Genomic DNA, 144,179 nt, shown 5'->3' on the forward strand with positions numbered 1-144,179 from the left:
TACGGTTATCTTGCGCTTGAAAGGCGCGCGCGAGCTAGCGGACGGGGTCAACGAAAGTCGAACTTCAGATTTTGTTTTGAGCTTGCGCCCCCTGGAGTTTCAACACCAATGTAAAAGAAAAAAATGACTGAAAGTATTAGGCCTATTTAATGTCTCGAACAGAGAGGGGTGTCTTTGCATTTCAAACAAAGTCAGTGAAATAAACTTAAATACAAGTCACTTATTTTGTTCTTATTTCATGATGACTTTAAAAAGAAACCAATTTAAGAAAAAATGAATGAAAGTAGATATATTCCCCTAAAGAGTAAACACCAACTAAACAGCATAAGAGTAAAAGAACAGTTGCAGTGGAGGACACTATTCAAACCCTGCACTCTAAAAAAATGGTTTACCCAATATTGGGTAAAATGGGAACATGCATGTTGGTTAGGTAAAAAGATACCAAATATTTTGTAAATTTTACGCTGTTGCGTTGAAATTAACCCTTAAAACATGCAATTAGCCCAATATGGGGTTAAGAAAAATACCCAGCAAACATGCATGTTCCCTTTCTACCCAATATTGTGTGAAATTTTAATCGGTGTTTTTAGAGTGTATACTTTTTTTTTCTTTTCAAGAAAGAAACTCTGTCATGTTTTTAAGTTCTAATAAAAATGTTCAATGATAGGCCTACGTCACCAGTCACCTCCCTTCATACTAATTCATTTATATTACCCCATTTACAGCTCTTTATTTCAAAGGTTCGATATAATTCCTAAGGTTAGTTGATCAGAAGAACAATTGATCGGAGAGAAAAAAATAATAATTGCTTCTACCTAAAGTTCAATAGTCCGAAAATTAAATATTGTTCGTTACTATGGTTACACCGAAAGTTAGATAGTCTAGCTGAATTAAGTAAGGTTCTGAGTTCATGTGTATAACGAACCTTATTTTCGGACTATCGAACCTTATACGTTAGAAATAACAAACTATATTTTACTTTTTGATTAACGAACATTCGGAATAACAAACATTTTCTTTCTGGCTTCATGAAACTTCGGAATATTGCCATGAATGTTCGGATCAAACAAACCCTTGTTTTAATATTCAGACTTAGAAACATATTGGTATATCATATGAAAGTTGAGCAGTAACCTTATATTTAAAAAAATGAGCGTAGACCTATACCCCCCCCCCCCGGACTGCCTCGTGGATTCACGCTAATCTTTATTAATCAGAACCAACCTAGCATATTGGGCCAAACATTTTGAGAGAGTCAGAGATGGCGTATGGTGAAAAGTTTCTAAGAAGCTGCGACAAAATATGATTTTGTGATATATATATTTTCTGCAGTTTTCAGAAAATAATATCATATTTTACAATTTTCTTTTTTTTTCCTGGGGGGGGGGGGGGGTCATAGCCTATTAAAAGCCCCGGCCCCTCCCATCTGAGAACTAATCCATATAATACAGGGCGGAAGAGTGGAAGTGTGGTGGTGGTGTTATTGTAGCGGTTCTGGGGAGCATTTGTCAGTCATTTTATCCGATAAGTCCCTGTTTTATCTAACAGTTATACTTTGCTTCTCAGCCAATCAAAATCAAGGAAAGTTGTCAAATCCGAAAACTTGCAGGACGAAAATGCTGATCCAATCCAAAGGTCATTTGATATAGCGCTTTTCCCTTTCGGTTACAAAGCGGTGCAAAAAAAGGTGTACTTGGACTTGCGAATGTGAGTACCTCCACGCCTGTCCCTAAAATGTCCTTCATAGCAGAGGACACAACAAAAGGTATTTGTTTGGTGGTATTACATCTCAGTGCTAGCAACTGGGACCTGCTATATTTCAATGACTGTGTCCGGTCACTGTATCCTGCTGATGTTACATGATAATAGCTCAGTCGGTAGAGCGGGGGTTTCGGATTCCGGTGACCCGGGTTCGATTCCCAAGTGGTGCGCTTGTGCCCTTTGGTAAGGCATTTATCCTCATTACTAGGTCCCTCGGAGAGGACCTTAAGCCGTCGGTCCCCTGGTTGCTTGCTCACAGGCATTCGTGCTTTCTCAGCAGTCAGGTAAAAAAACCTCGGTATAACGGTATAATCCTCAATAAGCATATCAAAGCAACTCATGAGGGGTAAAATATGCATTGTGATGTGTACAGATAACAGAAAACATGGAACATAGAGCCAAACTTGTAGAAAAATAAACATCATAAAATTCACCAAGAAGATCACAATTGTCGCTTCAATCCTGTCCAGGGATTGGACCCCAACATAAGCAAGACATGATCCAAACATAGACGTGTGAAATACAGAAAACCGGCCCCAAAACAGATGCAGTTTTTGGAGCAAAATTGTGTGTGTGTGTGTGTGTGTGTGGGTGTGTGTGTGTGTGTGGCAGCAGCAAGGCAGCCCCCCCCCCCCCTGACTGTCGCCTTCAGATGGTTGTGTGTTCGAATCCCTCTGCGGCAGGAGCGTCCTTTGGCAAAGCAGCAACCAAAAATTTGCCACTCGACTCTGCCAAGGTGTTGAATGGGTACTCGGTTTTAACTACACATTCAGCGGTTTTTACATAGGGCCAAAACGAGGGACCAAATCCCAAATGTAGGGATGAATTTCTACACCATAAACATAACTTGAATTTAGGGTTTAACTTAAAGAATTGGGTAATAACTTTAGGCATGACTAGAGAGACGAGAATAAGAGCAAAATCATAGAGGTCTCAGACAGTATGATCAAATAAATCAAATTATATTTGCTTTGTTCCCCCAGAAAAATGTATTATTTTGAACCTACAAAATGGTATACAGGACACTGCATTATTACCTTTTAATCTGATTTGAAAAATGGCTTGTCGTACATTTCTTCAGCATTTGGCTTTCCATACGTCGCTTTGTTTTGATTTGCACAAGTGTTGAACTTAGTGAAACCAAACAAGAAAAATGAAGGAGTTCTTTTTCGTATTGATTGTTGCCCTGTTCTGGACTGCTTTTGCAGCAGACCCTCAATTTATGATCGGTGTAGGAAAGGCTGATATAACTGGCCCCGCAGCTGATGTAAATATGGTAAGATACGTGATCATTTCTTGACGAAAAATAGAAGTGTTCGTACGGCTCGGTGTCGATATTTGTGTGCCGGAACTCTGGCGTGGGTATACCTTGTTGTACCGCCCAATTTCCCTGTTCTTGGTATTGACTAGACAGCTGGCAGCCGTCTGTTTCGAGGAGTTTTTTAACATTTTATTTTTTTTTTAATTTCTCCTCATACACAGACGGCTCGCTAGCGTGCAGCCACCATTAGGGGACTTGCAATGCAAAATCCCCCCGTCGGGGCTCTTCAATTTTTGTCTTTAATGAGTAAAAATTTTGAAAATTCACGCGACCAAAATGCAAATTGATATTCCCTCTTGGCATCAATTGCCAAAAAACGGAGAAAAATCAAGTTAAAAGGAACAAAAACAGTGACTTACCTCGGCTGTCGCGCAAATTCACTTCCCCGTTTTATCCGATCTTAAGTACATAAACATATGGCCATTGAGTCCCCTGTACAGATCGCGCTAGAACTTCGGTCTCTGTATTTGGTGAGTGAAGCCAACGGAGTTCAGCTGAACAACCAACATAACAGAGACCGAAGCTTTTGGTCTAGGTATTGACTAGACCAAAAGCTTCAGTCTCTGTATTTTGGTTGTTCCGCTGAACTACGTTGGCTCCACTCACCATACATAGACTGAAGGGGATGGGGCCCCGTACCTACAGCCAACGTATAGTGAACTAGCGTTTTATAGATCGCGATTTAAAACTGTTTTTTAAGCAAAATTGAAAGTTTCATGGTTTCCATTATCAGGGAAATATAAATAACTTAAGTAATTGCATACCTTGGGCCGGAGTTATTGAAAAAATCCTCTGGATGATTGAGAAATCTGTCATCTAAGACATTTTCACCTGACCTGACGGTTTTTCTTGCAAGTTGCCATCTTGAATGACGTCATTATCGTATTAACTTAATGTCTCGAATCGATATATCGCAATTATAACTAGTACTAGTACTAGTATAACTAGTATCGTTTATCTTCGGTTTCGTTCGCATATGGAGCAGATCGTATAATATCGATATCACATTCGTGATTGTTGACGTTCGTTTGTAAATATTTTATAGTTTGGCTGCCATTTTGACCATTTTTATCGTGTTCAACCCAATTAAACATCGGTAAAGTATATTTTTCATGCCTTTTTCATCTATATCGTTTAAAGTATTCAAATGTTAAAATATCAAGTTTTAAAAGTTTGTTGTTTATACATCCTTAGATTGTAAATTCGATGTGTAAAATTACATCAAACTTTGGACTGTGAATTGACAAAAGGGAGGGAATGAGAACACATGCGAGCCCACACGTACACCCTACCGTCGGTAAATGGGGATTACAGTAAAATGTCAGAAATTGTTGAATAAATCCCCAGAAACGACGGTTATTCCTGTCTAGGTATTGACTACCGTGTCGCGGCGCGGTTCCAGCTTTCAAGTTTAACTTCTATTGTGAACTTGTTGCACAGGTTTCCATGGTCCTGGGAAGCGGGGTGCTTGTCAAATTTCTTGGGGCCATAGTGACCTACATTTCATAGTGAAACCTTTTTTTTTTGCTTGTCAAATTTCTCGGGGATCAAAATGACTTTCATTTTGAGGTGAAAACTTTTTTTTTTTTGCTTTTCAAATTTACTTCAGCACCCCCCCCCCCCCAGCCAAACAAATGTTCTCATGGCAGTGCAGGTTTCATAACAATTTGTCAGGTAAATTGTAACTATTGTTAGAGAAGATACTAAGGGAAGATCGAACACTGGCAATTTTTTTAAACGCTCGATTAACGCCACTCACACAACATGCGAGGTTAGTATACTAACCTCGCACAACGCATGTGATTTCATAGTGCATTTTGACGTTTTCATTCATCACACGAATGTGAGGGACTAAAACACGCCAAACCTTTTAATATTTTTCCACTATGTTAATCTTGATCGTATGATTTAAGTTCATTGTAAAAAGGAATTGGAAATTATTTATAAAAGTGTTTTTATCGCTTACCTCCAAATCTCAACCACGATACTTCGTTCGATCCGTCCTTCATACTGCGGTGGAAATTACGCAAACAACAATCGAAATGCGAATTTTTCCTATCGAACAGTCTAGATTCAAGTCGCCGGCGCATAATAGGAAATTGTACCAAAAATCAACAGGTTGCATGTCACGTATAATCGCTGATGGCGCTACATCATAAAATAACGCTGAACAGCGAAAAAAATGCGGAGCGCCTAGAACGCAGCCAGCAGTACAGCTGATCTGACGTAAACGACGTAAACAAGCAAGTTTATTCAATAATATCGCGCGCCCTCTCTGTGCGTATAGAGAGAACCAGCGAATCGGGGCCATGCCTGCTTCGACATCAAGAAAAATCATCGATATAAAGTACCAGAAAGACAGAGGAATTGAAATTGGCTTCATATCGTTTTGTAAGTTTCATATCCAAAGCTTATCTGATCTTAAATCCATATATATTGCTAATTAAAAATATATAGCCCGAAAGGCATTGCAAGTGCCGTGCAAGTGGTTATCCTGTGGACGGCGGCGGTAATGTACCCATAGGTGGATTAACGCTCATGGGGAAGGGACCCACAAGCGTTGAGTAAGTAAACCTTCGCTCATTGGCACTCTGCTGTGTATAAAATTAGAGAGGGGATTTGGGAGAGGGCACAAGGGCGGCGCATGGGAATAATTCCACCTTTTATCACCCAGAAATCAGAAAATATATTCATCTCTAATTTAAGAAACAAAGATTGAAGAAGAAAAATCTTAAAAGGTGCAAATCGTCTATTTCTTCACCCCTCCACCATTTCTCTCATATGTTTGGTACACAACCATATTGCGATACGCAAAGTTAAAAAAAGGTTGTTACTTACTCAACGCTGTGGGGCGCTCTTCCTGAGCGTTTCATTGCATGCTCTATGTACATGTACTGTCCGATCTTCCCCTTGTAAGTTGTAGTATATTTCCTGCATTAAACTGGTTGAGTGTAATTTTAGTGTACAACTATAGAGGCAATGGATTTGATAGAGGCTAAAAATATTTGGATCAAGATAATAATATTCCGAGGCTGAGAGAGTGAGAGTAAGACTCTTGAGAGGAGGAAAGAAGTAGGAGGAAAGTGTTAATTTTTTACTTCTATTCATCTTTGTTTTACTGCTTTCTCATTTGTTATACCCACCACAAGAATATGGATTTTTTTTCTACGAGTATCAGACTTGTAAATAAATATATTTTGTACAATTTTCAGATTTTGTGATTGAATAAACAAAATAAATAAAAAACAAAGAAAAAAAATTGTAATTTCCATGTCAATAACCTTTCAATAACCATGCAAAAAATAATCAGATGGCCTTTTTTATGTTTTTGTACACTTTGGAAAAAAAGTGAAATATACTTATACAGTAATCACTTTTTTATTTTAACACCCCCCCCCCCTGGATTTGAGACCAGAGTAATGAGTACCGGTAATGAGAGTTTCAACAGATCCTCAACATCTAGCATCTCATTCAGTGAACACCAAACTTCCTCTATCCATGGTTTCCAATTGTTATATGAATCTCCCCTGAAATTCAATAATAAACCAAATTATGTACAGTAATGCTTTAGTAATTCAATCTGCCTATTTAACGTTGTTTTAACATATAAACAGTTCATTGTTTATTTTCCTAAAGATGATATAAAAATAATGTTGAATCTAAAGAAATGAAACTCCAAGTCTCCATATCATATCTCCCATTGGACTTTCATTTCTTCGATAGTGTATTATATTCTTTTGTGGTAAACAATATGTAAAACAGTGTGATACATGTAGATATCCTATTGATTAAAAATCAAATATTTTGATAAATTGTTCATTTAATTAACATAACTTGAAGTTGAAATAACATGAAAGTGTACTTGGGCGAAAAGAAATGCATGAGCCAATTATCTCTGAACAATATTGAATTATATCACGTTGCCAAAATGCCAGACGTGTTTTCTAATCCACCATTTGTGATGATGGTGCATATTGAATGTCTGTATCTGCTAGCCTAGTATCTGCTGTAGTCTGTAGCTTCATCTAAACATGTTACATTTGATCTTCATTATTGAAATAAGAAAATAAGAATAATTAAAATGGTGATTGCCTCTTAATCTGATAAACACTGAACTTTGGCACCCATTATCAAGTTTAAGCAAACAAATAGATAAGATATTGAACACTGTGAGTAACAGTTTAAAGGAATATAGGAGATTGGTCAAATCTGAAGCTGAATAACATGAGTTTTGAGATTATGTAAGTGAAAGTTTGAAGGAAATTCAGTTGGAAATTAGAAATTAAGAAAGTTTTAGATGATTATGTCAGTTAGCAAATTTGAATTTTGTGTACTCTATCTTCTTGCCCACTGACTTGTTCAAAATTGTACTTAGCAAAGTGGCCCCTTTTCTTAAAAAATATTCCCAATACATGCATAGCAGTTACTTGTTACTTAATTTGTCAAACCTCTATGGTGATTTTTTTTTTCATTATGAAAATGAAGGTTTCTTGCTTACAAGTGTGTACGAATCAAATGGGAGGCTGGTGTGTCTTAAACTATTAAAAGGGTAGTTTGATATCAATAGACCTTTGTACCCAAACAGTAATTAAGAGAGTCACTCCACCCTTCGTTCTTGTGTTTACAAATACTCAAGGAATCTCTTGAAATTAGTTACTTCATTTATCAGTTCATGTAGATAATTAGAATGGAATAGAATGGAATAGAATATTTCTCTTGTTTATAAAAGATTGTTGCCAGAGTTTTGATGATTCTGGAAATGGTGCTGAATAGTACTTATTAATAAATTTGCAATTATTTTGTAATGTTGCATGGTTATGATATATGATGATATATTTCTTTGTTACTGAAGTATTAAAGGTGAAACTGGTATCATTGGAAAGCTTCATTATTCCTCTTTACAATGATTTGCCATTTATTGTGATTATGTAATCATGAAATGTACAATTACCCTGAATAAAGAGCAAAGTCAGAAGTGAAATGTTGCAAAATGCATTGTTTTCTAACCAGTCTCCATTTCCTTAGAATTCTGCCCAGGATGCAGGTGACAGTGAATGTTTGGGTGTCTTCGTTAGTGTGTCATTGAGGTTGAAAGGAGTAGTTTGTGTTGTTGAAGAGATGTGTATCAACTGTTTGCATTATTAAGTGTTTGCTTGAAGTGACAGCTTTCATAAATTTAAAATGTTCAGCAACAATGAAAGTTATAAAACTAACATTCTCATCTTTCGTATATTCAACATCTTAAAGCTTTTTGAAATGACAGGGTTCTTATTCCAAACACATTCAATCCATTACTTTGAGAATACACCATGTGTGGACTTTCACGCATCAGTACATCAACATCATTCAAACTCAGTCCATCTTTGAAACAATTGGAAATTCACGATTCAAAACAACAAATTTGCAGTGTTCATTTAATTTATGACATTGCTGCTTATTTGTCAAGTCTGTGCATTCCATGATAACATTAGCATTACAAATGACACACCATTGTAAAGAGGAATACTTATGTTTTCCAATGATACCATATTCACATGTGATGATAGCACACTCAAACTTGAGTTGCAGAACTGAGGGGTTTATGCTGTCTAATCTAAAACTGATTACAGGTACATGTACATCTTTAGTCAGTAATCACATACAAATGTTAACCTCACATACAAATGAAACCAGGTTATCTCCATTTACAATGTTTTACTTAATTTATTATAGCTTCTTCCTTACATATTGTGAACAAAATCGTTAATATAATAACTTAATAGCTTACTATTAATCCAAGGAGTAATGTTGTTCTGATAAAAAAATTAATGAGGGACATTTCAACGTCACATTGTCATATTGATTTTTAATTTATATTCTAAAGTTTCCATACAAAACAACTTTTTCTTCAGGAAGAGACTTCCAGTCTTTTAACATACACACATAATAAAGTTCTCACATTATTCATTATAATTAGCTTTGAAGAACAACTTAATTAATTTCTATAATGTATAATGTGGAGGAGCCGTGGTGTAGTGGTTGTGACTCTCGCCTTGTAAACAGAGTGTCGTGTGTTCGAATCCCACCGCGGTCTGATGTCCTTTGGCAAGGCATTAATCCACACTTTGCCACTCTTGACCCAGGTGCTAAATGGGTACCCGGTAGGATGTGAAAGTCATTGTAGCTTGTCCAGTACTGTGTGCGCCTCACCGGCGACTGACTGGAATACTCCCCAGGGAATGGAGGATGTGCACACATTGTGTGCGGGAATGACTGATTGAATCCGATGACCGGGGTAATAATATATATGTAAAGCGCTTAGACACGTCGTTCCAATATAGTAAGCGCTGTATAAAAGCGGATTATTATTATTATTATTATTACTTGATTTGTAATCACAAGTCTTTGTTTTTGTACTTTTTATCTTAGATGGGTTTCGCCCACCCTGATCAGAGAACCTCAGGAATCCACACTCGTCTTTACAGTAGAGCATACATAACCTGCGAGATTGCTGATCAAGACAATTGCAATGTGTTTGTCAGCGCAGACATCGCCATGGGATGCACTGCTATCAATCTTGATGTAAGTTTTACTTTGCTAAGTTTAAAGATGATACAGATATGTTTCAGGGGGAGGTGCCGTGGGGGGGGGGGGTGGAGGGGAATTTACCATCTTCCCCCTGCCCAATGATATTTCAAATGATCCAAAAGAAACAAGTATGAAAAAAGAGGGCTGGGTTGTAAAACGATATAACATTGCCAAATTTTATTGAAAATATACCTCATTTTTTGTCCTCTGTTGCCCGCCCCCCACTATCAAAATGCAATTCTGTTACCACCTACATGATTGTATACTGTTTAACCAAATACCACAAAATTATATAATTTTTTGTAATTAATAAAGGTGAGATAATATCAACATTTGAATAATGCAGGTTTCGTGTGTGAATAGTGCTTAATTCAATGCATTCCTGGGAATGACCTTATAACAATGACAAGCTTTAGGCATTTGAAGGGCACTTTTTTGCTTGGTGTTATGATTTCGACTTTGATTATTCATATGAAATGACGTTTCATTTGTTCGCAGTTGATAAACAATCAATCAAAGACGGATTAAAAAAAATTAAATACAGGAACTGTTGCTAAATGACAACTTGTCCATCCATCATATTTACCAGAATTAATCTCTTTCAAATGTTGTAGGTATTTGATCAGCTGAGGGGTCTGTATGGTGAGCGTTACAATGAAAAGAATGTTGTACTGAGTGGGACACACACTCATTCTGGACCTGGTGGATACCTACAGTACCTGACCTTCACATTCACCTCACTAGGATTCGTCAATGACAGCCATGATGTCATCATTACCGGGGTCGTTCAGGTTAGTCAGGAAGATTGTTCTATAATAGTAATAATGATAAAATGCAACTTTTATATATAACGCTTATTTTAAGTGTTGCATACTATTACCCTGGCTTTTTCTAGGATATCCTGGACAAGAAGTTTTGTCCTACCGGGACACCCATTTACTACACCTGGGGGAAGAGTGGCAAATGTAGATAAACACCTTGCCAAAGGACGTGAGTGCTGAGATGGGAATTGAACCCTGGGGCTTGTGGTTCAAAGCTCAGAGACTTGTCCATTGATCCATGCCACCTCAATTGCAACTTGGTCTGCACCCACTGTGTCTTATTTGTGAATGCAGTGGATGAACAATAGCTTGCAGTTCCTAAATCCAAGAAATCATGGGGGATCGGTCATTTGCACATGCTGGACCTTCTTTGTGGAATCAGTTTTCTATATTCCATCCGTAATATTTCAAATATCGATTGTTTCAAAATTGCTCTAAAATCCCATTTGTTTAAAATTGCCTTCAAGTAGTTTCATCTCATTGTCATGATTGTGTTTATTTTATCCTTTGTCCTTTTCCGCTCCATGTAATCTTTCTTATATCCTTTTCTCAGTACCTTGAGCATATGATCAATGTGGATTTGGCGCTTTAGAAATACTCAATGTCCTTATTATTATTATAGGGCATTCTAATTCCAGCTAATTTATTCACCCACTTTTCACAATCAATTGTGTTTGATGTTTAGAATTCAGTTTGCTATTTTGCATGAATCAAGTGCTGCTATGTCGGGGAACCCACTAAGATTTTCATGCTTGAGGGTTGTAGATTTGAGAATAAACGACCTTTGCTTGCTCAGGTTATATGTGCAAACTGGTTTATCTAGACTACCAACCCTCGGGAGCATCTGAAATAAGTCGCTCAAGTTGCCTATAAGCATTATTTCTCATTTTTTATTATAGAGTATCGCAAATGCACATGATAACATGGTACCAGGCAACGTGTATGTTAACAGAGGTGATCTGTTCTTTAGTAACATAAACAGAAGTCCTACCGCATATCTTAATAATCCCGAAGAGGAGAAGAGCAAGTAAGTACCTGGGGTGGTATTCTGAGATCCATTTTATCTCAGATAAAATAAAATATTTTATCTCCGTTAAAATCACTGAGATAAAATACCCTTAAAATCTCTATGAATTGGTATTCTGAGAACAATTTTATCTTCATTTTATCTCTGTAAGACACACCTATTTTTTAATCAATATCCAATTAGAAACGCGCTTTTATAGCTCTCTCATATCACTCGACCAATGGAAATCCATTCCGCTAGGAGGTGTGGCAAAGAAGTGAGATTGCATCAATTTATTGACTTCAAATACGCTTGCACTATACACTTGCTCGTCTTTCAGAGATTTCTTTTTAACAAAACTGACAATACTCTTTTTTTCGAAGTCTATTTCGCATCTTTTCAAGCATCATTTCAAAGACAATCTTAGTCAAGAAAAGTCATATGAAATTCTTCCCGATTGTACAGGAATAACTTAAAGGTGTTGTTCTCAATGAATATATAATTTTTCTTCATTTTCATGTCAATTTGTGGAGTTAATTCATGTAGAAATATTGACAAAATCAACGTCGCGGAGATAAAATAGCCCCTATCCTCTTTTAAGTTTATTTTATTTTTTCTTCAAAGTAACTTGGGCGCAAGCACATCATCCGCGTTGCAATGTCCAGATACGCGATGGGTAAGTCTACGCAGCCACTGCTCTGTTGCGTATCATCATAGATACGCAAGATAAAATGTATACGCAAGATAAAATTTTAAATTTTATCTGAGAGATAAAATGTAATCTCAGAATACCAATTTCATTTTAAGAGATAAAATAAAATATTTTAAAGATAAAATGACCTCAGAATACCACCCCTGTATTTTGTATTTTATCTCATTGGTGCTAGAAGGATGTTAAAAATAGTCTGTAACACATCTAGTTAACATCTATTTGACTTTAAAAAGTTCTTTTAATATCAATATAAGCCCCTGCTTACCTTATTATTAATCCTGAAGATGAGGAAAAGAAGGGAATAAGCCTCTTACATATTTTGACTGTTTGGTGCTAGAAGGGCTTTCATGCATGTAGGTAACACCTTTTAAGCCATAATGAGTTGTTTAGTAACATCAATAGAAGCCAAACCACCAAGACCTCAATAATCAAGAAGACAGGAAGAGCAAGAAAGTTAATTCATCCTATATTTTCTGTTAGGCGCTAGAAGGACATTAATACAAACACCTGAATGGTCAATGTATGCCTGGATCTGACCTGGAGTCAAGACACTAGCCCGGACAAGATGTTGGCCAAGACAGCTTATTGATAACTTTCATGATTGATATGTTGCTCACTGCTTTTACATCGGAGTTTGAATTTAATGTTCTGATGTTTGTGTCTTTTGTTATGACAGATACCTCAACAACACAGATACCAGAATGACTGTAGCCAAGTTTGTTGATGAAAATGACAATGGCTTGGGACTTATAAGGTGAGTAATCAAAGAATTGAATTTATTTATTTATCTTAACATTTAGCATGAAAATGTTACAAACTCAAAATGTTGCTTTCATTTCAAACTTGCATTCTTTAATTTCATTGAAACTTTGTTTTCATTGGCTGCCATAGCAACATAGCCTGCCATAGCAACAAACATTTGATAAAATAATGCATTGATAAAAGTAAGTGAAAAGGATGGTAATGAATCTTTTGTTGTACTTTCAGGCAGATAGTCAGTGAAATTGATTTCTTTAGTATCATAAAGTGATATAAGTAGTGAGAATGTTTATTTTACTCTGTTTTATGGGAAATGCAACAGATTGGACAAAATTGTTTGATCAGTAACATGAATTCTAAGGGAGTGTGTTCACACTTATGATACCCCTTTTCATTTTCCATTCGTATAATCCAGCTGGTTTGCTGTTCATCCAGTGAGTATGAACAACACCAATCATCTGATCAGCAGTGATAATAAAGGCTATGCCTCTTACCTTGCTGAAAAGGAGTTTGGATCGGGCTTTGTGGCAGCGTTTCCGAATAGCAACCAGGGAGACGTTTCTCCTAATCTGAACGGACCCAAGTGTGTTGACACTGGAGAGCCATGTGAGATGGAGACAAGTACCTGTAACGGAAGAGTAAGTACTGCACCCCTACTGAGGACCACAACTAGGGGGATTCTGGGTGTTCATGTGAACCCCTTCATACTAATAATTATGAAAATATTGACCATATTTGTATTTGATGATATATCTGGCACATTCTAGCTTTGTGTTTAACTATTTTTGTTGACAGAAACCTGATTTTTTACAAGGTGACCCCTCCCCCCTTTCAAACGGATTGATACAGGCTTGTGACTGATAGGAATATGGATGTGCCTTACCAACACCCTAACCCTTCCTATCTTTCTTTCTCTCTCTCTCGCTCTGTCATACTCTTTCCATTTCAAATGTTTTTAATTTCTTTTATGCATTCTCAGCCCCCCCCCCCCCCGCCCGCCACATCATTAACCAATCAAAGTCAATATTTTCATAACTGATATCAACCAACCCTCATAAAATGTGATGAAATTTATTTTATTCAATTAAAATTTGACTCCCCAAAAAAAAACCTGAAAAAAAAAAAATGTAGTTACCGATCATTCCTAATTTTCATAATATTTTCTACTTTGTATTTTTGAAAAAAAGTTGATAAAATGGTGAATAGAGAAATGGATAATTGCCTATATGTCATAAGGAGAGGACACTTGTGTCCAACCTCCACAATATGACCGTCTCTTGATGAAATATCCATTGTACATGAATAGTAATTGGTGTTTTTCCATTATTATTATTATCATCATCATCATTATCACACCCGAGTCAACCCAAGAGGACATACAATCAATTCTCGCAACCAATTGTCACACCCAAGTAACTCAAGAGGACATAAAAATGAAATAATTACATGAACAATAAAAATACAGTTCAAAGAATTTATTAAAACTGTATTCAGGTTCTTGTAGAACAATGATTCAATGGCGTTGTTTCAGAGTACAAATAACATATGGAATAAAAGTCTTTGAAAGAACAAACAAGGTAACCCACTTTATACAGTGATATAATCACTCCAGTTCAATATTAATCGATACTGACGAATCGTTAAACAGTTACATCATTCGACGATGGATCTGTCTTCCCTCTGACTCTCTTTACAAGTCTTGTCCATAGCGGGATTTGACAGTCATAATCATGGTGGAGCCGGAGCCGGGAGTGGGACCGGAACGGCTACTGGAACGGCGGTTGGAACCAAACTCAGAACCAGAATTGGAACAACCAGTGGAACGACCAGTGGAATTGGAATCGGAACCCATAGTTTGACGTCTGTGACTAAAGGCAGGAAATCATCAGGAAGGCCTCATTACATTATGATTCAATCTATCCCTAACAGTTTTGACTGAAAACAAACTAAATGTAAGCTATCTTGCTTAATCCTTACAGAAAAATCTGCTTAAAAGTAACGATACTTAAACTTAACCTTAAACTGCCCTGCTTAAGAAATCCGCGCCAACATTTTCTGAACCTGGTATAGACTCAATATGGAACCTGTATGGTTGAAAAGCAAGGGACCACCTCATGATCCTACTATTTGTCAACTTAGACTGATTGAGGTAGACTAGAGGTTTGTGGTCCGTCTCCAGTATGAACTCTCGTCCATCTAAGTATACCTGGAACTTGCTGATTCCCCATACAATCGCAAGACATTCGCGTTCGATCGCTGAGTACGCTTGCTCTCGTGGAAGTAACTTCCTGCTGGCATATGCGACAGGGCATTTTCCTTCTTCTTTCTCTTGAAGGAGAACTGCTCCGATACCTGTTGCTGAGGCATCAGTGCGGATGATGAATGGCTTAGCAACGTCAGCTAAGCAAGGGATTGGAGCTGTCGACAAACAGTCTTTCAAGTGCTGAAATGCTTTCTTCTCTGCTTCACTCCAAATGAGCTTGTTTGGTTGACGGCCTTTCGTCTTGTCAGTCAGAGGGGTGGCGATTGATGCAAAATTCGGGATGAATTTTCGGTAGAAGCTCACCATCCCAATGAAAGATCTCATCTGCTTCTTGGTCTCTGGTAGTGGAGCATCGCGTACCTTCTCCACCTTATCTTGCATCGGTTGAAGCTTGTCCTCTCCCACGATGTGACCTAGAAATTCAATCTGGTTACATCCTATTTGACACTTACTTGGTCGTGCCGTCAAACCAGATGTACGAATTCTGTCGAAAAATTCTCTCAGAACACGAAGATGCTCCTCCCATGTTCTAGTATGGATGAGTATGTCATCCAAGTAATTGTGAACGCTGGACATACCAGTGAGTAGTGACCTCATAACTCGACTAAATGTTGCCGGCGCATTCACAAGGCCGAATGGCATCCTACGAAATTGGTATAGCCCGCTCGGACTACGGAAAGCGGTCTTTTCCTTAGCATCATTTGACAAGGGGATTTGCCAATACCCTTTGGATAAATCCACTTTCGAGAAGTATCTACACCCTGTAAGACTCGAGAAAATCTCATCGGTATTGGGAATAGGTTCCGCATCGAACACTGTAACTCGATTCAACCGACGAAAATCCACGCAGAATCGATTAGTCCCATCAGATTTCTTTACTAACACGATCGGTGAAGAATAGGGAGACTCAGATTGCTCGATAACGTCCATATCTAGCATCTTCTTGACTTCTTCTTCGATTGTGTTCCTGCGAGCATGGGGTGTAGGATATGGTCGCTGACGCACAGGTTCGTCTGTAGTCAACTTGAGTGAATGAGTGCCTATCTTGCACTCTCCTGGAAGATCAGTAAGGACCTCCTTGTAATCCTGTAACAAAGACTTTACCTCACACTTCTGTTCTCGAGATAAGTTCAAGCATACCGAGACATCTTCAATTGTCTCTGTCGCTTCTAGCGGAGGGAGTTGAATACCAAGTGACTTCGGTTTCTCCAAAACAGGACTTTCTCCATCATCGTCATCCTCAGTGACAACAGTAGCTTGAGCTCCGATCTCTGGATCTTCCCTGTTAGTAGAAGACTCTTCACGTTCGTCGTCTTCATCTCTGCTGATATAACGCTTCAACAGATTAGCATGGAAAGTCTTAAGCTTTCCGTTGATGTCCAACCTATAATCCTGATCACTGAGTTTGTGCATAACAGTGAACGGACCTTTCCACTGTACTAACAATTTGTTGTGTTCAGTGGGTAACAACAACAAGACTTGATCTCCGACCTGAAATCTTCTCTCCCTACTCTTCAAGTTGTAGTACTTTGAAATTCTTTCCATCGACTTCTTCAGCTCTTGCTGTGCTACTTCCAATGTCGATTCTAGTCGTTCCCTCAGCTCGACTACATACTGGTAGGTTGATTTCAATTCCTCATTCTGTTGCTTACCAGTCCAAAGTTCCTTAAGAATCATTAAGGGTCCTCTGACGGTACGTCCGTACAGGAGCTCGAACGGTGAGAAACCCATTGAAGCATCTGGAGCCTCTCTGTAGGCGAACAAAATAGGAGCAAGATACCGATCCCAATCAGAGGGACGGTCTGAACAAATTCTACGGAGGATTTTCTTCAACGTGCCATTAAACCGCTCGACAAGCCCGTTGCAGGCAGGGTGATATGGGGTCGTGGTCATTCGCTTTATAGAAAGCAACTTCCCAATATCTCTCATAAGATCAGAGGTAAACTGGGTACCCTGATCTGACAAAATCTCCTGTGGTACACCGACTCTGGAGAATATCTGAACAAGTGCCTCTGCAACTGTAGTTGTCTCTATGTTGGGCACAGTCGACTACTGTAAGAATATACCTATTCTTCCGTGAAGTGATTGGCTGTATTGGTCCAAATCAACAGCAATCCTCTTAAAAGGAACGTCGATAACTGGCATCTTACCAAGAGGAACACGAGGGACTCTGCCCTTGCTGATGGTTCGTTGGCAGATGTCACATGACTGACAAAATCTACTTACATCGGCCTGTAAACCTGGCCAAAAGAAACTCAACATTATCTTATCCGACGTCTTCTTGACACCTTGGTGTCCGCCCATGATTCCTTCATGTGCTAACTTCATAACAGCTTTCCGATATGGCTTCAGCACAACAAGCTGTACAACCTGGTTTCCATCCGCAACACTGTTCGGTTGAAATACTCTATGCAGCAAACCATCCTGTAAGAGAAAAGTAGAATTTTTCCTATCTGTCTTACTGTCATCCTCCGACTCAGCAAGCTCTCTTGCCTTCTTGAGTGTGGGATCTGCTAACTGTGCTTCCTTGATATCTTCAGGGGAAACGTCTGGAATGGGAGACATAACCTTCAGCGGAGTCTGCTTTCGCTCAGCAGCTTTCACTTGTGACCTCGTCTCAACTGCCATCCCGACTTCAGATGAAGGGTTAACTATACCATCACGGTCTGAATCTAAAATTCCCCATTTCGGATTTGGCGCATCTGGTGGAAGAACATTCTGGATATTTCCTAGAATAACATCAAACACTGGAGCTTTCATACACAAAGCTACAACGCATCCTACATAAAAAGGACAATCAAGATGAATCTTAGCAGTAGGATACCAACGTGCAGTACCATCGATGAGAATACAGAGCTTGTATTTCCCTGTCATCTGCTCCTTATTGACTAGTCTCTTCCGAATCACAACACAAGTACACCCTGTGTCTCTAAGAACAGAAACTGTCTCAGAATTAACAGTTCCATTAGTAACAGGCATTAGTGAGCGTAACTTACTTTTACAAGTCGCACATAACTCTAGAATTCTCTTCTTCCTTTGTTTCCTTGAAGGTCTAGCCTGCTCCATGCCTGTGGCAGACATCATGACAAACAGCCCACTCTCGATCTGAGACATGCTAATGTCAGCATCTAAAACTTTGGGAGAAGAACATGTAGGACATGAAAAACATAAGTCTCTACTCGCCTCATTATCTCCATCATGAGATTTAGTCTTAACTGAAGACTTTCTCTGTTTATAGGTCTTGGTACCTATATCTACAAAACTTCCACCCTTCTCAGGTTTTGGTTTAGAACTTGACTTACAATTTCTTGCAAGATGACCTATTTGGTCACACAAATAACATGGCCCAATTGGCTTTAGACTCTTAGGCTTTTCCTTATGAAAAGCTTCACTCTTGTTTTCAGACTTATGAGGTGTCATTACTTTGGTGTCCTTTCTGGGACCCTTGAAATGACCACCGTGTGCTGAAATATAAATCTGAGCAGCATCAGTCATATCCCTAGTAGTCTGGGGAGTACGCTCTCTCAAATAAATAGCTAATCCTGGATTAATCTGCTCAAGAAACTGCTGTCTAATTATCAAATCTTTCAATCCCTCAAATGATTTATCTGTGTCTGTAAGATCTACCCATCTTTCGAAGTAGTGTTCTAACCTTGCCATAAACTGACCAGCAGACTCTCCTGTCTCTGGTGTTGCTCTGTAGAACTTCTTTCGGAAGTCATCTGCAGACATCTGATATCTACGAAGGAGGGTGTCCTTGAGAGTAGAATAATTAGCAGCTTCATCTGGTGCCAGTCTACTGTAGACCTCCAAAGCCTTCCCTTGTAGAAGTGCACCTAAATTAATAGCCCAACAATCTGTTGGCCATCTCTGACTGTTAGCGTATCGTTCAAAACGCTCTAAGTATGCGTCTATGTTGTCTCTACTTTCATCAAAGTGAGGTAACTTTGGGATTTTTGTCAAACTATGGGTTGCATTCCTAATATCTCCTAACTGAGATTCATTGCCTTTCTTAGCTTGTTCAAGAACTATCTGTTTATCTAAAATATTTTCCTCTAATTTCTTCAACTCAAATTCCTGTTTCTTTAACTCAATTTCTTGTTTCCTATCTTCCCTAACAGCTGCTCTTTCTTCTCGTGCCTTTTGTTCCCTATCCTTAATGAATTCGAACAAGTCTTCACCTGCTAAACCTAACTCCTTACCCAAGTTAACCAATTTTTCATCAATAACATCCATAATGAAAACTCAACCAGGCAGGACTATGGTATCGATAATTGATATCTCTACGTAAGAGAATAAACCTTCCCAAAACGCGCACATGCAGAATTGTTATTCTTACCAAAGAATCAAGAACACCTTCTGCCGACTTGAAGACTTGCCTCTGATTCCTGTCCTGTAGCACAGAATCACAAATATTCCAACTGTATACAGAGAACAATAAACCATGGAAGAGAAGTAGCATATCATGTAAGGTCAAAGTTATTCATATATGAAAACATTCTATAACTTATCCAATGATGCGTGTAGAGTATTCAACACATATTAAACATCACTAAGCAATCCTAATATTTCCTAAGAGTATTTAAACACTTTGCAATAGGAAAACAATCAAAAGATTATATTCCACTAAAGGAAAATCTTTTCTATGCAAGAAGTATTAACTTAGAGGAAAACCTATTCCATGAGAGGTAAACATTACAAAACGGCAAACTTAATTTTGCAAGAGGTAAATATCATGATATAATATCCCAATTAATCTGCAAGAGGTAAGCCTCTTATAAAACCAAATTAATTTGCAAGAGGTAAACCTGATATCCGAACAATTTTGCAAAAGTTAAACCTTTTAATATCCAAAGTAATTTTGCGAGAGGTCAACCTCATAATATCCAAAGTAAATTTGGGAGAGGTCAACCTCATAATATCCAAAGTATTTTTGCGAGAGGTCCCGGGTTCGACTCCCGGACAAGTCACACCCGAGTCAACCCAAGAGGACATTCTCAGCAGTAATGTTCTTGATGCTTGAAACGAAAAATGCAGCGCTATCTGCCCTAAATTCAGTCTAAAACTTCAATTTTCCAATAACATTTCTGAACCAAGAATTGACCCATAGGTCCTCCCTGTTTGACTTCTGAGCAGATAGTGAAGACTAAGTGCTTGGTAAGGCAACACACCCAATGCAAAAATGTTCCACCTGTTAAGCCAGGGAGAGTGCACTGGAGCCTAACAATGGTTTATTCAGTCCCAGGACTTAATTGTGCATAACAATAGGTGATAGCATAGGGGAAGAAGGTTGAATCCTTAACAATCATCAACATTTGTCCTTGTGATTTGATTATGTAATGTGCATTTTCATAACAAGTTATACATTCTTTTTTATCTTGATTCTATCGTTTCAGGCTCAGCTGTGTTATGCTAGCGGACCAGGGAAGGACATGTTTGAAAGCACTCAGATAATTGGAGAGAGACAGTACACTAAAGCTAAAGTATATCAACTTTTTAAATCTTTATTGCATGACTGAACTGAATAATTGCTTTTGATATGTTGTTATTTTAATTTTAAGGGATTGAAAGAACTGCTTCCTGTATATTTTACACTTGATATATATTTCTTATAAAGACAAGAAAAGAGAAAATAATGGAATTTTCGAATTCACCCCCCCCCCCCCAAAAAAAAGGGCCTACCGATCCCAATAAAACAAAACAAATTGTGCTTTTATTCCACTTCATATCATGATATTCCAGATTTATTATAGTTTTTAATCAGGCATTATCATATATGTTTTTTTTAAACAGGAATTATATGATTCAGCTACCGTGATTATGTCATCAACTATATCCTCTATACACCAGTTTGTTGATATGTCAAACTACCAAGTTATGCTGGAAGACAATACTACAGTAAGAGTTAACTTGTTTTTCGCTATTCCTTCTGTTTTATTTTTGTGTGAATCCCCTATGTAGAAAAGATAATGATAATTTGCATGATTTATATAGCACTTTAAATGTTTTTTTCTTAATGACAATAGATGAATTAAACTAGTTTGTTTGATGTTATCTATATAAGTTCACTCACAAATTATTCCGTTTATTTCTAAAGGATGTTGCGATTTCTGTTAGCTTGATTTGTTAATGAAGCTTGATAACTTTTCCTCGTATCCTATACAATTCAAGTGCAGTGGATTCTTAATATGCATCTACGACGATTGGCAACACTTCTATACAAGAAGTCTATATTTAGTGTTCTTATTCCAATAAGCACTGCATTTAGTCTTTGGCTTACATTAAACCAGAATTCAGAATAAGGGCATAGAATCCTAGGAAAATTGTAAGAGCAATTACCAAAGAGGAATTCATGAGAGAGCCTATTTTCGTTCTCATACCTACAAATTTCTAATAACAATATTTATCAATACTAAATTTCTTTTCTCGTTAATACCAATCATTATTCTCTAATAATAATAATGTTGAATTATGTGTAGATAAAGACTTGTTTGCCAGCCCTTGGCTATAGCTTTGCGTCCGGATGTACGGATGGAACGGGATTTTTTACTTTCACCCAAGGTACACTGTTTTCTTTGTGCATTCACCCAGCTTTCAAAGAATTACAATCGATTTCAAATTAATCTCAGCTATGGAAAGCCAACTAAGCCATAATGAATAATTATGATGGTGTACTAATTGTCTCATCATTGATAAACTTTGTTTTTCAGGGGCCCTGTGCTAAAAATAAACATAATCTTTTAAATTAATGAAGTCTATAATAATAATGATAGTTAGTTTTCTTTAGCACTCTCTTTTGTCAGATATGACATTCCTGACACTCCATAATTAAGCCTCTAACTTTAGCATACTGGTAGCTGCCAAAAATAAGCTTTAGCATTTGGAGGAATTTGTTCATGACAGGTACACATTTATCCACACCTGGATTGAGAGTGGCAAATATAGCTCAAAGGCGTAACAAAAACAACTAGGGCCTCAGCTGGACTTAAACCACATAGCTTGTGATCTATACATGTAGTCCACAGACACATCCACTGGACCACTACCAGGTTGGCTCTGTTGGCTTACCATAGTTGAGTGACTTGGATCAATCACAATATTTATAAGACGAAACCTAGGGCTGATCATTAATAAGTTTCATCTGTGTGTTGTTTGTTTGTTTGTTCATTCTCGTTGTGTAGGTTAAAACTTGTTCCCCGGCCATGGGGTACAGCTTTGCTGGGGGTACGATAGATGGGCCGGGATTCTTCACATTTAATCAAGGTACCCGTCATTCATATCATGTCAAATACAATCAAACTTGCTTTAACCCTATCTAGGCAGGGGTAGTTTGGGAGTTCATATGCAGTTGCTTTGCAATTTCTTATGTATTTCCTTGTTTTTTAACCTTTTGTTTTTCATTGTTTTTTCAATGAAATTTGTTGGGGACTCTTCTGAGATCATAAAAAGCATAAAATTGATATACATTTAGACCAGCAAAACTAAAAATAATCATACATTTATGAGTTTTGGTTGAAAACACTATTTGCATTGACTTTGTACACAAAATCACGTTTTTGAGCAATTTTTGGTCTGACATGCACTTACATAATGTTGCGTAATTTCGGAACCACGTACCCGGGTGACGCAAAATTGGTCTCAAAAGTTGCGCAAGACTTGAAGGTAAAAAGTCAGCGAGCGGCGCGGTCAAAAAATTTCGCACAGTGAAAATGTTGCGCGAATCGTTGAGGAGGGGCCTCTGAGGCCCCCCCCCCCCGGCCTAGATAGGCTTAATGACTACCTTTATAGAAGAATCACCTGTCTGTAAGGACCACAAGTTTGGTTTCCATTGAACAATATTCTCCATTGAAACATTTATTAAAGGAACCATTCCACAAAGGCAACCTGCTCAGAAAGAACACTTTTCTTGTCTTCCTTGGGTGTTCATTATATACAGGTTCACGCTAGTACGATTTTGTCAGGTTGTATTAAAAAGTATAATACCCAACACTTAAAGTGTTTTCCATGAAGAGTAATTAAATAAATTCAGCTTATGATGATATGACTGATAACAATTACAAAGCATACATCTAGAATAGTTTAGGAGGCATTCAAGGAAAGTGACTTTGAATAGGGGTATATTTGTAGTTTTCGAAAGCTTTTGTCTTGAGAACAACTGATATTTCTAACATTTGGGTTAACTTTAGGGAATGAATAAATGCAATAAGTAACATGTGTACAAATTGTATATCAAAACAAAGGAGTGGAATGTTCTTCTTCAAAGTATTTTGTTTACCAAAATGATGTCTTTTATTTATTAAATAAAATTGAACAGAAATGAATTTAATTAATTAAAAGAAAATCATTGTTGGTTGTATCTTATCATTAATATGCCATGTGCTTTTATTGTATGATATTCATGTCTAATAAAGTATTGATTGTTTTGTATATTCATCTTGCATTTCAATGCACATACTGCCACATGTTAACATATTGTCAACAGCCATATCCCATAATGTATCACCAACTTATGTCACAGTTGTAACAAAAGTTGCTCTATGTTAGTTGAATTACATTTCATATTATGACCGGTAATTATGTCACTTGAATGCCCTTGGCTGTATAACAAACAGAGGTTTAATTCAAAGTATGAATTATTTGAATTAATATTCCACTTTTGTATAGCACTTAATACATCAGTATTTCTAATAGTTGACAGGTACATCAAATTCATGTGGGCAACCTAATTGATAAATATCAGAGTAGATGAATGATTTTCAGGATTTTTGGTATTGGAACAATTAGAGGTTTTCAGGGAATGATTATTGCAATTTCTCATTATGGAAGCTAAGTCCGGTGCAAAAAGAGATTATTTCAGCATAAATAGATGTTTAGCTGCCCCAAGTTAAACCACTGTGGTTTAAGCTAAACATCTTTGGAGCGTTGTGTCCCAGAGGATTAGTCTTCTGACTTCGAAACATAGGGTCGTGGGTTCGAATCCCAGCCATGGCGTAAGTTCCTTCAGCAAGAAATTTATCCACACTGTGCTGCACTCAACCCAGGTGAGGTAAATGGGTACCCGGCAGGATTAATTCCTTGAATGCACTGAGCGCTGAAAGGCAGCTCGAGCTAAAGCCGGGGTAATAATGATGATAAACACTGCGCCTCAGAATAGATTATTTCTCGATAGATGGCGCTATATATATGCCTATTATTATCTGTTTAGAGGGTCACTCCTGACCTGAAGCAATTTTTTCTCTTCACAATATTAAAAAAAAAAAAAAAAAGACTAGTAAACACTTGTTTAAAGTGTTGTGTGCTTAAATGAACTTAGTTCTTGTAAAACTGCCGCATTGAATGTAATACATGCAATTGTTATCGTTCTTAAATCAATGCCATGCTTTGTTTGTACAGATCATCATAATGTGAATGTTCAGCTCATATTTGTGCCTTCATGTTTCTATCATTCTTCAACACACCATCATGTTACAGCCCTTCATACAGAGTGAGTACTCATCTACCATTTAACCAGTTGCCTACTGGAGGCAAGTATGCCCTGTATAAAGCCTATTGGAATTACAAAAGTCAGTAGTCAACTGGTTAACCAATTGACTACCGGAACTAGGAGGTCCCTGTACGTAGCGTATGGAAATGACAGAATTCAGTAGTCTATAAGTGAACCCATAGCATAATGGAACTAAGCATGGGAATCACAGAATGTAGGATTGAACGGGTTAATAAGTGAAAAATACTGACAGTAAAGTATTCCTTCATGAGTTAACATCTGTAGTAAAGTATTCCTTTATGAGTTAACATCTGTGCATGAATGAGTATAATTATTTTATACAAAATGAGTCTTTGAGAAGATAATTGATGATGATGATGCCCAGCATTTGTTTACACCATATATCTGTCAAAGACATTCAAAGGTGCATTTTTGGAGGAGCCAGCAAATCTAGGTCGCCGAGAAGGGTGCGCACACAGAACTGTGATCCACAGGTCTCTCCTCCCGATATAACTGGTTGGGGGAATGCAGGTGGTCCACTACACCGGGGTTTCCCCCTTCTCTTATTCATCTTGCCATTCAAATATTATTTAGTAAATGTAATATCAATTCAAGGAAAAAAGTTAAGATTGTTGGAGATTGAAGGGGGAGCATCATTGCTTTGTTATATTTTCTTCATTTTCAAAATATTTTGAACAATAAAAAAAATCAACATTTAAATTTTGGCAGTGTACATATCTTTCCTTAGAGTAATGTCAAAGATAAATTTCAAAATATTCTTTTTTCTGTAGAGAGGTAAATTTTCAACAAATCAAATGTTTGCAATCAATCATAAACAGTCTGCTTCATATCAACTGTTATGAGTAATAATTTTCATTTCACTTTCTATGCTTTGATATGTTTAGGTGACACAGATGGGAGTCTTGTGTGGGATTTTGTGAGGGATTTGATCAAGGAACCTTCTCAAGAAATGATTGACTGCCATCAGCCTAAACCTGTTCTGCTTCCTACTGGAGAGGTGAATAAAATTATTCAAGTTTGTATAGTGAGTGATTGTATTACCGACCGGCCTTGTATTACCAAACGCGCGCATCATACGCATCAGAAAATAATTTTATACGCTAAAAATTTTGCAACATCCTTCCAAAGAAAACTTGAATAGAAAGATGATGAAAAATGGTCAAAAGCACATTTTCAAAGTCTTAATATTCTAAAAATAATGAAATATGGTCAAAATAGCTCATCAGTGATTTTGATGTTTCTCAACTTTTTCCATAGAAAACACACGTTTGGTAATACAATACTTTTTCCAGTGACCAAAATATTTCACATGCGAAGAGGGGTCTGATTGGAAGCTAATATCATAAAAAGGAAAAACGATTTCGGCAAAATCTTTATATATTTATATTTTGTAGGTAATTTTGTATTTATGGTGAAAGTTTGGTGAATTTTATGAGAATAATGTGTTTGATATGATTGAATTCATGGAAAGTGTTCGGTAATACGATCCACTACCATACTGACGTAGACATGTGTGGGCAACATGAGCAAAGTGATAAGTCAACCATTTTCTTGGTTCTGCCTGAGGTTTTGTGTTCATTGGAGCAAAGTCAAGTGACAAGGTTTTAGCCAATTTGGATTGCATCAATGATGAATTATGGGCATTTTTATCAGTTAAAGAAGCAGAGAGAGAGAGAGACAGAAAGGTAGAGATAGATGGATAGAAAAACGAAAAATGGAGTTTGAGAGATAGAAAGAGGGAAAAGAAACAGAGAAAGGACAAGAGAGAGATAACATTTGTTATAAGCTATTGAAATCCTTGTATCTTATTGGCTGAGAGGAGTTACTCCCTTAAGTTTGCCATCTTGTTAAGAATTCAAGCTTTCAAGCTTTGTCTCTAGGGGCGGGGGGATGAATTCATGAAACAATCAGTGATTTTTGCTAACATTTGTTCTCAGCCAATCAGATGCAAGGATTTCAGTAGCTTGTAACAACTATTTTTGTTTGATGAAATGCTCCCCAGGTATCAACCCCATGGCAGTGGCATCCTGACATAGTAGACACCCAGATTCTTCGTATTGGAGAGCTGTTCATCTTGGCTGCTCCGGGAGAGTTCTCCACCATGGCTGGACGCAGACTCAGGAATGCCATCGGAACGGTTAGTAGCAGGGATCTTTTCAGGGCTCCATAGTCATTTTGAGGAAAAAAGATTGGGGAGCTACTCTTTCAGGGGCTACGTTTTTCTTTCGAGAGGCCCCGCTTTCCAGGGCTTTCTTTTCATAATTGTCACTTATTAACGCAGATTAATTTACGTTGAGTTTACCATCAAGAATGATAAAGAACAGTATGGCTCGCTGTTTAATCTTGGATGATTCAGTCATGAACTTCTGTGGTAGTTTTCCAACTATTTCTTTTTTGTCATAAAGATACGTTTATTAAAAGTCATTTGGCTGAACATCTGGGATGCATCCTTACAACCTATCTAAAGCTTTGATAAAGGGTCAATGATGTAAATAAATTGCATGAAGATAATATTACCTGATTTCTTCTTCTTCTGTCAGGTTCTGGATGACTCTGGCATTACTGACAATCAGATTGTAATCACTGGACTGTCTAATACATACACCCATTATATCACTACACCAGAGGAGTATGCAGTAAGTTATTGATATTTGGATAACGGATAACATGATGCTGGAGGAAATGAGAAGTGATAGTGAGAAGGGATGGTGGTGGTGGCAGTGGGGATGATGGTGATGATGATGATGATGATGATGGTGATGATGATGGTGATGATGATGATGATGGTGATGATGATTATGATGGTATTGATAATAATATTAATGGTGATTATGATGATAATCATGATGGTGATGACGATAATGATAATGGCAATGCTGCTATTTTTTACATTATTTCAACAAACTCCACTCACCACATTTACTGCATAATGAAGATTCCTCACTTTATAATTCAATATCTATTATTTAAATCAATGTCTTTAGATCCAGAGGTACGAGGGTGCATCCACTATCTACGGTCCAAACACCATGCAGGCATATATCCAGCAATACAGCATGTTAACAGATTCTCTGATACAGGTTGTTAACAAAACTATGTATTAATCAAGGTTTTTGTCTCGCCTGCATAGCAGAGCGAGACTATAGGCGCCGCTTTTCCGACGGCGGCGGCGTCAACATCAAATCTTAACCTAAGGTTAAGTTTTTTAAATGACATCATAACTTAGAAAGTCTATGGACCTAGTTCATGAAACTTGGACGTAAGGTTAATCAAGTATTACTGAACATCCTACCTGACTTTCAGGTCACATGACCAAGGTCAAAGGTCATTTAGGGTCAATGAACTTTGACCATGTTGGGATAATTATTTTCAAAATCTTAACCAAAGGGTTAGGTTTTTGAAATGACATCATAACTTAGACAGTATATGGACCTAGTTCATGAAACCTGGGCATAAGGTTAATCGAGTATAAGTGAAAATCCTGCTCGAGTTTCAGGTCACGTGACCAAGGTCAAAGGTCATTTAGGGTCAATGAACTTTGGTCAAGTTGGGGGTATTTGTTGAATTACTATCATAACTTTGAAAATTTATGAATCTAGTTCATGAAACTTGGACATAAGGTTAATTAAGTACCACTGAATATCCTGTGCGAGTTTCAGGTCACATGACCATGGTCAATGGTCATTTAAGGTCAATGAACTTTGGCCATGTTGGGGTATTTGTTTAATTACCATCCAAACTCTGAAAGTTTATGGATCTAGTTCATAAAACTTGGGATATAAGAGTAATCAAGTATCACTGAACATCCCCTGTGAGTTTCAGGTCACAAAACCAAGGTCAAAGGTCAGTTAAGGTCAATAAACTTAGGCCATGTTGGGGTAATTGCTGAATTGCCATCATAACTTTGAAAGTTTATAGATAGAGTGAATGAAATGTGGACATGGGTGTAGTTGACAAGTCTTAAGTCACCGTTCAAATGTCATTTATGGTCAATGAACGTGGTATTATGTCATTATATGAATGGTGTTTTTGTGAATGATTATTTTATAGTAGTTTTCAAAGATAGCACTGCTGCTATATTAAATCGCGTAATGCAGGCGAGACTGCCAGAGGCGTTCCACTTGTTATATGATCATTGTGTCTGTATTGACTTGGGACATGTGTGGAAGGACATTGTAAGTTATGGCAGATTGTATTCTGTTAAATTTTCACAATATTGGGTTTTTGTTAAGCAAATATTAGGATGCAGTCAAATGAAATAATGGTGTTCTATTCAGTGACGTGAAGCTGTCTTTAAAGAATAGAATCAAAATTTCATATCATTGATTAAGAATATTTAAAGATTTTTTGTACATACCCTCGTAAATTTTGTACATTTTTTAATGAGAGATTTTATATCTATACAGTATTGGCTTTGATGAAAAGAAATAAAATTCTGATTATAATGCAAGCAAAAAAAATTGATGTTTTACCAAAATCATATTAGAGAGGATAAACACAATGTTAGGGGGATGGGGCTTATGGAACATAACAGCAAGTAGAGGAATTATCTTTGGTTGATCCTGAGAATATTAATGTGTCTCACTTGCAGGGGACCAACATCGAAGCAGGGCCAAGTCCTCCAAACCTGTTGAACGTCCAACGAGGTCTTCAGGTGTTCACTAGGGGTGATAACTTTCCAAATGGAACCAGTGCTGGTGATGTTTACATCGATGTAGATCCAAAGTATAAACAGGTTAGGATACATAGATGTAGTATAATGGTTTTAAAGGGGGCGATCATCCGGATGTAACGTTTGTTTAATACAAGTTAAACAACAAACAAACAAAGAAAGAAGTTTATTGGTGAAAACTTCGTCAAAATCTATTGAAGGTTAACAGAGTAATGGCTGTTTTTTTTTTTTTTGATGTCACATGTCACCAGCTTCCTCATGTGTCATTTGATATAAATCCCATTAAATGCTCTTTCATTTTTAAAAATTGAAAGTGACTTTATTTTTTGCACTCATGAGAGGAAAATCTAAGGACTTGGTGAAGAAAATCTTTTTAAAGAAAATTGATATTTCCTTTCTTTGCCTATTCCATACCCCCTAGGGTTCAGTAGTGACAGCTGTTTTCTGGGCAGGAAACCCAAGGCAAAACACCCTTGGAATGGTAAGCTTATTGACAAATTATGATGGTGATGGTAGTGGTGGTCGTGATTATGATGGTGATGATGCTGAGGAGGAGGAGTAGGAGGAGGATGATGATGATGATGACGACGATGATGACAACAATGACAATGGTAGTGGTGATGGTGGTGGTAGTCGTTGTGATTGTGATGATGAGGAGGAGGATGGTGGTGATGATTCTAAGTGAATATAATTTGAACTTTACTGAACATAAGTGTAATTCGCATTTCAACCGAAAATATACTTTTTCCCTAATCCTTTTAATGAAATATTGGCTGCTTAGCTTTTAATAATGATAAAAGTGATGATGTAAATGGAGATGCTGCAAATAAATGATGATGATGAGAATGATAATGTTGATGATGATGATGATGGTGATGATGATGGTGATGATGATGACGATGATGATGATGATGATGGTGATGATGATGATGACGATGATAATGTTGATGATGATGATGATGATGGTGATGATGACGATGATAATGTTGATGATGATGATGATGATGATGATGATGATGGTGATGATGATGACGATGATAATGTTGATGATGATAATGATGATGCTGGTGGTGGTGGTGGTGATGGTGGTGGTTGTGATTGTGAGGAGGAAGAGCAGGATGATGATGGTGATAGTGGTGGTGATGATGGTTGGAGTGGTGATGGTTGTAGTGGTGGTGATAGTGATAACAATGATGTTGGTGATGGTGATATTTGTGATGATGGATTTTGTTGGGATGGTAGTGGTGGTTGTGGTGGTTATGACCACAATGTTGATACTGGTGATTGTAATGACAATAGTGATTAATTTTATTATTATTTCCTCATCACAGCTTGAGGATACCTTCCTTGAAGTTCAGGTCCCTGGCACACCCCGATGGCAAACTATCTTCACTGATACAGATTGGTCAACGAGGTTGGTTTTTCTTGTGTTGATCCATTTCCAAATCAAACAAATGAAAATAAATTCCACTTTTGGTAGTAACATAACTTATGAGTAGGACCAGAATCCAACAAAGTGATCACCCATATGTCTTTATTTTTGTATAAGAATTATGTGCCAATAGTCAGGCAGCATATGTCATTTACTTCGACAAATTGGCTAAGTCCGATTTTTCACTTTTAAGTGATTGGTGACATCACAAGGAACAACTTTCAACTTGGTGACAAAATTCTAAAGGTCATCTTGACCATGTTAGTGGTCATAATAGGGTCAATTTTTTTAAATTGCCCCTATTCTGTCGAGTGACACATCAAATTGTTTGTCTTGTTATACTGAACAAAAAAGTGTACACAACCATATACTCTTGACCTCCCATTAAAAAGTTATGACCGGAAATGTCAACGAACTTTTGTTAAATGGCAAATTACACTGAAGGTGTTAAGAAAGCTCATTTTCTGTGTTTTTATGCATGTGTGTACTTTTTTATTTTCGATTTTGATAAGTCCATCGTCAGAAGTCCTTATCCAGAAGATATAAAGGGTCAAGACAAGGTCAGGGAAAGGTCAAAAGGTCAACAAACTTTCATTGGAAGCCAAAATACACGTCTAAAAGCAGTTAGAAGTTTAAAAGTCATATTTTTCGTGGGTTCTTTATTTTGAAAAGTCTCTATAACTAAGAAGACGTTATGTATAAAGGGGTCAAATGTGCTTATTTAGGAACAAAATAGATTCATTGTGGTATCATGGTATTGCAGGAAAACTTTGAAACGACTTGACAAACCCTAATGCCCTTAAAAGTCATATCATCTTCATGATGTTATAAGTGCAACCAGCTCTTTCCGAGTTTCCTGATTTAGGATTTCAATTCAAGTTCAATTCAATTTTCAATTTACTAGTCTTTGATATGTAAACATACATTTCATCCATTTGCTTTGTACATATTTTAATCAACAGAAAGTATTGTAATGTATTGGGGTATATATGTGCACTATGTTAATAGACACATCGATTGATAAGTGCTCCCAGCTCGTAAGAAAGATGCCTAACATCTTATTTGGACCCCTTTATATATAAAATGTCTTCTTAGATATAGACTCAAAATTAAGAACCCACAAAAAATAAGACTTCTAAACTTCTAACCGGTTTTAGACGTGTATTTTGGCTTCCAATGAAAGTTTGTTGACCTTTTGACCTTTCCCTGACCTTGTCTTGACCCTTTATATCTTCTGGATAAGGATTTCTGACGATGGACTTATCAAAATCGAAAATAAAAAAGTACACACATGCATAAAAACACGGAAAATGAGCTTTCTTAACACCTTCAGTGTAATTTGCCATTTAACGAAAGTTCATTGACCTTTGACATTTCCGGTCATAACTTTTTAACGGGAGGTCAAGAGTATATGGTTGTGTACATTTGTTTGTTCAGTATAACAAGACAAACAATTTGATGTGTCACTCGACAGAATTGGGGCAATTTAAAAAAAATTACCCCTATTGACCTTATTTTGACCCCTAACATGGTCAAGATGGCCTTTAGAAATTTGTCACCAAGTTGAAAGTTGTTCCTTGTGATGTCACCAATCACATAAAAGTGAAAAATCAGACTTAGCCAATTTGTCGAAGTAGCCGGTAAATCATGACATATGCTGCCTGACTACAAATGATTATGGCAGAAACTGAGTAATAATAACACAATAATAAATATGGCATTCTTTCAGTAGACTGAGATTTTGATGATGATGATGATGGTGATGGTGTTGGTGATGATGATGGTGATGATGATGGTGATACCAATGATGCTGTTCATTGTGATGATGATCATAATCATGATGATGATTGTGATGATAATGAAATGGTAAAAATACTTCATCATGTCCATAGGTTCTACTGGGAAACTGACCACACAGGTTCCACAATGTCAAACCGGGCTACCATCTATTGGGATATCCCAGAGGACCAACCATTAGGAATGTATCGTCTAAGACACTCTGGATTCTCCAAACGCTTAACAGTAGTACTACCTTACTTTGGAACTTCCTCAGAGTTTGAAGTAGTTTCTAAGGACTATGAAAGACCACAGTAAAAAAAAAATGAAATGATTCAGCCACTTGTTAAACGAAGTACTTTCGTTTTGGCGGATAGCTCTCAGAAAAGTGAAACGCTTTTAAGCCGATAAGGCAACTTGTCAAAAGTGTATGCAACGTCTTTTAGCATGAATCCTGCTATAAGTATAAACGCATCTTTCTTGCATTCCTCATTGTTTGGTCTATGGTGAAGCGTGAGCATTGGAAATGTCTTTGTGGGATTTCTGCGTGAAAGACACTGCCGCGACTTTTGACAAGGTACCTAATGTCAGGGGATTCAATGAAATCTGTATTTTATGACTAATTTCTTTATTGTTATGGTTAACATTTTCTATTTACTTTTGTAATGTTCATTACCTTACTATATGTTGCAATTAATACTACTGCTTGGTATGGAATATATCAATATGTGTAAATGCAGAAAAATATGTTCTTGAAGTTGATAAAGGGGGCTGATTTTGTAAAATATTTTATGAACTGCTGGAGAATAACTCGGCTAACAAGATGATATGTGCAAATAAAACGTTATTGTGATGTTTGTGATGAAATTTTATATCACTCATATGCTTGAAATGTCTACGAATAAACCCTGAAATCCAGATTTATCTATAGAGTGAGACATTGATTTATTTTTTCCCCTGAAATAAATATTAATGACATACCATACAAACAATGAGAGTCATGACCGTCTGGATTGGTATGTGTCTTGGACCAGGAAGTTTGTCCACAAGGTGCCCGAACAAATGAACTTTGTCTTTCAAAAATCTTTGTTATAATAACCATTCCTCAAGAGCATTGAATGAGCTAATAATTTCAGGATATAATTAATCTCTTTATGTTTATATATCCAATCACAATCGACAATGCTCTATCCCTCAAATGTTGAACGCCAAATTGGGTAGCAGCAGATTTTCCATCAGAGCAATTGTCGCCAGAGCTAATGTCATGGAACTGTTTGAGAGGTGGTTTTAAAGGAAGGATGTACTTTGGGTGACCTAACTTAGATTCATTTGTTTTAGTTGTACATTTACCCGTGAGTGTCAGATTTTTTTTATCCCATTTTAACCACAACATACTGTACTTTCATTTTATATGATGATGTATTTTAAACTTTGAAAGATTGGCTTTGTAGTCTGATCATATTTTTCTGCGACCCAGTGCTATAGTCACATCAAAGAAACCAACTCCTAACTGACCAATGTTATGCTAATCAAAATAACGTAATAACTTTATTTGATATGGAGTCGATGTGTTTAGTGTGACTGGAATATTACATGTACACTTATGCTTTTCACACTGCACTTCCTTTACCCCATAATATCCTTTTTTTTAATTCACATTGTCTTTCTTAACCCCATACTATTTGCTTAGCCGGGGTTAACGCCTTTACTCCAGACTATCACACAGCTCATGAATATTGATGATTTTACCATACAGAGCGCGATTAACGTGCACTTTCGACTTCTGTGATTGGCTAATGCTTAGCCTCCTTTTTCCTTAACAGTGTTTCGTTTCACACTGCATCTCTCAGCACCGCATTTGTGTACTAGCACCACAATAAGCCAGCTAACCCTGATTTTTTGCAGGGCCAGATAGTACCTTACTATTTATCGTGCTAGCCCACTTTGCTAAAACGTAGTGTGAAAACGAAGTGGGCTAAGCTTAGCCCCGGAAAATTGGTGGGGCTAAGACCCCCCTTAGCCCCACCAATTTCCCGGGGTCAAGGAAAAAAAGTGCAGTGTGAAAAGCATATTAGAGAGGCTGATTACAAAGAGTTACAATTGATCATCAACCACAACTATGGAAGGCCAGCAGCGTCAACATCTAAAATACAAATTTGTTCAAAATATTTTCTAGATATGATGTATATTCATACATTCACTGTTTTCTTGACAATTCAGTATGCTTCTCTTTGTTTTCAAAGGACATTGAGCAAATTTCTTAAAGAAAATATTCTGACATTGATGGATTTCCGTATACTTGAGGTTGATCGGATCAATCGTAACTCTTTGTAAGACGGAGCCCAGAAGGTCATTAGTCGAGACAATCCAAACAAAATCACCAAATGATAAGAGCATGAATGTAGTCAAATTGCACATTTATTTCCATGTATATTCAATAAATGGCTCCTAACTACTCAATCAGAGATCAATGGGTGCTTACTATACCTTGCTGCTGTACTCAGAAAACAAAGGAAATCAATTCGTACATCGATAAGAATAAAAACAAGATTGAAAATGACTTGTGAGAAGTCTCTATCAGTAGTGAGTTTATTCATTCACCTTGAGACTGAGCATTCTACTTCATGACAGCTTTTAATTCTTCTTCACCCCTGCTTGGATTCTTTAAATATTTCTGACATATTTCTATCCTGTTTTTTTCTCACCGAGTTTCAAAATCAATAAAAAATGCCCCTTCATTCTAATGCGATGAATACATGGTCTGTACAATTGCTACATGTTTTTTAATGAGTCAATATTAATTAACTAATTTCATGTCATTTGTTCTAATTTTTCTCTTTAATTTGTATTTACTCACTCTCCAGCAGCATTTTGTTTTCATGAAATATTTCCAAAAATGAATGAAAAATGGGTATTTAATGGAATTCTTCTGGCTTTGAAATGTTCAAAATAATATCCGTAAACTAAAAAGGGGTTGAATATATTTCAGTTGTGCTCTTATACACGTCTCTTAGACACACAGCAAGTAAAAATAGTATATATGTATCACTTCTAGATTTAGTATAATACTCTGCCATCTATTACCATTAAATGGAACATGAGAATTACCAAACTATAGAGGGCGCTATTACTCCAGAATGTCTGAATTTTGGAATCGGGGACATCTTCCTTATCTGGTATTTGTGAAACCGAGGGTCTAAGATCTGCCATGGGCCTTTATCTTAAACTGAGCTTTATCAATTTAGGGATAAGCATCCATTACACAACTGACGGTGATCATATATTTTCATTAAATTGGCAACAGTCACACAATTTCTTTAATGCCAGTTCATGAGATAGTATGTGTCATTTAAAATAAATTCAAAATGATAGGAATGAAATCAAAAGATACGGGGGGGGGGTGCAAAATTGATGATTAGAGAATTGCCAATTTACAATTATCACAGCTCATTTTCCTTTCATAAAGTCTTAATATTGAATGCAATAGGGTTTAAAAAAAGGATAGATAACATGCAGATTATTTTGCTCTTTCTATTTCAAAAGTAAAAATCTAGAACAAAATACTAAGGCTCGTATTCTGAGGTCAGGTTTAACTTAGACCACAGTCTAACTGCTAAAATTGTGGGGAGCCAAAAATTTGAAAAATCCTGTTTGTATTGTATTTCTTTTAATGTTAACTATTTTGTTTCCCTTTGCTTTCATAATGAGGAAAAATACTTCAGTTATCATTCCTAGACAATTATGAACAATTTGAGTGTCAAATGAGTGTATAAATTGGATGCGTACTGTTAGGGATTTGTGCCTCTATTGGCTCTCCATAGTTAAACAACAACTTTAAACCAGGGTTTAATTCAAACCTGAGTACAGAATGCAAGCCTATGGCTCTGAATGTATCTTTCCCCAACTAAAAACAAAACCTGGAATGATTTTCATTGCTTGAGGACTCTGACAACATTAAAAAAAGGTTTATAGTCAAGAAAGTAATGTTTATAATGACTATGAGTCTGATAATGATTAAAAGAACTCCAAGTTCACCCCCAACAAAATTTTGATTTATGTTGTATATAGAGATTTAAAAAAAAACAATTCCTATTCTTCCTAATTCTGCAAGGAAAAAATATAAGGGAAATGACAGTAGGAAAGGACAGAATTCTTCTGAGCCTGGAGCCTAATCCAAGGATTATTTGGGTCCAAAGGGATTAAATGAGATTATCTAAATATGATATTAGCAAGTCATGAATTACTAGTAGAAAGGAAGATGCCCCATAACAGCCACCCCAGCAGACGATATGGCAGATCTGACCTTTTGCACCCAACAATACTACTACAAATAACCATATTATCTCTACTACATAAGTGAGAACCTCACCTCAGGTAAGTCTTTCTTGCACTCAAAAACATCTACATTTATGTGCAATTGAAAAATATGTACATTCCCGAAGAGAAGAAAAAAAAACAGAAAGAAGTTTACATTGCAATGAGTAATATATAGATTGTACAAGTCTTTTGTTTCGTTGTAATGCATCAACCTGTTTATAGTGTGTGTTCTGAAACACCTGATTCTTTAACCCTCATACTGCTACCTCTACCCCCAGTGCAGAGTTTATATAGAGGTTGCTATGGGTACAAGAGTCAACATGTTAAGGTACACAAATAAAGAGGTAATCTCATCATTGGATTCCGCTCCTGCAGATCCGTTCATTTCAATATTTTTTGTTTTTGCTCCTTTTTTTTTTACTTTTTGCAGCAATCTTTAATAAAGTGACTTGAAAAAATGGAACAAGAAATATTCACTCTAGTGAATATGAAAAATACACTACTTCTACAAATAACATGATTTGCTAGATATACTCATTAGAAAAATCAATATTAACACTAGTTACATTGCTTTTCAACAAAAAAGAAGAGAGATTTTATATATTCCATGACAAATATGCACATATATTTAGGAGCTAGCAATATATATTAAACATTGGTACACCAAACAATAATGATAATATCAATAATATAAATTTATCTAATTGCAAAGAAAAGTTCATCTGAAAAAAAGAAGGAAAAAGACATCTATAAATCATACATTTTTCATGAATAGAAAAAGAAAATGCATTGTCTGAAAGGGGAATCAATATCAAACATAATAATAACCATATCATCAGTTCATGCTTAGGATACATTATATATATCATAATACTAATCTACTTATCAGTGATTAAAATTGCTTATAACCAGTTATTAGTGCAGCCAAGGTAAAAATTCTACCTTGAATTACCTAAGATATATCACAAAATCTTGAATAAATATGTATATTCACCTTTTTGTTGCTTATTTTGCAGTTTTACATGTATGTCTGGCGACGATCAATTTTGTTTGACATGATTGAATTCCTACAAGATCTGTTGAAGAGATCGCTCCTTGAGCAATCAGTCTCATCCCGTTTCCCTCTCGCTTATCAACTTTCAATTGAATCTTTACAGTGTTAACATATATTTACTCATATACATATACCATACATCAACATCAATAAAAATGAAGAAAAAAAATTCTTCGTTCCCATATAGACACCATCGTCAGATAGACGGAGAGAACGTATAAATGTCCCATTTTACATTGCATATTTAAGATCTATCTTTACTTCAAATCTTTCCCACCATGCAATCCTATGCCCAACTATGTGTACAGACAGTAATACAACTACTAAAATCTATTAAAGTCCTGTTTTATTTCAAACTTTCCGACACGTTTAAAAAAAGGCACAAATCCAGCTTAGAAAAAGCTGTAATTGTTGACAAAGTATTGTTTCTTTTACAAGAGAAATAACTTGGGTTTCGGGTGGACAATCACAGAGAAATGAGTCCATGGTGACAGTTTCGATAAAAGAACAGTATATTTGGAGGATTTCAACTCATCCTAAAAGGGAATACAGATGGTTGGGAACAGATAACAAAAAAATCATATGTTCTCTTTCTTTCTCCGGTGGGTTGTATTTCTTCATCAAACTCCTAATTGCATCTTCTCATATAACAGTCTTTTTGCACAACAATCAACTTTGACAGCTATTGCACTTACATGTATGAATGAAAGAAATCAACAAGTGCTTGTACGTCCTTTCTTTTGGTCTGCAAAGTGGCATATTCATCATTCCAATTTACATGAGCTAAACTGAAAGGACAATTTAACATACAAAGAGGTTCATGTACAGCAGGAAACAGTTCCACGAACATGACTGGGTATGCTTTATTTGCTTTTACAGAAGGAAAGTAAAAACAGTTGGTTAGAATTTGCATTATGTAGCCATTTATCCCTAACAGTCAAGAATCAAAGAATTCTACATCAATCTTTCAAATATCTGACAGATGATACAGAATTGATGACATGTCAACCAAGTTTGCAACAAAAGCATTAATGGTAGTGAATCTTGACATGACTTGAAAAGAGTTGCTACTACCGCGGGCGGAGGGTTGATTTTAACACAACAGGGGTTTCAAAAGTCAAATACTATTGAAGTCTTTGGCAACATGTAGGCATATCTTTCAAGCATATGAGAGTTAGATAGTCCTCATTCCGTGACTGAATACAGCAAGAGTATGATTTGAGAATTCAGAATCAAGAATACTTTTTGAGTATAACAAGATTCAAGTACAATAGGCAGGTGGTTTAGCTCCAAAAATGTCTGTAAGTATGCATCTTGAATTCCAGCATTCTAATGGCAGATTTTTAATGGACTGATTAAATCAGTATGGCAAGGATGAAAGGATATTGACATTACATTTTTCAACAAACACAATGGATGAAGGATATGGTGGTTTTGATGATGACATCAAAAAGGCAATCCATGTTTCACAATTAATATTTATTGAGGTTTCAAATGAGGGTTTGGTATCTCAAAGAAGAAGATCTCATCCAAGGATTTAAATAGAGAATACACAAACCGACCTGCATATGCCTGAGAGATTGGCTTGACAATGAGTGTGATAAAAATCTAACTCAGGGATAACCAAAACTAACAGTGAATATAGAAAACAGACTTGACAAAAAGAAAACATCCATCTCAAAGCAGTTTCAAGTTCACAACCATTTTTAAAAAGTTGAGTCAGTATTCCATGGCACGTTGAAATGTCGACAAGATAATATGTCCAATACTGTTTTCTGTTAGATTGCTATAAAGGACATATTATTCTTTGGGATCATAAAGATCAATGCCATAACAAACCTTCATTTACTGTTACAAGTCAGATTGTCCAAAATATCATTACAAATTTTATATTAGACATGAAGAAATTGAAACTTCCACTTCAATTTCCTTCCTCTTCAAACCAGATCTGTAATTCAATTCAATTTTATGTGATTCAACCAAGCGTTCTTCAACATCAAAATTGTCAAGAATACCCTTTATACACATGATTTGCTTCTTCACTGAATTGCAACTGTTAAGAAAATGTGAAATTTATATGGAGTGAGATAGAAATAAAGTGAGGTTTCAAACATTGAATCACACACTGGAAAAACATCTCAAAAGCTTAGAGTTCTTGGGATACAAAAAAGAGGGCGTCTCCCATCTACAAATCTTCGAAATCACAAAGATGCATCTTGAAACAAAACCATGAAGAGTTTCTTGCAAATGTAGCAGAGATTGGTCGTTAACCGGAGATTTTTCAACGGAGGATGGAAATCGAGGTGCCACAATAATAACAAAACCAATCTGGAACAAAACAATCTAGGACATCATTACCAACGTAATAGGGATATCCCGAAGATATTACCAGAATTCTTCTGAATAAGTCGCATACATAAATTCTTGAAAAGGTTACCTAGAATAAACAGATTATACAGTATATAGTCTTTATCTACACAGAGTACACATTTAATTCAACGTGGATATCTAAAAGTGATTTCCAACAAATGTTTTTGTTCATGTTACTGACCAAGAGATGGTAGGAGAAAAGAGTTGCAATTTTCATGCCTTAAGAGGTCATTAACATAAAAACAAAACTCTGGAGGTTTGCCCCTTTACAAGAGGACTACGCTCATTAATATACCCTTTACATAATAGACAGGAATTATAACTAATACTATACAAAAAAGCATCAATATTATTCACAAACATACACACATCTCTTTTGACAAACACATGGATACTAAATTCAACCAAATAACAGTTTTTTCCCCAGAATATATTCAATTTTCCCTCACAAGCCTTCCATTAGGTAATAAACCATGTCAATCGTATTATTACCCATAATTCCACAGTGGGTCGGTTATTCATCAAAATCATGTCATCAAAACAAACAGCTCTTACTACAAACCTGAGATTTGGTTCTTGTTTATTTCTCTCAGCATCAAAACACATAGTGGAATATCAGCAACCTTTAAACCAATCAAAATTCCACCAAGTAACCCTACAACACCATCTATTTAGACAGGCATCAACCTTCTATATTTGAGCAAATATCATCTCTCTCCACCGACCACTGTGGTAAATAAATCAAAAGTTAGGAGGCATTTTGGAATCCCGTCCAACAAACATGGTCCTCAACCACCAGACTAAACAGCATATGCTGAAAGTCTATATCAATGTTAAGGTGTATCTTTAACACCATGTTTTCTTCAAACACCAGTTGACACTTTTTAGTGCATTAACGATGCCACGGTGTTTATTCTGAACAATGGCTCATTGATAACACTAAACCTTGGTGTAATAATCAACACCTCATCTCATCATCAATCAGTTCTTTGCATCATTTAAGGCAAATCACTTTAAATCTTAAAAACTCAAACTGAGGATAAACTGTTTCTTTCTCTTTCTCTGTGTCAACATTCGTTCAAGCCATTAAGAGCATTATGCTCAGATCCCCCTAAATCATTTCTCATCAGATGAAAGTTCAGTTACCCTCTAGCTTGTTCATGTTAAAACATTTCCTGATGCTGGCTCTTCAAATCAAACCATCAATACCTTGGTGGATCCCTATCACCCTGCTCTCCAATAGAGGGCGCCCTACCAGACACACACATAGAAGGAAAGAGAGAAGTATATAACCACGTTCTATCAGATCTCAACAAAATAAAGCGTTGCTTCTATGCACTCTCTCAAAGAGGCGGATTTCAATACTTGTTATTTTTTTCTCAAAAATTATTTGTTTTATTTGGTAAGTCATGTGACAACAGTCCTCCGCCTCCATTTCTCTAGCCAGTCTTGAGAGGGTCCTAGGTTGCCTTTCAGGGTTACTTGCTACCCATACTCATGCTAGGTTGGCCTGTCCTGTGAAAGTGAATTACGACCCACTTGCCGTCACGGCGGTGCCATAATCGTGTCTCTTCTGATTGGTGTGTCACCGGATTACCGGCCCTGTGGGTGGGATGGGAAGAAATAAAACAATGAGACGGTGACAATGAAGATAAAGATTCAGATAAAGCAGTTTCGGAAGGACATTTTTTATAACCTGACCAAAATTTGATCAGAGCGTGGCCCAAATAAGACAGAGATTCATTAAAAAGGCAAGGATCATTTTAAAAAATTGCCATAAACTGATAACATCAAATATCGTCCTGCATTTGTGTGACTTTGGAATACCCAAAGTGATCACGTATTACGCATGTATGGGACTACATACAATTCTTCAGCCAGACTATTTTATCCTAATTATAATCCTTCCCAAAGACCTATTTATCATATTCTTTCTTAATAATATGAAAAGAAATTGAAAAAACACCCCACAAAACAAAGATCCATCTTACTTGTCAATAAACTGTGTAAGCCTGACGTAAGCAATTGCTGCTGAATCATCACCTAGGAGATGTACTCTAGGATGTAAGATGGTCACATTCCGGTTTCGACTGTTCTTATTCCACACTGTCAATCATAAAAGAATGATAAAGAGAAAACATGATCAGGGAATGTTTCACAAAGGGTTAAGGGATACTTAGAGAAATATTTAAATACCAACACGCAGTTGTAATTTAACGCGTAATCGGATTGATAGATACGAGGAAGTGCGCGCCCTGTGAGCATGATCCAAACAATGCAGTGATAAATATACCACATACAAGGATATTTAAGTGCAACTCCTACTCACACGTAAATCAATGTGAAACACCCCCAAGGATGATGTGAACATCATTTGGAATGGAAATATATTCTTGTGGCATCCATTTGGAATCCTTACAGACAATATGATACAAGATGTATCTCTCCACAGCTTATCTCACATTGTCGGGGCTTCCAAGCTTGTGCAATAAAAAGGGAATTTGTCAACAAGAATCTCAACCCAAACCTACCAACCACTAGGAATGAGAGACTGTATTCCATGATCCCCAATATTGTATCACAAGTTGTATTTTCAAAGACTGACCCCAAATGAGCTTTGGCCTTGGCCTATTTTTTCCATAGAGAATCATAATTAATGCAGGAAAGCTTAATACTATTAATTGAATGAAAAAAATAATTGTGGCAAAAATGTAATGGTTTACAGCTCAACATAGTACATTGAAAATGAATATTAAGAAAAATTAGACCTTTCTTCTCTGAAAGATAAAGAAACAGAAAAATAGAGAAAGAGAGAGAGGATGAGAAGAGGACTTCTCTAAATCTAAGGCTCTGAAAATGTGGGTGCGACTGATTTGAGACCCCCCCCCCCCCCCGATTGAATTTAGAAAAAGCCTGGGTTATAAAGGGTTAGCAGATAACAATCTTAAACTTACATGTGTCAAAATAAAACTTGTGGAAATCAGTTCCTTCTATGAGAAATCCATTGGCCTCTGGTTCAAAACAAGTCATATGTGGATCGCATAGTTTGCTGGAAGAATAAAGGAATGATGAAACATTACAATCAAAAGCTCATGGATTATTGTTTCAAATTAATATATATGTATATCTAAATAAAATGCTACAACTGGAGGTGCATCATCAGTCTAAAAACAAAATGCAATAGGAATTCATGGAAGTAGTGCACACCTCTTGGCCTTAAGAATTTTAAGTAACTATTGTAACCAACCATTCTTAGGGTCAAAATCACAGTTTAGGATATTTTAAGCACTTCTACCAGTGACTTCATATTGGCAAATTATTTGAATTTCCCTTATCACACTTGTTCAAAATGAGAAGGATGCTTTGGGGGTTACAGATAAAAGGTCCCTTATCCCTTTTTTCCCCTTCATCATCATCATCTGCTATAATCTTTAAAGGGCTATGCAGCCTATCTTGAATTTCAAAAAAAAAAATCCTTATTTTTTTTACCAAACATGCCATGCCATATTATGTCTGCATCAAGAACTAATTAATCTGATTCAAAAACTACCTGCAGTGTATATTTGCAAATGAGAAAACTCAATGTGTGTCAAGATTTACTTAAATCTGTCTCAAGGACTACTTAAGTCTGTCTCCAGGACTCCTTAAATCTGCCTCAAGGACTACTTAAATCTGCCTCAAGGACTATTTAAATCTGTCTCAAGGACTGCTTACATCTTCCTCAAGGACTACTTACATCTGTCTCAAGGACGGACTTCTTACATCTATCTTAAGAATTAATTTAATCTGCCTGACAGACTACTTGCATTTGCCTAATTCTGCCTAAGTAGTACTTATATTTGCCTAAAAGAATATTCATATTGGCTCAAGGACTGCTTACATCTGATTAACAAAATACAGATATTTGTCTTAAAGACTACTTAAACCAAACTCTACGATTACTTACATCTGCCTAAAGGACTACTTTTATTTTCCTCAAGGATTTCTTACATTTGACCAAAGGAATACTTATGTTTGTAATTACATCTGCCTCAAGGATAACTTGTATATTAAGCCTCAATGGCCATTTACATCTACTTCAAGAACTACTTTCATTTGTCATCTGCCTCAATGGCTCGATACATCTGCCTAAATAATACTTACATCTGTCTCCGGGACTACTTTGATACACATTACAACCTTGTGGTTTTGTACTTGTATCTTGATTTTAAGAATGTTAAATGTATCTGAAATACTACTTACGTGTATGATTCAAAGTCGCCTACATTAATTGCCTCTAGAAGAGATTCTGTCATCTTGATGATATCTTGCTTCCGCACTGGATGAAAATAATCACAGATATATGAAATAAAGGAAGAGATGGAGATTGAAAGGTGACTGAGAGAAATGGCTAAGGGTGTTTACATAATTCTTCACATTTGTATTTTTATCAGGAAAATTTTCATCATACCCAAAAATGCTGGAATATCAACGTGTGAAAAGAAAAAGTATTCCTAGAATTGTACAATGAACCTTAGATCTAATGGCACTCAATGTTTTAGTTGTTTTAATGCTTTGAATTTGAAAATCTGTTCTATGGTGTCTTCAAGTGATTTTTTTTTCAAAATTACCTTACTACTTAAACTTTCAATGAAACTAAAATCAATTCAAAATTAAGAATAGTATCTCAAGAGTAGCACTTTTACCCCGCTCATGTCAGACGTTTTTGCTCGAAGCAAGTGATTAGTCCACTCAAGAAAGTATGTTTTTTGAAGGGCATTTTCCAATTTGCTAATTCAAATAAATGAGAAATTTGCCTTGAACGGAAATAGGTTCATTTGTGAACATAGCATAAGTTGAGCAGGTGAGGGTGCCATCTTGGCCAGTGCGCGATGTTGCACAAGACTGCATAAAGTTGTGAAATACAGCGAGCGTGCATAAAACAAGTCTCACAAATACAAAATTGCAATGTGAACAACTCTAAGTGCATTTTTTTTCTTCAAAATAATCCAAAATGTGATTATGTTATCTGTGAATATAATGCATGCCTCGCATGGTATAATGAATATCAAATGTTTCAAGTCCCAATGAATCAAAAAATGTAAAACATTATTTTCATTTCAAACAATTTACAGATCATTCATAATTTTTACAGATTTCTCTGTGTCTCTACTGGTCTTCAAGGATCTTCATATTTTTGTTAATTTCAACTATACAATCACATATTACCAAAAGTTATATTTCCTACACCCTGTAAGAAGACCAGTCATCAATAGTGACCACACCCACCTTTACATATGAATCATATCAATCAAAATCTGGATTCTAGCTATGTCTATTTTTACCAATTTAAGGGTACTGATATATTTGGATCCTTACCGCTCCTTGCATAACAGCTAATCCCCATCTTGCATCCTTATCATGAAATGAGATTCCTAATCCTAACCGTACCCATTTTATGGCCAAAGATTACTAATCCTAACCACACCCATTTTATGGCCCTAGATTCCTAATCCTAACCACATCCATTTTATGGCCCAAGATTACTAATCCTAACCACACCCATTTTATGGCCCTAGATTACTAATCCTAACCACACCCATTTTATGGCCCTAGATTACTAATCCTAACCACACCCATTTTATGGCCCTAGATTACTAATCCTAACCGCACCCAGATTACTAATCCTAACCACATCCATTTTATGGCCCAAGATTACTAATCCTAACCACACCCATTTTATGGCCCTAGATTACTAATCCTAACCACACCCATTTTATGGCCCAAGATTACTAATCCTAACTGCACCCATTTTATGGCCCTAGATTACTAATCCTAACCACATCCATTTTATGGCCCAAGATTACTAATCCTAACCACACCCATTTTATGGCCAAGATTACTAATCCTAACCACACCCATTTTATAGCCCAAGATTACTAATCCTAACCACACCCATTTTATAGCCCTAGATTACTAATCCTTACCACACCCATTTTATGGCCCAAGATTACTAATCCTAACCACACCCATTTTATAGCCCAAGATTACTAATCCTAACCACACCCATTTTATAGCCCTAGATTCCTAATCAAAACCACATCCATTTTATGGCCCAAGATTACTAATCCTAACCACACCCATTTTATGGCCCAAGATTACTAATCCTAACCACACCCATTTTATAGCCCAAGATTACTAATCCTAACCACACCCATTTTATAGCCCTAGATTCCTAATCATAACCACATCCATTTTATAGCCCAAGATTACTAATCCTTACCACACCCATTTTATGGCCCAAGATTACTAATCCTAACCACACCCATTTTATAGCCCAAGATTACTAATCCTAACCACACCCATTTTATAGCCCTAGATTCCTAATCATAACCACATCCATTTTATGGCCCAAGATTACTAATCCTAACCACACCCATTTTATGGCCCAAGATTACTAATCCTAACCACACCCATTTTATGGCCCAAGATTACTTATCCTAACCACACCCATTTTATGGCCCTAGATTCCTAATCCTAACCACACCCATTTTATAGCCCAAGATTACTAATCCTAACCACACCCATTTTATAGCCCAAGATTCCTAATCCTAACCACACCCATTTTATGGCCCAAGATTACTAATCATAACCACATCCATTTTATAGCCCAAGATTACTAATCCTTACCACACCCATTTTATAGCCCAAGATTACTAATCCTAACCACACCCATTTTATGGCCCTAGATTCCTAATCCTAACCACACCCATTTTAAGGCCCGAGATTGCTAATCCTAACCACACCCATTTTTATGGACTGAGAATACTAATCATAACCATGCCCATTTTTTTTTAACTGACAGTTCTACTCTTAACCTTGCCCATTTTATAAACTAAAATTACTAATCCTCACCATACCCAATTTGGAATACCAACCTCTAAGATCATCCTCATCCATTGTGCTGCCCTCTGGAGACTCCTTGATGCCATTATCTTTCTTCTGCAGTGGTAGAGTCCGCGTGGCTGTTCCAATAAAGAGAATTCTTCATCAAAAACCAGTTCCAAAGAAAACAAAATTGTTTTTCTACAACTATAAAAATAAAATTGCTATGAATTATTTTTGTTTTGCTGACTTCTTCCACTTCATATGCGTGGAGAGCAATTAATGGGTTTTAACAACTGAAATTGCATTCATGATTATTGTTATAGATGATATATAAAAAATAATGCATTCTCGGGTAGGTATGAATACACTGAATGCTTTGGTAACATTTTTTTGGCAATATAATTTTTTCTATGAGTCATTAGTCTATTCATGCAATCCTTAGGATAATATGATGTTACCTGTTTTTGAAGGAAATGAACAAATGTCAAATGAGGCATTGGATGGGTGATAGAATAACTTTTTAATAGATATTAGCGAAATATATTAAACAATTCGATATGAAACATTCCATTGTACATTGCACCGTCATGATGAAATTCACGTTAGTCATGTATTCTGTGTTGTTTGAAAGAACTTCCCTTGTGTATGTTATCTTTAAATAATTATTCAACAATTAATCATACAAATACCATTAATCAAATGACCCCAATTAAGATATGAAATACCCTCATTTTTTCAGAAAATATATTATAATTTATGTATTTCACAGTGGTATGAGTTAGAAAGGCCATGATGATTTCATATAAAACGGAAACTGATTTTTTTTTCTGTAACCAAGCTCCCTTCATTATCAATATGACTCTTCTTGGCTGTTTGGGATAACTGCTATTTTTTTTCTTTGAAAAGTGCATTTTTTGGTCAAGAAGTTTGATTGAAAGTGCACTTAAACATGCAAGCTGTTTGTGAAATCTTCAGCAGCCATGCATGGATTTTCCAAGATTTATATTACATATATAAATCATTATTTCGGGTATTATCAAATCAGGTAGATTGCTGTCCATAAAACCTTGAAGTGGAATAAAAATGAAATTTTAAAAGCGCACTTTATCAGAGAATTTATTCAATGAGACACATGCATATTAAAATTGATAGGGAAAGATTTATGACTATGACAACAGAATAATATAGTGATGGGTTACAGAGAATTAATGATTAAATTGAATTTCACACATCCTAAACTAAAACAAATAAAAATATGTGTTAGACATTGTTTCAAACAGTAAGCAAAATTAATTCCTTAGATAAGAATTGAAAATCAATTCATTACAGAAGATGGCAAGATGGAGATTAATGATCAGTTAAAGAAACTTAAAAGTGGTTTGTCAGAGAATACAGAATGTCAAAAATATCTTTTGCATGTTGTGGCAGTGAAATTCTAAAGAAATTATTATTAAATGGAACATTGAGAGCTTTATTGAGAGGATTAAGAGTGCAATGTTAAATTTGTTTCACACTGATTTCATAATCTGTCTATTGGTATACAATTAATCAATATATTTTTTTTTAAGTCTCATTATCTTTTCTTTGTCACTTCCCTTAGTTATATCATTGTAAAATTATTTTGAGTACTAATTTTTAATATTACCCCTTAAGAATAAGAGCCAACCCAGTATAAAAATGAAATAGAATAAAATTGATAATCAAACTTAAAAGCAGGTCCAATCGAATATAAATTGACATAAATCAAAATGAGCATTAAATTTGAAGTAAAAAAAAGAAAGAAGCATAATATGAATGTAATCATTTGCATGCATATGACCACTTCATGCAATCAATGTTAGAATGAATAAATGAACATGATAAACATGTGTTATTATATGATTCATGCATGATCCTTCAAAGAACCTATTAAATGCCCTTACATGCAGCACCAATCTGAAAATGAATAATGAATTAATAACAGATCTTTAAAAAAAATACTGTATCATAAATCAGCATGCTTAAACTAATGATTATATTTTTTTTAATGAATTCATGCACTCAGTATGAAACATTCCTACATGTTTCATACAGTATTGCAGTGGTGTGTGACACTTGTTTTATTTCCTTTCTCATTTTACCACTTCTTGTGGGTTATATTATTATCAATATTATGAGAGGGTATTCATTTTTTAAAATAATCTATGAATGCTACAAATATATTCATCTTCAATTTTTAACAATGGTTTGGAATAAAAAATGCTGAGAATTATTATAAAATAAACATCATAATTGAAAATTACTTTCATCAAAATCATTTTCTTTTGATCTCACAATAAGTGCATGTAATACTCAGGTATTTTTCTAATGGTGTAAAACAACGTTTTGGGCAACTTTTTTCTTTATGTAATTCATTTCAGCGCAGCTATAGCTGGATGTCTAGTAGCATTTCTATAGTTTCTTTTTCATTAGAATAAAAACTGTCATAATTCCACTTTGAATTAAAGAAGCAATATCGTATGGAAAAAAGCAACAACTATATTATGAAAGTGATGAAAAAACACAACAAATATATAGAGTAATATGTGACATTTGATTTCTGACCTTGTAAAAACATTGTAAATTACTACTTAAATAGGCTTTCAATAATTGAATTCATCATATGATCATAACATATAACTATACACGAACATGTAAATGTTAAGCAAGATGAATATATACAAGAATTTCATTATTTGAGTTAGTCAAACATAAGTGAGTAATCACTATTATTAATCAAAATATCACTTAATGCATAAAAAATCATATACATTCCCTTGTGAGTAGAATACAAGTGATAATACAAACTTGTATATTCCATGACTTACACGTATATAAAATACTTCCTTTCGAATTGGATGTATATGAATAGAGATTTGAACCAAAGTGGGGCTGATCAACCATAAACATAGTACTATGAAAAAGCATTATTTATTATCCCTCAAAGATCTCAATAGATATCCCCAAACTTTACAAGTATAAGAAAATGGAAAATCTCTTTAGAATGGGTCAATTTGTATCTTAGTGTTTTCTATTTTTTTTTTAACGGATGATATTTCTCGCAAAGTATACATCACTATTTTGTCTCAAAAGGTAACATTCATGTACATTATGTATGACTAGAGCATTACTTCGCTTAGTAACCAAAAGTATACTGGTGTATATATTACAATTAAATCCCCAAACAACCAGGATATAGTGGATAGTATATCAAATAACCTTTGAAAAAGACCTATATTTTCAAATGAATCTAAAATTAAATCCCCAAACAACCAGGGTATAGTGAATAGTATATCAAATAACCTTTGAAAAAGACCTATATTTCCAAATAAATATATAAAATAAATGATCAAATGGCACGGCACTGCTCTAGTCTTAACTGCACTTTGGGGAAAAGTACATGGATATACATGAAGATGCTTTCACTGCAAACACCCCTTCTTAAATCAATGAATGCCTATCGGCGTGAGTAACATATTAATGGAATGATAAGCACTGATACATAATGAGATCGTTAAGTGTCGCCTGAAATTCATTTCCCCAATTTATATTTTTCCCTCATAGCACCATCATCTTATTTTAATTCTCACATGTCAGTTATGGCAGGTTTTTACCGTGTTCCCTATGAAGAAAAAAACATATCATTTACAGACCATACGCTTTTAAACATACCAAACTATAACGACCTGATGTACAAAACTAAAAAATGATTATTTTCACAAACCAGACACTGTCTTTCTCTTTAGTTATTATTTTCAATAGCCATATCCAACCACCTGGTCTTAAATATTGATGCACCACCTCAATATTCTTTAAATCAATAATTTGAATAATCTTTATCGAAATTAATGTCCAAAAAACATAAAAAGAATAGATACAGATATGTTGTTTACAATCAAATAAACCATAAACCATATTACTTTTATCTGATGAAGTGAATAAAAAGTGATGATTGATTAAGAAATTAAGAAATTAAATATTACAATCAGGTAAGAAATTATATTAAACGGCTAATCTAGTACAAGACTGGATAAATCCCAAACATGCAAAGATGAGACTGTCAGAAATTAATTGAATGTTATGATAATGACTTGTACAAATTCAGTTTTGAAATGTATTATATTAAAAATAAAAAAAAACAGATACACATGCAGTTGGATTTGAATTTATCCACAGAATCTATATCATGCAATTCTGATTTGATAACACGCTCTTAAAATCTACTAGAATGAGTATAACTGACATGTTAAAGCAAGGGTTCTCAATTAGCAACACATGTCACTTGTAATGCATCAGGCCTCGCGAAGCCAATACGAAAAATCCAAAACAAATAAATATATTTCAATTTTTCTGAAATTGAATTGAATAATAATGTAAATTAGATTATTAATAGCAGTTTGGGGGATAATTATTTTGGGCTTCAGAGGGACCGTCTCTGACCGCTATCCACTGCTATGCCAGGCAAAGTAACCCATAGACCCAATGCTATGAAAATTTGTTCATTATGCGTGTTGTACAGCGGCGCAGTATAGATTTCCAAAACAAAATAATAATTGAGAACCCTGTGTTAATGTATTCATAAGGTTCAAAGTCAGTTGAAAATTGTCATGCATTCCATCATTGTATATGCCCGTAAGAAATTGGAATTAATTTGATAAACAGACTTCTTCAAATATTACAAGGATCCAAGATGCAGTCACAAATTTTCTAATAAGCATTCAAGGTTCTGCAATACTAGTAATCCAATCACAGCGCAAGAAAGCCATTAATGCACAATGAAGAGAAAGATTCAAGCACAAGCCAACCGGAGTTATACCATTCTGCCGCTAACAAAAACATGCTGTACTTCTCTGTCGGAAGCAATCTTGACTATCAAAGATGATATTAGTTTGAGGATTAAATGAAATGGAAAAAATGGACACAAGTACTCGAAAATGGACACTAAGAATGAGTTATCGCAATGAGATATAGACAGAGCAACGTGCATTTATGAGATGTTTGAAATGACTCTCAAGAATACTAAAAGATACAAAACTCCACTTAGAAAATAGCCAGATGTAGAGGTAAAAGATAAATGTAGAGGATTTGAACAAACGACTGGACAGTCGATCTTACCCTTTTCTTGACTGCCCCCTATTGTAAACACGCAGGCAAATTGGATACAAATAAAAATATAAAATAACAGAGAATGGAACAAACTAATGTTGATGTGTCATTAAAAATAACATGCTCAATAAACAAATGTCTTGGTACAAATGAATGAGTTTTACTTCGAACAAACTTGTTGAAAGGATGTTCCAACGGCCAACAAGTCACTGTTCACATGACGTGTAAAGACCCTTTGATGGCTAGCATACGGTATATCATCACACATGCTAATTATCAAAGGGTAGTACACCAAATGTAAGAGAACCATGTTGTACACAAATCATAGCAATGGAAACATACATATGAACTAATCAGTCAATGTATGCATTAAAGTTGGAATGAACTAAACTCTATCTTAAATGGTACATTAACACATTCTTCTACTTACATCCTTATTCTTACCATAATGCATATACTGTACATGCAATTTGATGGGTTAGAGGTCATATTAAGGTATACTGTCCGCTGGTTTAGCAGTGGTATAATCAATGGCCAGCATGATGATGAATTTGTCCAACAAAAGTATCCAAGCAATGATAAAAACTTATTTTTGGTAAATAAAAAAACATTGGAAATGATACAAAATACATGTCATGTGTCTGTGTTCTTGGCACCTCTATTACCTGCATGATTGACAACTCAAGCCAGCAAACCAGGGGAACGTTGTCACAAAGCTGTTTATAAGTTATGCAAGACTCCATGCACAACTTCAGGCATTCAACACGTTCTTGTGCTAAATGGGACATGCCAATATTGCTGACCTAGCACATAAGAACATGTTCCAGTCATGTATTAAGTTATGTGCAACTCAAAAACAGCATTATGTATTAATTATGCAAAACGTCTGGTCTGAATCCTATAAAACTGTTTCATGAAATATAACCATCATATCATGAGGTCATAAGACCAAAGATATAAATGTTAATAAACTAAGTTAATCTTCCTCTTTGATTCAAGTAGGTTTGCGAAAATTAATTCAATGAGTTAAATAATTCAATAAAGACATTTTTACTCATAACATTGGCTTTGAAAGAGGCTGAAGAACTGTGATAATGAAGATGGAATCAAATTATTTTCATATCAGAATTGGTTTATATCCTTGTAAAGAATTCTTCATAAAATTTATTAACTCTCAGGTTTGAATTCAGAGTTAACCAAAAACACAAGAACACACTGACATGATATTGTCATTATTCATTGCTGTTGCTACCTTACTTTCATCCAATAAACCATTTTTTAAAAGCACTTTAACTCGAAGAAGCTCATTCCAGTTCTTAGCTGTATACCAGCAAACCATTTCCATAAGATGAATTAAGAAGTTACCAAGATAAAACCCAAAATAGAAAGAGAGTTAGAAATCTAGAAAGATTAATTTAAATAGAAACAAGAATGAAAGAATAAAGGGACAGCAGAAGAGAGAGAAAAAAGTGAAAAGATGATATATATGATAAGGAAAATATGAAGTAGAATTGAAGTACATAAAGAGAGAAGGGCATAGAATGAAACAGACTAAAATGAGTGGGTTATTTGTGTTGGTAGAAGTCTACAAACTACAATCCTTATATGTCATAAGCGTATCAAGGTCTGTTCCTGCTGTTAAAATATTGAGTATATCTCTGGGATGAGGCAATATGTGTGCAGCCACAATTTAAACATTATTGCATTGTATGCCAAAGAGGAACACTAAGGTTTTTACAGTAGGAACAGGCCCTGAGCCGAGATCACCACTATTGTTTATACATGCACATGGTATTTTGTCTGAATGCCACAAAAAACTGGCTGACCACCAGTCTGCCATTCTCTAACCCTCTCCTGACATAAAACAAGATAGAACTTGGTTTTGAGGCTGAGACTTGCTTACATTTTAATGTGACTCATGCTTAAAAACCTGCCAATATATTGGTAGATAACATTCATTGTAAATAATAATTTGGATGAGCAGTAGGCAGGCATTGTAATGTCTTATAAGACATTGAAAATGCATAAATAAATATCAAAAAATATGGTTACATGTGTACCAAAGTTCATTTTTTTTAAAGAACCAACATAACTTCTGGTGTAGAAGTTCGTGTACAATCATTTGATATAATTGTTCTTGATACTTTGTGCAAATATCACCATGATGCAAACAGATCTCCATGTCAGGGTAGGGATAGTATCAGCAAATTTTAACTTTACAGAATGGCAGACATTAATGGGAGGAAGGGGTGGGGCAAGCAGAAAGCCAAGAAAGGAGAGCTAGGGGGTAAATAAATTAGAATGAGAGGGTAGGGGGTCAAACTTCAATAATACATGGTCGGATCAATGATTCACTAACAAACATCAGAACACTCAATGATTTCATGAAGACAAGGAAAAAAAGAACACTCCATAACTTGAGACAATAACGCAATATGACAATAAATTGATGATCATGTTTGGTTATACAGGAAAGCATGCATGATGATTGGATGATACCCCCCAAACAACCTTGTAGATACACATTAACAAACATTACACCAAACAACTCCACTCTACTAACAGACTTCCTAATTAAGAGAGGGTCTTAAGAGAAGACCAAAAGATTATCTGTAACACTTGTTACATGGTGTTAGAAACAATCATAAAAGTCAATATCTGAAAGGATTCAAAAGGAGGACATTAAAGAGATGACTGAGAGATTGTCGTGTACCTCATGCCTAGATTAAAACTACAGAACTCAGCACAGTATCAAAAACTATCAAAATGACAGGTAGAGAATGACAAAAAGCAAAGTACACACAGCTAGATCCAGATATGAAAAGACTTCAGAAAAATACTAGGGGAAGGGTTTGTGTATTCGTGAGAGTGAAACCATTATCATATCAGTATGGTGTCTGTGACAATCGCATAGCTAAGAAGCCATTATGTGGCATTTGAACTAATGAAGTGTACAGAATATCCAACATCAGTCTTCATTAGCTCATACTATCCCAATCCACCATATGTATGAGCCCCCAACCCCAACAAACTCTTGCTCTCAACTCATTGGTGCCCCTTATTCTTCCAAATCACTTTGCTCTAATGGCCATCCACACATACATTCTCTATATCCCACAACCACTCCTACAGCACATCAGGTTGCCCTACCCCGGTCCCAGGCTTTTCCCCGCACCATTCTTCCTGCAACTCACCCTATCACACTTTCACTTGCTTGGCCGTACACCCATCCCTACAACATATCTTTATTGTTTAACCCACACATCCATTTGCCCCATCTAACCCCATTCATTCACTCTACCCCACACCATCCCTGCTACAAACACATTTTCCCCACCCCACAACCACCCATGCCACACATTCATTCACTCTACCCCACACCCACCCTACTACACACCCATTCCCCCCCCCCACACACACCTACCCTGACCACACATTCATTCACTCTACCCCACATCCACCCTACTATACACCGGTTTTCCCCACCCCACATCCACCCATACCACACATTCATTCACTCTACCCCACACCCACCCTACTACACACCAGTTTTCCCCACCCCACATCCACCCATACCACACATTCATTCACTCTACCCCACACCCACCCTACTACACACCAGTTTTCCCCACCCCACATCCACCCATACCATACATTCATTCAATCTACCCCACACCCACCCTACTACACACCAGTTTTCCCCACCCCACATCCACACATTCATTCACTCTACCCCACACCCACCCTACTACACACCAGTTTTCCCCACCCCACATCAACCACATACCACACATTCATTCACTCTACCCCACACCCACCCTACTACACACCAGTTTTCCCCACCCCACATCCACCCATACCATACATTCATTCAATCTACCCCACACCCACCCTACTACACACCAGTTTTCCCCACCCCACATCAACCACATACCACACATTCATTCACTCTACCCCACACCCACCCTACTACACACCCATTCCCCCCACACACACCTACCCTTACCACACATTCATTCAATCTACCCCACACCCACCCTATTACACATCTGTTTTCCCCACCCCACACCCACCGAATCTACCCCACATCCATTCCTACTACACAAACAATTTCCCCACCCAACACCCACCCATACCTCTCATTCATTCACTCTACCCTACACCCGCCCTACTACACACCCGTTTTCCCCATCCCACACCAACTATACCACACATTCATTCACTCTACCCCACACCCTCAATACTCAACATCCACTGGTTCTACCCCAGACCCACCCATACCACACATTCACTTGCTCTAACCTATACAAATTCCAAACCACTCATCAATTCACCCCATCACATATCTATTCTCCCTACCACACACCCACCCACGCCACATATTCATTCCATTTCTTCTAAATAACATCAATTCTAATCACACATGAATTTGCCCCATCCCACATCATTTTGCCCCATCCCACAGCCACACAATCACCATGATATGTTGATTTAAAAAGTTTTTATTACTTCAATATTCTTTGTTTTGTTGTAATAGACATATTCGTATGTCGAAGGGCATTCCACCTCTTACCTTTTTCCACTACCACTTCAATTATGATATCACAAATATCTATCAATTTCCTTTCAAAGTGATATAAAGAACCCCCACACCAATGACATCAATACAAATGAAATAAAACAACTATCATAGAAGCTTAAGCAATAATACCAAAGTAAAGCATGAAGACGATGAGATGAGAATGAAATAACTGATAACAAAAAATTGTTAGAATTATTTATCCACCCTAAGAAGATTGAACAAACCAACAGCGGAAGGAGGACTAGGTGGAGATACCTCTACAAATATGAATACTACAGGTCTATTGAAATTATCTTGACTGTAGCATTGGCATACCCTGTTATCCCTTCTAATCATGGAGCTAAATAATAACATAACTATTCAAAATAATCCATGACAAATCCTATGAAAGCAATGAATTTTTATATTGACAATGGCACAATTACAGCTCCCTTGATGAAATAAAGGGAAACCAAGGCTATCCAGCAATAAAACATGTAAAATTATGAGATGCCTAATATCACTGAAGAATAAACACAATGAAGTTAGAAAATAAAAGATCAAATCCAAAACTGGACAAGATGCATTTTTCAGCACAATACAAAATGAGGAAAAACACAAATTTGCCACCGTCTTATGTAACATGATGTAGTAGCAAGCATGAAACAGGTGTTTGATTTAAAATAATGATGTAATGATGCAATATAGAATATATTAACTCCTGATGAAAACATGTTTTTGCAACAAAATTCCACCTTCATGTAAGAAAACATCTATTGTTGCTACTGTCATTTTGTATGCAATGCTCAACCACGGCAGCAGGCATGAGAGACGTTCACATCAACATGATGAGGAAGATGATGATGATGATTATGATAATGATTATGATTACAATGATGATTTTGATAATGATGGTAATTATGATTATGATGATTATGATAACAATGATGATGATGATAATTATGAGGATAATGATGATGCTGATTATGATCATGAGGATGATGATGATTATGATGATGATCATGATTACAATGATTATGATAATGATGTTGGTTATGATTACGATGATGATTATGACAATAATAATGATGATGATGATAATTATGAGAATGATGATGCTGATTATGATCATGAGGATGATGATGATGATGGTAATACAACCAAAGAAATATTTATGACCTCTGATAAAACACATGCAAACAGAAGATGGCAGAAACAGCTCACCACGAGCAGACATATCAGTCAAATTTCATTGCCAGTTTAAGGAAAACAAGAGAAAATCTGAACTTGTACCTAAAATATAATACTTTTCAAAACTATTCTCTATAAATTCTGTCTCAAATTTGTTCAAGTAAATAATGATTTAAATTCAAGAAATCAAAGCTTGAGAGCATATGCATTTCTGACTGAAAAACCCCATAAAGACATTCTTGCCTAAAACAGGGAAAATTTTCTGTTCAGCATCTTTATTCAGAATTTCCATTCCTAAGATAAATAGATTCATCTACATGTATATTTATTAAAATAATCAGAATTTTGTGGTATTATAGTTTCTGTGTTCAATATAAATTTAAGCATCTGCAATTCAAGTGCCACCAGAACTTCACTAAAACTTAACTTTTTGCTTACAAATCATTTGGACTTAACCAAGGGCCAAAATAGTAAGCCTAAAGTAGATAAATCATTAACTTAGATTCCATACATTACTTACAAATAAAAAAATATTCTAAATTAAAACTAATTCATTAAATATTGAATAATTAAGGCACTGGTAATAAAAGGAAAAGAAGTTCAGATTTTCTCCTCTTTTTTTAAAATGAAAGTATGGCAAGCTAACCACCAGAATCTAACCTGATTTATTTTGTGCTGAGCCTGTGGGGTGGGGAAGGGTAGGGGGCGGAGGTAAAGGGTGAGGTCAAAGGTCAAATATTGAGGGATCATAGGACAGGTATCCATAGGTTAACGAGAAGGCAGGTCAGGAGAAAAGAACAAAACACAAAGAAGAAGATTAGTTCAGTACAAGAAAAAGTCACTTGAAACACTTTCAATTTACAAGGGTTTGAACAATTGTGAAATGTGGGGGGAACAGGTGAGAAAGTTGTAGGAGAAGGAGAGGCCTATATTATTTAAGAGATATACAAGTAAATTAAATAAATATACACCATAAAGGCAATGGAATCTTTGAAGATTTCTTAAGAATAAAAAGAAGGCTGAAGAGAGACATTATCTTGTATGCAAAGAATGTAATGTATGAATTAAATGGAAAGTAAACTGTAGTGTCAAGTGGATATCAGCAATATACCCAAGGGATTAACTTCATCATGACAAGTGAATTATTTAAGACCATCTCTCATTCCCTCAATCATATGCGCCAATAAATCCTCAATTTAAGGAGGTAATGAAAGACAAACCAAAAAGGAAAGTCATGAATTTAAAGGTAGTGCCATTATGGAAAGGATCAATGATAATTATCTGAAATGGTTTATTACTGATGCACTTTTTGTCCATCGATGCAAGGACTTCAGCATTTCATATTATAGAGCATTCTATTTTTGTTCCATTCCTAAAGTGGGGATTGAGTACCAAGAAAATTCAAAATACTTTACCCAAATAAAAGTACAGCTAGTTTGGATTTTAAAATTGTATCTGAATCTTTCAACATTACTTCACACAAAACAAGATCACCATCAATCTTGCATTTAAGTGGATCTCTTGTATTTCAAAATTCTGCCTCTGATCAAAGATATGTTCTTTGAAAATCCAGGTGTCTAACATTGTATTAGTCCAATCAGATTCATGTAAAGAACATTCTAGCGATTTTCTTACGATAGAATTGTAAACATCCCAACATAAATCAAAATGTAAACATAGAACATGATCACTGCAAGATAGCAATCAAGGATTTTTGTTCATTTTTTAAACATCGAACTGAAGACAGGCCAGTTCAATGATTTCATAAAATCATTATTGAGACTTTTGTTGCATTGAAGTAACTTTTAAAACTGTAATTCTGCAGAATCACTTTCCAAACATTCCCCTTTAAGCATCTAATGTTTGCATTTTTAAAGATGTTTAATTTACAACCTAAAATCGCTTGAATTCGCACCCGTGGTATGTTGCGCATGGTATTTATAAAATGACAAGATGTTGCCTGAAACACAAACTTGGAAAAGGTTGACTACAACTTAATTAAGTTTCATTGAGATCAAATATACACAACACAAGTAATTTTCAGAAAATATAATTAGAAACATTATCACTTGTATTATAGAGTTAGAGGTAAGCATTTCTGATTTTAGAGTCAACATTTTAGATTCAACAAAAACAAAGGCAAAAATTATGTTAGTCTTTGTGCATAAAAGAATGTTTATTCATGCAACATTAAATCAACGAATATTCTGTTAATTTTATCTTATTTTACTTCACTTCAATACATACTTCAAATGAGTTAGAACCACTCCATTTAACGTCTAGGGGCATATACATATACTTACAGATTACAAAGCTAAAGATATATTATCTTAACACAGTAAGAAATACATTAGTTTCTATGAGTGGGAAATAATATGATATAACATCCATTACATAGATCATTCACTGGTTGGATTCATATAAAATTAACACCTTTAAAGGTCTACCCCTGACACGCTCTCTCTCTCTCTCCTACTTATCTCTATATCTATGGACTTCTTTTTGCATTCTTCTTTCATTTTTCTCCCTTGCAATATAGTACCTAAATTTTCGATGAATGTAAGGTATTGCCAAACCCTAGATAGAAATTCAAGAAATCCCATATGTAGCGTCATATCATTTTTTTTTCAAATTTACTCTCATCAATGTATATCAAGCTATCAAAGTTCATGAAGCGCCCCTATCCAAAGTATCTCATGCACTCTTCATATTTGGGGAGCATTCCAGGAAAGGATTTACCAGATGATATGTCAAACCAGGTGAATGTTTTATAAAGTTGTTCATAAAGTTACACACAAATTTACGCACGACTTGAACATGTTCTTACGTGTTGAGTCAATTACATATTAATGTATTGCTTAGCACAAGAAAGGGCCACCAGTCGTGCCTAAAGTCATTTGAAACTTGTGAATAGCTTTATGAAACACACACCAAGTCTGTTTTATCTGACCGTTACCATAGTACCAGTGTTTCTAAAAAGTTTGAAAGTTTTTGTCAGATCTGACATCTTGTCAAACAACAAACGTTGATGAACTGCTACCCAGCTATCTTTCAAGCCTGGTGGATTTGAAATCCTATACAGGAATCCTACATATTTTGCACTTAATATTTTATTGTTGGCCATGTCACATTAAAAATGATATTTGGCATGTCCCATAGTCTAGTAAACAGTGACCAACCCCAAACTTTGTAAAGCTTGGGTAAACGTCCAATAATGCAAATTATATTGAACTATTATTATGTCCACATCCATCTTACAAATGTGAAGTGAATGTTATTACACTTTTCCCTGATTAACCCTTTATGAAAATTATAATTTTTTTCAGTTTATCCTCTTAGCATGCTCTCTTGGTAATATTTATATATTTCTAATTAGAGGCCCATCAAACAAATTTGTAGATTTCATGTCAAAAATGTATATCCAAAGATCGTATCATGAAATTATCCACCAATCCCATGATAAAAAATACCCCCAAAATACTTTTTTTTTTGTTAGAGATCCAAGTTTTTATTTTCATCTTAGAAATTCTAATAGTGAATTTTAGCTGTGAATATCATATCACATTTTAGATCACATCGTTAAGAAATTAGTTTTATGATATACTCATTATTTCATTTGAAAATCACACTTAAAGGGTATCATCAGGCTTTGAAAATGAATGAAAACAATGCCTGAGTTTAAAGAAACTCTTCTTTAACTTCCATAACTTTTTTAACAAGGTTTGTAAAGAGTTCATAGTATAATAATGTTTTCGTGTATCAATATGAAATTGATGAAGATATTTATGATCCATGCTATATCATGGTATGAAAGTATGAAATATAAATCAATGGCATCAAGACAAACTATCAATCAAGTCTATCTATCAATTTTTTTTATAATTTCCAAGCACATTCTGCATGCCATATGAATCAATCCTTTAAAATAATATGCAGTTAGTCAAAACAAAATGGAACTAAACAAAAACAAAACAAATTTTTTTCAAAACGTAATATGGTGAGAAGCTTTTCCAACTAAAATAAAAACATGTTTTGATTATATACCAAGGATGAAAATTTAGTGGGGTAGTTTCGGTTGCAAATATACTGACATAAAAGTAATAAAATAACATATCATCATATGAATTTTCATAGGTTATAAAAACCACAGTTCATCATTATAACTAATCTTAATATATTAACAATTTTTTTGCAAATGGATACAGAGTATGTTATTCTTTTATATATATATCTTTTTTTAATCCATGAGAGCACAATTTTCCTTTCTTTAAAAGTATGTTTTTTGGTAAGGGATTTTGGGGTAATGGACTTAATAACTTGACTGAAAATGAAGGATTGAGTTAGACAATTCCACTTTCAAAGGGAAAAAACCAGAGCTACACTTCATACAGGGATGATGTTAGAATAACAGAAAGAACTAAAGAAAAAACCAAGACAATGTTATTAGAAAAGTGGACAACACCATATCACCATGGTAACAAAAACAGCTGAAGGTCACATGTCAAAAGGGAATTTTTTGTTAATTCAACAGGTTTTAAGAGTATTGTTGTCAAGTTTGTTTAAATATCCATGATAACCAATTATGAAAGAGACAGATAATGCAAATAGATCTACGACTAAATTACTTTTTGAGAGACTGGTAACTGCCTTCACATTGTCTAAAATATTTTGACTACTTTGTCGAAAAACTTGTATATGACTTTGCCTGTGACCTTTGTGCTTTGTTACCATGGTAATATGTGAATAAATCTAGCAGAGCTCCAACCTGAACTGGCCTGCTGTGCCTGCTGAGAAGCCGCTGATATTCCTAGGGAAGGCGAAGAAAAGCAGAGGCAACATTGAGAAGCAACTTTGTGGTGTCAACATTAGGCTGCAGCATCATGGTGCAACAATTTATGCTGAAACATGGTGTGGTGCAACATTACACGCTGCAACATTTTGTGGTGCGACAAGATTCGGAAACAAACGGGTGGAAAGAAACACTTTCGGTGCACCAGAAAGCAGGTGATGTGGCTGTGCAAGATGGTTTGCTGGAAAACTGGAAGCAACTTCATCCATCAAATTATTAGGAAACTTTTTGTTTTTGACTAAATTCATAAAAGTAGTTTCTGAAACACAATTTATGATATCATGTGTCAATGATGTTTCATTGTTTAATGATGTTTAATTAACACTAACAAAAGGAATTTAGCTATTGCCAATGGAAACCTAATACATGTGTGTTGCACATTCTGATGGTTCTAGCAAAATTGGCAGACAGTTTTTATTAAACAAGTCCACTGTTGTTGTTGTTTGGCAATTGATATCAAACAAATTCAAGTCAGTATTGGTATATTTCTCTGTTAGCACCAAATCAAAGCATGATTAGCGAATAAAATATGTATAAAGCATATTTTTTCAAAACCACCACTGGAATTGAGGCTTGTTTACATTTTGAACTGGAAGAGCAATCGAAGGAGAATGGCACCATAATGTGAGACTTCACCACTGATAAATACTGGTGCACACTACAATCACTGCCTCATTTTATGTTTGATGTTAAAGTGTTGAACAAGTATAAGGCTGGGAAAGAGAATGTAAGATTGTTATTATAAGGGAGCTGCTGGTCATTGTTTTCATATTAGTGGGGAAGAAAAATGTCAACTTTTATGATGTAAAAATATGATGGGATTGATAGACACACACCCAGTAGATTTGTTACTGGAATAAGTATTTTAAAAGTTGGTTAGAGTTTATAAAAAAATTCAACAGAAAAAAAACCTAAATATCATGAAGTGAATTCATAAATTTCCTCATTCCATTTTCACTTGCCCCAAACCCATATGAGAAAAGTCTGACTGAAATCCTATTCAAATGAATACCTCTTAGACATTGAGAGATTTCTAAGAAATAACAAATCAATGAAATGATGAGTTCATATCTCTCTACGACACAAAACTGAAAACAGTTATGGTTTGTTAATTAACCATTAATAAATATGGAACTGAAATGCATTAATTACCACTAATGAATTAAAATCATATTAAACAAAATATATCTTATCATGAGAAAATTCTTGTTCTTTTAAATGCAAATTCAATTGAACAAATGTAAACATCAAGGTACTAGTGACATGAACAAAGACAAGCCATAATATTCCAAGTTCCTTTTCTTTTGGATGTTGTTTTATGGAGGGTTCTTTATATGAATTAATCCCATATCCACACCTCTCTCTTTAGCCAGTACCCATTGTATATAGCATTTTGTGTTATGAAGCAACAGTTTATGCACAGCAAGATATTAGATAGGGGCTGTTTGCACTGCCACTCAGTGAGGTTGTACACCACACGACTCATGTCACACTGTGCATTAAATTACAAAGATAAATGAACATTACTATCTAGACTCAATATGATTAGGATGCAAATTAAAAGCCATAAAAAGAGCCCTTTTAGGTATCACGTTTCAGATGCACTACTAACAACGGTTTGAATTAGGTGAAAATCCCTATTAGAAACATGAATTGTCTCCCACAAAAACATCTCAGGTTACACATTTATATGCCTATTACTCTGCAATCAACGCTCAGTCATAGCCAGCAATACATGGCAAGCTTTGAAAGTAGCACCTTTAACATTACCAATCGACATATAGCTCTAGTGCATATAAGCCTAACTTGTGCCATTCGTTGAAAAATAAAGTTGCGCAAGCTAGACCCCCACAACAGCGAACAAAAATTGTATTAGTTTTTAGCAGTTGCGAGCAGCGATCAGGCAACAGTACGATTCCATCTATCCTGTGAATAAAATAACTGTAAATTCTGGAAAAGTTAATCTTCCACAAAATGCAAAGATGTGAGCTTTAGATTGAAGTGATATCATCTTCCACTTTATTTTTTTATTTTAATTCAGAAATATTTAAATTTGCAGGACTATTTGATACATTGGTTATGCCTGGCAACAAATGCATTTAAACAATTTGCAGCAATATGCAAGTAGAGTATGCCATTATATGACTGTAGCATCACTCAGAGTCAATTTTTACGATGACTCATGTGTATTCCCCCCCCCCTCTTCCCACCCCCACCAAACATCAATATGAACGAATAATATGGAAGGAGTTCCGAAGTGTTCTAGTAGGATCCATGGTAGTACTCAGAGGTACACGGTGAAGCACTTGACTGGAATATAGGGTGTTGAATTACCCCCTTGGAAGCAGCTGGTAGCAGTTTAGATTCCACATTATTCTGTCATAGCTTTGTTCAGTAGTGCACTCATAGGGACCCCCTAGCTGATCCTATATTTATCGGACAGTGTCTACTGGGAATAGTTCTATGGATGGTATGCTAACGATCATCATAATTCTAGACAGAGTTCACGTCATACTGATCGTCATATGGCTTGACAGAACTCTAGTCGTTCTGTCAAGAACAGTATGCTAGAAATTCGGTATAAATATGTATATCTGATACAAAAAAAACTAAGATTCTTTTCTAGTCCCAGTCTTCAACACTTCATAGAGGTACAAATACAACTGATATTTTAAGGCCTTTGTAGCAAACTTTGGATAAAATATCTTTTTTCCTGTAGCAGCCCTTCACATGAACTTAAAAATGAGATGACTATTGATACATAAAAACACTAATTTCATTCCAAAATAACGACAAACACTCTCATTATATGAAGCGATACATGGCTACAGGAATGAACATCCCCTTTAAATTTGCTGACTGAAACATGTTGGCCTAAGAACAATGTATCTTCTCTTCCAACAAACGTAAGATCATTCCAAAGTCATGTGCTTGAATAGCAACCCTCTGTGTAGCCTGATTACCGGTAGAGCTTACACCCCTATGGAGCATACATTAGGGTTCATCCTAAACCTGTCATTCTCAATCGAAATAAACCCAAGAATAAACCCTGATGGCTTTGCTCTTCTTAGGACGAGTTCAAACAATTTTATCCAGTGGAATGACAAACATGAATCACAAAAAACACCAAGGCAGAGAAGGGTAACTGCAGGAGATTCCCCCCCCCCCCTAAAAAGCTGATTCTGCCCCAATCCCTGTACGTCAGTTTGACCTGGGAATGGGTCAGCTTGGAGTTTATGGAATCCATACATCCCCACCGGAAAAAGAATCAGCATCATGATGGAGGAGATCTCCATTTTCGTCCGTCAATATTTGATGGCCATAGAAATGTCTTTAAAATACATCTATTAAGAAATCCCTGCTTGCTTTTTTAATGGAAACTATGTTTACAAATGACAAAACAAGCGGTTCAGACGAAATGTCTTCTGGAAAATTGTTTCAACGACATGTCAAATGAACATGGCCTTAATCTTGAAGGTATGTGATAGTTCTGGTCAAAGCACTTGGAGAATGAAATTTGATATTGAATCTTGTTAGTTGGAGATCACTTCTCAAGGAAACAGTCACAAACAATCCACTATGACTGATGATGCTGTATCAAGAGTATCCCCATGGTATTAGCTCTGCTATACAGAAACTAAATTAAGTATTTGATGTAAATGGGTTGAAAAGAATTGTAACCATTTGGGGTAATTCATTAAACTCTCGAATACAGCATAATCACTAACATCTTTATTTCTAGAGCTATGATTTCATTTTTTTTTGTCGTTTACATACTGAAAACCCCCATAAATTTAAAGATATTTTGATAGTGCTAAAGCTATAAAAGAAACTGCATAATATTATGTAATTGAGTTGAGTAGTGTATGAATTCAGGACAACTTGCTGTACTGCTATCCAATCACTTATGTAAAACCATTTTTTATTCAATTTTTTTATGTTAACTCGTCACCAATTATCATTATTCAATTTGCATTTAGCGCAAAGTTTTCTGACAGTAAATGTCTAATTTAAAATGACCAACATAATGAACCTTTAGCTTCAAACACAAGTTTTGTAAGGTGATTTTACACAATTACTATAATGTTTCAGTACCTTCAATGGAATATGTATGAACACATCCAATGGGTTTCCACTGGATAAATAAATACCAATATTGTATCGTACTGGACTATCTTCAGAAGATGTGAACATGGTTAATCAATTTATTTTCAAATCACCGTATTCCACAGACTTAACAAAGCTGAGGGAAGAATATTCACAGGTTATATTTAATAGGAGACAGAACAGAACAAAAATATATTATAATATCTTAACAAATCTATCAATATTCCTCATTTTTTAGAGGAAAAGGGCTAAAAATGTAAGAATGTAAATGAGTGTATTAATCATCATCAAATTTGTGAAAAAGCTGAAATTGCAATTATACTGTATGCCATTATATTTCACTTGAAAGGAACAGGTATATTTCAACACAATGGACAGAGCTCAGCTATCATATCTCAGCTATCATAAGAGTGTGAATGACTTGATATGTTATCTTGATCTGATGTGGACATAGTATGATTGCCTTATCCCAATCCAAATACTCCTTCTGATTTCACATACTTAGCAGGATATGTACATCTCTGCTCTTCCACTTAACAGCTATAAGATAACTTTTGAAACTGTTCGATGTCAGTGATGTGCTTTGAAAATATGTGACATGGTTTACAAACCATGGAGCCATAAACAATCTACTTTGCAACAACGTCATGAGATCATGCTATTTAGAGCAATCATTGCAGAGTATTCATATTTTGGGTAATTGACACTTCACACCACTATCAAAAAGAATTGCAATTCATGATATATTTATCATTTTTTCAAGCTATTATATCTTTTGCAGAAAATGTTAAGTGGTAATTGATTTCAAAAGAAAGACATAAATACATGTCAATTTACCATATGTTTAAAATGTTCAATCATTTTCACAATACTATGTGTAAGTTGTAGTTTTCGTGACAGAATAAAGCCACAAATCATTAGTGGTTTATTAATAAAAATCCCTCAAATGGCTATTTGTACAAGACAGCCATGAATGATTAAGTTAATACTATCAAGTTTATTATTAAAGCAATAAAATTAATAAATATTTTTATCTAAATAATGTAAAATGTTATAGTCTCCAAATTACGGTAAAAACTCTACAATCAAACTCATTACTAACATCTAGAATTGGCAACCTAAGTTTCTGTGTCAAAATCTCTCATACTCACACCATATTAATTTTCAATGGAACTCATGCAAGCTCAGATTTTAATTGGATCTTGCCAGAAGGGGAAAAAACACAAACCATTCAAAGTAGATCCTCATTAGAAATAATTTCTCTGCAAGCTAGAAAACTGTATCATCATGCCATATTTGGCATTGCTCAAGGTCACTTTCACAGGGGAAATGAAATATGTGTTATCACACACACGTTCAATTCAGCAATTGATTTTTCATAGTGAAGAGAATTATTTATATCACAAGGAATATGTATATATGTTATTGTGGTCTTATGCTGAAGAATACATTGTCCTCATCACAAAGATTTGCCATAATGGCAAGCAATTGAGGAATGATTCCCACATGATATATCCTGAAAACATCAGATAATTTCAGTATAATAATGTTTTTTGTGCGTAAATTTATTTACCTTCTCTTTTTCCATATTTCTTGGGGAAGGAATAATGGTAGGCAACAATTCTCATGACAATTTTGGAATTCATCTTTTCAACACAATCTGTCTTATCAAACTTAAAAGAACAAATGCCAATGAATACTGCTATTAAATGAATTCCTTCTGTAATTATAGAAAAAATAAAAAGGGTAAATAAATTACCTTAACTAATCAATTCAGTCAAGAGATTTAAGCAAAGATTCTGATTGTAAAATATGAAATTCAGCTCTCCATTATTATGATGTCAGTTTGAATAATTGTATTTTATTCTACACTGTCAATATATTGCAAAATGTTGGTAAGGATTCAGTCTAATCATTATTTTGTGGTTAGCGAATAAACATAAACACAGGGATATGAAAATATATACAAGCATATCAGTAGTTTCTTAGATGTTTTGTTATTGTATTTGTGTGATTTCATATTCATGACAGGCAAATTATATTGCTTTATCACACATGTCATATAGCCTGACAATATTAGTATAAAAATGTAAACTTTCTGTCAAAATAAATATATTAAATGTTTAAATGTGGTGTCCACACAATCCTCAGATTCAAAGAAACAAAAACAGATTCTCTTAAACCATAATTATGGGGGTATAAAAGTTCATGGAGGAGTATTAATAAAAGGAAAAGAATCTAGGGTTGAAACATAATTTAAAAGCCAAAAAGGGACATCACCAACAATTATAATAAGAAAGGAATGACTATTGATACATTTCTAAACCATGATAGCTAAATATCCCTTTCTCTCAACCATATTCTGTTAGACATTTATCAAAGAATGTGTGTATGTAAATGCAAGTTATGTCCTGGTTTCACAGGACTAAAAGCAATAAATGAAATTGATTATACCAGCACATTAATATCATTTTCCAGAAATGGTGAATTGATATCTCCTTTCTTACCAGTAAAAGTGTTTGGGGGTATTTTGTGCAAGTGTTCTTCACACTGATGAAGTCGTGTAATGCCATCTATGAAAAACACTGCACGTTTTTTGCTTTTCACAGGAATGTACACTAACATATCAATCAATTCTGTAGGCCTACCATTTTTTTACAATTACTAGGAGAATTATATCATTTCCCTTTCAATGCCACCTCCCAAGTCAGTATTCTAACATCTTGAAATTAACAGAAATTATATTTTCTATCAAATTGGCAACCCAAATACCAAACAAAGTCAGCAGATGAAAGAAGACATTATCATTACTTCATAAACCAAAAGATGTATGGAAAACTATCATAAAAGGAGGAAAGTTAACTGACATAAAAAGACTCAGATTTCAGGTGAAGCATAAAAGAAATGAATATCATGAAGAAAGACAGCAAAGAATCATCTCATGTCATTTAGAATGTAATTAGGAAAAACAGAGAGAGAAATGAAAGATTGGGAAAAGGCAGAGAAAATAACCCAAATCATGATAAGCACTGATGACAATTCTACCCATTTGACAAATCTATCACCCCCAAAAGTATACAGAGATCTACACATCCACCATGTACGGAATGAAAGTTACAGCAAATCTTCATAACGATACTAATTAATGGAAGCTAGAAGGAAAAATTACATGAACAAAAAAACTCAGACATCTACAAAACAAGCACGTTAAAAAGCAGCATCCTTGGCCTCACTTCCAGGCACCAGAGAGTATATATTTTTAACAAATGAATTTGATAGAATCAAAATTATACTGGTTTTATCATATCAACCATTCAGTCTTCTTAGGTCAATTTGTTCTATTTTTGCAATATTTCAATATTCAAATGCATAAATATAAACAAAATAAAAGTCTACAATAATCAATTTTAGAAAATGTTCATTTGTGGTGAAATTCTGCATTTGTATAAGAATTATATCCTCAGTGCCTGAAAGAGAAGCTACAGCATCCTAGGATTTTTGGTTATAGTTGTCGATCATGCAGGAACTCTCGAAAAACCAGAAAAAATATATAAATAGTGAGTATGAGGAATTGGAAAAACAAGCAGCGATGCATGGGTGAGATAGAGAGTTTATTATGGTTTCTTTTCATAAGAATTTGGTAGTATTTGAAAAAAATAAATATATATAAATATAGTAAGGAGTTGTGTAAAAAAAACAATATACCTTGGGCCATGGAAAGGCAGATAGTTTTATTTTCCCGCTCCGTACTGCTTTTTGAGAAACGTTCTGCAGGGTGTATGACGGAGTGTGGGATTATTAAGATGTATATATATATAAATATCAAATATAATAATATTTCATAACCGTGTGCTGGAAGAGCATGTAGATAGAAGAGAGAGATAATAAATGAATTCAAAAGAAATCAGGGCATTTGTATTGCATTGAATTCCAATTTTTTTGTTTTTAATTACCATTTGAATTTAAGCAACCATGGTCTATTGGTTCTGACTCTCACGTTACAATCACAAGGTCTTGGGTTCGAATCACAATCATGGCAAACTCGATCCAGGTGATATAAACTGTTATCGGTAGGAAGAATTCCTCACAAAAAGCTGTGAACACCAAAATTGTAGCTTTAGCCTTGCCAGGGTAGTAAGGAAGTTTCTTGAGTACCTAACAAAGTGGATATGTATGCAGTATACCCTATATCATTATTAACGTTTGAAAAATAATAAGTTGGAATTCAATGCAGCAATAATGTCTCTGATTCTTTGGAATCCATTCAATGTGTCTCGCATCTGTCTAAAGATAAATATAGATACTGATACAGATGATTAAAGATGATAAGAACAACAGGACACATTGGACTAATTGTATCCCCGGGTCTTCTAAATTGCTCTCTCATAACAAAACATTTTAATGTTTCTTTTTTTTATCAAAAGATCTTTTTACATTTCAAAACATTCCATTATGAATATATAGAAAAGAAAATATTACAATTGAAATGCTATATCTCATTCAAATAGCATTAATTATAATGGGACTTGTTAGAACAAAATCTTTACAACTTATATACAGGATCTCTTACTTTTAACCGAAATATACCTCAAAACCTTTCTAATTGTATTGCCTGATAAATGTAATACAAACGATACTTATTACTATTTTAAAAATCACATTAATAATACAACATTTCAGAAAGTAAGTCAATATAAGTAGAGAATTTCAACACATCTTTTACAATCTCCAAAGATGAAAGTGGAAAATGATACTAAGTTTAACTTGCAAATAAAACATATTAAATTACAATTTCAAAGTTGGATACCATGATACCCATAATGATACCTCGTTGTAAGATATGATCAATACCACAAAATTATAAAGGCTAATTAAATAATTACCACAGTGAATATAAAAGCTTTGGGGTAACTGTATGAATGCAATTAGATAAAGATATTTAAAAAATATGATTTATTGCCGAGAGGTATTTCATTCTGTAAGCTCTGAAGAAAATATGATTTTTTTATCTAAACTAACCAATCAAAACATAATTGTTCATGATACCCCTGACCATCTTCACATGATAATAAAAAGTCATCACGCTCTCTCTAATGACAGTGAATTCCTTGCAAATTGACAGACTAAACCTGAACTATCGCACCTGCTTCCGTGTATCAGAGGCTGCGCTTTAACCCTTTGGGCGCCAATGTATTTTGACAAGTGTGGATCAATGTTATTGTATGGTGGATAAAGGATTATGATAGGATGTTTTTCATACCTTCCAGCTATCCGCGACCTAACCAATGTGGTGCCCAAATTCATAACCAATTCAATATAAAAGCAAAATGGTGTTGCTCGTTCTTGAAAGATGATACCCTCATAGCACAGTATATCATGAAACAAGGTTTGGCCCAGTATAATGTAATTTGCAGTAATTAAATTGAATCAATTTCCTAGGTTACTGTGTCACATGACATGAAGAAAAAGAGAAATGTAGGCGGGTTTTCACGGTGGATCGATAAAGAATGAATCCCCATCCAAAGCATTAAAGAAAATATTTTTTCTTGAATAACTAGAAGTAAAGTTTTAAATTTGATTATCTTTCTTGAATTTTCTTTGTCAAAGATAATTAATGTAAACGTAGTTCACTGAGTGGATACATTACTTTCTCTCTCTATCGAAAAAATATTCTATAATTCACTTGTAGCTTTTCTTCTTATGCAATGTCATGAAGCAAACACTTTTTGAAGAAATGAAAAAAAAATCAGAAACCCTATTTCTTTTTTTCCAGTAGAATACATAGCTACTAGACACCCATGCCTCCACTGAAATTCTGTTCTTTACTTAGCTGATAAGTACCAGGATGTAAACATTATGAAATGGACAATAAAATTTGATGATTACGATAATTGTACTGGTTCATGATATGATAGAGGGGGGGGGGTAATAAAGTTGATATAAATGTGTAGGAGATATTGAACTTTCGGTGGGGAGATTCTGTAACTGCCCTAGATGAAACATCACATTGGACAGTTTATAATCAATGGAAATATCAAATAACCATGGCAACAGAGGCAGGTGATGTCAAATGAAAAAAAGGCTGTAAGCCAAGACTAACAATAAATCCATTTACAAAATCATATGATGAAAATAATTTTTCAAGTTAAAAAAAAAATACATTGAAATATAGAGATATATATGATGTGTAACAAAGAGTGTATCAGCCACAGAGAGACACGGAGTCTTCATGCAGTATGAAGAGAGAAGAGAGAGATAGATAGAACAATGTGATGGAAAGATAGAGGGAATTAAGGAATACTCACTGGAAAAGTTCCTAGTAGCCAGCATTGTGGTGAGGATGGCACCCTGTGTGAGAAAAAAACAAAATAATATAATAAAACAAAATTAACAACAACCTGTCTATAGAGGCAATTTTCTTTTATGCTTGAATATAGCTTCACATCAGAGCAGATAAACAGAAAAAAAGTAAAAATATATTGAAATGGTTTTGGCATAAATCTGTATCTGATGACCATTTTTTTCTGTTTTCTCCATTTAATTTTAGGAGATGTACTAGGAGACATATGAGAGGGTGAAAATAATGTTTGTATTAACAAATTTTATTTTGCGTAAATTAGCAAGAAATGTGATGAATCTGAGTGCCATACTTAGTCTATTCACATGTTTTATTCTGTCCAGTAAATGACTTTAACATACAGGGGGGGGGACAGAAAATAGAACCAATGTATATTCATGGGCTGAGTATAAAGTACTATGCACACACGAGGATGTCAGATGGCTTGCAGCGTTTAGTCCATTGCACACAATCATGTTCGATTCTCCATATATCTCTTCTTTGAGTCTATATGTCTCATCTGTTACCATGTCAAAACAAACAGAACCAGTCATTATCGTTCACTTCCAGCGGCGAATCCAGGCAGGGGCGCCAGGGACGCATACCCCTTCTATAGCTTCAGAATCACCCAATGAAGAGTTATTTAAATGAAAAATGGATATGGAAATCCATATTTTATTGTTTGAAATACAAATCTGAAACAAAAATACTCTGCAAATTCATTCTGCCCAATTGATCGTGGACCCTGCAGCCACTGTACAGAGCCAGGTCAACGTTGAACGCCAAACAGGGTAGCAGCGACTCCCATCTTTTAACGTCTTTTGGTCTGACGCGGTCGGGGTTTGAACTCCCGACCTTCCGGTTGTGAGACGGACGCTCTACCAACTGACCCAACAAATATATATTCTACATTGAAGAAAATTGTCACCTGCGCCCTATTTTCAAATTTGCTCTTTCCACGCCTTCTATTTCAGCCCCTGAGGCAGAAGAACTCTCTCTTTATAAGAGAGACCATGATGAAACACAAAATCACTGTCTCAAGGCATATCTCAAGAAACCTAACCATGCTGATGATAAACACCAAGGGGTTTTTACAAGAAAATGTCTGCAATCAATTACAAATTTCTGTTGCAATTTTATAATTGATAAATTTTAGCTGTAGCAAATCAATTCACACTCCATGTTGTAAGGAGCAGGGCCTTACAAAGAGTTGTGATTGGTCCAATCAATCGCAACTATGGAAAGCCAGCAAAGTCAACATATAAAATGCATGTTCATTTTTTAGAAATTCTAGATATGAATGTATATCCATAAATTCATTGATTTCTTGACAATTTGGTGTGATCTCCTTTGTTTACAAAGGACGTTTTGCAAATTTCCTGTAGAAAAAATTATGACACTGATGGATTGGATCAATCGTAACTCTTTGCAAGACTGGGCCCAGATTAGCAATCAAAAGCAAGTTTGAAATTAATTGCCAGATATGCGATTGATTTGGGGACCCCAGCTGAACTTTCTAAATTTTTCTGTTATGCCCCATACGACACATTTAGGATATAAACATGATTATTCCGAATCATCTAAATTCTGCTACTTAATCTCTCATGGATAGATTGTAAAATTCATTTAGATTTAATCATTCCAAGTTCAGATAAACTGAACATCTGAGACACGTCTAAAAAAAACAGGTGAGGTCAAACCCCAAGTAGTATATAAAAAGAAATTAGCACCTGTTCAACAGACAATTATTGATTTTTAAATGTAGTACAGGGTAGGAGCATACCATAACAAACCTCCTGTTTGGGATGAAAGCATAGGATTATCTTGCATTATGAATTTCATAATTTTTCTAATGAAACCACATGGTATAGATTAAATTCATGCAATCAAATTCCAATATTTTTAAGGACAAAGCCACTTTTCTATTGGGCACGTTTCTATACCAATGGCACAAATATATAAAAAAAAATCAAAAGGTACAACAAATCTCTTGGGTCTATTAGAAGAGCATCGAAGGGCAATCAATAGGGCATCAACAGCCATGGACTTAGATAGCCTTGGATTGATTTAAGCCCCATAATCACCAAATTGCTTTGGTCACACATATTTTGCTGCGTACCATTGCAATTTGGAACGCAACAATATCTAGCAGTACATGGTCATGTTTAATATAGCAGTCATACTACTGCATATCTAGCTTGTAAAGCATCTCGGATATGTCACTCATAGAAAACTGATCAAGACCTACTAGCTGGTTTTGCAGAAATGCAATCGGCCAATGAAACAGTTTTGCGACTGGGAGCGGTGTACCTGATAAAGTGCTTTATAACCAAGTCATGGAAAAGAGAATTCTCTCAAATGAGTGTCCTGAACAAAGCGATATGGGCGCTGAAGAGACACTTTCATCCTACACTTTGTTGCGACAGATTGAACAGAATTCAGATTAGTGACTAACTGTCAAGAGTTCTTAGTAAGCACATTTTGGTCAGCTTATGTGGGTATTGGTTCATGTCTGTGTTTAAGCATTAGGCATCAGTAAAAAACTCAAATATGCATGAATGTTCCGGTAGCATTAGTATGAATCATGCAGGGCAGAAGAGTAGAAATTGATTAAATGTCAGAAAAGGGAAAAGTTACAAGGCAAGAACTACATTCACTCCAGTGAAAATTTGAAGCAGCAAGTTAAATGAAATAAATCAAGTGAATTAAAAATAGATCTAGACAGAAAGACAGACTAATAGGCAGACTGACAGACAGACAGATGGTTTATTCCCATTTCTGTTCTCACATGCTTTTAAAAAATTTAGTTAAAGGGGGATTTCATCCTGACAAAATGTTTATTGTATAACAAGCAGAAAAAATAATAAAATATATTGGCGGAAGGTTTTATTGGCAAAGGTTTAAGGAAAATCCATCAAAGAATAAAAAAAGTTAATAGAATTTTAATTATTTGATTTGTGACATATGCAAGCAGCTTTCCTACATATTGTATGGTAAAAAATCAATGAAATCTCATTTTCTCAGAAAATTTAAAATGGTTTATATTGTACCTTCAGTATATCAATACACAAATCATTTCACACGCGCTCCTAAAAAGAAAATAAAACCAAGGCATCACGAACCATTAAAAAATGAAATTTATGCATTTTATATTACATAGCATATGAGGCAGCTGCTCGTTTATGACATCACAAATCAAAAACTTCAAAATCTAATAACTTTCTTAATATTTAATGGATTTTTCTCAAACCTTTACCAATATTTTTATAATTTTTCTGCTATTTTTACAACAAACTTTTTGTCAGGGTGAACTTCCCATTTAACCCCATCAACTCAACTGAAGTGGTGTAAATGGGTGCCCAGTGAGAATTTATTCCTTGAATAAGTATTAAAAAAATACTTTATTAGCATGTATTTTAAAGCTAGGGAAGTAATGTGCAGCACTTAAAAACATTTGTATTATGTCGCTGTATATTATATTTGTTGGATTTTATGGCCTTTCAAAACGGAAGGGCTACCCTGGCACCTGGGACCAGAAAGGTTATGGTGATTCCATTTGTATATTTCACCTCCTCAGTACAAGTGATGCCAAATACCTAACAATAATTAATGATAATGATAGTAGGCAGTAATGTCACCTGTTGAGTGCCAGAAAGGCGTTAATGCATCGTTGATACAGGGTGAATGTCTTTATGACACTCGGTGGATATATGCCTCATCAGGGAAAAGGTTATATACCACAGCTTGTCAACACTCATGAAGGTGGAGGGATCATATCATGTCTTGCGGAATAGAACAACATTAAAGGTCAAGTCCACCCCAGATAAATGTTGATTTGGATAAATAGAGAAAAAGCAAACAAGCATCATGCTGAAAATTTCATCGAAATCGGATGTAAAATAAGAAAGTTATGACATTTTAAAATTTCGCTTATTTTTCACAAAACAGTGATATGCACAACTCAGTGACATGCGAATGAGACAGTTGATGATGTCCCTCACTCACTATTTCTTTTGTTTTTTATTGTTTGAATTATACAATATTTTATTTTTCAAAAGATTTCACAATAAAGACCAACTTGATTGAACCATATAGTATTAAACAATGATAATAGCACATATTCAGGGAGGAATTAATCGTTGTTTCACACGACAACAGTGAGAAAATTGGAATATTTCATATTTCACATAATACAATACAAAAGAAATAGTGAATGATTGATGTCATCAGTCTCCTCATTTGCATACCGACAAGGATGAGAATATAACTGTTTTGTGAAATTAGGCGAAACTTTAAAATGTCATAACTTTCTTATTTTACATCCGCTTTTGATGAAATTTATAGTGTTATGCTTGTTGGATTTTTTTCTTTTTATTTGAATCAACTTTTTGTTGGGGTGGACTTGTCCTTTAAAGGCAGCATAGGACACACATGAGGGCTATGGAAGATTTGCCCTCATCACAGCCAAACTAGCCCCTGAAATTCCAAACTAATATGCTTTGGAGCGACCACCTCTTTCTATAGCTACATCTACCACCAAAAAAAATATTCTGGAATATTTAGAAACTCAATTTTCCACATAAAACAGAATAGTTGCATTTACCCCATAATTTCTTCTTGCATTACAAAAAGTGAAATAAATACCCCCAAAAATAAAACAATCGCCCAAATGTGAAGGAAATAAAGACCTTAAAAAAAAATATCCTGTCCTGCTAAAAAGGAATACTCCATGTGAAAATGTCATGACTTGAATAAAGTAGAACAACAAAAAGCTGTGCACTGAAAATTCATCAGAGATCAGACAAAAAATATATATTTTTGTTTATTTTAAAGCTTTGAATTATTTTAATGAAACAGTTGTGTATTCTATACATATACAATCATCTGCAATGGTCAAGTTGATGGTGTCACCTTCCCATTTTGTTCTTTTGCATTTTATTGTATGAAATTCTGCTCCATGGAAATGAAAATAGGACTCACTACTGACTAAATGTTTATATAGTGAAGGCCATTGTAGTAAATTTAATTAGCTCTTTAGTTCTCTAGGAACCACAGTCAATAGAATATTACGTTAATACACTGTAGACAGTGTATCTAATATCATTGTTCACTACTACTAGATGAAAATTATATTTTCCTACTTTGGTCAAATACTTCATTATTGACCACAAGCAATGGCTTTAACAAATCTAATCCTATCCCGTTAAGGTTAGACGTTAATCAAACAGTTAACTCACATTACATGCTTCAGCGCTCACGTTCTAAACACGTTCACACTGCGGTGTTAATCAACCATGCCAGGCAACGTTCAGATTTTCGAAAAAGAACGCAACTTACGGCGACCACCAGTGCCCTGAGAACATACCATACGGCAGCACTCACCACATCTTTGAAAAAATCCATCTTTTTTTTTCGGATTCGCTGCCGAAAAAAAAAAAATAGGAGGGGAAAAAAGTCCTCTAATCCAAATCTAAGCTACATTGTCTATAAGGCTACCGCATCGTGATTATTCCTCATTATAATCCAAGTGGCGTAGCTCGGTAGCGATTTCTTTTCTCATTAATGATCTCCACATGATGCGCTTCCTCATAGTATTCTAGTGGGTCATCACTGACATGATGCGATGGTACTAGTGATCATGACACCATACGCTTAGAAGAGGCACAGATTGGGAATGAATTTGGACAACCCGTGTGTGTAAAGGGATAGCACAATGTGAAGAGCAGACGACGGTGGACTGCTGCACAGTCGATGCAGTCAGAGGCACGCTGTAGTACATATTACCACTGGACACATACCAAAACAAATACAGCTCTGCTGGTATGCTTGATAGTCTTAATCCAAGACTTAGTTAATAAACATCCCAAATAGTAATGTGACCTAAAATGTATCTATGATAACATGAATTCCAATTTTTCAAGAATCAATAATGCAATGTTTCAAACATTTCAATGCAATTCATCAACTGTTTACTATGCAGGAAAATGTGATTTACTTTATTTTTTTCTCATATTGGATATTTCAACTCAATATCAGTTTCTCTGGTCAGTACATTCATCAACATATTATCAATTATCACCCGTATCAGACATCTGAGCTGGTCATTTACAAAACCGTATTTCCCTGTATTTTATTATTATCAGGAAGGGATAGGTATATTGTTTGTATTTTCCTCGGTCTCGATGCGCGTATTGACTTTGCATGCAGAGACGACGCAAAATATACCTTTGTATTTTCCCTGGTCTCACATCCGGGCCTTTGAGGATGCGAATGAAGTGATACGCTCGATACGCTTCATAATGTTCCGCGCACCAACAATCTACGTCATAATAAAGACAACGCTGGATCTGGGCGCTTGCAAGTACGCCATAATGGTAAAGTGCAGAGCCTAGACACTGATATTATCATGACACAACAGAACTCTATTCTTAAAAGATATCACTGTTATCATGATTTTTGCTCTAGATATCTGATTTGGATGATAATGAAAATATTGACTGCCCTAATATATTGCCCTTAAAAGACCCATATTGCCCTTGTCTAAAGACTCGGGCCAATATGATTCTTTTGCTGGCAATATATTTGATGTTCCCCTCAAGACCAGTCAATATTATATAAATATATAACACTGTATGAAATTCGGCAGTACTTTTGAGAAGAAAAAAAACCCTAAGATAAATGTTTTAGTATTATTCAAATAAAAACAAAACGAAATACAATTTCTAAAAAGTACTATCTGGATATTCTTAAGTATCACCAGCAAACAAAAAATTAGAAATACGAATTCAATATATTTTTTATGCACTAACAAGCAATTTTATACAACCAAAAGGAGCCATTCAGCCGAAAAAATTGTTCCTGCCATCTATGTGATTCACAAAGGAAACACTCTTATCATAATACTGCCTTTGCCTGTGATTGCATGGACGAATCTGGCATATATATTGATTTTATTTCCTTTCTCTGTTTCTTTCTTAATTAAAGAATTCTACCTCATCCTCCTTCTCCCCCCCCCCTCCTCCTTCTCCCCCCCCCTCCTTCTCCCACCACCTCCTCCTTCTCCCCCACCTCCTCCTCCTCCCCCCTCTCCTCCTCCCCCTCTCCTCATCCTTCTCCCCCTCCTTCTCCCCCTCCTCCTTCTCCCCCCACCTCCTCCTCCCCCCCTCTTCTTATCCTCCCCCCCTTCCTCCTCCTTCATATTCTTTTATGTACATGTAAATACCTACATGCAGTAGTGTTAAAGAATAAAAATGCAGGTATTACAACAGAGTAAATCATCAGAGGTTTCTATGGGCTGTCAAATAGGAATAATTACCATCTTACATGTTTTGATACTGGGTACCAGGAACTATAAGTTAAAAAACAAAAATTGGTCACCTTTAGAAGGTTAAAATGCCGTTCTATATCTGATACCTGCTACAATGATAAATATCTCCTAACAAATTCTGTAACATAAAAAAATCCACATCAACTATGAATAATGACACAGTCAAACTCAAGATAGACTAGATTTTAAATTTTGAATTTAAATCATGTTAGATTGAAAATTCATCAATTAGATTTACATCTAAATATCCTATATCTTGCTTAATATAAACATATGATTTGTAATAAGAAATGTGTTGTAAGTTGTAACAATATTATATGAATGTGAACATCTCCAAGAATGGAAGTGAGTAAGATTGAAGTATACTATGTACACAGCCTCAGCTAAACCAACAGACAACTAATGACATGTGAGTCAAACATTGAAGCAATTTATCATCTTTAGCTCTATCCCATTACACCCATATATCCATTCTATCATTCAATTGAACAGATAGGACGTTAACGCTTCTGCCGAAGATATTGAACTCCTATACTTCATATTTTCATGTTGATATTTTAGGGATAAACCAATCATATTGTCTGCACTACGATACATACTAAGTTCATATTTTTCCTTTCCTGACAATTCATGTGACCCTCCTTATCATAACTTGTTTTTATCTTTATTTGTTTGTTGATTATGCCCCATGAAAAATGATATCATATTAAGTGAGAAATAAATATGTTAAATTTCATCACCATCATCATTATCATGATTGTTCATTTCATCATAATCATTATTTTCTTTTAATATATGGTTATCATCATCAATATTACTTTTATTAGAAATTTGCAGTATGATCATCATGATTAGCATTATTATCTATATCATCATTACTTTTATGATAATTATTGTAAAGTATTTCCCATTTTTTGGTGTTGTATATCTTGATGGCTGAATGAATTTTCAAAAATTATTACAAGTATTTATGTATATAATTTACATAATGAAATAACTAACCATTTATTCATGAAAATAAATGATTCTCTAAATTAAACCTAAAATCGCTGAAATAACAAATAATTTGCTTGAAAAGAATACACACATGTAAACAAATGTACATGTATGTTACTCCAGCAAACAGATGTACAGTTTGGCTAGCCAATGTACACAATACATTCGTCATCTCAACAGCGGAAATAACGCCTTTTTTTGGCCGAATGCTCGAGATCCTATACAGCAAGGACCTTGAACTAGAAATATAAAAAGCATTGCTGAGGAATGGCAGGTGTGTAGTTATGGGATGGCTAAACTCGTTATTTAATCAATTAAAGGGCATTGTTATAGGCATTGGAAATGTTTTTGTCATCAAAGTCAGGATGCAAAGTTGGTCGGGATGAAAACAGTCCTGTGATTACTGCATTTTTGTATCAGGACTTTTTATTGCACATTTCTCTCTGAAATGAATGACCACAGGTAGATCTCTGAAAGCTATGATGTAGTTTTATGGATGAATGGGAAATTATTCTACAAAAGAAATTTATAATCCTTTGGAAAGATATGACATAATAATAAATCCTGATAATGATTTGGAAATGGTAATTTCTTGACCCTCCCCTCCTCTTATTCTTCACCTGTTGTTATATCTTACTTTACAAATTGTTCAAAATATAAGCTACATAAAAACTGTTTATAAGTCCATCTCCTCAATCATTATAACTGGCAATCACAGATTATTTTTTTTAATAATTGATTTATATCTTAAAGAATAATTCTCTAACTTTACCAGGAAGGAATTTAAACATGGTAATCTTTCATCGATTCGTTCCTGTGAGAATATAATTTTTACATCATAAAAATCTCATCCATTGAAAATATGAAATGAAATATCTGTTTATTTGCCATCTATTAATGATCTTCTTGAAGTATTTTCAAGTCTTATGGCTTAGAACTTGTGCCTGGTAACAGAATACATTCTGTTCGCCTTAACCATACTACCTATGATAAACTATGATTCATATTTTTCTTCGCTAAACAGAAGATATAAAAATTGAAAACCACAGCCAGTTCTCTAAACCACAAATTCTGATCTCAATGTTCCCTCTAAAGTTCAATGATAGCTCTTCCCAAGCTTTGAAGTAACACAGAATATAAATTACAAACTAATTTCATTTTTTCATGGAAAACACCTCTCCACCATATACCTCCTCACAAATGTACAGTAAATAGATTGGGGCATTTGACAGTTCAACTCTCAAGTTTGAGCAAACATGAATTCAAATGTATCTAGCAGAGCCACAAGTATGTACATCAATATGATGGAAGATGTACGTCCCTATCATACATGTATGTGATGTAAATGCCAGGTAGTCTTTACTTGAAAGCACCTATTTATTAAATGTTCACATTTAAAAGAGAGAGGGAGTTTGCTCACTGAAACTGTGATATCAACTGCATGGTATGCCACAAAGAATACAGAGTAAACCAAACTGTGCAAAATGTACAAAATTTCAGTTTTGTAGCCATTTCGTATAGGCCTATTAATCCCAATTAATAAAACTTGCATTTAATTATCTCGCCGTTTCAAATAAGGGCTTCAATATGGCTATGAACACTCTCCAGAGTAGCATTGGATTCATTTTTAATACCAAGGATTACCTTTGAAATCTAAAAATATTTCAATTCAAATCTTTTAGCTTTGAATTGAAATCAACACGGGTTGAATTCAAATCTGTAAGGTTTAAAAATAAATCCACTATTCAGCTGGTCACTATTCACAGCAGTACACAAAGGTTAGCAATTAATCTTACGCTTGATTTTCACGATTGATTGTACACTGTAGTTAATGCAATCAATTGTAGCAAAATATTATAAGATAATTGCTAAGCTTTGTCTTACAGGCCCCTAGATTTAATCTAAATCCTTTAATTCAGAGTGAAACAGCTATAAAAAGATAGAAAAATAGCTACAGAACGGAAAATTGCACACTGCCATAAACTGTGCAACAGCTTCAACTGTAATTGGAGAGACAACAGGTTTAGGCTTCATTCGAATATCTCTGAGTTAATCAGAGCCTGTACCCATAGACTATCTCACTGTCACATCACATATCAGACAAGTAGCAGGTATCTTCTGTTGATATGTAGGTATAAGTGAGGTCGATATGAAAGTTCATTGTCAGGAGTTGTCATACCGATGGAGACTGACAGAGGGTGAGTATATACACAGCTGAGGCGCTGTGTTCAAGGATGGGCCAACCTTAAAGACTTTCTCTAGCTTTGGTCTATCAATGTCTATGTCTAGGCCAACCTTAAAGACTGTCTCTAGCTTTGGTCTATCAATGTCTATGTCTATCAATCTATCAACATTCCAATTCATTTCTAGTTTATATGAGAAGTGTATGCCCTAAAACATTTCAGATGTTGAGTTGAGGGAGAGTGAAAATACTCTCATTTATTTCTTTCAATAATATATACACATAAAAACATACAAATATCATACATTTGAACATAAACAAATATAATCATGAAACATTAAGATGAGATTTAAAAAAAAATGAAAGAAAAAGGTGTCCCAAAAGCCTCAAAGGCTTGAAAAAAGGGAAACCAAGAATAAAACATGAGAATGATTTATAGAAAATGATTCAAAAATAGAGCAGAGAACCGAAATGCGTCACGACAACAGTAACATTAACCAGAATTATGGAGGATGTATAAATAATATATATCATGGAGGATATATGAATAAATGTGTTTTAAAGGATAATTTTTGTGTTTTTTCTATTAGATTTTGAAAGGAAATTCATAAGGTGCCTGATTAATAAGTTTGTTTTTTTTCTTTTTGGTCATGAAATGGGGGTGGAGGGGTGTGATTGCATCCCTTCCAAAAAGCCCCACGATAGGGGGCCGTAAACCTAACCCAATCCTTCCTCAAAAGGGTACCTCTAAAAATCTGAAAGAAGCATATGCATACTGTTGATTGCCTGAATGGAGGGGGGGGGGCTAACTATCTACATGTATCTCTCACTATACATGTAAGATCTCTAACTCTCTACCTCCACAATATATTTCTACATGCATACATGTACATCCCATTAACCAAATTCCATGTCTGAATTATTTTCGCTTCAAAATAATCCCTACTCGGGCCAGATGCAAAAAGAGGTAACTCATTGCTATGAACATTAAGAACATATGCCATTAATAATTTAGAGGATTTATTGAGGTAATACATCATGTAAATGGGTCATACACACAAAAAAACCCAGTTCAATATTCAGATTCTACTACGTATTTGAGATATATTCAACACAAGGATGATGTCATGCGTGGGTGGTGAGAGGTATTTCTGATAATAAAAGAGAATGCAATCTCCATGACCAGCATGGCCATTAAAGGAGAATGAAACCCTTAAAACCAGCTGAATCCATATCAAAGAGAAAAATCAAAGAAACATATTGTTGAAAGTTTGAGGAAGATTGAATGAATAATAAGAAAGTTATGAGCATTCGAATATTGAGATCACTAGTGCCATGTAGATCCTCCCAACGGCAATGCGACCAAGATCTGTGATATCACACACGTACAACTCCCTCATTACTTTAGTACTTATTTCACTTATATTCTCACTTTTATAGAGTCTATCACAAGGTGAGGTGTTCTCTTTATGAGATGACAAGTACAGAGGTTTCACAACATTATATCATTGATGAATCGTTTTGTCATATGATTAGAATGAACAAAAAGAGATGTTTTGGGGTATATTTTCAGTGTCCAAATGGGAGAGTTGTACGTGTGTGACATCACAGATCTTGGTCGCATTGCCAATGGGAGGATCTCCATAGCATTAGTGATCTCGACATTCAAATGCTCATAACTCTTTTATTGCTAGTCCTATTTTTCTCAAAGTTTTGTTGATCTTATTCTTTGATTTTTCTGCTTTCACAAAAGCTAACTTGCTCCAAGAGTTTCATTCTCCTTTAATGATCTCCTACCTAACTTTTCTCTCAACCATAAATGCCGATGCTTACAAAGTCAGTTGAAAAGTGGCCAGTTATAGCACAATTTCATGAAATTTTGCATTACTGCACATGTGTGTAACATGATTTGAGGACTTGAAAAGCTTAAAAAGCATAATTTTATTAAGGATCTATACAGATTTAGCATAACTCAAAATTAGTAGGGGGCAGGGGGTCAAAATGGTGAAGAATTTTCACTTCTTGTTAAGAGAAATTAAAAAAAATTATCATAGAATTCTGGCATCTATTATTGGCAACAACCCATTCTGATCGCTAAACAGGACCACTCCGCCCATACCCATTCTCACAAAGAGGTGCGATTGATCTGATCATCCTTACTATGAAAAGCCATTAATGTCATAATTATTCATACAGGAAATTGACACAAATTCCCTCTGGGTGCAAAGAGGGGCACATTGACTTTTCACAAAAAGTTTGAACGGAGATATACACATATATAAGTAGGGGTGCACACTTTTTTGCACTGCAGTTCAATGTCACGTGATGCACTTTGACCAATCATGATGCTTGGAATTAATAAAAAACACATAGCCAACGCTTGGAGAATGCATTAAAACAAGACTGTCAAAAGAGACCATCTGCCTAAAATAAATCATTTTTCTAATTCCTACTTAGTTAATTTTTAACACAGGTTCACGACATTGAACATTTACGACAAGGCACCACAAAACCCAGAAATTAAATTTTAGTTAGAAATCCCATCTGAAAGTAGGAATTTTCAGCTTTTAAATAAGATGCAACATGCTTGATTCCATTAGATTATCCTAAACCACTTCACAAAGAGAATGTTACTTGATGTCCTCTAACTTAACATCACACAGTGTGATATTTTGTAAGTTTGTTGCACCTGATCAAATAGAAAGGTTGGGTGTACAGTGGTACTCAAAAGTTAGTGAACCCCATAAAAAAATGAACATATTTAAAGTGTTCAAGTTCTGCCATGTTTATAAATATTCAATAGTGAAATCAGGTGATCAAATATTGCATTCAATGTTCCTCTGGGCTCGCTTAACATTGTAGCATTGTTGTCTACATTCAACACTCGGCATGAAGGAGTGCATTTTGTGGTGGGGTTTACTAACTTTTCAGTACAACTGTACAAGCTTTGTTATAAACACTTACCTTAAGTTTGCGTCTAGCGTTGAATTTCTTCAGGCATTCGACAGTTTCTTGTCTGTGCACAGTTGACGCGTAGCCATCTCGGTTCTGGGAAGGAACAAGAACAAAAATGTTACAATAATAATGATAATAATAATACACAATTTTTGTATAGCCCATATCACATTATGATTATAACATCCCTATGCGCTTCCAATCGACTTAGATATTATTATCCTTATTATTAATTCCTGCCAGGTACCCATCTACCTCACCTGGATCGAGTGCAGCAAGATGTGGATAATTTTCTTGCTGAAGGAAACCACGCTATGACTATACAACTATCAAATTTCATATGGATGACAATTTCCTTAGTATACATTTTGAAATTATGCTCAAGTTGCTGAGTGTATTATATAAGACTACTGTGAATATGATCAAATATGAATTGCAAAATTAAGCAAATGTGACCTGCCACCGCAAAACCAACAATAAGTCAGCCAAAATGATTATTGAGTTTTTTATTGAGCTTGAATATTAACTTCCTAAGCTTTAAAATAATATATAATATGTTAAAATTGACCAACAATAACCATTACAAGTACTTGTTCGATTGCAGAGGAAATTAAGAAAGAGCTTGACAAAATAAGGAGAAAACAAGGTTTGAAGTTTGGGGTTCACTCAAGCATGAGATGTGCTTACTGTGTAATCTCAGTGAAACTTCCAAGCAGTCAGAAAAAGTAGTGTCCAAGAAACTCTTGTATCTTTTCTTTTATTCAACTTCATGACTTCAAATTTTCACGGTATGAAGAAGAAGAATTGCTCTTTCGGATATGCAATTTTTATAATTTTTAGTTTTTGAAGACCAATTTACTATTTTTGCTATTTACAGAGAACCTTACCTGGTGACTTATTGGTGGTTGTGGGGTGGTAGGTCACAAATAATAAATGTAAGTATGGAGGAGATTGTTTTTACAATGAACCTCAATACAAACAATTCAACAACCAAAGTTAAACCTAAATGAATTAGGATGATTAAGAAGAATGAAATTATTTAATGAATCTAAACTTCCATTGAGTCTGTAAGAAAATCACAAAAAGGGTTATTTCAAAATAAAGTTGTATCTTCATAAGTCCCTTTGTGTCCTGATGGCCGTCGCAAATTTAATTGTGGAAGCATTCTCTCTCAGTAGTTTCATCCTACTTTTCTTAATAAAGGACAGATGGTTTTTTTACATTATAATTGCATTGCAAAAGTTTTACCCATGAATATCAGACTGTATCCTTCACACAACATGTGTTGCATGATAATTATACTCTGGTATTTTAGGCATGAGTCACATATTTGATCAGACTCCAGAAACTAAAACTAAAGAGATATTTACATGTATCCATGGATGCTTGAGAGCCTGGCATGCTGAGATACGCTTTGTTGGATTGACAGTCAACATCATATCTATCAGGTTCTTCGCCTCCGGGGTCACGGTATCCCATTCTGGTGAGGGGTACTGAAAAATAAAATAATTTTAAGATTACTAGATTTACTAAGAGCTTCATTTCATCAGGTCAAGATCTTAAGTTAAGAATCAATTATCACTCTAATAAAGGCTAAACAAGGATGTGAAATGTATTTCCTTAACCTTTTTGTTGCTATAGCAGGCAAAAATACACAAACCTTCCATTGACTGGCAACCTACTATGAACAGGAAACCAAACTTGATCATTGTACTGATATCACATTGCTGTGGCTATTTCTATGTAGCTCCCTCTCTTGACAAAAAACATTACATTGTGTTCATAATAATATTGATGTGAGTTTCATTCAAGAGACTGATCTTTTTTTTCTTCTTCTCTCTAGTGACTAATACACTGACTAAATGGCTGACTGAAAACTGCCTAGCTTAATGACTGACTAACTGACTAGTTCTCTCCTATGACTAATTTTCCTAGATAAGAATGGTATGAGCTTGTACACAATTCTGCTGATACTAGATCTAGAAATCTTCCAGGTATTAAGAAAAAGAGCATCATTTTCTTATACATTTTTCATCTGTTTAATATTGTTCTTTGAATACATAATATACCTTCTTTGAATAAAAATTCTTTGTTCTATTTCTCATTTTCCATCTAGATATTTCCATAACAGTGTTTAATTATAAATTCTCTGTCTATTTTATTGTATTAATAACAATGGCTAGTATTCAAATAACTAAAACAAGGTTTAAATCTAGTCTAATCAAAGTGTTAACTCCGCACTTTCATGGAATGCTATGTTTCATTTTCCTCTGTATTCATGGGAAAAAATGTTTTTAAAATTCTTTAGTTGAACTTTATTGTACACTTGTGTTATCCTTTTATTTTCATTTCATAAACACAAATATTTTTGGACAACTTTTCACTGTACGATTAACATATTTGTTTTACTTGGTAAATGAGAAGGCAACTGGCAGTCCATGAAAATGTGGTTTTATCTAAGGTTAGTGAGACCGATGCTATATGAGAGAATATCACCAATATATTTGCTTCCTCTTTCTCTTCTGTTATGTATTCATTATTTGTATTCGTTATCATTTTGTTTGCATTGCACCATTTAGTCGCACATTGTAAGTTATATGAAATTTCAGTAACAATCATATGAAATGAGAAGAATATGATAATATAAGTCCACAATAAATTCCAATAGTTTTTTTTTTATATTTCCTGTTACATAAATATTGAAGAAGTAAGATGACTCTTAGCATTGCATAAAAGTGTGGACTAAATTTCTTCCTTCGTCTAAACATAATCAGTGGGTCAGATGCATAAAAAGTAGCAATTGCTTTTCCTAGGCTTTTGCTTGATTCCGTGTGCATAAAAATGATAAAGTCAAAAAGGGGCCTAAGCTTTCGATCCATAAAAATGAGCAAGCAAATGCTATCTGAATGCTAGCATTTCCTTGACAATTAAGCTATCACTAAAAAGCGTATGCATAAAGCAAATATTTTGCTTGTGCGTTTAAGCACTTGCTTGGGTTGTTTCATGCTCCGTCAGAGCAGCTTACACGTTTGCTTGATCAGGGTGTTCGCGTTTCTTAATCATGTTTATGCACCTGAGAGAGAACCCCAAGGTGTACAGTAGCCTACATGTACATATTTTCTTCCTAGTAAGTGCAAACCAAATGCCAATAAATAACTTTATTTAACAAGGAAGAAGTTAATTTGACACCAAGTCTAAGGAAAAGATGTCATATGAAATAAAGCCATATTTTGCACTGCCACACCTTTGCATTTGAGTCCTTCCTTTTCTGTGAGACGTGTTCGCACCAGCGTGACGTCGCTATTGTCCAAACTGCTAGCAATTGTTTTCTGAAGGCAAGAAAAGGGTTCAAGCACTAGCACAGGGTTATGCATAAATCAATTGCTTGCCAGTATTTGCTACTTTTATGCATCTGACGCAGTGTCTTTTCCTCTTATTCTTCTATTTTGTCTTTCATCATAAGAGAGAGGGAGGGGTAGGGGGAAGGGGGGGGGGGGTAATACCAAACCCTTACATCATATGCTCCAGTTTTGATCTGTGAGTAGAGTCTATGCTGATCCTCATCCCAGAAAGGTGGATAACCAACCAGAAGAATATATAATATAACACCTGCAGAAAAAAAATCAAACAAAAATAAAACTAGAATGGTGAGTACCAAACCAGAATAATATAACAACTGTAGAAAAATACATCAAATATAAAGTAAATTTAAAACTGGTGGGAAGCCACAAGGAGAATCTATAACACCTGCAGAAAAATACATTAAATAAATAATGTTAAGGTAATACCCCATTGATGACGTCAACATAAAGAATGGTGGATAGCAAACCATAGGAATATATAACACCTGTAGAAAATACATCAAATATACTAAAAATTTAAGAATGGTGTGAGCCAACCATTAGAATATATAATATAATACCTGTACAAAATACATTAAATAAATAATGTTAAGGTAAATTCCCCATTGATGATGAAGAATGGTGGGTAGGAAACTGTAAGAATATATATTACACTTGCTGATTAAAATATCAATCAAAATATATATTCAGAACTGTGAGTAGCAAACCATAACACCTGCAAAACATACATTAAAAAATGTTGAGGTAAATTCCCTATTGCTGACGTTAACATATGTATAATATATAACACCTGTAGAAACATTCATCAATATAAACAGGATATCACTCAATGATAATATTGAGATAGAGAATGGTGGATAGCTGACCAGAAGGATATGTAATATAACACCTGTACAAAAATATATTGAACAAAAAGGAATATTCCAGGAAATTCCCCAATGCTGATGTTTACACAGATAATACATGTAATTATTATCAGTTTCAGTGATTAGAAGCAGATGGACAAAACCCACTTGATGTTGGATTTTCAATGTTTCTTGGAGCATCTGAAGTTGCAATACTTCTCATGAACTTGTATTCACCAGAAGTGCACATAGATGTATACCAATCTTCTTTGATTTTCTTAATTTGCAATGGTCTTTAACACCCATCACTGGTTTACACTGATGTTAGCTATATAGCTAATGCAAATTTATGCTGATACTAGTAAATATCACAACCCATATGTCAATTGGTTTCCATAAGGGTCTTCAATATCACTACTAAATGACACCAATGATATAAACACCCGATACTAACACCTGATACTAATGTAAACTTATACTAGAACTTAAAACAGGCCCATATGTCAACTGGTTTTCCATAAGGGTCTTCCTTAACACTACTAAATGACACCGATGATATTAACACCTGATACCAATGTAAACTGATACTAGCACTTACCACAGGCCCATATGTCAACTGGTTTTCCATAAGGGTCTTCCTTATCACTACTAAATGGCACCGATGATATTAACACCGATACTAATGTAAACTTATACTAGAACTTAACACAGGCCTATATGTTAACTGGTTTTCCATAAGGGACTTTCCTAACACCAATAATTGACGCTGATGATATCACCTGACACTAATGTATTCTTATACTAGCACTTACCACAGGCCCATATGTCAACTGGTTTTCCATAAGGATCTTTCCTGAGCACCTCTGGGGATAGGTAACCTGGTGTCCCTGCAAAGCCTATAAGAAAAAATATATACACACAGGTTCAATCGAGATAGACATTTCAAGGATCTAAAAGAGAATCTTTGGTCAGAAATATATGGAAATATGGATAATTAAAAATTAATTCACCCACATTTTCTGTATTTCGACTAAAAATTGAGGATAGTAGTTTGAATTCTGCTTAAACCATTCACAGTCTGTGGGTTAAATAGGTGAGCTAGTTCTTATAAAGTAAAGCCATATCAAGTCCTACTTTTAAAAGCCTCCACGTTCATGTTTCTTTTCACTGGGAGATTTTCCATAGTTATATGGCAGTAATTCAACAACAACCTCCGTTTACCGATATTATATCTTATTGAAAAATTAGCAGCAGACTTAATGTTGTTTGCCTGACATTGGTTAAGAATTGTTCTAATGTTGGCCTAATTTTGATCCAGAATAAATCTGTGGTTATTGTTATATCTCTATCGTGTCTGATGGGTGTCAGTCTGGTGTTGGTCAGGGTCACTATGGTGTATCTGATGGGTGTCTGTCTGAGGTCACTTTAGTGTGTCAGTTGGGTGTCAGTCTGGTGTCTGTCAGGTCACTATGGTGTGTCTGATGGGTCAGTCTGGTGTTGGTCAGGGATCACTACGGTGTTTCTGATGGGTGTCAGTCTGGTGTCACTTCAGTGTGTCAGTTGAGTGTCAGTGTGGTGTCTGTCAGAGGTAACTATGGTGTGTCTGATTGGTGTCAGTCTGGAGTCTGTCAGGTCACTATAGTGTGTCTGATGGGTGTCTGTCTGTCAGAGGTCACTTCAGTGTGTCAGTCTGGTGTCTGTCAGAGGTCACTATGGTGTGTCTGATGGTGTCAGTTTGGTGTCAGTCTGGTGTCTGTCAGAGGTCACTACGGTGTGTCTATTGGTGTCAGTTGGGTTGGGTGTCAGTCTGAAGTCAGTCAGGGGTCACTACGGTGTGTCTGATGGGTCATTTGGATGTCAGTCTGGTGTTGGTCAGGGGTCAATATGGTGTGTCTGATAGTGTCGGTTTCAATGTTATGATGTAAAGCCCTTGAACATCAATATTTAAACATTTAAGAAAAAAATTCTCTGAATTGTGATGAACAAAACAAACAAATTTGTATAACTGTGTGTTCAATATTGAGTTTCAAATTTAAACAGCAACATGAATCATGATTGAAAACTTAATTACAAAATACTGAACAAACACACGATCAGCGTTGCACTGTTCAGTGACAAAAATATAAAGCTGTTTATATGTTGATCGTCTTTAAATTTCCCGCTTTTGTTAGCGCAGCTTTATTGCAGTTTGACCTATCACACGAAGGTCAATTTGACACCTGCTTGTGTAGGCTTCCACTGCGAGAGCAAATTTAAAGACTTTTAAAAACTTAATGTTGCATTCATGATGCTGAAGGTCATAATATCTGGGGTGATCTTTTTCTACGTTTAACTTTAGTCCAAATCGTGATTTGAAAGACGTTTACTTTACAACCGGGAATGGAGGACATTGAACACACTTTTGGTTTCTCATTATATCCACGTTTTTTAATCACGTTTTCAATCATGATCCATGTTGCCATTTCAATTTTGAAACCAACATTGAACACTCCCTAAAACTGAAAGCGTGACAAATTACTCACCATACCACTGCTCTCCATTATCAAGTTCTATGGCTAAACCAAAGTCAGCAAGCTTTACTGCAGCACCCTTTAACTTGCTTGCTAGCAACAAGTTTTCAGGCTGGAAGAAAGAAAGAAAAAGATATAAAATCAAAAGACTACATGAGACTTGTTTGTTATCAGTTATTTGATGATGACTAAAGTAACTAGAATGAGATGGGTGGGGTTTACCAGTAACACAATCAAGTATTCAGACCAACCGGTTCACCAGGATACCAGTCAATTTACAAGAACTTGTTCAGATCTTAAAATATCCAATAATTGTTTTCCACATTGACACCGACACAAAGCAGACCCTTTCGGGGCAAGTTCTTAAAGTTACAAGCATGTGCAATGTGGTCTGATTAGCAGGCGAGGCCATAGGGTCCATGCCCAACAACACCCTAGGTTGAGACGTTCCAGTAATTAGATTTCACACTGCAAAAATACCTAAGACTGTAGACTGTGGAATAGTGTTCGGTTTTTTTAAATGCAAATAGAGTCATCTTTGTCAGGCTATGTAAAGTGATTAAACCACAATATGTGCTATTAATGATGTGTTTTTGTGTTGAAATTAGATTAAATAAATGAATAATTTAAGAGAGCCAAATGTGTTTGACAGCATATGAGAAAATGCAAAAATGTCAACCTCCCTTTTGAAGGTACATGAAGTACGGACAAGTATTACAAAAATGAAAATGTCACAGAGAAATGGAGATTAACAAGAAAGGACAGATGGATTTTCTTTGAGGGAGCTAACCAACCGTGAGAAATTGCAAATACCAATCATCACTTTCACACATTGTCTGTGCAGACTTGCCAACACCTGAGCAAAACATAATTGCTCTCTGAACATTCTGATTGACATTTCAAATATCTGCAAATTTCCTTGAGGTTTTGATTGGAAGATGGTCAGGTTTCACAGAAGACATTTCAGAATGTAACTTATTGAAGAGAATAATAATGATGACACGCAACAAACATGCTCTAAAAGTGATGACAATGAGATTTACAATGATCTTAATTTACAACACTGATGAAAGTATTGATAACGTTACTGTTGGTGATGATATTGGTGAAAATAGTAATGAGTGATGATGATGATGGAGGTAATGATTATGATGATATAGTGATGATGATGATGATGGTGATGATGGTAATGATTATGATGATAATAATGATGATAATGATGGTTATTATGATGATGTTCAAAGAAGATGATGGTGATGATGATGTTCATGTTGATGATTCTAATTATGATGATGATGATTTTATTCTAGAAATTGTATGAGTTAGGGTTGATTAGCAAGAAATACCACTTCATTTTAAATGTTTCAATTATGTAAATACATATTTTTACATTTTATTATTTTCTTTAAAGAGCATCCTAAACAAGGATTCAAGGGTAGACCGCTAGGACACTCTAAATGCAGATTTTGTGTATATGTCCCCCAAGGTGTCCAAGATTCGCAAATTGCATGTACTCTATTCGCATTTTAAGCTATTGTGATTTAGAAGTCTTTGTTCTAATTTTTTGTGCTTTTAACACCCTCTTCGAGTTCCACGCCTTCCCGCAAAAAAAAAACCTTTTCCACGTTCTTTTCTTCTTGTGGATGCTGACCACTCTCCAACGGCAGTGACCCCTGGGCCAAACCTCCACAGCTGTAAACTTTTGATAATGTTAATGATATTCATAACATACACTTAATATCAAATGGCTAACTTTATACAAATAATGTACACTCAACATAAGGTTGTTACAAAATATAAGAATCCTGAAATACTAAAAATCGAGGTCGGTATGCATATTCACTGACCGTAGCTCAACAGGGTCATTTCCATGGGATCAACAGTTAAAAAAGGAAGCAACTTCTTAACATAATTTCATTTCATTTCATTTATTCATCACTTCTGCCTCAAAATTAAATATACAATCCAATCGATCCATCAATGAAAATGAAAGATGTCTTCATCATGTCTAACATTAGAAATGTAAATGAAACTAATGAGACAGCACTGAATACTCTTCCGATATTCCTATTCCTGTGTTATTGATTTTAATGTTCTTCCGACTCACTAAACGTGATGTTACACCCACTCCTGATAAAGGTTGATGGGCCCCCATTGATTATCAATAATTGAATAAGTATACATGTAAACTATTGTGAGACTGTAATATGATAATCTACAAACTATTTCTTGTACAACCTTTCATATAAGTTTTTTTGTGTGTATCTTTTAAAATTTGAATTGTAATAATAATAATTATTTCTAATGCACAAGTTTTGATGAATCATCACTGAAGCAGTCTATAAAAAAACAAGGGACATAATCATAGTTATAAACATATCATAAAAAATAAAAAATAAATTGACTTCTCCAATATCAACTGTACTTTTATAACAAAAATAATATTTTACAAATTCAAGAACTTAAAAGAAATATTTTTAATTTCAATCATACTGTAAATCCATTCCATATTTTCACTTGTATGAATATTGTCTGGCTACTCATTTTTCATTCCGAACATGGATGATACATACTGGGGGCCTCAATGGGAGATAGATTTTATTTCCTCTTTCCTCTTATCCTGGAATAACAGAGGAAGAATATTCCACTGGGGCCTGAGGTTACAACCGGAGGAAGCATTTTGCATTTAATAATCCTTTTTGGCACAAACTGGTGAGTGGATATGGACAAAATACCACTCCACATTTAAAGGTAAAAGGTTGCAGCATGCAATTATTCTATGAGAAAGTCTTTAAAATCAAAGTTAAATGCCACATTATTATCATAGATCTAGTTCTCGTACATTGAAATAGACTTATCTTTGTGAAATCATAAAATCTTAGCTGAAAACCAATAATTCTGATGATCACTAACACAAACAAGTGGAATGCCTCTGGCCGTCTCACCTGCATCACGCGATTCAATATAGCAGCAGTGCTGATTTTGAAAACTACTATCACTCGCACAAGATGTTCAGTGATACTTGGTTACTGTTATTTCCACGTTTTATGAACTAGACCAATACACTTATAGAGATATGATGGCAATTCAACAAATACCCCCAACGTGGCCAAAGTTCTTTGACCTTACATGACCTTTGACCTTGATCATGTGACCTGAAACTCGCACAGGATGTTCAGTGATACTTGATTACTATTATGTCCAAGTTTTATGAACTAGACCAACACACTTTCAAATTTATGGCTGTAATTCAACAAATACCCCAATTTGGCCAAAGTTCATTGACCTTAAATGACCTTTGACCTTGATCATGTGACCTGAAACTTGCACAGGATGTTCAGTAATACTTGATTACTATTATGTCCAAGTTTCATGAATCAGATCCATAAACTTTCAAAGTTATGATGGTAATTCAACAGATACCCCCAATTCGGCCAAAGTTCATTGACCCTAAATGACATTTGACCTTGGTCATGTGACGTGAAACTCATGCAGGATGTTCAGTGATACTTGATTAACCTTATGTATAAGTTTCATGAACTAGGTCCATATATTTTCTAAGTTATGATGACATTTCAAAAACTTAACCTTAGGTTAAGATTTTGATGTTGATTCCCCCAACATGGTCTAAGTTCATTGACCCTAAATGACCTTTGACCTTGGTCATGTGACATGAAACTCAGGCAGGATGTTCAGTAATACTTGATTAACCTTATGGCCAAGTTTCATGAACTAGGTCCATATACTTTCTAAGTTATGCTGTCATTTCAAAAACTTAACCTCAGGTTAAGATTTGGTGTTGACGCCGCCGCCGCCGCCGTCGCCGTCGGAAAAGCGGCGCCTATAGTCTCACTCTGCTATGCAGGTGAGACAAAAAGCATATGTAGGACAGTGTATTACAATTGTTTGGAAAAAAATCTGACATTTTATGGAAATCCATGCTTATTTTGCTAATTTCTCAGCAATTTCACAATTTTTCCAGAGCCAATTGGCACGTATTTGTTTTATTATACATACAAACACTTGGGTGATCAGTTAATTGAATTCTCTTTTCAGGTCGTTTTCAGGTTGTTACCACGACTGGCACGAAGACATGGGAAGGGAGCCTTTGCTTCCCAACCCCCATTCACTTCCCCAGAGCCGCATAATCAATCAACAAAATCAGAGGAAAGGGAAAAAAACAGTAAGAGGATCTAAATATATTTGTTTGATATTACAAACATGTCATCTGTGAAATATCATTATTTGTTGTTATAAGCTGTGATTCATGTGGTATGATACTGACACCACCCTCCCCTCCCTCACTGGACCAGCATTCATTAGATGGCATTGCTTCATAATACATCTTACATTAATTTTCCTTGCTTACTGTCTTATCGCATTTGGCAGTGATATGCGCTATAAAGCAGGTGGTTGGCATTATTGTTGTTGTTGTTGTTATCATTATTATTATTAATATCTTACACATGAGGCATAAAAATCATGTATTTGCAGCTATCACTAATCCCTCGATATTCATCTCACACCCATACATGTAAATGTACATCAAACCATAAGTCACTTTCTAACTCTTAAATTACAATTTACATTTATATGTATTTTCGAACACTTACTAGATTCATTAAAAAATTGTTAATTAGGGGATGTTGGTTAAATTCTCCCCCCCCCCCCAGGAAAAAAAAACATATTCTCTGCTTCCTTGAGGTGTATACATGTAGAACAAATCCATAAATGAAGCCTTTCCTAAGTCTTATTTTCTATTTTCCCCATCACACCCACATACAGTTAAAACAAGCAGAGAAGATTTATTGGTTTTCTGTCTGTCGTCCTCATTTTCTCCTGTCATATCCCATCAATACATTGATGTTCCTCCAACCCATTTCTCTTCATCTTCTTCATCATCTTATTCATTTATTGGTGATGTGTTCATGGCTCCACCCACCCGTTACACAATTGTGCCAATATTATAAACCCTTGATTTAAGTTAACCCATTGCAAAAAGCTGGTTATGCAGAACGTAGACTCAGGACCACATAATATGGAGGCCAAGTCTCTAAAGGGTTAAGCTATTGTCCATGTCTGTTCTTAAATTATTGGAAGCTAAAACTAAGAAACTTTTTTTACACAATATATATCTCTCATCTTGACTGTACTCTCATTTTTCTCATGCTTAAGAAATGTTAAGAAAAATATTGTTTCGTCATAGGACGGCCGATTATTAATGTCAGTTTGAATATCAAACTTGAATTCATCCAGACTCAAACTAGATCAAGCCACATTGTACACTCAACATCTTGATGAAAATAGATTTAAATGCTCATTAAAATGGCAATTTATCATTCACAAGAGGAGCATATGGAACAAAGGAGTTAAAATGTAATCTAAACATGGTGAAAACCTACCACAGAGGTAAAAGAACCACCAATGTTGCATCATATATTTCACATACCTATTTGGGTAATGGTAATGAAGTCTCTTCAGTTAAAGCAATTAAAACTTCTACTTTTCACTCAAATGTAACTAGACTAGCAACAATCACACCTGCCTGGCTGTGGAAATGATACGTTCATTTTCCGAACCTGCATAATTGAGAAATAATTAACCGTCCTTTGTTGATGCAGTGAGTGACGTTCACTGCATCAATAATGAGAAATTTCATTACGACAATGAATGACGATTTAAATTATACACTCTATACTTTCACCAGGAGATGGTGATGATCATGGATGCCACATTGCTGCCATAATGTTCTATCATGGGTTTCATTCAACACTGATTAAAAAAAAATTGAATCACAAATATGAATCATAACTCTACCTTTTCATGAGTTTCATGTCAATTACCCTTTAGCAGTACTTGCCATCATCCTCAATGCTTGCTCTCGAAACATATTTTTCACAAATACAAAATTTCCTGGAAGGACCTAGATGGTTTGTTTGAACTAAACGTGCTTGAAACCCTGTTTCTTGGTTTACTGTCTGAATACAACCCTAAACTAGCATTGGGTTGTGAATAAACGAGATATCTCCCTTTGAGCGATGGTATTAACTGTCAATATTAATAGGATTCCATATCTCTTGTTCTAGACATGCAGAGTGGGATATTGCTTTTTGCCCTTTTTCTCTTTCCTCCTCTCCTAAAAACCAGGTCTTTTGCGTGGATTCCCACTGACCAATCAAGCCTCACCGCGTTAATATGCATCGGTTGGACCGGTATAATTGGCATGCATGGAGAAAAGAGGGGCATCATTATTCTCATTACGGTGCTCTCAACGTTATGAAGATGCAATCATAGACATGCCATTGGACATTGGATTGTGACTTTTTCATCCCCCTCTTACTCTCTCTTTCCATAAACCTTCTCTCTACTCTCTATCTCTCTTCCCCTCTCTCTCCATCTCTTCCCCCTCTCTCTCTCTCTGTTCCCATATCTTTTTCCTCCTCCCTCTGTCTGTGTCTCTCTCTCTCTCTCTCTCTCTCTCTACACACACACTTGTTCCATATGCCCTACTTTCCAATCTAATCTAGATCACAGTATCACAAGAAATCGTTTTCTTAAGATCAACAAGCACTTATATTTGTTTCTTTGAGTAGATTAACTCTTCAGACATTTCATTAATAATGATCACTATTTTTCATTAGATTCTCAGCTCAATATATTGTCTAAAATCAGAAAAACCCTCACCCACTCACTCAATGTCTTAATCAGAGTTGTTCTTTCAAATTAACGATTAATTGCTTATTTTTGTGTTACGGAGCCCTGGGGTGTATGATTTACCACAGGAAGGATCACCAGGGCTCCGTAACACAAAGATTAGCGATCAATCGCTAGATGAACTGACCAATCAAGATCAACATTACACATGCATTTGGCGCAAAATACTGACCAGGAACCATTCAGAAGTTTTCTCTCATATTTGCTATTCATCGCTAATCTTTGTGTTACGGAGCCCAGGTTGTTCCTTAAGTCGCTCGTAACTTACGAACACCTTTATGAAACACACACCTGGTTCAGGATGCGGAAGTCTTTGTAGTATACCGAGCAATTGAGTTTGGAAATGCTCCCCAGCGAGTGAGTACATTGCATGGGGCAAGCCACAATCTGATAACTAGTGTAGTATCATATCTGTTTGAATGCTCCCCAGGGAGTGGAGAATGTGAATACAATGCATGGTGGCAAGCTAGAATCTGATAACTAGTGTAGTATTATAACTGTTTGAATGCTCCCTAGGAAGTGGAGAGTGCGTACATTGCATGGGGGCAAGTCACAATCTGATAACTAGTGTAGTATTATATCTGTTTGAAAGCTCCCAAGGGAGGGGAGAATGTGAGTACAATGCTTGGTGGCAAGCTAGAATCTGATAACTAGTGTAGTATTATATCTGTTTGAATGCTCCCCAGGGAGTGGAGAATGTGAATACATTGCAGGGGGGGCAAGCTAGAATCTGATAACTAGTGTAGTATTATAACTGTTTGAATGCTCCCTAGGAAGTGGAGAGTGCGTACATTGCATGGGGGCAAGCCACAATCTGAAAACTAGTGTAGTATTATAACTGTTTGAATGCTCCCAAGGGAGTGGAGAATGTGAATACAATGCATGGTGGCAAGCTAGAATCTGATATCTAGTGTAGTATCATATCTCTTAGAATGCTCCCCAGGGAGTGGAGAATGTGAATACATTGCATGGTGGCAAGCTAGAATCTGATAACTAGTGTAGTATCATATCTCTTAGAATGCTCCCCAGGGAGTGGAGAATGTGAATACATTGCATGGTGGCAAGCTAGAATCTGATATCTAGTGTAGTATCATATCTCTTTGAATGCTCCCCAGGGAGTGGAGAATGTGAATACAGTGCATGGTGGCAAGCTAGAATCTGATATCTAGTGTAGTATCATATCTCTTTGAATGCTCCCCAGGGAGTGGAGAATGTGAATACATTGCATGGTGGCAAGCTAGAATCTGATATCTAGTGTAGTATCATATCTCTTTGAATGCTCCCCAGGAAGTAGAGAAAGTGCATACATTGTGAATCCGATTACCAGGGAAAGGATATATTATTTTGTAAACCACTGTCAGACCTTGGTCTGGTATATTATGGTAAGCACTATCTAAAAGAACGGAATATTATTATTATAACCAGCTACAAATTCTGGTCTGTCTCTCATGGTATGGAGGTATTTCAACCATGGACCCACTACATGTTGAGATATAATTTTAATCTTTAAAACCCAGTTTAGGCACAATGAAAATTTATTTCAAAAATCTGCAGCTAAGTGATGTTTTTCTAGCCAGTAAGGATATTCATTTTACCAGTCCATTAACCAATGAAACCTATTTCATTAACATGCATTGGTGTGTTACGAGTCAGACCAAGCTAAAGCTCTCCCATTCTTTCAATTTCCCTTAAATCTCACTTAAACTCTTGTGGCAAACTTCATCCAATGCCTTTATCCCATAATCCCTAGTCACAAACGAAATCAATCATATTTCCCATACTCCTCCAATTAACCTCGACGAAAATGAAACATCATAATCACATCCATCCCCTTTGTGAAAATGAAACAAAAAGGAAGTAATTTTACTGATAACTCTGACCTTTCCAAAATTATCATCAATATCCAATTTGCCCTAAAAGCCCCTAATTCAAACTCTATATATCCAACTTCAATTATTAGACAATATTAAATGCACATGATTTCCCCCGCATAATGCAGAAATGTAATACATTAGGAAATCCAGCTGCAAGCATCAGACTTGATAAATCACTTTCATTTCTCATGTCAGTGCAGTTATTGATATTAAAATTCATTATTTCCCAACAACTTTAATGTCAAACTTTACCTAATCGAGCAGCATGGGGTGGGTGTGGTTTGGTGTGCAAAGCCTATTGGAATGACAGACTTCAGTAGTCAAAAGGTTAACCCATTTTTCACTCCATCAATCATAATTATTTATTATTTATTATTTGAACACATACCCTTATTGGGACTTGTGGAGCGTGCCCTACCCTCAAGTATATTAAAAAAAAATGACAGGAGCCTATATGAGATGAATGTCTCCTCATCCCACCCCTACAGCCAGAATTGTTATTTTGGATAATAGGAACTAGTCAATCCTTTATAATAATATTAATAATAATAATAATAGTGATATCTTATTGAGCGCGCACACCGTCCAGAGGCGCTCATGGCGCTAGCGCAGCAACAGTTCCTTTAGATACAAATATTTTATACACATACATTACAAACAGCTACTTAGATATAAATAGAAATCTTAAATCACTACAAGTACCATCCTGCATCACCATCTCTGAAATTCCCAGCTAAATTATAATAGCAATTATCAAGGCCTCATCAATCTATAGTGACTAGATATCTTTAAAGTGCAGCAAGCACTTAATATCCAAATCTACATACAATAACAGTGACTTAATTGCTAGTAGGATATTTCACCCATTAGGCAGAAGATATCAAAAATTTATTGCAGACTATCTTCGATGGACCGTTATTGGACAGCAGGAGCTGATGTGCTGAGCCATTACCTAACCTTTCTCGATCCATTAATCAAACACTGTTAAACGACTGCTCGGCCATTTTAGAAGGAAAGTGACTATTAAGTCCTCTTTACATAATCAATAATATGAGCTAGTTGTCTCTTCACCCTAGAGAGCTCTTAATGACCGTCTCCCCGGTCTTTTAAGAGCTATTCACTTCTTACCACACCACCCAAATGAATGTAGGCTATCCCTTACCAACACTACCAACTCATACAGTGTTTATACTTAATCGGCTTTAGCATCGGCTTTTTCATAGCATGTAAACGCGATTAACTTGCATCGGCTCACGGTTCAGAATCGGCAATTTGCACCACCAAAGTAGTAGGTTCAGAACCGCGAGCCGATGCAAAATCGGCTTTTTTACTACGTGTAAACAGAAAGCCGATTCTGCATCGGCAATTGGTGCGCATTTCATTTACTTTACCATTGTGACGTAATTGTAAGCGCACGGATCCAGCGTTGTATTAATTATGACGTATATTGTTGGTGTGCATAATTTTCTGGTTTTTGATACGCGAGCCGATTCTGCACCGCGAGCTGTAACAGCGTGTTAACGCAGTGCAAGATAAACCAAAAGCCGATTGCAGGTCTTTCATTTAAAAAGAAAATACTTTTTTTTTAAAGGAAATCACTAGTCTTTGAAAAAATGCTGTCAATTATAGGTGTCCGATATCAAATACAATGAATTATTCCATCAAGTTTGTTTCACAATTTTCTCATGTTGCGATTGATTTTTTACAAGCCCTGTAAGAAGTTTCATTAAACTTTTTGTAAAGTCACGCTTCATTGGCTTGAAAGTGTTCATATGACATGTCAGATTTTGGATACCAAGTGTTAACAAAATATAAGTGCATTACCAATTCTAATAATCTCATATTCATAACTCTGGCCAAAAATTTGAAAAAAATATGCTTTGCTCATTTAAGAAGTTCAGAAAATGAAAATGAAAGAGAAACCCTTACGGTTCGCCGAGTTAATTTTGTCAGATTAAAATTGTTCGAGAGACCGAGTGTAATTTACAAAGTGCTTAAAGAACAACTGTCATATGCTCAAATTTCATGTTATTTACGTCATCATTTGACAACCTACCTTCAAATCCCTGTGAACTATAAGATTTTTATGACAATGTTCTACGCTCTCCAAGATCTGTTGTATGCAGTGGCTTGCGTCGGCCTCACTGTAATATTCCCTGGCTACAATGTCTTCAAACAACTCTCCTCCTGTAACTCTGAAAAAATAAAGAAAAAAAATAGCTCATATTCTAGTGGAATCATCAGGGTTTAGCGGTTTAGACTCTCATCGAGAGTCCTTTGGTAAGGCGTCAGTCCACACTTTGCCACCAGGTGTAAAATGGGTACTCGGTAAGACGGGAAAGCCTATGTAGTATGCCTAGCAACCAAGTCATGAAACTCTTGTTGGAATGCTACCCAGGGAGTAGAGAATGTGCATACACCGTGTGCGGGTATGCCAAGATCCGATGATCTGGCTAATACTTATTAAGCGCTATATAAATGTAACTATTCTTATTCATTATCATTCCTATCCTATTATGATCATAAGAGTAATCATAATATAATTTGTATACAATCAGTTGGTCAGGAGTCAGTTTTGCTGATTTGTCTGTGGCATGAATTCAAATCAATGCAGGTAACTCTCAATCCTTATTACTTGTCAACTTTAGTTAAGCCCTGCCTGATCAATTTCATTGTCAGAGGACCCATAACACAAAGGTTAGCGATTGATCGTAAGCCTGGTTTTCACGATTGATTGTACATTGTAGTCAATACAATCAATCGCAGAAAAATGTTCTACAATCATTGCTAAGCTTTGTGTTACGGGCTCCTGTGCTCTCCTCAATGTTTGTAGGTCAGAATTTTTGTTTTGTATTTAACCCTTTGCACGCTGATGTTGCAAATTGGCACATTCGTACAATTAAATTCAGCAATCGTAATAATCAGTTTTCTCTCCTACCTTCAAATTACATAAGCTAATAAAAGGCAATAGTTCTTGGATAACATCTATATAATAATACTTATAGATGGTGCAATATGAATATCTTAAATTAAAGAAAATAACATGGAAACAATTGTCATTATTATCCCCCCAAAATTAATTCAGCGTGAAAAGAGTTAATGTGTTTGTTTGTATATGTGATGTATAGATGCAATTCTTTCTAAAAAAAAAAAAACTACTATACGTGGGGGGCGGTAAATATGAGTGGAAATCTATCAACCTTGATTAACCACCTTGACTTTTCAACCTCGTGATTTACAAGGTGACCTTGACATTGCCACCTCTGCTCATATTCTCTACTTTATTGGTTTTCTGCTCAAATGAATAAATTCATGTTATTAGTGAGTAAGAAAGGACAAATTAGGCATGATGAAATCAACAAAATACACAAGAAGACTAATTTCCTCACAAGCCCTTTGGAGTGTCAATATCACTCCTTATAGGCAAACAACTTAGTTCTAAATCAATATATCATGAGTCAATGAAAAGCCACTTAATAAATGATTTTATGAACGATAAGGGGTGTCATATTAAGGCACTGGATTGGCTCCCTACTTGAGGGTTGTTTCTGTTGCTTACAGTATACATTTTGGCCAGGCATGCAAACTGCATAGTGACAATTCCAGCTCTTGGCTGTCCCTAATTCTGCAACAGCTTCCAATGGGTAGATTATAGATAAAAAGGGTTATCATAGATCAATTCGATATTCAATAGATGGCCTATTGACAGCCAGTGGCATTAAAGGGAAGTTGTATAATGGTTCCAATCTGTGAACGGTAAATTGCCAATTCGCCTACTGCCAACTTGTCCACTCATCACATGCATTTAGTCTAATGCTATTCTGTCTATCACTATTTTGTCTAACAACCATTTAGTCCAATAACCATTTAGTCCAATCATCACTTCGCCTAATCTCCAGTTCGTCTATGGCCATTTTGTCTCATAACAAGTCGGTCTAATACCCATTTTATTTTCATTCATTTCACCAGATTAACACTTAGTCCAGTTAGACCAAATGGTAAATGGACTAAATGGCTATGGACCAACTGGTTATTAGACGAAATGATGAGTGGACAAAATGGCAATTAGACCATGTGGATATATAGTTGATGAATTGATGGTAGACCAAATGATACTAGACAAGTTCATGAACTTGGCAATTGGAAGAATTGGAATTAGACCAATTAAAAATAAACCTTTGTGAACAACCATGGATTAGAGGCCATTTTCATTTATAATTTTGAATTTCCCCATTATGGTATTACCATGGAAACCTTGATTTCGATTGGCTGAGGCCTGTTCCCTTACTATAATATAAGGTAAAAACAAATTATGAAAGAAATTGTTTTAAAAACAATAAGGTAAACACTAAATTCCCCATAAAATTCTACAGAGAGATTTGTACAAAGATAGGAACAGATGGAATATATTTTGCAGGGTTGTTTTCTTCTCCCCAAATTAGGAATATTATAAAACATCAAAAAAGAACATTTGACATGAACATATAATCTGTTGCTCTTTACTCCCCCTATGCAACAAACACTATGTGCTTTCAACTCCATGAAACCAAACATTGCAGATTCTCTTTCTTCAAATTCAAACAATATCCATGGTTTCCAAGGTTACCACAAGGCAAATTTGTAGATTATGACTCAAATCACAACCACAAGGAAGAAGCAAAGACGGTCTCGATCACAATCAGAACTCAATCACGACCAAACCAAACTACACTGACATGTATACCCTGTATGGACATAGCTGTTAGCTTTAAACGGTTACCATGGCAAACAAACCGTTGCCGTGGATATCGGGGTACACATGTATGTCATGCATATACAGAGGTCGATTAACTAGAAACCAATACTTTCAAGGGCTGCCGTGGTGTTGATGGAAAGATGTTCAGAGAGCTCAAATAATGAGAGTTACCAGAGGAAAAATGGTTTGCAGAGAAAAAAAATCAATGTTTTGTTTTCACAGCTAAATTAAGTGGCTTTTAAGTCTATCGACCCACAAGTAATAAGCAGGAAAAAGGGTCAACAATTATTCTAAATTCAAATTTTGAGGTAAATTTCAATAACTTGGCTTTTCTTTTGAGTGTTAGAATATCACAAAAAGATATTGCATAGATGGATAACATCTAATAATCTCAAACTCTAGGTGATATATTTGGGTATTTAAAATTGTCTCAAAAATAGTTTTTATTATTCTTTATGATTGTAAATAGGTGTTAGAAATGAAGAACAATCCAAAGGGATGTTTGTTTGTCGAGGAATAGAGAATATTTCTAAAAATATCAGTGAATGTAAAAAACAGATGCAAAAATCCAGAATTTGTGTGAGGGGAATCTTACCACCCTTGTTCGACAGAGACAAAACCTGATTTTAAACTGTTAAAACTACAGACTGACTGACTGACATCTACAAATTTCATTAAAAGGACTTCTTGAACAGGTGATAATATAATATCCATTGTGAACATGACTGCAAATTTTATGCCACAGCCCCCCCCCCTGGCCAGTAATCAGTGGTCAGTGCCAGCTTCTACAAGGTAAAAAACCAGTGGTCAGTGGTGAATGGTCAATATGATCTTACTTACAGGTCAAAAACCAAGTAGTGGAAGCCTTCCTCTGCAATACTATCATGAAGTCGAACTGTAATGTTAAAAAAAAAAAGAGAGAGAGAAATAATTAAGATAATAATATAGTTATTTGAAATACGATGAAATAGAAATATCACACAAATTTAGTAATCAAATAGATGTGAGTGATATTGAAGTCAGCATCTCATAAAATGAAATGGCAAACCTAGAAATGTCGCAACTCACTTTAAAACATTAATTTATGCTTAAAATAATTCAAAGAATAATACAACTGAAAAACATTATAATTATTTAAACAAAATTACTGGATCTCCTTAAAGACTCCTACCTCATGATCAAATGAATTTAAAAAAAATATCAATTCATATTATAATGGAACAGCAATTGATTAAAGGAGTATAATTCCAACTACAAACATGCAGTTTTGTTGCTAAATTTAAACTTTTTATTAACAAAAATGGCTTTCATTCATTGCAAATTAAACATCATAAAACATCTGGGAAGAACTGTTATCTTCTAATATAGGTAGTTGTTTATAGGCCTATATGTATTGAAGAGCACTTCAAAATATAGCCTCAGTTCTGACAATGATTGAATGGAAATATCAAAACCAATGATGGGAATGATGATATGAATTATCACTATTAAAATTTGCTTGATTCAAAAGTTTTTCGTTCAGATTCTAATAGGAAACTTGTGAAAGTGTTTAATTACGACCTTCTGCTCCTGAATGCAAATGACTTGTTAGTGCAAGTAGGTCCATGGTTAGTGACAGGATATATTATTTCCAATTTCAATATTGCCCTTTTCACACATTTAATGATGAAATATCTACATTTAGTATAATGAATAGACTCCTAATATTCAATTATAATCATCGCTTTATCAATTCTAAAAGTGAAGGTCATCTTCACAATCAAATAAACCACTCATAGTATCAAGGTTGATGCGTTTTATACTTTCTAGTCGGAGATCGTAAACAGCAGGCACTGTACATGCACAGCAGTTCAAAACCGAGTATCGACGATTCAACTTCCCATCGATGTGCATATTACCTGGTTTTCTTCTTCAGGCCACAACACAGTCACAAAATACCCTTCTCCTCCTCATCTTTTCTTCTTTTTTTTAAGGATTTTTTTCTTTTTCGGTGAGGCATCAGCGAAAATGCTACTTGTATCATCGGGTCATAATGGATACGTGTATACATGGAGGGCAGACTGTTAGGGTGTGTGTGTGTGTGTTTGTTGGTCTTGCATGACCAAGGAACACTCACACTCGTGTCGCATGTGTGTATATATGCTTGTATATGCCTGCCTATAAGTGATGCTGATCTGAAAATTTTCAACATCCATCCTTCACAACTCTCGCTCTCTCTCTCTTCCTTTCTTTTGTTCTCTGTCACTTCACTCTGTCTCTCTCTCCTCTCTTCCACCTTGTTTGCTTCTCTACATGTCTCCTTCTTTCCCTCCTTCTTTCCATCATCGCAGATTAACAAAAAGAAAAGGGATAGCAGAAAAAAAATCTATTGGCCATTATCCAGCGAAAACAATAAGTGATCCACATTTCATTCACGTCATTCTCTAAAGACATCCATATCATTAGCACTTCTAGAGGCAAAACAAATGGGTAATTGTTCCCATGGTAACAAATTACATTGTAACTAATTTGGGATGCAATACGTTTACAGCTTCCATGGCTAATTGCTTTATTTTGTATTCCAAACTTGCTGTAAGTAACATGTTTCTTCAATCCTCATCATAACACGTACATTATTCCTTCAGAGCACGCATCTCAGGTTTACACGTATTAACTTTTTTTTTTGAGGAGTAACAAAGCATTAATGTTATTTCCATCATTTTAATGAAGCTATTAGATTGTGTTCAGACAAGTAACTTTTACCCTAGAATCCTGACTTAAAGAGATGTTCAGCTGAACACACAGTTGTGTTCAAGTGATTTTCGTCAGTCAAAAATACAAACATTTATTAATACACGAACACAAAACAAAGAAAATATTGGTGCTTAATATATTTGTTCTTGTTTCACTGATGATGATGATGATGAAATAAACTGTATTTATGACTGAATAAGCGATAGTTAAACTCTAAAGCATAAATTTACTTTGGTAAATCCCCCAAAATGCCTTTTTGATCTAATTCATTATATTAATATGTAGTGTATGACCTATAACTGTTAAGATGTTGAGGATATGGAATAAAAAGGGGTTTACAAGATGAATTTTTGTGATTTTACATGAAAATGTATTTTGATCAAGTGCTTTCTCAAGGTAAAAAAATATCTGCAAACTCATTCTTTTTTTCTCTTTTTTGATATAAAAACCTATTACAAAGCACAGCATGGGTTGAAATTTCAGAATATATCTTTGTAGTTTTCTGATATCTTTCACTAACTTTGTAATACATGTGCCCAAAGAGCCCTTTCTAAAGAAAAATAAAAACATTACCAAGAGAGGGGTGCTACATAAACAACATAACAATTCCTAATTTGAATATTGTTGACAAAAGATGCAATGGCCACTACGCTAATGTGTGACTGGAATGTAATATGGTATTCCAGTATAACTGATATTATTAACCCTATACCATAGCTTTAGCTTGGCTTGAAGAATGTATCCCAATTAATTATATAAAATGATGGAAAACCAAAACTGTACAAATTTTAATCTCTGAATACTCATTTTTCCCTCAACCCCTAAAATATAGCTATTTATATAAAAAAATGCCTCGTACATGAACACTATACCCCTCCACCAATGTTTTTCGAGTATTTTATTTCTTTAGCATATGTTCTCATGAGCCGCAGCAACATCCAACCCACTCATGCACTATTCACCTTTACTCATGAATGGTACGCACCATGGGCGCCCTGTATTCACCAGAAGAAGACAACAGAGAAAATATGCAGCGTATTTTGAAGGGAACAAAACAAGAGATCTATAAATGGCTCGGATGGCTGTAAGGTATATTCTGTCTGCTGCTTCTGTTGCTCTCTCTCTCTCTATCTCTCTCTTTCTTTAGGTGTCTCAATGTCTCTCTTTATATTTTTGTTCTTTTTTTTCCTTCTAGTTCTCTTCTCCTTTTACTCCAATTCTCCCTCTCCCTTTATTAACATCTTCACCTTCATCTCTGCATTCCTTACTTCTCTGCCTTTTCGTTTTCACCCCACCCCCTTCTCTCTCTCTCTCTCTCTGTCCCTATCTATCTCCCCATATATATTTCTATATCTATCTACCTCTCATCCGAGCACCTATACCTCTGCACCTCTTTCATCATCTACTTATTTTCCCCTTAGCTTCCCTTCATTAGATACAAACTGTCTAAAGAATAAATGAGCAGTTTTGCACCAAAATACCTTCTCATTAACCCATTAAGCACTAGGTCTAAGATAACTCCACCTAGGGCCAATGGAAACCGTGTAGAATACTGAAATTGAATCTAGTTCAAGGGGTTAGCTTAAACGGTGATCAAGGGGCCTTGTCATGCCAGCACTCGTTTATGATAACCCGGCATCACAAAAGAATTGGTAACTTCAATATAATTCGCCTTTCATGTTGATGAGGCTTAGTTATACATTAGCGTTATTCAATAAGAGTAGAAAAGAGGGACAAAGTACATTGTCAGCATGTGCTTTAAACCCAGAGATTTTTCCAGATGTTCATTTATGACTACCATAGCTTGTTTATTGATCAGTCGGCTAGGTTCACTCACCTACCGATAGGGTCAGAAGGGATGTGAACAGACAGTGTGGGGTTTATGGCTGAATTTACAATCAATATTGTAAAACCTAGGCTTCGTAATAGTTCATTACTTACTATTCAAGACTAGGAAAATTTCACAATGGAGTAACGAAGCAAATTATAAACTACAAGTAAATTTTGTCCTCAATGTATCGGAGCAAAGAGATCAATTTAATGAGACGATATAATGTAATTGTGAGAGGTACAGATGAAAAAGGGGCACCAAAGCATGAAGAACTTTAATCTCCATTATCAAAACAATAATACATCGAAACCCATGGAATTGTGAATCTAAAATTATCTTAAACAATCAACTCTCAAAATGACGGACAATTTCATTAGACAACAGGTTAAAAAGTATTTACAGCATCATCAACCATACTTCTATTCAGTGTTCATTATTCAATCGAACCTCAGAAATCACATATCACTGAAAATGAAGATTCTGGTTTGTTTTTGTTATCTAACTTATATAAACCTGTATTTGTACCTTGTGAATCAGTTTTGAGTAGGCCTACCCAATGAAAAAAAGATTCAAGAAACTGTTTCTGGATAATACACACTTCAATAGTTCTAACCCACTCTAAAGGAATACTTAAAAGATAAGATCAGAAGAATTGCTCCATTTTTAGAGTGTAGGGCAAAAGGGAAGTGGGTAATTTCTCACTTGAAATGTAGAAACAAAACAAAAACAAAAAAATGATTGGATTTATAGGCAGGAAAGTTGTCCTAGATTTAGGAAAGGGACCTTGTGTGCTTTATTGCCTGAGGCTCTGTTCAACACTTTTCAGGAAAAAAATACTTGGACTTGACTTAAAGCTATATATTTCACACCTGGACAACAAGGAAAAATACCTGGTAATTTCTGTTTGGGAATTCTACCCCACGGTGTGTTGGCTCAGTTGGTAAAGTGTCCGTCTCACAACCGGGAGGTCGGGGGTTCAAATCCCGGCCGCGTCAGACCAAAAGACGTTAAAAGATGGAAGTTGCTGCTACCCTGTTTGGCGTTCAACGATTAAAGGGATAGAACCTCGTCGATCTCGCGCTGCGCAGCGGCTGCTGGGCCCACGATCAATTGGGCAAAAGCAAATTTTCGGAGTATTTAATTTCATGACTTTTTCAAACAATAAAATATGGATTTTTTTTCCTAAATTGTGTCAGTGTGGAAGCAAAGTACTTGTGAAATCCCAAAAGATAAAAATCTGCAAATTAGTGTGCACTTTTCAAATCTTATATATTTTACATAAATTTCTAAAAAGGAACGGAGATAAATAAATGGGTTCACTAGCTTGAAAAGATACACCTTAACTAGCCTCATAAGGTCAGACTTTACTGATCTATATAATAGGGTGTGGCTTCATAAGCCCAATAAGGTATTGATTAATTAGCTAAGTAGGGTGTGGCTTCACTAGCTTAGTAGGGCGTGGCTTCTCTAGCTTATTGAGTGTGACTTCACTAGCTTATAAGGGCGTGGCTTCACTTGTCTAGTTGGGACTGTCATCACTAGTATAATAATGGGTGTGGCTTCACTGGTTCAATTGGGTGTGGCTTCACTAGTTTAATTGGGTGCAGCATCACATGCCTAATAATGTATTTTAGCACACTTGTATATTTAGTCTCACTAATTCGGGGGGGGGTGTATTAAATAGCCCATTCATCCAATTATAGAAAATACAGTAAATTTGATAATACTGACTTCAATTAAAAGATAGTTCATAAGACTTTACCTGAATGATAAAAAAGCAAGCAGTAGCCAGCTTCTTATTTAAAAGGAAATGAAGCCCAATTCTACTAATTTTCATTCCTATGTCATATAGAATGACTCTCACTTTCAGCTGAACAAAAATTCTTCTTCAATATTTCTTCTTTAAATATTTATTTTTTTATCATAAAACTCATCTTGCAAAACTGGAGACAGAAACCCTCAAATATATCTTTGACAACATCTTGCTAATCAGTCTCATAACTTCAGCTTGACTTGGCACAGGCTAATGAGGAAACACCTTTGGGGAAAAAACAATTTTCTAAGTGCATTGACTGGGCAATCAGTTGATTAAAAATCTTGCTGAGGTCTCCCTTTTGAACATGATGCATAAATAATACAAAAGAAATTATGACTCATAACGGCAGACAAGGGAGAATATGTGCTTTAATCAAAATTGAGTATTGCATGAAAGAAGATTGATTTGATGGATTGAAAGCATGTGCATTGAATAACGAGAGTCAGAATACAACTTGATTGCTTTGGTATGTGTATCATCACCATCATGATTATTTTCATCAGTAGTCACTTCTGAGTGAGGGGAGTGTTATGTTGGCTACCTTTTATAATAATTTTTAAGAATAGTCATCTCATGATGAAATAAATATAGAAATATAAAATTAGAACTTGTTAACAACGATTTGCATGATCCAAACATCGTAGACCAATCTCTTATTTGGGGATTTGATAGAATAGCATGTTACCCTTACCTTCAAGCCCATCCACCCCTCCCCTCCCCCAAGTAATGATGACTTATCAAAATCGCCACTGTATGCACAGTGCAAGGATAACCATCAACTAATCGGCACTGTCGTTTCAAAATCGCAAATAAAATGAAGTCCCACATCATTAATGCAAGGAAAACTGTCAACAAAAACAGCACAGATGTTTACAAATTGCAAAGAAAATAAAATCCTGCATCGCTTTTGCTCTTTCTCCACTGCTATAGAGTCCAAACCAAAAAGTAGTTTTGACTTTCAAGAAGTAGGACAGCATACAATATTAAGAGGGCCAAGCATTGTCCAGTCAAATACACTTTTGAGACAGCGGAGATGTGAATCCATACATTGCCAATTTGAAGACCGCATCAGAAAATGTGCATTATTGATGAAGGTTCAGTATATAAGGAATGCTTTACATCTTAATGTCATCTAGGCTGCGTTTATGCGACCTCAAGCCAGAATCATGATTCAAAACACAAACATGAATCACGATATCACAGAATCAGCGTTTAGACGACCGTCATTCCAATGCTGTTTCTCCTCAGATTCGGGCCAATCCAGTGCGCATCACTAGTGCGCAGTTTGACAGAGGAAGTTTTTCGTATGTGTTTCGGCTCTCGAAAAATCTTTTGCTTCCAGAATTCAACCTAATTTTGTTTACTTCTATCATATAAGGTCCATATGCTTCTATTCATCTTGTTAGTTAATCCAAAATGGTGTTCGGAAGTGAATTTCAGCGTAGATCCAATTTAATATTGACACTCTATACTCATCATTGTCTCCAGTTAATTCATTTACTAGAACTTGAAGTTGAAGACATGACCAAAAAATGAAAAGTAGTGGACGATGCGAAGACCAACACAGAACTTGAACATGACAAGAAATGCATGCAGAGTAATCATGTACATACAATGAGCATAAGCTTGGCAAGAGTCAAACCGAAAGCCGTAGCCCGACGACACAGTGAGGTCATATAATCATGATTCAAATCACGATATCGTTTATTCGAACATTTTCGTACGTGATTCTGCAGAAACGTCTTTCCAAACGCCCCTTTTTTCGTGTTTCATGTTTGTGATTCTAATCATGATTATATTCAATTTCGACTAAACGCAATCGTGATTCTGCAGAATCATGATTTGAATCATGATTCAGATCATGATTCTAGGGTGAAAAAGTGGCGGATAAACGCACCCCTAGTCTTCAAAGAAGTCACATTCCCAAAATATCTTTGTGATCATCTTTCCATTTGAATGACTTTCTAAGGGTTTTTCTGTTAAATGTGTGACAACTGACATTTACCCAATTATTATTGAAAAGAGATCAAAGATTTAAATTCACCAACACACTTAAGTCACCATGTAACACATTCCACATTCATGGTTGAATATAATACTTTCCGTTGTTATCTCCATTCTTTGTTTTTTTTTTTAAATCGAGTTCCAACTAACTAATTTAATTAATTTACATATCACTCTCAATTGAAATACAATCAAATTAAAGAAGGAATATCTTAAAACAAAGACTGCAACTCGATTAAATTATTTCCTTCCAATAATTAGATAAAAGTCTCATCTTGAAAAGAATCAACCATAACATAAGACAATCAGCAACAATAATTATGCATAAGAATGCAATTACAAATAAAATTTGATTCTATAGATATTTCAATAATTAATTAATAGGATGAGGGAGTTTAAATTGATGACAAAATAGAAAATGGCAATGCAATAAAATGTCAAGAATACTGAAATGAATGAATACAAGAATAAACTAATCAACTCAGGAGTGAAATAGAAAGAATACTAACAAATGATAATTAGAAAATCCCAGGGCAAATCGTAGACATTGGAATTGGAAAAGCAGGTCACTTAAATGCAGGTCAATCTGAAGGAAAATAAAACTCATACGAGCAATAGAGAAAATGATAAAAGTGAACGAATCAGACAGAGAAAACGGAATTGAAAATGACAAAGATGACAATTTTGAGAAATGAGAAAAGATAAAGTAAAAAGTAAAAAGAGAATAGACAATAGGACACAAGGAGAGACCAAAAATACAGAAAGACAAAGAGAGAAAGACAAGGGGACTGATACAGAAAAAACGTTATAAGAGGACAGAAATTATGGGAAATATTTGATAGCTTCAATTTAGACTGAGGAAAAAGAATATGAAGTTCTGGTGAAAGAAAGCAAAGGAAAGAAATAGGGGGAAGGGAAAGCATAATTAAATACACAGAAAAAGAGAAATGGATGGAGAAGGAGAGAGCAGAGGGAGAAAGGCAAGAGAAAATGAATTGATTTGTCTAATCATATATTATTAGAAATTCTAAGTTAATATCTGGGGAAAAGGAGATCAAACGCAAAGAAAAAGGCAAAATCATGAGACGATAGAGAAGACATTCTACGTTAATATCTGGGGAAAAGGAAGATCAAACGCAAAGAAAAAGGCAAAATCATGAGAAGATAGAGAAGACAGACAGAGAGATAGAGGTGGTAAAAAAGAGGGGGGAAATCCTGAGAGGATAAGTATTCCTGTAAGGGCAAAGCAAGGTGGAATGGGGGTACATAAAGATACTCGTTAATATCTGTGGAAAAGGAAGATCAAACGCAAAGAAAAAGGCAAAATCATGAGAAGATAGAGAAGACAGACAGAGAGATAGAGGTGGTAAAAAAGAGGGGAAAAAGCCTGAGAGGATAAGTATTCCTGTAAGGGCAGAGCAAGGTGGAATGGGGGTACATGAAGATACTCTCTACCGGTGGACACAATTGGTATTCCATACCGCACCAAGCTATGTATCGGGGATTATTGCCACCGTGCATAATTTATACCACGCTGCGTGTCATAAAAAATGCATATACATTTGCCATGTGCAATTCCCCCATTAGCCTATTACTTGGCTATCTGCACACATTGATGCCTGGATGCTGATTATGATATTAATATCAAGGAACAGGCAATGCTTGATAATTGCTTGATTTTAAAGCATCTTGATTCAGCATTGTTATCTATCATTAAATCATTTACAAGATTCTTTGAATATCTTTATCCATTCTTTTGAAATAAGTTTGAATAAGGCCAAACAACTAAATGGTATGAAAATCTATATAGGCCTATTGTTTCAACAATTTCATCTTCACTCCATCCACTCATTGCCATAAATACATATTTTGATATTTCATTTATTTTCATCTAATCAAAAGCTAGATGTGTTACAAAGTATTGAATAACATGGATAAAATATATTCCATATGCTTAAAAAGATAATCAATTTTTTTTAATTGACAAATACTATGCTATTGAAGCATGTTCTTTCCATGGGGAAAATAAGCATATATTTTTTTTCCAATTTCAAAAAGGTATCCACAACCTTTGAAATGATACTGCTATACTTGCACACACCCCCATCAGATAACATAACGGCTTCAGATTAAAAACCTTTCTTCTCTTTGAAGTAAATTGAATTAATGTGGCTTGTCATCGCACAATCTAAATTATAAACCCAATGGAGATTGATCAATTATGCTATAACACAAATTCTCCCTAGACGCCGCCCTACATTTTCAAACATGTCTTAAAAAATAACAATACAAGCTGCTGCTTTGAGAAGCATCATGCACTCGCTATCTATCTTAACTAAGAAAAATTGTTTCCCAGCTGCAATGAGCTAACTTTGACATTGGTTGTTTGGAAGCAAACTATGAAGGTTGTGAAATAGCAAACACAATTATTTACCAACAATAATTCACCCGACCCAATCAAACATAAATTCATTGATATGCAGCTGTCTGGAAATATTCAATTTTCATGCCCACAATCACTGCGACCCCAAATTTAGCTTGAATTACCATTTCCAGCACGCTGTGCATCCAGGAAAAAAAATCCTTCCAAGTTCCCATTGCAGTACCTCACCTGGGGGCCGTTTCATAAAGCTGTTCGTAAGTTAAGAGCGACTTTAAGAACGACTGGTGATCCTTTTTTTGTGGTAAATGGTATATTTATTGGCGATGGTTACGCGCGTAAGAAAGGTTCCCCAGTCGTTCTTAAAGTCGCTCTTAACTTACGAACAGCTTTATGAAACACCCACCGGGATTGAGTCCACCAAAACGTGTGTGAACTTCTTGCTGAAGGATATAGGGATTTGAACCCATAACCTTTTGTTAGAAAGGAAAGGTTCATAACCACCAGACCATAATGTCCAAATTCCCTATGTATACAAAGTCAAGTACATTGTCATTTATTTTCCATCTTTGGTGCAAGATGTTGTTGTCCATTTTATGGACCACAATGCCCCCCTCCCCATGTCTACCAAGTTGAGCACATTGTCATTTATTATATGTTGCAGTCACCTACGGCAATCAATCTATCATAGCAGGTGGAACATGACATCTACTTCAGCCAACACCTCAATGGGGCTGTTCTCACTACGTTCCTAAAACTAGTTTAGTGGAAACTAGTTTAACGCGTAGTGAGAACGGTCGAAGACGTCTTGGAAGCGATCTTCCAAACCAGTTTTGAAAACCACCTCGCGATGTAGTTTTCAAGATCGCTTTGCCTCGTTAAACTGGTTTTAGCGTAAGTGAGGACACAACCGTTCTTCGGGAAGCGATCTTCGCACATTTTGAGCCCGCTACTCCACACCACAGGTGTAGAATGCCTATGCTGCGGTTTCGAATTTCGCGCAAAACGTGTCACCCCACAGAGAGCGTGTCCATAGCAACAAGATCGCTTTACGTGAAGTGATTTAGAAAACCACTTTTGTGTGATCAAGTGGGAACGCTAGCAAAGCGATCTTCCAAACTGGTTTCCTGAATCGGTTTCCAGTAAACTAGTTTTAGAAAGCGTAATGAGAACGGCCTCAATGGAGCTACAACTAGCACTCTTTCACCCAGCCTCCCCCCTTCCAATATAGTAGGACATGACGACAGCTACTTCAGCTAATACTTCCATGGAGCTAGAACACTAACGCCAAAGTGCTTTGTAGGAAAGAATAATTATCATCAAGGCACAATTGTTTTTTTTTCCAATCATTTATACTAGCAAGTATATTTCTTCACTTCATATAATCACAAAGTGACATCTAAATCCAAATTAACAGCCAACACTCAAAATACGGCATAATCATATCCCTTGAAATGTCAATGTTTAGCGTGGATATCTGGTGTTCTCTCATATTCTCCATAATTCACAACCCGGCTCTGTGTCTCACCAGATTATTTTCTCAAATCATAAATGAGCAACACAATCTGACAGTTTTCCAATAAACCCTGTTGGTTGTATTATGCAGCCAGCCAACCAAATAACCTTTTTCAGCTGGGCAATGAATTAGTAATAAAATGTATGTTACAATACAAAGCTAGGGTGTGGCATTCAGCCGATTGTAAACCTAGCAAACTTTAATAACAACCGACAGGAATATAAAACTAAAAATTGGCCTGTTTAAATAAAATCCAGTCACATTACATGAGGATGGAGTAGAAATATGAGCATATTTCAGAGTTTCATATTCAGTTTATGAAACTTACCTCTCCCCCATCTTCTGCATTTCACCATCTTACCATCTGCCCCTTCTGCCTTATATCCCTCCCCTTTTAATACTTTCCTTCTCCTCATTCCTTCCCCCTTCCGCCCCCTTCTGCACCTGACTCTCTTCCCCCGTCTGCCCCTCCCTCTTCCGCCCCTTCCACCACCCTCCCTTATTCCCCTTCACCATCTCTGCACCTGACTCTCTCACCCCTTCTGTTCCTCCCTCTTACGCCACTTCCACCTTTCGTCCCCCTTCTGACTTACATCCCTCCCCTTCCAGCCCTTCCACCCCTCTCGTGGTTGCTCCCTTCAAATCCCTGTCATGATCATCAATCAATGTAGATAAATGGTGAATACTCTCCATGTCGGGAACCAAATGAGGCATTCTCCATGATTCTTCAATGGCCCTCCTTCAATAATACATGCCGAGATAAGATTAACCTATTTGCATAATTGAAGATCTTTTAGCCTGTCCAATTGTCAAACCATTCGGTAATAGACCTGTTTCCTGAGTCCTCTATCCAATCAAGTGTGATATAGTCGCTATCGAGGAGCACAAACATGATTAACAGTGACGTATAAACACTTCGAACAACAGCTCTGCCGGTGTCATTTTAAATCATATTTTCAATTTTCAACAATTGATGTAACATGCATATAAAATACGGGAAATATTGTAGTCTTCTTTAATTCAGGAAACATTGTCCAAGTTAAATACTTGGTGAACCATTTGTAACTGTGAGCAACACATCCAATTTTCAGATATTGTATTCACCATTTTTTTTCATGTTTAGGATATCATTTTCACTTCTTGCTCTAGTATAAGAAATTCAAGATCACCCATTATGAATATTTTTGCAGTTGTTCAACTTTTATTACAATTACCCACGCTATAAAATGTAAATAAGAAATAAATTGAAATTAACTTTATTATTGAGCTGGGATGCATAACATCCTACTTGAACAATTCTTCACTGTGACTCACTTGGAGATTGAACATAAAACCTCCCGCTCTTGATACAGGTGCACCCGAGACACCAAGTCTGGTAACAATAACACCACTGAAGAATATTCCATGTTGTATATGGAAAGTGAATGACAACATCTTGTCTTCCTTTACAGGTTTGATTATTAACATACAATCATAACACATTAAGCCCTTTGGAGAATCACTCCATCATCATCATTCTACCATCTCTTCTGAATACCATTCACTTCCACAATGGCAAACGTGAGAAGAGTGGGAATTGGTAGCGGTGACTTTTTTTTTCTATTTGCTTTCCTTGTTCCCCTGCGAGGAAAATGGGAGTGAAATGTCCCTTCCATTAGATAATTGAAGCGATGATAATGATAACGCACACAGCTAGGCATCGCATCATCACGGCATGGATGGGGGAATGACGAAGGGAGAGTATACCTGACAGTTAGGACACGGTGCAGACTTTGAGGGAGAGAAGGACCAAGGTCTTCCAGTAGTGCATGCAAGCAGATACACTGAAAAGGATGTGACAAGTTGCATTCGAGCATCTTCCTGATACCATTGCAGGTTTATAGACACCTGTTGGCCTACTGCCGCTGGACTTTGGTTTGCTCTTGAACCAATCTTCTGGTAATTCCTGTATAAACCCAACAGGAATTACAGAATGCAGTAATGGGTTTGCAAACACGTTTACCCATTGCCTGCTGAACTAGGGTGGCTCCTGAACATGACTACCAGTAATTCCTGAACAAACCAAATTGATGGAAATTCAGTATTCAACATGGGATTGCAGACACCAGTTGATCCATTGCCTTCTAGAGTTGAATACGGTGACTCCTGAACAAACTTACCAATAATTTCTAAAAAGACCCAATGGGAATTAAGAATTCATGAGTCAATGGTTTTGCAGACAAGTTGATCCATTGCCTACTTGACTAGGGTTGCTCCGGTACAAACCCACCAGCAATCCCTGTATAAATTCAATGGGAACTAAAGAATTCAGTAGTCAACAGGTTTGCAGAAAACTGCTAAGTTCAGTGGCACCTACAAATCTACTGGATATTCCTGTACATACCCATTGGGAATTACAGAATGCAATGGTCAAGGGGTATGCAGACACCTGTTGATCAATTGCCTATTGGTTCTGAACAACCCTACTGGTAATTCCTGTATAAACCCAATCATTCCTGTACATACCCATTGGGAATTACAGAATGCAATGGTCAAGGGGTATGCAGACACCTGTTGATCAATTGCCTATTGGTTCTGAACAACCCTACTGGTAATTCCTGCATAAACCCAATCAGAATTAAAGAATTCAACAGGTTAACAATGGAGAAAGAGAGAGAGAGAGACAAAAACAAAGAATGAAAAAACATAAAGATACAGAATGAGAGAAAGAAACAGACTGCAAGATAAATAGATTAAACAGAATAAAAGGGAGACAGGAGAGAGACAGAGGAAGAGAAAGATGGATATAGAGACAAACAGAGAGAGTGAAAGAAACAGAAACAGTAGAAGCGAAGCTACTAAGAGCATAATTTTCATAAAATCAAAGTATGATACATCATACACTTATGAAAAAATATTCTTAGACTATTCTCCTACAATTAAAATGTATGACAGGCTGTGGGCTACATCAAAAATCAATGGCCGGTGTGAGGTTTAAACTAAAGACAACAATGTTTGTAGCTTCACCTTTCATTTTTTTAGCCCTCTATTTTCTAAGAACTATATGACATCGTTCTCATTACAATCCTAATAACTAGTTTACTGGAAACTGATTTAAGAAACCAGTTCGGAAGATCGCTTTGCTAGCATTCTCATTTGATCATTCGAAAGTGGTTTTCAAAACCGTTTCACCGAAAGTGATCTTGTTGCTATGGGTATGCTCTCAGTTTCGCGCGAAAATTCAAAGCGCAGGGTAGGAATTCTCCACACGCCCCGGTGCAAAGATCACTTCCCTAAGAACGGTTGTGTCCTCACTTACGCTAAAACCAGTTTAATGAGGCAAAGCGATCTTGAAAACTACATCGCAAGGTGGTTTTCTGAATCGCTTCGACCATTCTCATTACATGTTAAACTAGTTTCCAGTAAACTAATTTAGGACGGTAGTGAGAACGGTGTCTATCATTCCCCTTCTCTAACCAAACCACTCCGCACAAACCACACTATCATGTATAATTCATGGCCTAAACATGGCTTTGGGGTGGGCGTTGGATGTATAACTGCTTCCCTTCACACAACTATACATCTGTTAGCATTGGTGTGGCTTAGTGCATCTATTGATTCACTCTAATGCTATTGGGTGCCGTAAGTGGGCTTGCGATGCTATTTTTAAGAGACCCGGGGCCCCGTCTAACAAAGAGTTACAATTGATCCAATCAACCTCAACTGTATGGAAATCCATCCATACCATAATTTTTTCTACAGGAAATTTGCACAATCTCTTTAGTAAACAAAGAGAATCACACTGAATCTTCAAAAGAAAGATGAATGCATGAATATACATCATATCTAGAAAATATTTTGAATAAACATGCATTTAAGATGTTGACGTTGCTGGCTTTCCATAGTTGTGGTTGATCAGATCAATGGCAACTCTTTGTAAGACGGGGCCCTGGCTTTTGGCAAAGCAACAATCTGTTCACACTCAATATGCATGTAGCACAGCAATAAAATCATCTCCGCTATGGTTATTCGCCCCGAGACAGCACTACACCAGTGGAGTAATTATGAGTTGAAAACAAAATAAGGCGTGTCAAAACATAATGCAACAATCTTGTTATATCACAGGCTGATATATTTTAGCAAGAAAACTGAAATATCCTGCAAGGTAATCTCATGTCCACAGTCCCACTTAGTTGATTTAAAGCTCAAAATTCATAACCACTTTAGTTATAAAACTGACTAATTTTCAAAGTCCTTGACACTGAAATTGGCATGCATATCTTTATTTCATTGGAATGCTGTAATCATATGAAATATACAATGTAAACAAAGCTTGGGGACATTTGACTACCCATTATTTTAGCCCAGATACCTTAGTTTTAAGACAAACTACCGAGTTCAAAATTCAGACCATATACAATATCACTCGGTGGGATTGTCAACAATACTCAAAACTACCCAGTTTACCTTTCTGAATGAGTTCAGATCTACAGTAGATGATAGAATTTAGGCCTATATTTGCTTATTGCAACAACACATTGTGATTTTGAAAAACAACACTTTATGATGCCCAGGAATATGCCCAAGACACCATTTCTGACTGCTTATTTCTTCCTCCTCTATCTCTTCCCCTCTTATCCTTCTCATCATGAGGCTCCTCTCCCCCCTCTCTTCCTTTTTTTTATTTTCTAGAGCTTTATTTTCATTTTGCTTCTCTCATTCTCTTGCTTTCGCTTTATTCATTTATGTCTTTTTCTCTTTCAGTTTGTCTCTGTCTGTCTGTATCTGTCTCTCTTCATTTTCCACTCCATCGCCTATCTTATACCCTCATCCCTCTCCACTTCTCTCTCTCCTTTCATCTCTCGCTCTCATCTCCCTATCCACCCCGGACTGATGATGTCCTCTTCATGGAAGATCAATAGATTTCACCTCATCTTGGCTCCTAAAACTAGAGGTCACTCTCTAAAAGTCAAAAGTCTCCAATTTCTCCCTATTTTGGCTTGCCCGCTACAGTCTCAGGAAGCCGTCTGTTGATCCAAACTGCAAACACTGTCCTGGCAATGGAGTAGCTGACAACTTTATCATCTAATCTCTCTCTCTCTCTCTCAAAATAACAAGTATGGATAAAGAAAGAAGGTACGTTTGTTGGGTATGATAATATCCAAATGGTGTGTAAATTTCATGTAGTTTGTGTGTGATTATTTACCCATGAAACACTTGCTTTTTACTGGATATTAATTTACACAATAATTACGCATGTAACCTTTTGACTAAATAATCACGTGTATAATTTTCTTTTGTGTAATTGTAATAATAACAATTGTATTGGGATACAACTTTCTTTCGGTAGCTGAAAACTGGAATTATCTTATACTTAGAATAAGGTGAACATTATTCTGGCTTTTCGTAACAGTTTTGGAATCCCCATCGTCAATCAGCGACAAAAAGATTCTTGACACCCCAAATCATAGGAGTGGGAAACTCTTGCATTTGGTAGAAATAGACACCGTTCTCACTACCGTCCTAAAACTAGTTTACTGGAAATAGTTAGTGGAATCTAGTTTAACGTGTAATGAGAACGGTCGAAGCGGTCTTGGAAGCGATCTTTCAAACTGGTTCAGAAAACCACCTCTTGATGTAGTTTTCAAGATCACTTTGCCCCGTTAAACTGGTTTTAGCGTATTACTGTAAGTGAGGACACAACCATTCTTCGGGAAGCGATCTTCGCACATTTCGAGCACGCTGCTACACACACTGTATGTGGAATGCCTACGCTGCTGTTTGAAATTTCGCGCGAAACAAGTCACCCCACTGAGTGTTTCCATAGCAACAAGACTGCTTTACGTAAAGTGGTTTTGAAAACCACTTTCGGGTGATCAAATGGGAACACTAGCAAAGCGATCTTCCAAACTGGTTTCCTGAACCGGTTTCCAGTAAACCAGTTTTAGAAAGTATAGTGAGAATGGTCTCATAGTCTGCCAAGGGCAGGTCTACATCTTGATCTCGATAAGGAAAGGGGCAACTGTCAGCTTTATCCAAAGCAGACTAGACAGAGAGCGGATGGTAAACAACAAGAGATTGAAGATGGAGGAGGCTAGCTTTCCATTAAGACATCACTGTATGCCAACAGGTAGAGGGAAAGGTTCATCTAGGAGGAATTTAGAGAGAAGATGAGCAGGCTAGAAGAACACGATCCATTCGATCCATGAAAATATAACCATCTTTGAGTCATCAGAGAGAATGGAGAGACGGAGGGAAATTTAATGAAATTGGTCATTTGGTTATGGGGAAAGGGAAAAACATGACTTAGATAGTAGAAACAAAGAAAAGCCAACCGCAAAAGATGGTGTAAATTTATTAAGAAATAAAAAATAACCACGGGATTCAATCAAAATTACATCTAAAATTAAAAAAGAATTTTTTTCAAAGCACCAATATACAAATATCAACCTGTTCCTCCAAAAGAAACAATAATTACAATGGAAAAGAATGAGAGAATAATGACAGAGAAAATGGGGAAAAAATAGGAAAGCATCAGTGTTTTTAATGGAGGAGAAACTGCGAAAGTAAGCAAATGTATTAAAGACAGAGAAGAAAAAGAAAAGACATGAAAGATAGCATCATCAAAGTGTGGGGAAAACAAAACACAAAAAACAACATGAAGATGAAATATTTGTCAGAAGAGACAAGGACATAGATGTGCATGTGTTTATTCAACAATAAACAAGCAAAATGATAAAAACATCAAAGGGACAGAGAGAGGAATAATAAAGAATTTCATTTGCAAATGTCAGTAGAATCAGATATGGGAATAGAAGTCCAGCCAATTTATCAATGTTTTTTAATAAACTACTTAATCAAAAAAATCATCAAAATCAGATAAAAGAGTAAGAACCAAACACATTTTATCAGTAAATCTAATTTATTCTACTTTTCATAAACGTAGTGCCATTACAAAAGGAAATATAATTTTTCTACTACAAAAATAAGAACTGTCGGCTAGGACGCTGTCCAGGTCACATGATTCAATCAAGCACGATGAGACGACTCGATTTGTTCTCGCTCACTGTCAGTCTCGAGACCAATCTAATATTGCAGTCACAGTGTTAACCATGCATGCACAATACAGGTTCATTAAGTCCCACACATAGAATATGGTGTGATCACCCAACACATGCCCAATCTAATAATTGCCACAGTATCCTCTGACTACCCACCACAGCGGCGCGTGGAGACGCATGTAACGTATCGCGTTGCCTCACACACTGCAAGGTAGCTCTTCCCTGATGCTAAGGGGGGAGGAGGTGGCAATACAAATAATAGATGGCTCTTCATCAATGCTATAGCTGCTATCTTGCGTTTGTTTATTAGTTTTAGAATATATCCTTCCACCGATAAATGCCCAAGCCTCAATTTCGCTCCTAATGTCAATATCTGACTTACACCTTTCTGTTTACACGATCGGACTGTCCGCAAACGATGCTCGCCTCTTCATGGTCAAACTTGAATAGACATACAATTTATAAGGCAGTACAGGAGACATCTTAAATTGGAGATTCTGAATTCCAAGGATTATACATTTGCTAACGTCTTTTGATAAGAGTTGTCAAATATGAGACTGAGGAGAAGCTGCATTAAAATCAATGTAATAAATTTAACCCCCCCCCCCTCCCCCTGACTCTCTCTCTTTCTTTTATATACAGAAGATTAAAAGTGATGATCAATTTCAATTAAATTGATGCTATCCAAAAATGCTTTTATCCTCACCTCAAAAAGAAAATTGAGCAAATTTATATTTTCCAAATGAAAAGAGTCCGTTTCAATTTGATTTTTTAAACTTATCTGGGGGTATTTCACAAAGATTTATGTATGACTTAAAGTCGTACTTAAATACCGAGTTGTGTACGGTATGAAAGGCTTGACCGCATTGGTCAGATAGTGTCATGAGGACATACACTACTGCATATCTATCAATAAGATCGCGCGTTGCATATCATGTATGTGTCAGCTTTTAAGTGTGACTTAAGTCATACTTAAATCTTTGCGAAACACCCCCCAGATTTCTTAAAGGCACAAGTTTTCATTTATGACATGGTGTATTTCCAAGAAAATCATCTTCCATAAATACTGTACTATATACATTGTATAAACGTTCACTTAATAATAATGGTATTTTATTCATCAAAATCAGAAACAAGCAGTTACAAATTACATTTTTACAGAGATACAATATCACATCACATTATTACAATAGCAAATAATTCTGAATTGTGCCATTATATTACACAATGGATGGCCTGTATACTTGTACATTCAAAACATATAAATTGAAAACATGTTAATTAAAAATCAATAAATTAAGATGCACATTGGATTCAAATAGTCATACATTCAAATAATAACAGAAATAAGGAGTGGTAAAAAATAATCCTGAATCCTGTTTTAACGATAATATACAATAAAGGAAAGAAAGGATTATAATTGAGCACTTCTTTCCAAGATACCCATATCCCTTTTAGAATGAACAGGTGCATATACATGTATGCTACAGGGGTAAAAGAATCTTTATTCTCACTGCATAGGTTTCTATACAGAACTGGCAATTCCTATATGCCTAGACCCATACGTTGAGCAAAACATGCATATTTCATGCATTCACGACATTTACGAATGAGCACACGCACACAAATTTCCCCCGGTCTGCCGAAAAAGTCAGTCGGACGATGATACCCCATTGGATTGGCAATGGGGAAAAAATTCCATATATAGTGGTATTGATCTGAGCATGTGGAGGCAGAGAGAGAGGGAGAGAGGGGGAGATGGGGGTGGGGGGAGATGGGGGTGAGAGAGGGGGTAGTCCTGAAGGGATAGAGGGGGTACATGGAGATATATAGATAGGAGAGAGTGGGAGGGAGAAGGGAGAGAAAGGGAAATAGGGTTGGAGAGAATTTTTTTTAATGAGGGAGAGAAGGGGGGGAAGGGAGGGGATACTGAAGAGAAATAGAGGACAGATCAGAGAGAGGGAAGGAAGGGAGAAGAGCAAGAGAGAAAAGAGACAAGGGAAGGAAAGAGTGACAGAGTGAGAAATAGAAAAAAGGGAGAGAGAAAGAGAAAGAGAGAGTGAGAAATAGAAACAGAGAGAGGGGAGAAATAAAGAAAAAGGATGGGAGAGAGATCTGCGGCCATGATTGGGTTGACTATTGATTCTCAACTAGACTCTCTAACTGGGTGCCAGATGTGAATTATTTAGCCCCCAAGGACCTGTTAAGAGTCCTGCATTACACTCCACCAATAAACAATACAAGTGCTTCAAATGTATACACCATGTAGTATCTATTTCCTTCTATCTCAACTTAAGATATCCTTGACTATCATGTATTGGGCTCGATCTTTCATCTTTAAAAATTCAATCCTTATCAAACTGTCACTGCCTGGTTATTTGTATAATACCGGTAATTATGCTGTCCAGGGGTGGCATCTCAAAGCGCTTTGTATCATATCAAGAGCTACAGAACTATTCAGTTTAGAATCAGAATATATGTAAAACCAATTTTCAAAATGCTGGACTTTTCAAAGTACAGGCATGTCATAATATGAATTAAACTTTATTTCATGTTTCACATTTATTTTTATTTTTTTGCATTCTTAATTGAATTGAAGAGTCTGGTGAAAGCATTTGGTAGAAAGGGAAACTCCAAAACAAAAAGGAAAGAAATTAACTAATTGTTTCACTCAAATGATTTGTCAGTATGACTTTAAAGCAAATTACCAAAGCGAAAACGGCACCAACAAATTAACCCATATAGCAATCATTCATGCATACTCACTCCACAGATTATTACTAGGAACAAGAGAATTTTGTTCAAGGGAGCATTTTATCAAATTTCTTGGGTACAATAAAAAAATTCTTGGGTGAGAAAAACATACAAATGCAATAACAAAACAAGCTTATTGGGGAAAGCATTCCCACACACATTTCATTCTTTTTTTAGACCATGTATTACCAATCAGTTTGACCTCATTAAAAAAGAAAATGGTTGATGACTGATTTTTTAAATCTTTTACTACAGCAGTAGATATGAAATCACTGTAACAATTAATAAATGTAATACAATCTCTCTCGTTTGCTCTCTCTCTCCAATCGCTTTCTTGCTCTCTCCCCCCCTCTCTCTTATATTCCAACTTCAGACACAAATGATTTATATTAAAATGGTAAAATTGTACCAAAACAGCATCTATTACTTCAAAACGGACCATCTTTGCTTGAATGCCTGTGTGCATTGCAAACAGAGAACAGTTACAGTATAACTGGGTGGGGTTAGCATGAGCTCTCGCACCAATATGGAAAGGGGGCCAGAAGAGACTATAACAACCTTTTGATGAAAAACTGTGCATATTTGCATTCAGTGCTATTCCTCTTCAGTCCAGATATATCATTCAGTCATGTACGTATGTATACATGTTTGAATCGTCAGTTAGCTAAATGTATGGTATTGTTTCTGCATTTCAGTAAAAAAAAATGTGTGTATGAAAGCTCTTTATCTACCAGCTGAAAGTGAAGGGGGAATTTATCCACTTGAAACAAAGGGTATGAGTGTTTCATAATCATTGTCAGAAGACAAAATGAAATGAACCTTCAATGGAGTGTGTTTGGTTTAGTTTCAGTCATAATACACTGCTAAATATCACAATCTCTACTGTTTTTTTCTAAGAAAAACAGTATTTTTACTGAAAGTATTTCTACTGATGGTTTAACAGCATTTAAAGATACTTTGTATAATTTGACACAACCCACGATGAATTTTTTTTTTTTTTTTTTTTACTGTTTTTTTTTCCAATTTGAAGGGAGTGTCTTTATTGCATAATCATCAACTACATCCTCCTTCACAATTAAGAAAAAATGATTATAAACCTCACTGTAATTCATATTTGTTTGTCACCAAGCTAAATTTAACCATCCTGGAAAACTGGAGGACATCCTCTTTGGATTACTACGAGAGTTGGCGTGCGACAGAACTTGCATTATTTCTAGGACACTCGGAGAGAAGTCAGCACGGTTACTTCTTAGAAAGAGTGGGGAGTCAACGCAACAAACCCACTCAGTTTTAGTATTTGAATGTCATTTTTGGAATAAGTAATAAATGTTCCTCAGTCCAATCTTTCCGACTACACTGCAGAAGAGAAGGATAGGTACTCTATTTTCTGTTCAACCTTTAAGGCTGCTTTATGTTTCCAAGAAATATATTAAATATTCATGAATAAAAAGAGCCTTTCCTCAAAATTTGTGTTTAATGTGTATTAAAGTACTCAAGACAGAAATAAGTTGTGTAGAAAGTAAGCATAGAAACAAATTTTGAAATGACTATGATTTAGCATTACTCAGTAGGCCTACACTAAAAATCAACCTCTCGGCTAAAGACTGCACATTGTAAATGTAAGAGATATTCTTAAAGTGATATTGTATTAGATCTGACATATGTTTCTAAAACTAAGGGGATTCACACTGATTAAAAATGCATAAAAAAGCACACAATATTTGAAATATTTTACTTTGCAAAACAGGAGTGTAATATGTGACCCTACGTAATGGACTGAAACAAGTATAACAAGAAAAATATGGATATAAAAGCTTGATATGGCAAAAAGTCTTTAGGCATTGCCACCTTTAGGCCGTTCTCATAACGCTTTCTAAAACTAGTTTACTGGAAACCGATTCAGGAAACCAGTTTGGAAGACTGCTTTGCTAGCGTTCCCACTTGATCACACGATAGTGGTTGTCAAAATCACTTCACGTAAAGCTATCTTGTTGCTATGGAAATGCTCTCAGTGGGGTGACAGGTTTCCTGCGAAATTCAAAACTGCAGCGTAGGCATTCTACACCTGTCGTGTGGAGTAGTTCGCTCAAAATGTGCGAAGATCGCTTCCCGAAGGACGGCTGTGTCCTCACGCTAAAACCAGTTTAAAGAGGCAAAGCGATCTTGAAAACTACATCGCAAGGTGGTTTTCCGAACTGGTTTTGAAGTTCGCTTCCAAGACCGCTTCACCGTTCTCACTATATGCGTAAAACTAGTTTCCACTAAACTAGTGTTAGGAACGTAGTGAGAATGGTGTCTCTTATTACATGTACCAGCATGTATTTGTCATTTATTTCCACTTCATTTAAATTCAAGCTTCTATAAAGTTTGTATCATTTATACTTAAAATGACATCTTCCTTTTTCATTCTGGAAATATGTAATCTTATAATACATATAATCTATGTTTCCATGGAAATATTACAATCTTACCCACAGCTCATTCATTTTGTTGTGAATAATGAATTTCCCAAAGAAGTTGTATCAATAATTCATTACCTAATTACGGAAGGTGTTTTTTTTAACATACAGAAGACCAGAAAATGTATGCCAGAGCAGCCTTCATGAAAGTTTTCATTAAGACATTAAAGAGAGAAAAGTAAAATACAGATCCTCTTCCTCTCATTTCCTATTACTTTCTTTCTTTTCTTTTTTTCTTCTTACACAACATACATCTGAGTAAAACAATCTTGCTATATAATTCAGGTTTTTTTGTTTTAAAGCATTGATTCCGGTTATAAATTCAAATTGTGTTTGTTTAAAAAAATACACAAAGTAATAGTTTTTTTTTAATCAATTGCTTGAAAAATTACAAATTGAGATGATCTTGGAACGCTCTCATAGTGGTAAGATAATAGTTGGGTTTGCAGTGCAACGCTTTGAAGTATTCCAGACCGAAATATCAAATTTTTCATAATTAATTGGTAGCTCTAAAAAGATTTTTATTTTCAAAGTTTCGACCAGTCGAACTGGACAAAACATTTTGAAATCACTAAATGTAATAAAAAAATAATCTGTTCGTACTTTCTGTTTAGCACGAACTTGGCTTCTTTTTCGAGTCTACTTCCTAAACAGTATAGCAAAAAGGCAGGGTGGGTCATCATTTATTCACATTATCTATTTAAAGGTCAAGTCCACCCCAGGAAAATGTTGATTTGACTAAATAGAGAAAAATCAAACCAGCATATTGATGAAAATTTCATCAAAATCGGATGTGAAATAAGAAAGTTATGACATTTTAAAGTTTCGCTTATTTTTCACAAAACAGTGATATGCACCACTCAGTGACATGCAAATGAGTCGGTCGATGATGTCCATCACTCACTATTTCTTTTGCTTTTTATTGTTTAAATTATACATTATTTAATTTTTTACAGATTTAACAATAACGACCAACTTGACTGAACCATATGGTATTAAACAATGCTAATTCCACATGTTCAGGGAGGAATCATTGTTGTTTCACTTGACAATGAGGAGAAAATTAGAATATTTCATAATTCATATAATAAAATACAAAGAAAATAGTGAGTGGATGACGTCATCAGTCTACTCATTTGCATACCAGCCAGTATGTGCATATAACCGTTTTGTGAAATCAAGCGAAACTTTAAAATGTCATAACTTTCTTATTTCTCATCCGATTTTGATGAAATTTTCAGTGTTATGCTTGTTGGATTTTTCTCTTTTATTCAAATCAACTTTTTGTTGGGGTGGACTTGTCCTTTAACATTCAAGGGTAAGAACCACTTACACCATGAAAGACTAAAGATAATTTGCTGCGGAAATTTGGTCTTTTACGCTGCACTTGGCTCCGTTGACTTTGTAAATAGAAAAATCGGCTCCCCTAACCCTGTCCTTGAATATTAGCATGGATTTCATGTCCTTTTTTGTACGCCACTATGGTCTTATTCAATTTATGCCCATGATGGAAATTAGGATTGATTACTGGCCAAGCGCAGAGCTTTTCATGATCTAATCTTGCGATGATTTGAGACGGTACACGGGCGATGTAAGGGGATCGTGGTTGTAGTGTAGTAGCTGGTTTGGCCTTGCCTTCCTCGCTTATGAATTGCTCTCCGCAGATACTGATTGAAGATGCGTGCACTGCATACGACTTCTCTGCATAAACCACCTATTAATGTTCCCCTCCTCCTAAATCCCTCCTGTTCTTTTCCTATTTCCCCCTCCTCTCTCTTTCTCTTTTTTTTCTCCATCTATCTATCTTTCTCCCCCCCTCTCTCTCTTCCACAGTCTCTTTCTATCTCCCCCCCCCTCTCTCTCTCTTCCACAGTCTATATATATTCCCCCCCTCTCTCTCTCTTCCACAGTCTCTATCTATCTCCCCCCCCCCTCTCTCTCTTCCACAGTCTTTTCCCCTCTCTCACTCATTCTCTATACCTCTAGCTCTATGAACATATCCAAATTAATCTGATTGTGTATCCATTTTCCTCTCTCAATCGGTTCCTTCTTTTACATTATTTTCTTCTTCTCAAAGTCTCCACAAATCTCTCTGTATTCTGAGAAATGTTAAGGCTATACATATATAAAAAAAATCAAAATATCCTTATAAATATAATCTCCCCCTTCTCTTTTAGTCCTTCGTCCTTTTTCTGTCTCATTCTTTTACAATTCTACCTTCTTTCTTTACCTATCCTTATAAATGACTATCTCTGTCTCTCTTTCCTATCCATCTCATTTTACCTTCTATCTCATTTATTTCATTTTAATCCAGATCTTCTCCTCACTGTCCTCTTCTCTGTAAACTCTCTTTCTCTTTCCCCCCTTCTCACTCTCCATCTTCATCCCTCGCCCCTCTCCCGCTACACACATACACAAATCCCAGTATTATCAGCAGTACTGAGGCATTCGATATCTGCGTAGCATATTTTGTTGAGTGCATGATGTGAATTTAACATGCTATGCAAGCAAAAGGGCAAAATGAATTTTCCCTGCTGTTTTCTCTCCCCTGTTCACTGTATGTATTCAGCTATCAGCATTGGTTTCCATGCGGAGAATGAACAGTATGATATCAAATCAAGATGAATGTTCTTGGCTAATATTTACCTGAATCTGTGTGAAATATATCAATATTGGGATACTTTTTAATCTCATGTAATGATGTAGTTGCCAGTGGTTTTTAATTGTCCTTTTTATATTAAGCAACCTGCCCTTTTCCCTTTCAAGTTAATTAATCTGAACATGAATTTCTATCATTTTTCTCCAAGACCTCAAGTTCAGTTTATTAACAAATTTACAAGTGAACAATAACCAAATAGGATATAACAAATATTGTACTTTTCAATTGTTTTACAAATTTTATAGGAAAATTCAATTAAACCTTGAAAATATATATTTTTTTAATAATGCTTAACTTAAATTGGTTTTCACATGAATTTCATTAAAATGATACAATTCATTTTTTTCTTAAATAATTCTTGAGCCGAACTTTAAAGTATAAAATTTAAATCCTGATCAAAATTAAAAGAAGTTAAATGTTTCATTATCGAATTCACTGCCATTATGCCAAATGCAGTCAGAGAAACATGCTTTTTAGCCTAAACTACCCCTTCATTTATCTCACTTTTATGCCCTTCTGGCACTGAACATGCAATCTAGGCCTAGTGACCTGTAATATAATTCAAAAACCTTTTTGTAAACTTGGGATCTTAATAATCCACCTTTCCATGGAGGTCAATAATACAATCTTCAGATTGTGTGTGTGTGAGTATATATAGCAACCTGTGGTTGTCTTGATAAGATATGGACTTACAGCTCAGGGCCGGCTTTTCACAGTATTTCCATCAAAACAAACACGAGGCAAGCACGTCTGATGTGATTATTCAATTTGCAACATTGACCAAGGTAAAGAGCTCCCTGGGAGTGTTTCACAAAGTATTCAGTCGGTGAGATTCACTGAGTGATTTGCTCTGAGCCAATCAGATGCATGGATTTCAGTAGCTTATAACAGTTTGTGTTTCATGAAATGCTCCCGTGATTTTGATCAGCTGACAAACCAAGAAAGACCATAAATGCCCTTGACAGTATACAGAATGCTTATAATGACCTTCTAGTTGGGAGTTAGATCAGAATCTAACCTTAGAAGGTTGTTACTGGGGGAAAGCATTATTCTAGATGTGTGTTAGTATCTGATGAAGATATAGAAATAGTGATGTGTTATTATGGGTATCGAAAATAATCCTCTCCTTTTCTTCTCATCATTCCTCCCTCCCTCTCTCCATCTGAATATGTCTTTAACTGACATAGCACTAATGCCCTTAGACAAGGCAATAATCTGCATATGACACTCTCAACCCAGGTGAGGTAAATGGGTACCTTGCATGCAATAATTCCTTGAAATGCTTGTGTACTCTCATAGTTACAACTGGACATGAAGATGAAATGATTTCATTCTGAACATGATACAGCATCATCAACTGCAGGGTAACGTTATGATTGGTCACCCACGGGGGGGGGGGGGGGAAAGAGAGAACTGCCCCCCCTCAACCCACCCCAATCCTTTAGAACCAACCATGATTGTTATACATTCTATGATTCGACTTGACTAAGATTAAATCTAATGTTGAACATAATAGTGTGTCATTAACTGCAATCTATAACAAGATGATTGGACAATCATAGGGGGGGGGGGCGGGAGGGGCACTGTCACCTCACCCCATCACATCCCCAGTGCACAGCCCATGATTGTCGTACAACTGATGATTGAACATGAATAAGACTATATGATTTCATGTAGTCCATGATAGAGCGTCATTGACTGCAATCTAACATAACGTGATGATTGGACAATCGGGCATCAACTTCAAGCCTTGGGAAGCCTCGCAGCTGCCTAACAACAAGACGGAAATTACTCCTGTGTCATGTGGCCGTGTAATCTTGACGCCTCTTGCGTTTTCTTGCAAGATTCAGGGATGGTTCCGACACGCTTTACTGTCCTCTACTCACAATAATGGCAATTACAACTAATTAAAATTTAAAGCTTTTTATAATTACTGCTGCATATGTTGTAATATTCCATTTCAAGCAAAATTGACATTTTTAGGTTTGAGAAAAAGGATTCATTTTTTTCCTCAAGAAAGGCTGAGATTAGTAAAAACTATAAACGAACAAGTTGGGGTTTTAATATAAAGATCTCATACTCTCATCAATGGGAATCATTTTAGAGCATTGTTTTGTTTCAGTTTGTTTCTTTCAATGTTTAGTCATTTTATTTTCCTTGTTAGATTGGTAATAAAAAATAAATTTTCCCTTTTCTTTCATTTCCTCAAACATTTAAGCTATACTGATGAACATCTTTTCCTTTTACATATTGAAATATAAGGTCCTTTTTTCTCGGCAATGCCGTTTTAAAATAGCCAATAGATTCTTACAGTTTTTGTTTGTTTCTAGATAGCGAGTCATCCATACACTTTTAATTCCATTTTGACTTTGATTTATTAAATTACAATATTCATGACCATACATGTCTTTCCATCAATCTTTTAAAACATAACTTGCAATGACTACCTGCAGTATGTACTGAAACTATTTATTTGAAAAGCTACAATCCTTCCTCCAAAAAAAGATTCACAGAGTTTTAGATTCTGTTTGAAAATCTGCATTCTTTACCCTTCAAGTTCAATACTGTTGAAGTATTACCAGATATAATTTTCATTTTCCTTGCAGCTTTAACATCTTAAATCCTTTGAAAATTCAAGCAAATTTTTTCCTTGGTAAACATCTCCTAAATTTCCAAGTTTCAGAAAATCCTTTCCAATCCTTACACCTTTACACCTATCATTTTTCCCATGAAACTTCAATGTCCGAAAGATTAACTCAAACCTCTAAGAAAATAAATCAAACCAGAAAGAAAATCAAACATCTCATCCAGATCGCTATGAAAAAAAACCCCTTGCCAATGTTCCATTTTGAAACATCCAACACTTGGGATGCATTCTCTCTGCTTAACCATGTTCTACAACACACCCAAATTTCCCTGAAATGAATAAATTTGGCAATGAGTAGAGTGCCCGACGCAAATGAGTATAGAAACATATTGTATGCATTACACACGCAGGGTATTGAATGCCAGGTTACGGCCATGCATGTATAACATGCACCGTTACCGACAAATAACCTTTCACGCTCTCCCCTTTCGGGATGAAACGTTGGGGAACTCAATCCAGCCCGTTTGCTGATTTACAAGAATATCTGTGCACCCATTAAAGGGTAATATTGATTTGTCATCGTGCTTTTAGGCATCTGGCCATTGTTTTGTTTTGTTTCATTTTGCGTACACAACAAACCTAAGCTGATGTATCAATTTACCTCTGAATATCAAGATATTGCCAATACACTAGTAGTAGACATCTATGGCGTATTTCAAAAAACTACTGTCTGTTGTTGTGAGCGACTGAAATCGTGATATCCGATTGGCTGTCAGCAAATTTGTCAGTGACTATTTGTTCCATGAAATTCTCACCCAGAAGATAGAGAAGGCCAAAAGCATAATCAACAAAAATCCTACATTATTTAATGAAGATATATATCATCATTAATCATTATGTCCAGAAAGATCTAATTACCTGATCTCGAGAAGTACAATTTTTTTTATGTTTTCATTTCCAAAAGTGTTGGCTTCATTTCAACAATTTTGTAAGAGAATTCTCCTTCGGCTAATATATTATTCATAGGCAAGAGAAGGAAATATTTTGTAATTTACGGGAAAATCCCAAATTATCTTCCCGGAAAAGTAACACAAAGGGAGATGTTAGAAAGTGACAGCCTCATTATTTTAAGAAGAGAATTGATTCCTTCCATCTTTCTTCTCTCTCTCCTCCCTCTCCCCTCCACCTGATCACCCCCTCCACCTGATTATCACCCCTCCCCCTTCCACCTCTTCCTCTGTCTCTTCTATTTCTTATCCTGTCTATCTTTTGCAATCACCTACTTCCAATATACCTCAGTTCTACAGAATCAATTGTAAGTCACATTTCTTGCAGAAATTCACCTACCCAAACAAAATATTACCCTTTCACTTTCCAAGAGCAATGTCTCTTCATCATTCTACATAATATGCCACTCTATAGAAAAATATGCAAGTATGCAACATACAATTTTCCAATCAATATCCCTATTTTGCTACAATCAATAAATTCTTGCTAGAGTTCCAGACTGCATTTAAACATAGAGCTTTCCTTCTGCAGTGCCATCATATTCATCGAACTGGAAATTATGAATATGAATTCATTATCACTCTCACTCTCCGTGAACTGATAAACTAAAATTCCAGCTTTCCATATACTTCATTCAAATAAACAAACAATACACATAACAACAACAACAAACAAACATAGATTATTAAAACCTTACCTATGTTAGGGTGTTGTAATTTGCGGCATATCCTGGCTTCTCTTTCCAACTTCTGAAAATCTACAAATAAAGAAAGATAATACAATGTAATTAAAAAGAAACATCAATGACAGAACCAAGAAAGAACAAAGGTAATGCAAAATGTTCTGCTCTCTTTTTCCCACTTGAATTATTAGCGTTTTGCCAATTTCATCAACTTAATCATCAAATTTTTAATTTTGTCATTTTTACATTTTACCCTTTCACCAAGGAGTACATTAACTAGTCTCCAGGCACAGACCTTTGGTTTTTGCAATTCACATAGTGCATATATGCAGAGTCTGAAGTAGTAAGACTAGATTCTCTCTGTACTGTGGCTGGCTCTACTCATTTGACACAGAGCGTTTGGCGTCTAGTCTTCACTCTAGACCTATTATTGGTTAAAGTGTCAAATATGAGTCTGTGCTTGCAGACTATACATTAACCTTCAACAATGACTAACCAAAAATATTGTTAAACATGAAGATTTGGGTATTAAAGTTGTATAAATGTTAGTTCTATTAGGAAATGTAAATATTTGTTAGGTAAAATAGGTAATTATCTCCACATATTTTAATTTTCAACTCTGATGACCTTGCAGGAAGTATGTAATAGTTATCTACATGTAAATTACATCCCACCGCTGCCACCAAATTTATTAACATTACTCAGATATGCCACTCCTGACCAGGGGGAGCATTTCATGACAGGACCTGTTACCATTCTAACAGTACCTCTCAGTCAATCAAAGGAAAGTTGTCGGTCTGGGATCATTTCACAAAGCAAATAGTGATTTGATTTTCACTGAATTTGTTTTAAGATACTGAAATCCTTGCATTTGATTGGCTCAGAGCAAATTGGTCGGTGAAAATAACTGATAAGATGCTTCCTGAAACACTCCCTTGTTGAAGAAAACATTACTCAGTATCTCTCTCGACATTAATTTACATGTACCCGTCTATAACCTTCTTTTTTATATACATTTCATTTTGAAATAAGCCAATCAGATGCAATAATTTCAGGAGCTTATAACAAATAGAAAGTGAAAAATCACTATTATGTTTTGTGAAATGTTCCCCTGGTGTAAAAGGCAACTTGTGGAATATAGACATTCAGGGTAAGTCTGAAACAGAGATGTCACCCAAATAGCAGGTTCAATTTCAAGATTCTTCTCCGCTGAATAGCCAACGCAGAAGAGAGCAGGCTAAATAATGGCAATTATATGCACATGACATTTACAGTTCCCCTTCTACGCTGGAGTCAAAAGAGCAGAGTATTTCCAGCCTCTGGCTAGCCGATCTATCTTCTGGTTGGAGTGAAATAAAAGAATATTTAATTGAGGGGTACTTTTAAAGAGTGTCCAAACCTTGCATACGCCTATAATTTTATATAATGCAAACTCAGCAATATATTGAAGAGTTTTATTATTAATAATCTCCCACCAAGTGATAAAGTGAAGTATGAATATTAAATTTTGCATTTTTCAGATTAATTGGCTCAAGAAAACAATGATTTTGACTCCACTGTTCACATACTCCTGAAAAATCAAGCCCCCCATGTCTGAATGTTAGGAAACACGTCAACAGTATACATACACTGGATGCAAACATTCGCCTAGTTGATATTTTTCATTCAAACTGTTTTGACCATTGACATGAAATCTTAATTCTTTTTGTTCTCACATGAATATTGTGAAGCAAATAAGTATGGTATTCTAAATAATTGGTCAATAGGGTAAATTATTGGATTCTGCAAGCTTCAAGCAGGTTTCCAAGATGTCCCAAATAGATTTTAATATCTCTACACGTAATTTTCATATCAGGAAAGTTCAAGGATTCCTCCATATTATCAAATGCCGAGCATAAACTTTCAATTGCACCTATACTTTTTAAATGAGCACAGAAAAAATTAGGAAAAATAACATGGTCGACACAAATTAATTTGGGATAAAGAGGATGCAAGTGTAGTAGGTTTCACGGTACACCATGTATCTTTATTGGGCAAGTGTTGGTCCTGAAAAGGACCACCCAATCTCAACGTTTCGACAAGTGTTACAAGCGTGACAAGTGTGTTCGTCTTTGTGAAGACGACAAGAACACACTTGTTGAAACGTCGAGATTGGGTGGTCCTTTTCAGGACCAACACTTGCCCAAGAAAGATACATGGTGTACCGTGAAACCTACTACTTTTCTTCTTCGCCATGGAAACCTTCAGAAGTAACAAAGAGGATGCAATTAAAGACTATCACAAGGCCTGCGCTCTGTCATATGTGTGGGTCTACACGTATTCTGTACATGTACATTAAATTCCATATATTCAACCTTCAATTGTTTTTACACTTTTGCAGGTCAAATTTATCATAATTTAAAATTTTTAGGTCTATGATCCACTTGTGGCAGATTAGTCCTTGCTGGCCTGAACTATTATCAACTTTACAGGTCAACAACTGAGAGACTTCAATTTTTATTGGTACGAGGGATGGGAATGTTCTTTTATTTTGCTTTCATACTGCGAAAATATCTATGAACTTGGAAACATCCCTTTGAAAGTTTTCATAATTTTGACTTTACCGACAATGAAGCACGTATTTTCTTCAGAGAATATTACAACTATTATTTTTTATTCACGCTGGCAAAAAAGCTGCGTTTTTTTCTGACCAGGGTAGATCAGGGTAAATTTTCAGATTTAAAGAATGCCAAGTATTTGGGGTTTTCGTGTTGGTCAACAACAACGTTCTCATTATACTTTCTAAAACTGGTTTACTGGAAACCGGTTCAGGAAACCAGTTTGGAAGATCGCTTTGCTAGCGTTCCAATTTGATCACCCGAAAGTGGTTTTCAAAACCATTTCACGTAAAGCAGTCTTGTTGCTATGGGAACACTCTCAGTGGGGTGACATGTTTCGCGCGAAATTTGAAACCGCAGCATAGGCATTCCACATACAGTGTATGGAGAAGCATGCTCGAAATGTGCTTCCCGAAGAACGGTTGTGTCCTCACTTACGTTAAAACCAGTTTAGCGAGGCAGAGTGATCTTCAAAACTACATCGCGAGGTGGTTTTCTGAACTGGTTTGGAGGATTGCTTCCAAGACCGCATCGACCGTTCTCATGACACGTTAAACTAGTTTTAGGACGGTAGTGAGAACGGTGTTTACCACTCTGAAAGCACCTACAACTGTACTGTCAACTGGACCACGTGACAGTGCAGACACACCTGAAAACGTATGCTGAGGATATGACAGACCTATTAAACTGTGACTCTAATCAGATATGACAAGTAGTAGCTACACAGGATTCAATAGATGAATCACACTAATCCAAGACTGTACAGGTAGCAACGACCTAGACGATGAAATACATAAGGAACTACTTATAGAATCAAAACACATACCGTCATTTTATCAACCCATACACAATGGTGAGCCCAGCCTTGTCCACTATCTCACAATCCAAGGTTAACTTTATTTGACACAAAACTGTTTTTGTAGATTTCAAGAGTTTTCATGATTTCATTGATCAATGCAATTATGAAACTGAAAGTAATAAAATCTTGAAAACTGTTTTCAGAAGCTTTTATTAGTTTCCATGCTTTTGTTAATGTTGGAATAGAAGCTTGAACAAAATCATGAATTTCATGAAAATTGTTAAAGGCTACTAAAACAAGTCTCAGGAGTAAATCAAGGTGACATTGTTCAATATTCCTGAAAAATTTGTCAAGAAAGCCTTTATATGAAACACATTTATAAGAGAATTGCATCAAATCTTCCCGAAAACCATATTTTTTAAAATTGAAGTCTTTTCAGACCCCAAAATGATTGTACTGTATGAAAGCATCCATTTTGCTCATGTGAACAGGGATAATATGATACCTGGCTAGATCTTCTATGAATCATTTCCCCTTTCTGATACCAAAAGAGGATGAAAAGATTTAAATATGAGATAGTATCCTTCACTTGACAAGTACTCTTTTTAAACAGACTAGAAAGGAGTCTTCAAGTTACATGCGTATATTCTTGGGGAAAACCATACATACATTGTTAAAGGTCATCAAACACATACATGACTATGTACGAAAAATATATAACTTAAATTGTCTGTTTTTTAACGTTTATGTCTCATAATCCATAATAGTCATCATTTTCTTTCCTATGAAAAAGAAAAGAAATTGACAAAGTATTTTTATAAGGGAGGAGACTTTTTGGGGGGGGCTTCCCCTTGACCCTGTCACATAAAGCTCAGAAATTGATCACACATTGTTTTGTGTTACTGATTGAACATAACGATCATTCACACCAATAAACAAAAAATACTATACAAGTATTAAAGGGGAAGTTCACCCTGATAAGAAGGTTTTATTAAAAGTCGAAAAATTAAAGATAAATATTGGTAAAGGTTTGTCCAAAATCAAGGAATATGCAAGTTCAGAATTCTTTACTTTTTAACTAAAGATGTCATATGTAAGCAGCCACTCCATGTCACACGATATAAAATCCATATATCCTATTTTTGGCAACTCATGACAGAAAAGAACATTCTTAGAATCCAAGTGTCTGATGATATAAGTAACGCACAAGTAAAACTATTTCAAATTTCTGGGGAAAATGCATTTTTAAGGATTCTATATCATATGACATATGGGGAAGTTGCTCACATGTGAAGTCACAAAAGTCCATAAGACACCATTCTCACTACCTTCCTAAAAGTAGTTTACTGGAAACTAGTTTAACGTCTAATGAGAACGGTTGAAGCGATCTTCCAAACCGATTCATAAAACCACCTCGCGATGTAGTTTTCAAGATCACTTTGCCTCGTAAAACTAGTTTTAGCGTGAGGACACAACCGTTCTTAGGGAAGCAATCTTCGCACATTTTAGAGCGCGCTACTCCACACACTGTGTGTAGAATGCCTACGCTGCAGTTTCAAATTTCGCGCAAAACGTGCCACCCCACTGCGAGCATTCCTGTAGCAACAAGATCGCTTTACATGAAGTGATTTTGAAAACCACTTACGGGTGATCAAATGGGAACACTAGCAAAACGATCTTTCAAACTGGTTTCCTGAACCGGTTTCCGGTAAACTAGTTTTAGAAAGCGTAATGAGAACGGGGTCTAAATTCATCCTTCTTTGACAGATTTTTGCCAAATATTCACTAATATGTTTATTTAAATAATAGCTGCTTTTATTAAAACTAACTTCAAGTTTGACCAGGATAAACTTCCCCTTTAACTTGAAAGAATCTTCAAAACAAGCATTAACTTAAAACAAAACTTGATCAATGCCAATTATGTTTAAAAATTATCCATGTAGGCCTACGTGAGGTTTCAGTAGTAATTGTAATAAACAATTATGAATTTACTTTTGTATAATTTGCATGTTGACTAATAAAAACCATAAAAATCACTTTCAATAGTTTGATTAGTTTCGCAAAGAAACAATCAAAACCGATTTTAATTCTCTTATTTCAGTAAAAGTGAATAATTGAGGCAATCCAGGGATTAAATGAATTAAAATTGATACTCTATTATGCTTTTCACACTGCATTTCCTTAACCCCATACTATCTTTTTTCGATTCACACTGTCTTTCTTAACCCCATACTATTTGCTTGGCCGGGGTTAACGCCTAAACCCCGGACTATCACACAGCTCATGAATATTGATGATTTTACCGTACAGAGCGCAATTAACATGCAATTTTGACTTCTGTGATTAGCTAATGCATAGCCCCACTTTTCCTTAACCCTTGTTTCACACTGCATCTCTTAGCACCGCAATTGTGGTGCTAGCACCACAATAAGCCGGCTAACC

General features: G+C 35.6%; 3 protein-coding genes and 1 long non-coding RNA gene across 8 annotated transcripts; 1 reads left to right on the top strand and 3 right to left on the bottom strand.

Annotated features, from left to right (window-relative positions):
• The first annotated feature begins 2,463 nt into the window (after positions 1-2,463).
• LOC129282054 (uncharacterized) lies at positions 2,464-35,155 on the top strand. 4 transcript variants are annotated; one of them, XR_010296518.1, is made up of 18 exons: positions 2,464-3,037; positions 9,491-9,643; positions 10,264-10,440; positions 11,370-11,497; positions 12,865-12,942; positions 13,363-13,585; positions 20,607-20,693; positions 21,004-21,108; positions 22,392-22,473; positions 25,600-25,712; positions 26,718-26,852; positions 27,256-27,351; positions 27,700-27,795; positions 29,307-29,450; positions 29,809-29,868; positions 30,719-30,801; positions 32,712-34,532; positions 34,605-35,155. XR_010296518.1 is itself a non-coding variant. In XM_064113371.1 (17 exons), the coding sequence occupies exons 1-17, from the start codon at positions 2,915-2,917 to the stop codon at positions 32,911-32,913; spliced, it is 2,085 nt and encodes a 694-aa protein (XP_063969441.1). In that variant the 5' UTR covers positions 2,464-2,914; the 3' UTR covers positions 32,914-35,155. The 4 variants fall into 4 exon arrangements, 2 of the variants coding, with proteins under 2 accessions (XP_063969441.1, XP_063969440.1); XR_010296517.1 differs by lacking the exon at positions 22,392-22,473 and adding an exon at positions 21,690-21,771 and having other exon boundaries at positions 2,482-3,037; XM_064113371.1 differs by having other exon boundaries at positions 32,712-35,155.
• Positions 34,996-79,089, bottom strand: LOC129282288 (calcium/calmodulin-dependent protein kinase type II subunit alpha-like). 2 transcript variants are annotated; one of them, XM_054918220.2, is made up of 11 exons: positions 78,755-79,089; positions 73,341-73,383; positions 70,741-70,803; positions 62,845-62,886; positions 58,740-58,760; positions 52,337-52,354; positions 47,254-47,340; positions 44,579-44,654; positions 43,291-43,385; positions 42,328-42,442; positions 34,996-41,938 (listed from the first exon to the last, which is right to left on the bottom strand). In XM_054918220.2, exons 1-11 carry the CDS (start codon positions 78,773-78,775, stop codon positions 41,815-41,817), a joined length of 705 nt encoding a protein of 234 aa, XP_054774195.1. In that variant the 5' UTR covers positions 78,776-79,089; the 3' UTR covers positions 34,996-41,814. The 2 variants fall into 2 exon arrangements, with proteins under 2 accessions (XP_054774195.1, XP_063969442.1); XM_064113372.1 differs by having other exon boundaries at positions 78,710-78,970.
• Positions 79,090-85,542: 6,453 nt separating this feature from the next.
• LOC129282053 (calcium/calmodulin-dependent protein kinase type II subunit alpha-like) lies at positions 85,543-93,970 on the bottom strand. Its single transcript, XM_064112809.1, has 6 exons — positions 93,923-93,970; positions 93,562-93,661; positions 91,852-91,935; positions 90,347-90,441; positions 88,203-88,325; positions 85,543-86,925 (listed from the first exon to the last, which is right to left on the bottom strand). Exons 1-6 carry the CDS (start codon positions 93,968-93,970, stop codon positions 86,797-86,799), a joined length of 579 nt encoding a protein of 192 aa, XP_063968879.1. The 3' UTR covers positions 85,543-86,796.
• Positions 93,971-104,297: 10,327 nt separating this feature from the next.
• On the bottom strand, positions 104,298-107,775 carry LOC135157446 (uncharacterized). The gene is made up of 2 exons (XR_010296422.1): positions 107,713-107,775; positions 104,298-104,332 (listed from the first exon to the last, which is right to left on the bottom strand). It is a non-coding gene; the product is annotated as an uncharacterized LOC135157446 (long non-coding RNA).
• Positions 107,776-144,179: the final 36,404 nt, after the last annotated feature.

The sequence above is a fragment of the Lytechinus pictus genome, chromosome 18 (genome assembly GCF_037042905.1).
Source record: "Lytechinus pictus isolate F3 Inbred chromosome 18, Lp3.0, whole genome shotgun sequence".
NCBI lineage: Eukaryota > Metazoa > Echinodermata > Echinoidea > Temnopleuroida > Toxopneustidae > Lytechinus > Lytechinus pictus.

Bases quoted from the DNA above. Each gene is read 5' to 3' on its own strand.
- LOC129282054 (XM_064113371.1), top strand. From the start codon at position 2,915: ATGAAGGAGTTCTTTTTCGTATTGATTGTTGCCCTGTTCTGGACTGCT. The intron at 20,694-21,003 runs GTATATCAACTT...TTTTTTAAACAG, and splicing joins GACAGTACACTAAAGCTAAA to GAATTATATGATTCAGCTAC. The intron at 30,802-32,711 runs GTTGGTTTTTCT...TCATGTCCATAG, and splicing joins GATACAGATTGGTCAACGAG to GTTCTACTGGGAAACTGACC.
- LOC129282288 (XM_064113372.1), bottom strand. From the start codon at position 78,775: ATGGATTTTTTCAAAGATGTGGTGAGTGCTGCCGTATGGTATGTTCTC. The intron at 58,761-62,844 runs GTTGGAGCTCTG...CCCACCCCACAG, and splicing joins GGCACAGCAGGCCAGTTCAG to GCTCAGCACAAAATAAATCA. The intron at 44,655-47,253 runs GTTGGTATTCCA...ATTTTCATCCAG, and splicing joins GGATGAGGATGATCTTAGAG to TGCGGAAGCAAGATATCATC.
- LOC129282053 (XM_064112809.1), bottom strand. From the start codon at position 93,970: ATGGACCCTATGGCCTCGCCTGCTAATCAGACCACATTGCACATGCTT. The intron at 93,662-93,922 runs GTAACTTTAAGA...TCTTTCTTCCAG, and splicing joins AGACCACATTGCACATGCTT to CCTGAAAACTTGTTGCTAGC. The intron at 88,326-90,346 runs GTAAGGGTTTGG...TTTATTTTTCAG, and splicing joins TCAAAACTGGAGCATATGAT to TACCCCTCACCAGAATGGGA.